Raw genomic sequence first — 144,179 nt, 5'->3', positions numbered from 1 at the left:
AGATTTTCTTTTTCTTTCTTTTTCATCAACTCTATCCTAAGCATTCAATATCGTTTTCATACAAGCATCAACACTTCATCATTCACACTCATATATCATCTGAATGAGCATACGTAAAAATATAAGTGTAATGACAATGTTAACTGGAATAAATAGATTTAGAAATAACACAAGTGATTCTTGGTAAAGATTCAACTCAAGTAGTACAAACACACAGGCTTTCCAGCCAGGACTTCAGTATGACATGGGCATCCATATGCATAATTTACAGAGTTGATTAACCAAAGGTCAGCTAAGATTTTTTTTTTATTATAAAACAAATGATCAACAAACATGAACTGAGCAGCTACAAAGTGAACACTGTGACTGTATGTCAGCAGTTGTCAGAAAGAAGGGCATGTGGAAGGCAGAGATACAGGAATGAGTGAACGGCACTGGCATCAAAGACATTACAACTTCTCTGGGGCTTTATGAGATCTCAAAACATAACAACAACAGACCAAACACATAGTTGCTGGTCTTAAGGCACATGAAAAATGCACACATGGTTTGAAACTGAGGACACTCTTCCAAGACTTCCTCCTAGTCTCTTCTCAGAACAAACTATTCCATTCTGTTTGTTCCATTTGGTTTCCAACAGTCATCCTTGCCAAAGCTGACTCCCAGTTCCATTCCTGCTTCCTGACCTCTTTGGGTCCAACCACTAGTTCGGCAAGGGCAATAGAACTAGTCTAAGTCGCCAACTACTACAGCATTTCTGACCCTTCAAACAGGTTATACAGATCTGGGGGCAGTAATCTTCAGTATTCTCCCAGCTCCAAAGTTCCTCACAGGCTGACATGTACAATAGGTGAAATGTACAGGCATGAAACCACATAATCTGTTATCTATTCAATACAAGGATTTGAACAAACTTAGTATGACAAACTACATTTAGATGTTATGTGAATACTCATGTTTCTTAAGTTAATCTGTACATTTCTTAGGTGGCTCAGCAGTAAAGAATTTGTCTGCAATGCAGGAGATGCAGAAGAGGCTGGTTCAATCCCTGGATTGGGAAGATCCATTGGAGGAGGGCATGACAACCCACTCCAGTATTCTTGCCAGGAAAATTCCATAGACAGAGGAGCCTGGTGGGCTAAAGTCCATGGGGTCTCAAAGAGTCAGACACGACTAAAGCAACTGAGCATGCAAGGACATTTCTCAAACTTCTTCAAGTCCCTTCTCCCAGGATGGAATTGGCTGCCAGACCATAAATGACTCCCTGTAATTACGCTTTGCTTCCTTTGTGAGTGTGAGTTTCCTCTTTTTCTCATCATAAGATCTGGATGGGGAGAGAACTTCATCCCCTGAACAACTGGGACTTCTGCCTGTTCAGTTCTGCTGCCATGAACCTTCTCATCCATTTGATCCAGCCCAACTGTGTCCAAAGCTCAGTGACTTTTGTGGTCATTTTGTCTAATTTCCTCAAGGTGTCAGAGACATGTGATTTGTGAATTCACTGACTTTATGTTTCTATAACGTGATGGTTAAATTTCTGGGTCAACTTGACTGGACCACAGGGTGCTCAGATGTTTAGGCAAACATTATGACTGGTTTCTAGAAGAAGCATTAAAATCAGAAACATTGAAATCAGTAGATGGAGGAAAGCAGACTGATATTCATCATATGGATATGCCACACCTAATTAGTTGAAAGCCTGGCCAACCCTTCCCTGAACATGGAGATTCCTTCCTGCCTGATAATCTTCAAAGTGGCTTTATTCTCACTTTAAGACTTGAACTGAAACATCAGCTTTTTCTGGGTAAAGTCTGCTGGCCTTCGAGATGGAACTATACCATCTGCTCTCCTAGATTTCTAGCTTGCCAAGTCAACCTGCAGGTCTTAGGACTTGACAGCCTCCATAATCATGTGATCTGATTTCTTATAATACATCTCTCTGTCTCTATCCACACACACACACACACACACACACACACACACACACACATAAACACATACACACACATAAATTCCTATTGCTCTGTTTCTCTGAAGAACTCTGGCTAACACAACTAAAAAGCCTTTTCTGTATTTCTCTTTTCAAAAGCAATATATTCTTCTTCTTAGTTCTTGCTCTGATTAATTCTGCTGAGCCAATAGGCTACCTGCTCCATTTCCTCTAAAATTTTTAGACCAAAGTCTAAACTAGACTGACTGCTTCACTTTGGTTTTCTTTTTATCCCTTTTATGACTCTCCAAATGCCTACCCCAGTTTTATGCACTGAAATTCATGAACAGTTCTCATTCTGCACAGGTACTTAGTTTAGATTGCTGGATCAATACCCATGCTGTGCTATGCTAGGTTGCTTCAGTCATGTCTGACTCTTTGTGACCTTATGGACGGTAGCCCATGAGGCTCTTCTGTCCATGGGATTCTCCAGGCAAAAGCACTGGAGTGAGTTGCCATGCCCTCCTCCTGGGGATCTTCCCAATCTAGGGATCAAACCTGAGTCTCTTACAGCTCCTGGATTGGCAAGTGGGTTCTTTACCACTAGTGCCACCTGGGAAACCCACGGTATCAACATATCCTAGCCCTTATAAGCACCCAAACTTCTACTTATTTTGACTTTAAAGGATTATATATGGCTTATTAGAAAAAGAAATCAAAAGAGATATATACTCTGAGAATATTTTCCTATCCTACAGAAACACACACACATATGAAACTTTTTAAAGATTCAACATCAATTAATCAAGATGTCTAAAATGTTATACATGAATATTATGATATGTGAACCTATGAGTAAAGTCATTTTTGGAATTACTTGAAATGTTTAGAAACTTTTTTAAAACCTCAGCATTTTATGCAATCACAGATGTGTGAGAAAAGGTAGCTTTTATACTTAAAAAAAAAAAAGACAATCTGTAAAAAAATTCCTAAAGTAGCCAATTGACCACTTTAACATGTCAGGACATTCTATATTAGAAGGCACATTGTCTGACTCCAATACTCAAAACAAATGTGAATCAAAACCTTAATATCTCACTGAAGTGATGATATGGGCCACAGCTAATTAAGGTGTAGGAGTCACAGTGAACTGGACAGTAATGAGAACCAGCACAGGCAAACCTTTGGGAAATACTGGAGTTTCTAACACAGATAGTTGCCCTCCCAAACCACAATGATGTAATTTTGTGACTCCATAGATTCTGAGGATCCAAACTATAAACACAAGAAAAACAAGCTTTAAAGCTCCCACTCCCTTTAAGACTGTAGTTCTGTATCTATCACCTACTTCTATATGGGCCCTGGTTGATTTTTGGTCTGTTGTGTGTGGTCACATCATTGAGAAGATTCACAAGTCACAACTCCTTCATGGCATCTCTAACTTTGTCTTAGAGGAGGGAGTGAAACGTCAAAATGTTCATCTCCTGGTTAGCACTGACTGAATTTGCTGTACCTTCTCTTCTCTTCATGAAGATGATGAGCCTTCCTGAGCCAGTGAGACACGGAGTACCCTGTAGGAAAAAGAAAAGATTATATCACGGGGAAATAAAACAATATTTCCAGTATTTATAACTAAAAAAAATGAATTTAATATTTCAGAATTAGATATGGAAACACAGCTTCTGAGAAACAGGAATGGTATCTCATAAATGCAGGATTTAGTTGAAATATCCAAGATCCAGTTAAGCCCTAATTTCTCATAATGGCAGAACATCTTGCAAGCTCAAATTCTGCATCATCTTCAACCTAAGAATTAGGAAATAGTCACTGAAAGTGTACTATATGCTACAGTCTATATTAAGTACTGTGCATTTACAGATATATTAAGTACAGTGTTAATCTTGGTAATGTTAAGAGCCTACAGTAGAGAAAGAGACCTGAAAAAAAATGTTTATGTACTGCAATATGCTCAAGTATAAGGTATTCAAAGTATTGTGGGAATAATGAGATTTGAAATATTTACTCAGGTGTGTCAATGATCACAACCCAGAGTCTAGAAGGATCAGTAGGAATTCCCTGAGAAACTAAAATCATGGCCAGTATTTCAGGCAGAAAGGATATTGTTTCAATTGTGCACGAGAACATTTAACACTGTCTCCTATTCAGACAAATACAAATAGTTCAGCGTGGACAGACTGACAGACATGATTTACAAAGACTGACAGACAACACAAGAAAATAGAGGTCAGAATGTGAAGGGCTTTGTATTTCCCAGTAAGGAGGCTGGCTTTTTTCTTAGATGTATCACTTGAAGAATGTTAAGCAAAGGAGTCATAATGTGAATCAGATTTATGTTTTATGCTGGCTGTAACACTAGCTGTAATATGGAGAATGGATAGAAGAGGATTTAGGTAGGAAACACCTGTGCTTGATCAAGCAACACTATGCATTTTGCATTTAGCCACACTTTACCAACAGGTCTTTAATCTTTTCCATTGGCCAGGCACCTTGTGTATCTTACCTCATTCAATTCCCATAAAAGTTGTATGAGTTAATTATAATCAACCCATTCCTAGTAAGGAAACTGAAGTGTAGAAAGTTAAATGAGATGTTAAGAAAAAAGGACAATTTTGACTTTGTATTTTTTTGGTATTCATTTGTATTTTTTTTAATCTCCCACAAGAATCATATAGGAAATATTCATGTTTATTAGCTTTTTATAAGTTGAAGTTTATAATTAATCCATCTCTGTAAGACCAAAGATAAAGCTTCTTTTTTAAATAACTATCAATTTATTACAAAAGTTGATTTAGACATCAGCAATGGTGACTTCCACCTGGACTCCTGGCTCAGTACTGATGGAAGGGATCTGCTTGACAACCTCAGAAAGACCCTGCAGATCAATGAGTCACTTGTGGATCCTTATGTGGAATCAACCCCAAGTCTTAGAACCTTCACCACAAGGAGTTTCCCTTGTAGTCATTCTCAGTTTTGGTAGGCATCCGAACAGATCCTTTCACTTTGAGATTCTTTTCCCTTGTGCCTCTGATCAGGTTAGCATATACCTTCTCCAGGGACTTCACATTGGGGCTGGTGAGAGTGCTCCTAATCCAGTGAATGGTCACCCCTGGCTCTGCTGGAGTCTTGCTGGTATTTTTAAGGGCCAAGTCTGTGGGGAAGCTTCCTGACCTACTTGTTCCTGGGCAGAACAAACAGCCATCAGTCAGGAGCAGGAGCAAGCAGCATTGGGCCTCACTTCAGCAGCAACCACATTTTCCTCAAAGAGAGAAAAACCTTCTTGATTTTACTTGGAATAGTTCAAAAAGAAAACGTTTTTCTCTTGTAGAGTATCTTATCTTTAATAATTTCATAAAACTAATTAATTAGCATGTTATGTAGCATATATAGTTAACATGCATACACGTCTGCCTATATCTGTGGATATTATTTCTTTTTTTAATTATTTATTTTGTATTGGAGTATAGCTCATTAACAATGTTGTGATAGTTTCAGGTAGACAGCACAGGGACCCAGTCATACATATATATGTATCCATTCTCCCCCAAACTTCTCTCCCATTCAAGCTACTACATATAACATTAAGCAGAGTAGGACCTTTGGTTATCCATTTTAAATATAGCTGTGTGTACATGAGGATCCCAAACTCCTGAACTATCCCTTCTCCCCATCCTTCCTCCCTGGCAACCATAAGTTTGTTATTTAAGTCTGTGAGACATATATGTATATATAATTTGATAATATAACATTATATGTATACATAATTCATATACCTACATGTATGTACATATCTGTGAATATTATTTCTACAATGATTACCTCCACCACCACCAGTAAGTACCAGACTAACTTTGTCATGTTCCACAGACAAATAAAAATAATAAGGATGGAAAAGACTTTAAGAGGGACATTCAGCATCAGCTATTTTAATATGAGCATTATAAACCCTTTGACCTTTTGCCATGATTATTGTTCAAAGTAAGCATATTTTTTTAAACTTTGCATTATTAGAAACAAATTTTTATTTAAATGTTGTGAATCACATTCTGCATCCCTACTTTGTGAAGCTGTTCTTGTCTTACTAAAATATCTGAATTAAAATGTTCTTATTCTTACCATTTTTAAACTCTTAATGCAAAACAAAATTATAATACTGCCTTAAAAACTGATTTCTTTAAAAAATTAACATGAAATTGCTAAGCAGTGCCTGAATTAACACAAATCAGAGTGCATTACATGGCATTAGCAGCTAATTTATTGAAATCATTACGTCTGCTGTTAGAGAGCACCATATGCCAACTCCAGAAATAACAAGCATTCAGAATCAGGGTCATTGCCTTTATATTTGCATATGTGGTACATTAATTGATCTCATGTGCATATTAAAATTAAAACTGCATTTTTCTCCAATATTCCCTAAGAAGTTTGGTTAGCATTATGTTATTAAGGCAAATGTTTATTTCTAGATTATTTCTTTTGCCTATGTAAATTAACTTACACAAATCATTATTAGTTACGTTTCCTTATTTTCCATGGGCTTCCCAGGTGGCTCTGTGGTAAAGAATCCACCTGCCAATGCAAGAGACTTGGTTTATTCTGTGCTATATTCTGTGATATTGAACTAAATGGATGAGATATGCAATTGTTAAAATGCAGGGCTTTCTGATCTTATACATTTCATTGACAGGAAAGGGGCAGGTATCTCATGATATGACATATCACCCTCTGAATCAAATTTCAGGGTAACCTATAGAAAGCCAATCTATAGTTCCCCCATTCCTAAAATGAATTAAAAATTTCTAACTTGAAACATTACACTAGTAAGGCTACTTCAGAATGTATGTGTGTGGTTATGTATCTCTGTGTCTAACTGTTCTGGGGCTGCTTCATATGAAACGAGATGCCAGTCCAGGTTCAATGCACGATGCTGGATGCTTGGGGCTGGTGCACGGGGACGACCCAGAGGGATGGTATGGGGAGGGAGGAGGGAGGAGGGTTCAGGATGGTGAACACATGAGAAATAAAGGAATAAAAAATTAAAAAAAAAAAAAAGAAAAAAAAATAAAATTGACTGAAACTTTAAAAAAAAAAAAAAGAAAGAAAATTACATGAGAAATTAGGGAATATCCTAATCAAATAGTTAAAAAGGAAAGAGGTCCACTAACTTGAAGAGAGGTGGCACTAGTGGTAAAAAATCCTCCTGACAATGCAAGGGATGTAAGAGATATGTGTTCAATCCCTGGGTCAGGAAGATCCCCTGCAGGAGGAAATGGCATCCCACTCCAGTATTCTTGCTAGGAAAATTCTATGGACAGAGGAGCCTGGAGGTCCCCAGTCCATGGGGTCAAAGAGTTGGACACAACTGAGCATCTGAGCACAACATGAAGGAATATTTCCCCTAATCATAGGAAATGAAACGTTGAAATAAACCTACATAATGGGGGAAAATCTTCAGGAATTCAAGTTATTTTCTTTTTTATTAAGCCTAAGAGAATAGTTAAAACTTTTACTGAGCTTGAACTCAGAGATGAAAATAATTATCAGACATTATCTTATAAAGAAAACAAACAATCTTTAGATTACACACACAGTAGTAGGTTGATTGACAAAGAGATAGACAAGTAGATTTTTTTTTAAATGAAGAAGCAATCTTAATTGTAGAGAGGCAGTTATAGATATTGGAAAGCATACAATCTTCCTGTGTGTCAGGAAAACTGAATTCAAAGAGTTATTCATTTTCCAAAAGCATCAGCTTCATATGAAAGTATACAGTTGAAAACAGTCTCTAACATTCAAATGTTAATGAAATTAACATTTCTCTTCAGCTTTTAAATTCTGTAAATAAAGCCCACTATATCCAAAATGACAGTACTCTTGCCTGGAAAATCCCATGGACAGAGGACCCTGGTGGGACTGCAATCAGTGCCCCTAGCCATATTTATTTGTTCATGGTGGGCATGTATGTCAAGATAGATCAAATTCTTCCCAACAGGCAAGAGCTCTCTCCTAGGCCACAATATAAGATAGATTTAACTCTAAGAATTTAAGGCCACTAAATATGAGAGATAACTCACTTTCTATAACAGATAAGACTCTATCTAAGCAGAGAATTGGACATATGAGAATCACTCAGAGAGAGTAAATGTCTTAGAAGCACTGGGTCACTTAGAATCCCCAGAAGCCCACTAGGGCCTGTATCTGTATCTCTTCTTTGGATTAACTAAACTATGTCGATACTCCTTTATCACACTTCCTTTTTTGCTTAAATTGGTTTATATTGTATTTTTGGCACTTGTATCTAAAAAAAAGTTATATCATTAAAAATTTTTAAATGTCTCCTTTTTTTAATAAAATGCTTATCAGCCATTTCATTTTTAATCCTATCCTTTCATATCCTATAGCATTTTCCCCCAGTTGTAATGTTTAACACTTTTGCTGAATTTAATAAATTATCAGAAGTTTTAGTATTTGGTATGCATTGCATAGTTATTTTCAGCTATATGCACTGAAATCACATTTTCTCTTGTCAATCACTTTTTAACTTGTTTTTGAAAATAAATATTATAAAAACCTTTTTGGTTTTCAAGTCTATAAAAGGATTTTTTCCTTGAATTCTTTCCTGTTCATTTAGTTTATCTTTGGACATCTGTGTAAATACTGTAGAAAGAGGCTTTAATTTTTTTATAATAAATAACATATACATATATGGGAATATTTCTTTGGTATTGACTTTAAATAAGTGAATCACTTTTCTTTATGAAATAACATTTAGAAAGTCTCTCACGATACCTTGTTTCAGTTATTAGAGTCAGAAATTTTATTAAATTCTCCTGTATCTCAAAAATCCATGGAGTGCTCAGTGAAGAAATATGAAAGTGCATAAATCCATAAACCTTCTGAGACTGGCAGCAGAGAAACATCAGCAGTCAAAAGATTAGAATGAATTTTGGGAAGACAGAAGACTGATGGGAGCATCTTGATGGATATATTAGAATAAAAGGAGTTATTGCTCAATATATTCAACAGGAAAAGTTGCAGTGGAGCTAGGAGCAATTTTGCAGAGTGCTGCTCCTGAAAGTTAGGCGCAAAAGAAGAGAGGGTGTGGAAGAAAGGGCAGCAGTCACAATGATTGATGGAGAATCAATCTGAAAGACGTGCATGTTCAGGCCACCCCCATTCCTGTGCATTAGAAAGTGCTGTTTGCCTCAGTGTCAGATATAGCTTGAGAGATACACTGAGGAAGATCCATGGCTCCCATACTGAGGGTTTGTTCACATTAGTCAGACTGGCCTTGTTTTGGTATTTGAATGTGTCTGGATTCTTAACAGAGTGCATGCTTCATATCATGCCCTGGACATATCATAATAAATTCTCAAAAAGCACATATATACACACACTGGAAACATCTCTTTTATTTAAGGAATAGGCTTATCTTATAACATCAGAAGAAACTTCTGCTAGCCACATACTTAAATGAACTGACCCTTTATTTTGTGCTCATCAGTGACCAATTAAGGAAAAATGGATATTTTAGAAATTTAGTACCTCAAAAGGAATGGGTAAAAATAAACAAATGAGACAAATAATACTGAAAAAAAGAGCAATATAATTCAGGTTAGTGACCAGAACATAAACAAACAATAAACTACTTTTAATTAACCTGTTCAGAATTTACATAAGATATTGTTTCAATGAAATATAAATGGCCTGTTATGAATTGGGGTTAATAATTTATGAATATAAAATTTTAAATATGATTACTAAAAACTGAATCCAGTGAAATATGCAGAATGGAAGATAAATTATTTCAGAACATAGAAATAAAAGGACAAACAGATGAAAATTGGTAGAGAAAATATTGGCAATTCATATTTCCATATTCTTCCACAGGAATAATTGTGAAGTATTCAAATACCAGAAAAAATAGCAGGGGGGTGGAGAAGAGAGGAAGAAATTATTAAAAAAAAAAAACAGAAAGGAAAATTTCAGAGCTAAAGATACAGACATATGCCCTTGATTAATTTTCCAGAGAAAAAGCAAATCCTCTACCAGGAAATGAGAATAATTACAAACCAGATTTCTCACAGCTTCACTGGAAACTAAATGACAATATATTTCATCTATAGAAATTGAACAAATAAAATGCAGAAAGTTTGCCTTCCATGTATCCATTCTGAAGGAGTAAAAAAAAAAAAAAAAAAAAATCAACTAAGGAAGTGTCAAAAGAGAGCTACAGAAAGGAGTAGACAAGAAATACCCAGAATGGCAACCATCTAGCAGGCTTAAGGAAAGGTCACCATTTGTTAATATTAGAGCATTCAAGAAACAATTAGAGATTGATTTTACTGATTTGAAGACAGCATATAACTCCTGGGACCAAAAAAACAGCAACAATAGGAAAACAACAACAAAAAGAAAAACAGAGAAAGGTAAGTAAAAAATCCAAGAGAAAATATACAGTTCTAAGTAAGATAGTATAAAGCAAACTAAAAGTAGAGAAGGAAAGGAGGTAGGAAGAAAGTCAAGAGATTCTGAGATTGATGAATCAAGAAATAGAGTTTCAAGTACATTATCTAAAATTATATAAATACTCATTAAAACTAATACTTACTATAAAACATGGAAAAGTGGGAGGGGGAGAGGAAGAAGTTTAATTGAAGTCAGTCTCCAATAAATGGAGTCAGATAACACTTACCAGTTCAGTTCAGTTCAATTCAGTCACTCAGTCATATCCAACTCTCTGTGACCCCGTGGACTGCAGCACACCAGGCTTCCCTGTCCATCACCAACTCCTGAAGCTTACTCAGATTCATGTCCATCAAGTCAGTGATGTCATCCAACAATCTCATTCTCTGTAATCCCCTCCTCCTCCCACCTTCAATCTTTCCCAACCTGAAGGTCTTTTCCAATGAGTCAGTTTTTCCCATCAGGTGGTCAAAATTTGGAGTTTCAGCTTCAGTATCAGTCCTTCAAATGAACACTCAGGACTGATTTTCTTTAGGATGGACTGGTTTGATCTCCTTGCAATCCAAGGGACTCTCATCAGTCTTCTCCAACACCACAGTTTAAAAACACCAATTCTTTGAAACTCAGCCTTCTTTATAGTCCAACTCTCACATCCATACATAGCTACTGGAAAAAATATAGCTTTGACTAGATGGATTTTGTCAGCAAAGTAATGTCTCTGCTTTTCAATATGCTGTATAGGTTGGTCATAGCTTTTTTTAAAAGGAGCAAGTATCTTTTAGTTTCATGATTACAGTCACCATCTGCAGTAATTTTGGAGCCTCCCAAAATAAAGTCTTTCTCTGTTTTTATTGTTTATCTATGTCTACCATGATGTGATGGGACCAGATACCATGATCTTAGTTTTCTGAATGTTGAGCTTTAAGCCAACTTTTTCACTCTCCTCTTTCACTTTCATCAAGAGGCTCTTGAGTCCTTCACTTTTTGCCATAAAGGTGGTGTCATCTGCATATCCGAGGTTATTGGTATTTCTCCTGGCAATCTTGATTCCAGCTTGTGCTTCATCCAGCCCAGCATGTTGCATGATGTACACTGCATGTAAGTTAAATAAGCAAGGTGACAATATACAGCCCTGAAGTACTCCTTTCCCAGTTTTGAACCAATCCATTGTTCCATTTCCATTTCTAACTGTTGCTTCCTGACCTGCATACAGATGTCTCAGGAGACAGAGATCAAGACCAACCTAGACAGCATATTAAAAAGTAGAGACATTACTTTGTCAACAAAGGCCCATCTAATCAAGGCTATGGTTTTTTCATGTTTATATCTTTCCTTTTCTCCTTTGCTTTTCTCTTCTCTTTTTTTCATAGCTATTTGTAAGGCCTCCCCAGACAGCCATTTTGCCCTTTTGCATTTCTTTTCCATGGGGATGGTCTTTTTTCAGTGGTCATGTATGGATGTGAGAGTTGGACTATAAAGAAAGCTGGTCATAACTTTTCTGCCAAGGAGTAAGCATCTTTTAATTTCATGTCTGCAGTCACCACCTACAGTGATTTTGGGGCCCAAAAAATAAAGTCAGCCACTGTTTCCATTGTTTCCCAGTCTATTTGCCATGAAGTGATGGGACTGGATGCCATGATCTTAGTTTTCTGAACGTTTAACTTTAAGCCAACTTTTTCATTCTCCTCTTTCACTTTCATCAAGAGGCCCTTTAGTTCTTCTTCACTTTCTGCCATAAGGGTGGTGTCATCTGCATATCTGAGGTTATTGATATATCTCCCGGCAATCTTGATTCCAGCTTGTGCTTTATCCAGCCCAGCATTTCTCATGATGTACTCTGCATATAAGTTGGTGTAAAGTAAAAATTAAATTAAAAACTTCCTAAGCATTAAAGCTACTCCCACAAATTAGAGTGTCTGAATAAGAACCTTAGAAATGAAACTGAGTGCCATCTAATTTTGAGTAAAATCTGTTACACATTGGTTAAGTTTGATTCCTGACCCTATTGATACTGGTTGTGAACTAATCTCACTGAACTTCCACTCCATCTGTAAAATGAAGTTGAGCACATGGTGGCTCAGGCAGTAAAGTATCCGTCTGCAATGCAGGAGACCCAGGTTCGATCCCTGGGTCGGAAAGATCCCCTGGAGAAGAGAAAGGTGACCCACTCCAGTATTCTTGCCTGGAGAATTCCATGGATAGAGGAGACTGACAGGCTACAGTCCATGGGGTTGCAAAGAGTCAGACACAGCTGAGCGACAAGCACATAAGCACATACAGATAGAACCTCTCTCATGGCTATATTATGAGGAAGGAACAGATGACACACGAGAAGTCCTTGAAACTGACTCGGTTGACGTTTACTATAATTATTATCCACTCATTACAGAAACTTATACAAAGAGGATTCACCAAGTATTACTGGATTCTACAGCATTCTCTGCTCAATTAGGAGCATGATCCCGTGTGATCGTCCTAATTTCTACTCTCTCCACATGATTGAAAAAGCATGCAACTCAGATTGGGACTTGAACTCTCAGATTTTTAACTGAGATCACACCTGGTCTCAAGACTTAATGATGCTCAGATTCTGGATGTCTCATCAAAGAAAATTCAGTGAGAGACAAAGTAAAAATTAAGAAGTGGATTTATTTAGAGAGAAATACATTCTACAGACAATGTGGGCCATCTCAGAAGGCAAGAGCAGTACTGAGGTATGGAGTTGTCAGGTTTAATGAGAGTGGTAATTCCATAAGTTATTGAGTGGGAGGAGTATTCTAGCTATTTTGGTGAAGGGATGGGGATTTGCAGGAATTGGGCCACCGCCCACATTTTAACTGTTATTGTTATGGAGTCCAAGCTTGCTCTGCTCACCACACAACAACAGGCTGATAAATCCCAAAGATAATTTGAAAAGCCAACTGACCAAGAAGATAGCAGACTAATGTCTCAAAATAACTATTTTATGGGGTCTAGATGCCAGGTTCTTTTATAGATCAAAGATAGGAGCAGAGGTGAGGAAACAAAGTAAAAGATCACTAATCTTGCAAATATCTCCTAGAAAGGCAAGCCTCAGGTAAATGTGTTAATTTCTTCCTTCCTACTATCCATGGGTGGACAGGGTCCTGAACAAAGACAGTTAAGTTTATTAGGCAGAGGGGGAGGATTCTCTGAGGCAGGCCATTATGTATGATTAAAATAGCAAAAGCAATGAAAAACAAATCAAAGAAATAGTTCCAACATGGAATCAAAATTGGCTTTTCCCTGGAACATTACAGTCAGCCTTGGAATTGTCATGACGTCATTGTGTGTGTCATATAGCTTGCTGATGTCTTACAGTGAGCATAAACTGAGGCTCCAAGTCTAGTGAATATCAATTCATCTGCCATCTTGGACCTACCTGGTTCTGATCAGTTTATGCCATGTCCTCAGGCCATGTCATTTTTTTTAAAGATTGTGCCCTGCCCCCTTCTCTCCTATTTCAATTGGACATACAAGGAGGATTCTGGAATACTACTTCATCATTGTCATAAATATATCATCTTTATTTCCCACTATTTTCTATCTAGAGGTCTCAAATGATTTTCATGAATTTTTTCTTTTATCAATTTTTCCTTAAAAGTCATTAATGGAAGGATTGTGGAACAAATAGGGCTAGCCTACAAGAATTTGAAATGTGGTGAGGCTGAGTTCAAGATTTATCCAGGCAGGGAATAATAAAGTCTGTGCTAACCGTACCCACCTCCCCACTCCTCCCCCTCACAGCACTTTCTCTCCCAGCTAGGATGATTTTCCTGGCTTGCCTACAACTTTTATCTTAACTTTCTCTGATACTTTCATATCCAGAATTTTGACTGCATTATCAGTGGAGAGAAGTGAGAAACACAAGTTTTTCAAGTTGCCTGTTTTATTTCAGTTTTAGACTTTCTCTTCCTTTAGACTTTCTCTATCAATTCTCATGTACCTATAACTACACACACACATATGCATATATACATATACACTTCAAAAACGCACATGAACATACAAGTATATACACACATGGACTCATAGCCAGAAATTCTAGGCCAAACTTATATAAACCTCCTGTGTTAATTTCCTACTGCTACAGTAAAAATGTATCACAAATAGGGATTCCTTGGTGGTCTAGTTGTTAGGATTTGGTGCTCTCATTGTGGAGGCCTAGGTTCAATCTCTAGTCAAAGAACTGAGATCCTATGAACTGTGTGGTGCAGCCAGGTGGCACAGCTGGTAAAGAATCTGCTTGCCAATGCAGAAGATGCAAGAAACACAGGTTCCATCCCTGGGTAAGGAAGATCCCCTGAGAAGTGAGATGTGAAACCCAAGTTCTGTTTGTGGAGTCAAAAATTGAACTTCACAAACGCTAACACAGGCAGAGTTTATTTTAAAGGATAGAGATACAAAGCTTTCAGCATAGACACTGAGAAGGGGTCAAGAGCCCTAAATGGCAGGAATAGCAGTCCTTTATATCTTTATTAGAACTATTTGGTTTTGGTTGGCTTGGGCCAGATGCACGTAAATTCTGAGCAATCAGTTTAAAAGTTATATAGTCTAGATTGTCATTTTTATGGCTATTTTGGGTCCCCCAGTTTCTTAGTTTCCCAAGACATTGTGTTGCCATCCCTCGACCCTGTCTCAAGACCCCAGACCATTATTTAGGGACCAAATGTATGTTTAAGAGTTAATGGTCCACCTAGAATTTTTCTTCTTGATAAACTGGACACCAGTTAATTATTGTCTTGTTCTGAGTCTGAATGTTTTATGACCCTCCAGACCAGGGAGGCATTCCTTTGAATACCTAGAAACTGGAACAACAAATACAGTTTTAGATTAATAGAGCAAAAATGTTTATGTGATGGAATAAGTTGAAATTAAAATTGAAATTAGAAAAAAAGAACTGAGGCCCTAATGCTACACTGACTACTTAACAATTTCTGCCTAAGAAGGAAATGACAACCCACTTGAGTATTCTTGCCTGGAGAATCCCTCAGACAGAGGAGCCTGGCAGGGTACAGTCCATAGTGTTGTAAAGAGTCGGACTTGACTGAGCATGCATGCATGTTTTAAACCACCAGAAGTTTTCTCTTACTGCTCTAGAGACAAGTGAAAGTCACTCAGTCATGTCCGACTCTTTGTGACCCCATGGACTATATAGTCCATGGAGTTCTCTAGGCCAGAATACTGGAGTGGGTAGCCTTTCCCTTACCTTCTCCAGGGGATCTTCCCAACCCAGGGATCAAACCCAGGTCTCCCGCATTGCAGGCATATTCTTTACCAGCTGAATCACAAGGGAAGCCCGCTCTAGAGACAAGAAGTCTAAAAACAGTTTCATTGGGCTGAAATCAATATATCGCCAGAGCTGCACTTTCTCAGGAGACTTCAGGTGAGAATCCATTTATTGCCTTTTCCAGCTTCTGGCTTTCAGCTTCTGCTGGCATCCTTTGTTTATGGCCACCTCACTCCAGTCTCAGCCTCCATGGTCACATTGCCTTCTCCTCTTCTGTCTGAAATCTCCCTCTGCTTCCCTCTGATAAAAACACTTCTGAGTGCACATAAGGTCTACCTGGATACTTCAGGATAACCTCCCCATTTCATGATCCTAATCTTAGCCAGACTTTCAAGTTTAACCTAACATAATATTTACTGATTCCAGAGATTTCACATTTCCTTCCTTTTAGATCTTCTTGGTAGTAATAGCATTACTTTCTTTCCTGTCATGTAAACTGGAAACTTCACTATAATCTTAAATTCCTCTTTCTCCTGTATCACTGGCAACCCTCCATATAACAAGCCTTCTTCCTTACCAATGGCGTACCATTCTCTCCATGGTACACAGGTTGAATAGTGCACTGCCACTATGGTAGAGATTTGAATTATTCTCCTCCGTATTATTTCAATAACCCAATTAATCTTCCTGTCTCCAAGCTCTTCCTTTTTTGTCCATCTTCCACATGGTTTCCAAAATTTTTGAAAAGAATACATAATTTTGTGTTTGCCCAATTTAAAAAAAAAAACTGTCAGTAGTTCTTCACCATTGGGAGAATATATCTAGATACATTAATTACCTTGACCTAGAGACTAGCAACTAGTTGCCATCCATTAACTGTTTGTCAAATGTGTGCTTTGTACTGTTGAACATGCCAGTTTTCTGCCATCCAGAAAGCCCTTCGCCTCTGTGCATTGAAATATTCTTCTTAACCTTTAGCATCCCTATTGTGTATCCCCAATATTTTCTGTGACTATTTTTCTGAATCACTTAGGTAATATATTCCTCAAATATTCTTTTTCTCTTGGTTTCTAACTTTTAACAGTGCATTAACAATACTACTAATGTCAAAGAATTGCAACTATTTGTGCATATTCTTTCTACACTATTAGATTACAGTATTTTACTAAACTTTGTTTTCCTATTGCCTAGCAGAATGTCACTGCAGAATGGGAACTCAATAGACATGTGAATCAATGACGACCTGCTGGGGTGGCTATATATCATAAGATGTATGCCCAAATATCCAACTCAGCACACTTTGAACTTCAAGGCAGATAAATAAACATAGTTGTCACTAACAAAAAGACTAGGTTATGTCATGCTAAGTAACATAAAGATTATGCAGATCAAATAATAAATTACCCTGAAATATAAGTGACTTCATTAAAAAAAAAAAAAAAAAGCTTATGTCTTGTTAGTACAAAGTTTGCTCAGGTTCAATAACTTTCCAGAGCCATTTTATAGTATCTTTGGAGAAATAGTTGATTTTCTTCCTTTTTTTTTTTAAGTCTTTAATTTGTTACAATATTGCTTATCTTTTATGTTTTGATCTTTTGGCCCAAAGGCATATAGACTCTTGGGCTTCCCTGATAGCTCAGTTGGTTAAGAATCTGCCTGCAATGCAGGAGACCCTGGTTCAATTCCTGGGTCAGGAAGATCCCTGGAGAAGGGATAGGCTACCGACTCCAGTATTCTTGGACTTCCCTTGTGGCTCAACTGGTAAAGAATCTGCCTGCAATAAAGGAGACCTTGGTTGCATCCCTGGATTGTGAAGATCCCCTGGAGAAAGAAAAGGCTACCCACTCCGGTATTCTGGCCTAGAGAATTCCATGGACTGTATAGGCCATGGGGTCGCAAAGAGTCAGACACGACTGAGTAACTTTCATTTTTTCACTTTCATATAGGCTCTTAGCTCCTTCACCAGGGATGGAGCCCACACCCTCTGTATTGGAAGGCAAAGTAAACCACTGGACTGCCAGGGAAGTCCCTGGTTTTCATATTGTGATTTCTTCATCACAACGTGTGGCTTTCAGCATAACGGGGGTGGGGGGAGGGGGGGGGAGAGAGAAGAGTCTGCAAAAGATTTTACACAGCCTTAGTCCCGATGTGCCACTGATGCCTGCCTTCCACTAATGTCAGTTGGCCACAGTGACTCACATAGCACACCTAACTATAAGTAGGTTGGGAAGAATGGTCTTCCCTGTGTCCAGACAGAAGAGGTCAACTGATAAGACCATGAAGTCTACTATCTATTCTCTTTAACTAGCTTCTGAGGAGTTCTAAATCAATACTCAGACTTCACCCTATACCTATTTCCTTCTCTTTCTTTTCCTCTTCAGAATAATTAGCCCACCATACACAGGGATTACAAATCAGTAACAGGTAGATCCATTACCAAAACAAATAGTGGAAAACAGTTATGGTTGGTAGCTCTTAATATAATCATTTTTCTTTTTACTCTAGTAAAGCATTCTGCAGTTTTGATGTATACTCAGTTATACATGTTTTAAACAAATGCTTACTCATGCAAACTGTCCTTTTATTAAGAGAGTTTTGTTTCCTTATTTCTTGAAAATTATTCCTCTTGACCGTAACTTTTTTCCTTCTATCTAATGAACATAAATTGGATTTTTTTTTTTTTTTTGCTTGATGCTAAATGATTTAATTAATCATCAAAACTCTCTAGAAGAATGTATTCAGCAAATCTCTTTGGGAATACAACTGAGAGAATCAACAACATTTTAATGGTGAATTTAATAAGATATGGAATTTCTGAGGCCTATGGATGTAACTCAGAGCAGCTTTATATCAGCAATGTAGAATTTCAACTGTCAGAACCCTTGCTAAAAGATGTTGACATATTTTCCACAACCCTTAAGAAATCTTTGAAAAATAGAACATTTTCTTTAAAATATTTAAGGGCACAGGATACAGAAAATATTTACTCTGTCCTTAACTAGAGTTTAATTCTTGTATTAGATAAATATCTTAGAAATGAACAATACATATTAAATTAGATATATTTGATGTCAACAAAAAAATTTCTTCATGGATATGTTACAAGAGCAGAAAATTTAACTTGGTCTAAATGAATAAGCTACAAACTTTTATAATGGCAAACACAAAATAAACAATGAGAAAGTATAAATAGATATAAAACAGCAACTAAACAAAATCCATGACCATAAACATTATTGTTTTTAAAAAGCAGTTTTCTATTTCACTAGAAAGTTTATTTCATTCATTCACACATATTTATTCAATAAAAATTTATTAAATGTTTAATCTATTTGAATTTCTTAAAATGTGTGATCTAAAAGTGAATGAGAAAAGTTCTTGCTCTTAAGAGACTTACAGATTCCAATATAGGAGAGAATACATTTTGAACATTTGCCTGTATCTCTCTTCTGGGACATAAGATACAGATGCATGAAAAAATACCTGAATATGTGTACAGCTTAGAGACAATTTTAAAACAGGATGCTTGAAATGAATATACCAAATAAGTCTTATAATTAAACCACATCTGAGAGACAAGAGGTGTTGATTAAATTTCACATTAAGGTGTAAATATTCTAGTCACAGATTGTCAGATATGCAGAGAGGACCTGAGAGAAAATACTCAAAATAGAGTCAGTGGGCATGACGAGTAGAAGCAAAGGGAAGTAACACAAGGGAAAGTAACAGACAGAAGTTATATGTGATGGCAAGTACCCCCTGCTTTACTCTTTGTTCTTGGGCAAGGACTAATGCAAATACTGAATAAAAGATAAATCATAATATTGCATTATAAATATAATATTGACAAATCTTATCACAAAACAAACAGCAAGTTAGCAGAGATACCTAAAAGGATACCTAACATATGAACTAGTCAAAATACAAAGTTGAGCAATAAATCAAAATCTTCAGACTCTGTCTACAATCATGGAAGCACAGAGAAAAGACAGTAAATACTGGAGATCCTCATTATTTCACGAATAACTAACAGATCGTAGAGAAAAATTTTTGATAGTTACTGACCTGTGATAGTTTTCCACTTTTCATTTTTTATTCCTTTCCTATTCTTTCTATTTCTCTTCCTTCATTAATCCATGTATTAGTGAAAGTTGCTCAATTGTGTCCGACTCTGCAATGCCATGGCCTATGCAGTCCATTGAATTCTCTAGGCCAGAATACTGGAGAGAGTAGCCTTTCCCTTCTCCAGAGGATCTTCTCAACCCAGACATTGAACTCAGGTCTCCAGGATTGCAGGTGAATTCTTTACCAACTGAGCTATCAGGGAAGCCCATAATCCATGTATTAATCCATTATTTATTGAGTGCCTACTAGGCATCAGGCACTCTTTTGGGCACAGACAATAAAAATATCAATGCTTAGTGTTGACAAGATTCTTCCCCTTGTGACCTGTGAATTTCATTCTAAGAAGGAGATAGACAATAAACTGTTGCACAAACAATATACCTTGGCAGGTGGTAAGCACAATGAATGAAAACAAAGCAGAAAAAAGAGGGGAGAGTGAGTGTAAGCTCTTTTATAGGAACATGCATTGAATGCCTCTCAGGTTAGGTGACATTTGCACAGATAACTAAGGGCTTCCCAGGTGGTATAGTGGTAAAGAATCCAACCTGCCAATGCAGGAGATGCAAGAGACTCAGTCTCAATCCCTGGGTCAGAAAGATCCCCTGGTGAAGAAAATGGTAACCTACTTCAGTATTCTTGCCTGGAGAATCCCATGGACAGAGGAGCCTGGCAGGCTACAGTTAATGGAGTCACAAAGAGTCAGACAGAACTGAGTGTGCAGATGTGTGTGCACACATACACACACAGATAACTAAAGGAACTAATGGAGCTTTTTGGTGAAGTCCCTGGAGGAAGAAGATCTATAAGAGTTTTTTGCATTTTCTATGTTTACTGAACTACACTATGAAAAGGACAGAATACCTGGAGTTAAAGGAGCAAGGGAGATGGGGACTGAAGAGAATAAGAATGTTACTTTCACACAAGAATTATAGGGAGGGTTTTTGTAGATCTACACACTCCATTGAAAGTCTCCTAGTTTAAATCTTATTGAATTAGGGATCCACAGCAGAATTTTGAGCATAATAGTGATGTGACTGATAATGTGTGAGTGTGTATTATTTTTTTTTAATCAGTTGTTTATTTGGAGTATAGACTGCAGGGGCAAGAGTGGAGGAATAGAGGAGACATGTTAGGAGGCAGCCACAATAATCCAAATGAATGAGGAAGGTGGCTTAGAACAATGGTGGCAGTGGAGGTATGGATTCTGGATTTTTTTTTTTTTTTTTAAGTATGGAACTCAGGAATTTGTGCTTAGAATGGCCATGGGATTTATCATGTCCAATATTTTTGCTATGAACTTCTTTGCCATAAACATCTTTATTGTGTATCCAATTGTCCATTAAGCAATTTTGCCATGAATGAAAAAATAACTGGTTGGCAGTTTTTGTTTTGACAGTTTGATTCCAACTTGTTGAAATGCATTAGCATTTATGAAGCAGACAGATAATAATGATTCACCCCAAGAGTTGATTTCTTATTTTGAAACACACTACTTTGCAAGAGAAAGAGGCTGAGGATCTTAAGGGTACAGAGTTGTACACATATTTCCCATAGAACTGTGGAATGTCTCTTACGGACATGTGACAAAATGCCAAGAACAAACAATAGTGTAGAAGATTTCACAATGCAACACAAAACGCAGTTACAAATATACATCCTAGTATTTAGAAGTTGATGGTTCTCTTAATGAAGGAAAACATTTTAGACAGAAAGAAAAGCTATGATGACAAAGGAGGCAAATAAACAAATCCAAAAAATGGATAAAATACCTCAAAATAAACATTTGGAAGATGAGTTCTTTGGTAAAACTCACAGAATAAAGTCAGTTATTGTGCAAAACTTTCATGAATTTACTAGTCTTTAGAGGCCACCTCATGCAAAGAGTTGACTCATTGAAAAAGACTCTGATGCTGGGAGGGATTGGGGGCAGGAGGAGAAGGGGACTCCAGAGGATGAGATGGCTGGATGGCATCACTGACTCGATGGACGTGAGTCTCAGTGAACTCCGGGAGTTGGTGATGGACAGGGAGGCCTGGCATGCTGCGATTCATGGGGTCACAGAGTCGGACATGACTGAGCGACTGATCTGATCTGATCTGATCTGAGAGGTACGTGGCCTGTGTACTATTTCTGTAATTGCCTGACTTTGTGACCTTAGCAAAATAACTAACCTTTCATATCTCATTTTCCTCATCTAGAGAAATGGGGTAAGGATGATAACAGCACTCACCTCATAGAGCTGTCATGAGCCACCAATGAGTTAACAAGTTTCCCTTATAATGCTAATGCTAAGTCACTTCAGTCCTTTCCGACTCTGTGCAACCCCATAGACGGCAGCCCACCAGGCTCCCCCTTCCCTGGGATTCTCCAGGCAAGAACACTGGAATGGGTTGCCATTTCCTTCTCCAATGCATGAAAGTGAAAAGTGAAAGTGAAGTTGCTCAGTCGTGTCTGACCCTCAGCAACCCCATGGACTGCAGCCTAACAGGCTCCTCCGTCCATGGGATTCTCCAACAAGAGTACTGGAGCGGGGTGCCATTGCCTTCTCCATCCCTTATAATAGTGTTCAGCAAATAATAATAATTCATTAAATACAAACAAGTTCTCATTAAGTAAATTAAAATATATTTATAAAACATACACGCATATTTAAAATTTATGTGTGTATGTATATACACACACATCAGTTCAGTTCAGTTCAGTCACTCAGTGGTGTCTGACTCTTTGAGACCCCATGAATCACAGCACACCAGGCCTCCCTGTCCATCACCAACTCCCGGAGTTCACTCAGACTCACGTCCACCGAGTCAGTGATGCCATCCAGCCATCTCATCCTCTGTCGTCCCCTTCTCCTCCTGCCCCCAATCCCTCCCAGCATCAGAGTCTTTTCCAATGAGTCAACTCTTCGCATGAGGTAGCCAAAGTACTGGAGTTTCAGCTTCAGCATCATTCCTTCCAAAGAAATCCCAGGGCTAATCTCCTTCATAATGGACTGGTTGGATCTCCTTGCAGTCCAAGGGACTCTCAAGAGTCTTCTCCAACACCACAGTTCAAAAGCATCAATTTTTTGGTACTTAGATTTCTTTATAGTCCAACTCTCACATCCATACATGACCACTGGAAAAACCATAGCCTTGACTAGACGGACCTTTGTTGGCAAAGTAATGTCTCTGCTTTTCAATATGCTGTCTAGTTTGGTCATAACTTTTCTTCCAAGGAGAAAGCGTCTTTTAATTTCATGGCTGCAGTCACCATCTGCAGTGATTTTGGAGCCCCAAAAATAAAGTCTGACACTGTTTCCACTGTTTCCCCATCTATTTCCCATGAAGTGATGGGACCAGATGCCATGATCTTCGTTTTCTGAATGTTAAGCTTTAAGCCAACTTTTTCACTCTCCACTTTCACTTTCATCAAGAGGCTTTTTAGTTCCTCTTCACTTTCTGCCATAAGGGTGGTGTCATCTGCATATCTGAGGTTATTGGTATTTCTCCCAGCAATCTTGATTTCAGCTTGTGCTTCTTCCAGCCCAATGTTTCTCATGATGTACTATACATACATGCTAAAGATTCATTCCAAGTTTCAATGATACACTCTGTGTATTAGCTTTATTTAGGTAAGAACTTATAATGCATTTTTTCAATATATCGTAGGTACAACCAAATACTGTTTGTTTTCACTTATACAAAGTACTTGTAGTAGAGTCAGAATGTACATTGATATATGCCAGTGGTGGGGGTGGGGTGGTAAGGGAGAATGAGGAATTAGTATTTAATGGGGACAGAACTTCAGTTTTGGAAGGTGAAAAATTCAGCAGATGGGTGTTGGTGTGGGAGGTAAATGTACTTATTTAGCACCACTGAAACGTACAGTTAAATATGGTTCAAATACTATGCTTTATATTTTATGACTTACAATACTTTTTTTAAAAGAACTTATAAAAAAAAGAACTTATAATACATTTTTTGATATGAATAAAGAACCTAAAAGAAGCTTAATCTCTAAAAGTCTAAAATGAAACTTATTGGTACTACCATGATAATATATGATGGAAAAAGTCATTCAAAACTCTTTGCAGAAATAAGGCAATATATATAGACCTAAACATAAATATTGTACATCAGCTCTTGTCCAGCACCAGCTTAATTCCTATGAGTATAAATCTGGATCAGGAGCATAACACCCATAAAACAGAGCGGAATTAGGATTTGAAGTAGACTTCTTGTTGTTACACTGTACTAAACTGCTGCTGTTTTGTACTACTTAAGGACAATGATCATATCTCCTCTTGAAAAAAAAAAAATAGAATTTCACAGATCATGGCCCTATGATATCAGAGGGAACTATAACTGAAACTGAAGGTCAGTTTCTTAATCAATTGAGTATCACTATAAACTGTGTTGGAGAAGACTCTTGAGAGTCCCTTGAACTGCAAGTAGATCAAACCTGTCAATCCTAAAGGAAATCAGTCCTGAATACTCACTGGAAGGACTGATGCTGATGCGGACGCTCCAGTACTTTGGCCACCTGATGCGAAGAACTAACTCACTGGAAAAGATCCTGATGCTAGGAAAGATTTAAGACAGGAGGAGTAGGGGACAACCAAGGAAGAGATGATTGGATGGCCTCACCAACTCAATGGACATGAGTTTGAGCAAGCTCCGGGAGTTGGTGATGGACAGGGAAGCCTGGCGTATTGCAGTCCACGGGGGCGCAAAGAGTCAGACATGACTGAGCAGCTGAACTGAACTGAACTGATAAACAGGCGTGTATTAAAACCTTCTGAATTGTTTGCAGTAGAAAATCAGTATTTCAGTGATTTGCAATTTAATTTTGATAAACAACTCTCATAGTTAAGGAATATTGGTTTCTCTGTCACAATTAACTCTAAATATAAAAGTGTTCTAATTTAATGGTCTAGATTAAGGGGATTTTTTTAATCTTTTGAAGCAGAATCTGCCTTCTATTTATTTTGAGGCCCCTTGGATATCCTGACAATGTTCCTGATTGAAGAACTGGGTCAATTGTTTGCACCTGTATATCATTTGCACCTGCATCTGGTAGCTTCAGGAAAAGTGGCTTCAGTGAGAACCAGTTATCATAATTCCGGTGGTCTGGGTACAGAGAAAAAACTACTGCTGGAATATTTTCATTGTCCTTTGAAAATTTTTTTGACATTTTTACCCTTGAACAGTGTTCAATGTAGTTGCAAAAGTGTACAAGGTTATTTGTTTATAACATAAGAGATTTATCCTGTTTTAAAGGTGTTCATCAAAACATTGTCTTTGGCAACCAAAAATATGTCATCCAGAATTGCACTCTGTTATCAAATGACATTAATCAAAGATCTGAGGTTACCCTGAGGTAAGGAAAGAAATTGAAATCAGGAGTGCTGAACATGGCACATAGAGTGATGTTCTACACTGAACTAATAATAAATCTATTTGGGACACTGTTAGTCTTTCAAAATAATGAAGAGTTTTATTGGCTTTGAAACAAGAGTCAGAGAATTCAGATTTTAATAAATTGGATTATTTGGGGGCAAGAAAAAGGGAGATTTAAAAATGGAAACATAAATAGATATTCTCTTCAAATTCTATACATTTAAAAATATTTTATATTGTGAGAACCATGCACTACATTTTTCATAAATGACCAATTTTATAGAAAATCTAAAATTATAACAGTTATTTTGCAAAATCAAAGTAACAATCACATTTATAATGGTTATAATACTTTTTCACTTACTACATTTAAAACATATGTAGTATATATATAATATATGTAAAATATATAATAGGAACTTATAACTAAGAGTAACATGGATTTTTTGGTTTATTATATCAATATTTTCTACTAATAGTTAATGAATTATAAAGCACATTAAAATTAAGGTTGTTTAACAGATGGAAGAATATACCAATTTCTTGGATTAGAATAATTAATATTGTTAAAATGATCATACTACCCAAAGCAATTTACAGATTCAATGCAATCTCTATAAAATTAGCAGTGGCATTTTTCATGGAATGAGAACTAATAATTTTAAAATTTGTCATGGAAAAACAAAAGATCCTGAATAACCAAAACAAACTTGTGAAAGAAGAACAGAGCTAGAAGAATCACACTGAAATACTACTCAGCCATTAAAAAAAAAATGTTGCCATCGCAGCAACATGGATAGATTTAAAGGGTATTATGCCAAATGAAATGAGTCTGACAGAGAAAAACAAATTTCACATCACTTTTTAGACATGTGGAATCTAAAAATACAAAATTAATGAATATAACAAAAAAGACACATGTAGATATAGAGAACAAACTAGTGGTTACTAATGGGAAGAGGGAAAGAGAAAAGTAATAAAAGGGTGGGACAGTAAGATATACACAATATGATGTATAAAATAAACTACAAAGATATACAATGCAAAGATTATAGCAACATTTTATAATGATTATAAATAGAATAAAAACTTTAAAAATTATAACTCATGAAATGGAAGAAACCTAGATTTCTATTGACAGATGAATGGATAAAAAGATGTTATATATATATATACAATGGAATATTACTCATATTACTCATAAAATGGAACATATTTGAATCAGTGGTAGTGAGGTAGATGAACCTAGAGCCTATTATGCAGAGTGAAGTAAGTTAGAAAGAGAAAGACAAATATCATATATTAAAGCATATCTATGGAATCTAGAAAAATGGTATTGATGAACCTGTTTGCAGAGAAGGAATGGAAATGCAGATCAGTTCAGTTCAGTCACTCAGTCATGTCCAACTCTGCGACTGCAGGGGCTGCAACACACCCGGCTTACCTGTGTATCACTAACTCCCGGAGCTTACTCAAACTCATGTGCATTGAGTTGGAGATGCCATTCAACCATCTCTTCCTCTGTCATCCCCTTCTCCACCCGCCTTCAATCTTTCCAACCTCAGGGTCTTTTCCAATGAGTCAGCTCTTCCCATCAGGTGGCCAAATTATTGGAGTCTCAGCTTCAGCATCAGTCTTTCCAATGAATATTCAGGATTGATTTCCTCTAGGACTGACTGGTTGTATCTCCTTGCAGTCCAAGGGACTCTCAAAAGTCTTCTCCAACACCACAGTTCAAAGACATCACTTCTTCGGCACTCAGCTTTCTTTATAGTCCAACTCTCACATCCATACATGACTACTGGAAAAACCATAGCTTTGACCACATAAACCTTTGTTGGCAAGGTAAAGTCTCTGCTTTTTAATATGCTGTCTAGGTTGGTTATAGCTTTTCTTCTAAGGAGCAAGCATCTTTTAATTTCATGGCTGAAATCATAAATTGCAGTGATTTTGGAAACCAAGAAATTAAAGTCTTTCACTGTTTCCATTACTTCCCCATTTATTTGCCATGATGTGATGGGACCAGATGCCTTGATTTTGGTTTTCTGAATGTTGAGTTTTAAGACAAACTTTTCACTCTCCTCTTTCACTTTCATCAAGAGGCTCTTTAGTTCTTCGCTTTCTGCCATAAGTGTGATATCATCTGCATATCTGAGGTTATTGATATTCCTCCCGGCAATCTTGATTCCAGCTTGTGCTTCATCCAGCCCAGTGTTTCTCATGATGTATTCTGCATATAAGTTAAATAAGCAGGGTGACAATATACAGCCTTGATGTACTCCTTTCCCAATTTGGAACCAGTTCATTGTTCCATGTTCAGTTCTAACTGTTGCTTCCTGACCTGCATACAGATTTCTCAGGAAGTAGATCAGGTGTTCTGGTATTCCCATCTCTTGAAGTATTTTCCACAGTTTTTTGTGATCCAAACAGTCAAAGATGTAGAGAACTAATTTATTGGACACAGTGGAGGGAGAAAGTGTGATGAATGGAAAAAGTAACATTCACATATATACACTGCTGCTGCTGCTGCTACTGCTAAATCGCTTCAGTCGTGTCCTACTCTGCGACCCCATAGATGGCAGCTCACCAGGCTCCCCCGTCCCTGGGATTCTCCAGGCAAGAACACTGGAGTGGGTTGCCATTTCCTTCTCCAATGCGTGAAAGTCAAAAGAGAAAGTGATGTCGCTCAGTCGAGTCCGACTCTTCGTGACCCCATAGACTGCAACCTACCAGGCTCCTCTGTCCATGGGATTTTCCAGGCAAGAGTACTGGAGTGGGGTGCCATTGCTTTCTCCAACATATATACACTACCATGTGTAAAACAGAGAGCTTGTAGGAAATTGCTATATAACACAGGGAGCCCAACCTAGTGCTCCATGATAACATAGAGTGATGGGATGAAGGGAGAGGAGGGAAGTTCAAAAGGGAGGGAATATATGTACAACTATGAGTCGTGTCCGATTTATGGGATTGCAAAGAGTTGGACACAACTGAGCGACTGAACTGAAATGAATGACTGATCAAGTTGTTGTATGTGTGTGTGCGTTTAGTTGCTCAGTCATAACCTACTCTTTGCAACCCCATGGACTGTAGCCCACCAGGCTCCTTTGTCCATAGGGATGCTCCACCAAGAATACTGGAGTGGGTTGCCATGACCCCCTCCCGGGGATTTTTCCAACCCAGGGATCAAACCCAGGTCTCCCACATTGCCGGCAGACTCTTTATCATCTGAACAACCAGGGAAGCCTGAGTTATTATATGGAAGAAACCAATTCAGTTCAGTGGCTCAGTCGTGTCCAACTCTTTGCGACCCATTGGACACACCAGGCTTCCCTGCCCATCACCAACTCCCGGAGCTTGCTCAAACTCAATTCCATCCAGTTGGTGATGCCATCCAACCAGCTCATCCTCTGTCGTCTCCTCCTCCTGCTTTCAATCTTCCCTAGCATCAGGGTCTTTTCCAATAAGTCAGTTCTTCGCATCAGGTGACCGAAGTACTGAGCTTTAGATTCAGCATTAGTCCTTCGAATGAATATTCAGGACTTATTTCATTTAGGATTGATGGTTTGTTCTCCATGCAGTCCACGGGACTCTCAAGAGTATTCTCCAACACCACAGTTCAAAAGCATCAATTCTTCAGTGCTCAATTTTCTTTATGGTGGAACTCTCACATCTATCATACATGACTACTGGAAAAACCAAAACTTTGACTAGATTGACCTTTGTCAGCAAAGTAAGAGAAACCAATACCAATACAACATTGTCAAGCAATTTTCCTCCATTAAAAAAAAAAAAAAATATATATATATATATATATATATATATATATATATATCCAGTTTGGGGGGAAATCCCTTGTGATCCAGTGATTAAGAATTTGCCTTCCAAAGCAGGGGATATAGGTTCAGTCCCTGATTAGGGAAATAAAATCCCACATGCCACAGGGTAGCTAAGCCAGTGTTCTCTCAAGCCATGCATGACAACTTAGAACCAACACAGGCAAATAAATAAAGATTTTTTTTTAAATTATGAATCACTATATTGTACTATTGTATACCTGTAACTTATATAACACTGTAAATCAACTGTACTTCAATTTTTAAAAGAAGCTTACTTAATTACAAAGAGTTGGTGATATTTTTGAAAATCTGGTTCAGTCATCATTAAAATAAATTAGAAAATAATCTTAGACTCAAACCCTGTGTTAAAAGTCACATCCTTCAGATTTGCCACCTTTAATTTTAATTCCTTGAGTGTTTTCACTTGCTGCTGCTAAGTCACTTCAGTTGTGTCCGACTCTGTGCAACCCCATAGACGGCAGCCCACCAGGCTCCCCCGTCCCTGGGATTCTCCAGGCAAGAACACTGGAGTGGGTTGCCATTTCCTTCTCCAATGCAGGAAAGTGAAAAGTGAAAGTGAAGTCGCTCAGTCGTGTCCGACCCTCAGCGACCCCATGGACTGCAGCCCTCCAGGCTCCTCCGTCCATGGGATTTTCCAGGCAAGAGTACTGGAGTGGGGTGCCATTGCCTTCTCCATTTCACTTGCTAGTGTGTGTTATTTAGTGATGCTTTGTTATGTTCATGTTTTCCTTAAGTACCATTTCTGAATTTCTAATTAGCTATGTTTGCATAAAAGTAAAACTAATAAATGTAAAATGTATTAGCTTCATGTAGTTTCCTCCAGACATCTTAATTAAAAACAGAATATAAATAGGTCAATGTTGAGGTCTTTACATATATTCACCTGAACAAGCAGGTTGTAGTATTATGCTGCTACAGCTGCTGCTAAGTCGATTCAGTCGTGTCTGATCCTGTGCGACCCCATAGACGGCAGCCACCAGGCTCCCCCATCCCTGGGATTCTCCAGGCAAGAACACTGGAGTGGGTTGCCATTTCCTTCTCCAATGCAGGAAAGTGAAAAGTGAAAAGTGAAAGTGAAGTCGCTCAGTCGTGTCCGACTCTTAGCAACCCCATGGACTGCAGCCCACCAGTCCGTCCATGGGATTTTCCAGGCAAGAGTTCTGGAGTGGGGTGCCATTGCCTTAAAAAGTATAACTGTCCCTAAAATCTCATATTACATTATTCAAATTCCATGGATTAAACAAAAATCACCCACTAAGAAAAGGACCAGCTTCCTACACTTACTCATGATTAGCATATCAAAAATCAATTTCTAGAATTCCAACTTGCAAATTGGAATAAAATCCTGTTATTTAGAAGGAGGAAGATAGCAAAAACAGAAATCAAGAAATAAGAATGAATGGAGAAATTACTAGATAGATGACTCAAAATATTTTTTAAATTAACTGTCAAATATTTAAATAAGCATAGAATTACATATATATATATATATATATATATGTATAAACTACATGCATAAGCTTATATATGCATGTGTTGTTGTTCTGTCGCACAGTTGTGTCTGGTTCTTTGTGAAGGCATGAACTGCAGCAAACCAGGCCTCCCTGTCCTTCACCATTTCCCGAAGTTTGCCCAAGTTCATGTCCATTGCATCGGTGATGCATCCAGCCATCTCAGTCTCTGATGTCCCCTTCTCCTTCTGCCTTCAATCTTTCCCAGCATCAGCGACTTTTCCAATGAGTTGGCTGTTCGCATTAGTTGACCAAAAAACTGGAGCTTCAGCTTCAGCATCAGGCTTTCCAATAAGTATTCAGGGTTGATTTCCCTTAAGATTGACTGGTTTGATCTCCCCTTATGGGCAAAAAATAGATGCCTTTGATCTGTGGCGCTGGAGAAGACTCCTGAAAATCCTTTGGACAGCAAGGAGATCAAACCAGTCAATGCATGTATGTGTTGTGTGTTAGCCATTCAGTCGTGTCCAGCTCTTGGGACCCCATGGAGTATAGCCTGCCAGGTTCCTCTGTCCATAGGATTTTTCAGGCAAGAGTACCGGAGTGAGTTGCCCTTTCCTTTTCCAATGCGTGTACATACCCTAACAAATAAATAGTATTTTAAGTTGCATAAATTAATTTCACTCCCATTATCTGATTTGAAAATAAATACACTATTTTTTTAACTTATATATCTAAATTTCAAATTACTTATTAGTTAGGCCTTATCAATTAAAAAAAAGATGTATTCATTAAATGCTTATTCAATGACCTAAACTATAAAATATCTTTCCTAACAATGAGAATAATTGAAAAAGGTAAGGGACTCATAAAACACACACACACACACACACACACACACACATTCTCTCTCTCTCATACACACACAACTTAATTTTAAATAACAAAAAATCTAACAGTTTAAATTTGTATCTATATGCAATGAAGCCATTGGGTGATATTAGGCAATTAAGTGTCCTGTTATGAACTATTTTGAAAAATCATTCTGGTTGCTTATGTTTATATTTAATAATCTGATTGTACTCTGATCTATCTTTTTATCAACTGCATTTAATAGTTTAGTATGTATTTTCTATATTCCTTTTTCTGTCTCCAATACTATCACAAAATTTGTTTTTTATAATTTGTCTATGTCTTGGCCAGTGCAATGGATTTATGGAGGCACTAAATAATCTTTAAGAATCATGCTTGCCATATTTTCTAGGGATGGCTTTTCCTACAGTGCCCCAAAATTGGCCTGATCAGTAAGAAGGAACCAATCAGAATTAACTAATAATGCAAAAAAGCCAAAAATGAGCCTGTAATACTAGACTTCAAAGTAATAAAAGGGCTGAGAGTGCACAGTGAAAGAGAGGTCTTAAGTGTTAAATAACCACACTTCAAAATTAAAAGAAAATAATCATAATAAATATGCCTTTGATTATATAACCTTTTATATCCTACAAAGAACTGTTGTGTTAACTCATTTTATCCTGGTAATCCTTTTATGAGATATTTTATCTCTATTTTAAAATCAGGGAAGGAAAGCAAAAAAATGAGCTGTGACTGCCTTGGGTCACAAACTTTTAAATGACAAAGCTTTAAACCTAGGTCATCTGATAACAACTTCACAACTATTTCCATCACTCTACACAGTGTTCCACAGCCAAAACCTGGAAAATTAAATGTCTCAGATGGATGGGAGCCCTTAAAGAGCAATCTTAATGCGGGGTTAGGGGGAATTTTGTTGGAATAACTTGTGAGATATTTTTTTTTAACCATTCACACACACACACACAAACACACCGAATGATATGTTACGTATACACTATGTCATCCCTAGGTTGAGGTATTGTCATAGTGAGCTATTGATATTGATGGGAATGACCCATCAGAGCGTATAAAGATATTTAAGAAACAGAAACAATTGAGAATCAATGATTCAATAAGTCCATTCTAAAAAATTATCTTGAGTAATTTTTAGCTGAAAGTAAGAAGAAAGTTAATGTAAAACAACAACAAAACTGCCAGTGTGGTCATTGAGTAGATCAGATATAGAATAAGTTTATATAGAAACTGAACAAAAGCTATATTTTAAAAAAATAGAAAAAACAAGATTTTGTGAATCTGAGAGAAGAGCGTCAGGAAGATTTAGACTCAGAATACATTGAGACACTTAAAGTAAAAAAGACAGAAAAAGAGATACTTATCAGTCAAAGAAATAAAACAATTTTCTATTACAAAAGAAAATATATTCATTATTTAGAATATATATATATTCTTTATATAAAAGAATATATGTATTCTTTTATATAAAGAATATATACATTCTTTATATAAAAATATAAAGAACTATAGACAAAAATTGAAAATTACCAAGACCCAAATAAACCAGAGATAACCACTACTAAAATTATAGACTATTTTCTTAATCACATGTATACACCAAATTTTAGCTATATTTATTGTTTCCAAGAAAGAATGAACATTTTTTATAAAGCCACCATAAACATGAAAACTTTAACAATAATAACTCACCCAGTGGATTTTCTCTTTACAAAAACATATTAATAAGTGCTTTATGGACAGTATTTTATTTGGTTCTTTTTTTAAAACGAAGTATAATTGATATTTGATATATAACATTATGCAAGTTTAAAGTGTACAATATGTTGATTTGATATATTTATGTATTGCAGTGTGATTTAACATTAGTTGGGGCAGGAGGAGAAGGGGACGACAGAGGATGAGATGGCTGGATGGCATCACTGACTCGATGGACGTGAGTTTGAGTGAACTCCGGGGGTTGGTGATGGACAGGGAGGCCTGGCGTACTGCAATTCATGGGGTCGCAAAGAGTCGGACACGACTGAGTGACTGAACTGAACTGAACACCTCTATCAAGTCATATAATTATCATTTAATTATTTTAAATGACTCTTTAGTGTCCTTTTCCCTACTTTTAGAATAATAGTGCTTCTTCAGAGTATTTCTCTAAGCTCTCTTTGTGCATGTGTGCTCAGTCATGTCCAACTCTTTGCAACCCCATCTACCATAGCCTGCCAGGCTCCTCTTGTCTATGAGATTTCCCAGGCAAGAATACTGGAGTGGGTTGTCATTTCTTCCTCCAGGGATCTCACCTACCCAGGAATTGAGCCCAAGTCTCTTTTGTCTCCTGCATTGGCAGGTGGATTCTTTACCACTAGCCATACCTGGGAAGCCTCTTACTCTAACATATCCAAAGGAGTTTTAATGTTAAGAAAAAGTACACAGAAGAGGTTCACACATGATTAATATTTAGGGAGGAATGTTAATATGATAGAAACACATTGACTAAGAGGATAGGTTTATTTTGTGAAACTTCAGGAAATTTATTGAATTTTGTTTAGGTAAAAATTTTAATAAGCTATCAGTCTAGTTCAATCACTCAGTCATGTCCGACTCTTTGCTACCCCATGAATCACAGCACGCAAGGCCTCCCTGTCCATCACCATCTCCCAGAGTTCACTCAGACTCACGTCCATCGAGTCGGTGATGCCATCCAACTATCTCATCCTCTGTCATCCCCGTCTCCTCTCACCTTCAATCTTTCCCAGCATCAGGGGCTTTTCAAATGAGTCAGTTCTTCACATCAGGTGGCCAAAGTATTAGAGTTTCATATTCAACATCAGTCCTTCCAATGAACATCCAGGACTGATTTCCTTTAGGATGGACTGTTTGGATCTCTTTGCAGTCCAAGGGACTCTCAAGAGTCTTCAACACCACAGTTCAAAAGCATCAATTCTTCGGCAATCAGCTTTCTTTAGAGTCCAACTCTCATATCCATATATGATTATGACAGACTTTGTTGGCAAAGTAATGTCTCTGCTTTTGAATATGCTGTCTAGGTTGGTCATAACTTTCCTTCCAAGGAGTAAACCTCTTTTAATTTCATGGCTGCAATCACCGTCTGCAGTGTACTATAAAATTATGAAGCAACTGTTACTACTATTATAATATTTATCACTAACATTTAAAAGTCAGATTTTATATTATTAAAATAAAAAAAAAATTCAGACAATTAGAGTGGTCTAGAATGAAACAGAATGAAAAATGACCTGGATGAATCCGATTCCATCATCGGACATGTCCAAGCAGATATATCACAGAATGTAATGAGTGCTTATGCATGTATTTACATATATCTGTATTCAGGGGGTGGTGGTACCTATACTCATACCATGGGTTTGTCTATTCACTTAGTTAACTTTTACACTTTCTTTGAAGTCAGCTATAAGTAAGATCCTGTGGCAGATACTATGTAGAAAACACCGATGAACAGCATTACTTTTTAGTCCAAAAAGGGTGAAAAAATACAGAAATATAAAATGTAATAATAAGTATGAACTCAACTTGGGATAAAGAAATATTTCTGTTAGCACTGTCAAGTAAGATTCCATGAGTGAGTTACCATGAGAACCATTGCTGGATGGGAATGTTTCAGACATGCTGGTAGGCAAGACAGTGGTAGTGCAGGTGGAAAAACAGGGGTAAATTTCATAAATTAAAACAGGTAAAAATAAATACAGCAAGCTAAGTTTCAGAAACAGTCATGTGAAGAAAATAGGAAATCAAACCTCAACATAAGCCTGGTAAAGAATAACATGTTTCAACTTAAGTTTAAGGAGTGAATATTTTATCAGGAGATTAATACATTGTATTATTTGAAATGTTTATTCTTGAAAGAATAAAAAGAATATTGGGAAGAAAATTTTGAATTAGGAAAGCCTAAGAGAGCATATTAAACTTATCCAAGTATGAGAGAATTTGTGTGTGGTAGCTCTGGAAACAGAGCCAGTGAGATGTGAGAGCCACTGCATGAATTGAAAATAGAACTGTGCAACTGAATGACTATCTGGAGAGTGGTATGTAGAATAAGAAGTGATGATGCTGAGAATCTAAGTATGTTGATGCTATTAACAAAAACATACAATTAGAAAGAAGAGCAACTTGAGTGGGGGATATATTTAGTTTGATTTGGAACTTGTATAACCCAGATGTCAGCTGAAGTAGCCTGTCCTTAGCTATTTCAATCAAAATGGCAAGAATATCTCACTGTATGCAGCAAGAGCTTTGGAAAAGGAGTAGTGAGGTGTGTAGGCAACTTTTGCCAATTGCACTTGGTTTTGTGTTTCAGCTTCTGTTGGAGTAATTCACAGAAAATATCTCCTTCTTATACATGCTGATTATTCCTTACCATGTAAACACAATCATAAAACTTAATTCCATGCATATTAAAATGTCTGCCACATTATTAACTACCAAAAGGAAACAGATACAAAAGACAGCTACCAAACATATATATATAGCATTTCAACAGAAGAATTAGTTAATCACAAGTGGCCTACTGTTACAATTAAGCATGTATCTTGTGTGTGTGTGAGAGAGAGAGTGACTTTTTTTTTTTTTTTGGCCATGCCACAGGACGTGTGAGATCTTAGTTCCCAGGCCAGGGATTAAACCCCTGCCCCCTGCATTGGAAGTTCCATCTTAACCACTGAGTCCCCTGGGAAGTCCTAAGCATGTATTTTTGATTTTCTGGTTCACTCAAGCATAAACTACAGCTAGACACCATCACAACTTCTTAGTTTTCCTCAACCAACATAAGAGGAGACACCGATTTCTATCTATGGCCTGAGTTCATTAATAATTTACTCTGATTGATAGTGATGAGCATTAATTACCACAATTTGTTTTATTTGGATATGGTAGGCAGTCTCTAAGGTACTGATGATGATCCCTGCCTCCTAGTATACACATCCTTCCCTTTAGTGTAGACTGGGCATAGTGACACATTTCTAACACAAAACACACACACACAAAAAAAACTTTAGAAAGATGGTAACAATAACCCTGTATACAAGACAGCAAAAGAGATACCGATGTATAGAACAGTCTTTTGGACTCTGTGGGAGAGGGAGAGGGTGGGATGATTTGGGAGAATGGCATTGAAACATGTATATTATCATTTGTGAAATGAGTCGCCAGTCCAGGTTCGATGCACGATACTGGATGCTTGGGGCTGGTGCACTGGGACGACCCAGAGGGATGGTACGGGGAGGGAGGAGGGTTCAGGATGGGGAACACATGTATACCTGTAGCGGATTCATGTTGATATATGGCAAAACCAATACAATATTGTAAAGTTAAAAAATAAAAAACTATATATATGATGTCCCTTCTGAAATTATCTTATATAGAGACTGTGAACACCATATGATTGTTCTCTCTTTCTCTGTGGAAAGACAACCACCATGGTGTTATCTACCTTATGGAGAAACCCCTAAACAAGAAACTAAGAAAGTCCAACATCAAAAACCAGTGAGGAACTGACACTTTTAGTCCAAGAACCCATGAGAAAACGAGTTTTTTCAAAAATTACTGAGTGAACATGAAAGTCAATCTTCTCTCATTTGTGCTTTCAGAATAGATCACAACCCCAACTGACATCTTAACTGCAACCTTGTAAGAGATCTTGAGGGCAAGGCATCTAGCTAAGGCAAGCCTGATTCCTGACCTACAGAAAATGTGAGACATTAAGTGTTTATTGTTTCAGACACTAGATATGGGGATAATGTGTTCACAACAATAGGTAACAAACACATTAGGAGATGTTTAGAGGTGAGCTTCTATTCTGTAAAAGAAATACTTCATATACCAAGCACACAAAGGTTTTCCTGGCACTGAACAAAATAAGACATAGTAAGAATGCATGATTATGTATAACTGAGTCACTGCTGTACAGAAGAAATTAATACAACACTGTAAATCAACTATACTTCAATAGGATTAAATAAAGACATGAGCTTATCTCACATTTTCATTGTATCTACTTTTTTGTAACTAATGTAAAATATCTGTTGGGATTGGAAAGAGTCAATTCTTGCTATATTTTATCAGCCAGCTATGGTTTATTAAGACCTTTTCTTTTGGAAATCTTAGCCTACATCATAAGATTGTCTAAGGATTTTTGGGCACAAACAGATTTTTCTGAAGATATAGAGATACAAATCACATTTACACTGTAGAAATGTGAACAACATAGACACAAATTCTGTTCATTCTGATTTTTTAAACATTGCAGGTTGTCTCCACTGTTTCAGGTTTCGGAGTCCTAGTATGTTACTTCAACTTCATTTTCCCGTGTTGCCCCTCTCTTCTCATTTTTATGTTATTACCCATCCCAAAATCATTCTTCATTTATTCTTAGAGCCAATTTGTTTTGATTGCTTTCTTCTGGCAAATTTATGCTTTCATTTTCTTGTTCTCCACCCACAGGTATCCTATAAATGTATTTTACTAAACAAGGAAAATTTCTTCCAGATGACTAATTTAGTGACAAGTTGTTAAGATAATCCACCCCCCAACCCCTGCCAGGAGCACTGGATTTGAGTAATCAACTAACAACTTAGTCATCATTTATGCATTAGAAAAAATTGGTGATAAAGGATAAAGTCATCCTCTAGAGAGAAGCCATCAATTGTCAATATAGGTTACTTATTTCACGTAAGCATTGGCAAAAGGAGAAATATTGAAGGAAGGAATAAGGTCCTAAAATCTAACTTGTTTTATTTCAGGACATCGTGATCATAGCCAATTAGGGTTTTTTCCTCTCCAGTTTGACACTGAGAATAAGTTTAACCAAAACAACTTAGAATGTCATCTCACATCTCTCAAATTTGGCAAAATCACTTCCAAATTGACAATGTAAATTTTATTGCAAATGAGTTAGGAAGAAAGCTTTTGGACCTATGTGAGCCAGAAGGATAAACACAGGCAAAGCTATTTTGGAAAATAAAAATATCTGTAAATAAATAATATTTAGCATTTCTAATCAGGATGGAATGACAGATCAGTTTCTCCTCCTTCTGAAAATAACCTAAAATTGGACAAAATATATTAAAACAATGGTTTGTGAGATACTGTACATCAGGCAACAAAGGGCAGTGATCATTGAGACCAGGAAACAAATAAGGGAATCCGTGTGATTGTTCTAGCTTACCTCATCCAAAGAGTTTCCAGCCAATGTACAGACATTGGGAATCCAAGTAAAGCCCAGTAGATTTGTTGAGTTAAACTGAAAGAGACAAGAAGCTGAGAAATCAAGGTAAACAGACTTTGCAGGACAGAGTGCTGGAGAGGGACGAAAAAAAAAAAAAAAAACAGCACAGAGAGAAAACTCCAGAGATCTGTACAGAATTTCTCCTGAATATTTCTCTGAGAGTGAATCATTGCTGGGATTGGGGGAAAAACCCACCTGGAAGGACTGGTGGTAACAGTGTTCACTGCACACATAAGGCCGGGGTTAGTGCCTGTTTTGAGCAGTGAGAATCGACAGCCTATCCTCATGATTCATGAAACACTGAGCAGAGTACACAGAATGGCCTTTTATAGATAGTGGGGGATAAATTATCCTATACTGGGCACTGTGCTAGTCCTAATTAATGCTAATAGGAGACTCAAATGGCTCAAGCTGTTTCTAGACAACTTCACTGTGTTGTAGGAATATGCTTGAGAATATAAAATACAAAAATATTTAGTACCCTCCAAATTAAAATTCTCCCATCCAATAGGAAAGTAGTAGATGTTACAGAGAATCAGGGGACTCTGATACAGTGAGAAAAAAAGTCAATTTAAAACTAGATGATTAATAAAAATATTATAATTATTAGAAAAAGATATTAAAATAGCTATTTTAACTATGTTGCATATGTTCAGATACTAAGTAAACACATAAAATATGTTTTAAAAGTCATCCAAATAGAAATTCTAGAGACAAAAGCTACCATATTTGAGATAAAAGATACATAGCTCAGATACAAGGCAGAATAAATTGCAGGAGAAAAGGTAAGTGAATCTGAAGACTGAGCAATACAGTGTAAAAATAAAATGTATAATCAAAGTAAAGTAAACAGTATTAAAAGAAAAAAGCAGAGAACAAGTAAGTTGTGGGGAAATTGAAGCATCTTAATATTCACAAAATAGGGGTCCATAAAAAGACGACATAGAAAGGGCAGGACAGAAAAAATATTTAAGGGAAAATTACTGAGTATTTTCCAAATTTGATCAACACTATAAGCTTCTTCTATATCACTGAATTCCAAATATAAAAAAAATGCAGAAAACTACAAAACCAGTAGTAAAGATAAAACCTTAAATTCACTTACTATAAAAGACAAGAACTAAGATAGCATGAAAGAAGATTTCTCACTGAAAAAATAATTCAAGTAATAAGAAAATTGAGTAATATTTTTGGAGCACGGAAAGAAAAAAGAAAAAAACTTCACTTAGAATCCTATACCCAGAGAAAATATTTTTGTAAAAGGAAGGTGAAATAAGGAATTTCTCACTTACACAAACTCAAAGAATTTATCATCACACTATAAGAAATGTTAAAGAAATGTATTCAAGCAAAGGAAAATTATACTAGATGGAGATGTAGATATACACAAAAGGTAAAGAGTACAAAATGCTAACTATGGGTAAATATGTAAGATTTTTCTCACTATTTAAAGCTCTTTAAGACAGACTTGAATATTAAATATTAGGAACATAATACAGGGCTTATAAAAAGTATGAAAGTAAAATATATAGCAACAAAACAAAGATCACAAAGGAAGAAATGTGCATTTACTACTGTAAGGCTATATACTTTTCATGAATGATATATCACTTGAAGTTACTACTGACTCACAGAAAAGACCCTGATGCTGGGAAAGATTGAAGGCAAAAGAAGAGGGAGACAGAGGATGAGATGGTTGGACGACATCACTGCTTCAATGGACGTGAACTTGGGCAAACTCCAGGAGATGGTGAAGGACAGGGAAGCCTGGCCTGCTGCAGTCCGTGGGATCACGAAGAGTCAGGCACCACTTAGTGACTAAACAACAATTGAAGTTAAACTATGATAAGTAAAAAAAAAGTAACCACTAAAAGAGTCAAAGAGTTAAGAAGCCACAAAGGAAATGAAATCATAAAAATAATTAATCCAAAATAAGACAGGAAAATAGGAAGAAAATAAAAGGAAAACAAATAGTAGATGATAGCTTTCAGTTTATTCATATAAACAATCAAAATAAATGTAAATGCCTAAACACAAAAACCAGAGATCGTCAGATTGATTAGAAAAGCAAGATCCAATATTTATGCTGCCAACCAGTAAAGAACTTCAAATGTAAAACACAAGTTAAAATTATGCAAAAACATAAATAAATAACATAACATAACATGCTAATGCTATTTGAAAGAAATCTGGAAAGGCTATATTGTTATTAAACGAAATGGATTTTGGAACAAAGACTACTGCCAGGGATAAAGAACTTCATTTCAACAAGAAAACCTAACAATCCGAAGTGTTTGTACACATAATAAAAGGACTTCAAGACAAAACTTCAGAAACTTACAGAACTGCAAGGAGAAACAGACAAATCCACAACTATAGTTAGAAACTTCAATGCTCTTTTCTCAGTAATGAACATAAGTAAACTGATTATCAGTAAGGACATATAAAATTTGCACAAATCCATCAACCAAATTCTTTTAATTGACATTAATAGAACACTTTCTTCAAAACAGCAGAAACATTCTATTTTCAATCACAGACAGAATAGACTATATTCTGGGCCATAATGTAAGTCTCAAAAATTTTAAAAGGTCCAAGCCATATGTTTTATGTTCTTGGAACACATGGAGTTAAATTAAGACTCAGTAAATAATGATCTCCAGAAATTTCTCAGGCACTTCTAAGTAGTCCATGGATTAAATAAGAAATCAGAGTGCAAATTTAAAAGATTTTTAACTAAATAATAGTGAAGAAACATATATCAAAACTTCCTAGGATAACGCGGAAGGAATGGTTACAGTGAAAACTTCTAACAGTAAATGATCATATAGAAAAGAAGAAAGATATCAAAAGAATGACTTCAGCTTCAACCTTGAACTAGAAAAAGCAGAGCAGATTAGAGCCAAAAGAAATATTTAAAAGGAAATATTTTAAAAACTGAAAGCCAATGAAATAGAAAACAGTAAACAATATAGAAAAATTAATAACCAAGATCTCATTCATAAAGCTGTTGCTGTTGTTGTTTGGTGGCTAAATCATGTCCGACTATTTGCAAACACATGAACTGCAGAACATCAGGCATCCCTGTTCTTCTCTATCTCCTGGAGTTTGTTCAAATACATGTCCATTGAGTCAGTGATGTCATCAAACCATCTCCTCCTCTGTTTCCCCCTTCTCCATCTGCCCTCAATATTTCCCAGCTTCAGAGTCATTTCCAATGAGTCAGACCTTACCATCAAGAGGTTAAAGTATTGGAGCTGCAGCTGCAGCATCTGTCCTTCCATTGAATATTCAGGGTTGATTTCCTTTAGGACTGACTGGTTTAATCTCTTTGTTGTCCAAAGGACTCTCAAAAGTCTTCTCTAGCACCATGATTTGAAATCCTCAATTTTTCAACACTCAGCCTCCTTTAAGGTCCAAATCTCACATCTGTACATGATTACTGGAAAAATCAAAATTTTGACTTTGTCAGCAAAGTGATGTCTCTGCTTTTTAATTCCCTGTCAAGTTTGTCATAGCTTTCCTTACAAGCAGCAAGGGTCTTTTACTTTCACGGCTGTAGTCACAGTCTGCAGTGATTTTGGAGCCCAAGAAAATAAAGTCTGTCACTGTTTCCACTTTTTACCCATCTATTTGCCATGAAGTGATGGGACCAGATGCCATGATTTCCATTTTTTGAATGCTGAGTTTTAAGCCAGCTTTTTCACTTGCCTCTTTCACCCTCATGAAGAGTCTCTCTAGTTCCTCTTGGCTTTTTGCCATTAGAATGGTATCATCTGCATATATGTTGTTGATATTTCTCCCAGCAATCTTGATGCCAACTTGTGATTCATCTAACCTGGCATTTCTCATGATTTACACTGCATGTAAGTTAAATAAGCAGGTGTCAATATACAGCCTTGACATACTCCTTTCCCGTTTTTGGACCAGTCTGTTTTTCCATGATCGATTCTAATCGTTGCTTCTTGATTTCCATACAAGTTTCTCAGGAGGCAGGTAAGTTAGTCTGGTACTCCCATTTCTTTAAAAATTTTCCAGTTTGTTGTGATCCATATAATCAAACGCTTTAGCATGGTCAGTGAAACACAACTAGATGTTTTTCTGGAATTCCCTTGCTTTCTCCCCATCCAACAAATGTTGGTAATTTGATCTCTGCCTTTTCTAAACCCAGCTTTTACATCTGGAACATTTAAGTTCATGTACTGTTGAAAGATTTTTAGCTTTACCTTGCTAGCATGTGAAATTAGTGCAATTTTACAGTCGTTTGAGTATTCTTTGGCATTGTCCTTCTTTGGTATTGAAGTGAAAACTGACCTTTTCCTGTGGCCACTGCTGAGTTTTCCAAATTTGCTGGTTCATTGAGTATAGCACTTTCACATCATCATCTTTTTGGATTTGGAATAGCTCAGCTGGAATTCCATCAATCACCTCCACTAGCATTGTTCATAGCGTGATGCTTCCTAAGGCCCACTTGACTTCACAGGCCAGCATGGCCGGCTCTAGGTAAGTGACCACACCATCCTGTTTATCTGGGTCATTACGAAGTTTTATGAATAGTGCTTCTGTGTATTCTTGCCACCTCTTCTTAATATCTTCTGCTTCTGTTAGGTCCTTACTACATCTGTCCTTTATCATGCCCATCTTTACATAAAATATTCCCTTTATATCTCCAATTTTCTTGAAGAAGTCTTTAGTCTTTCCCATTCTATTGTTTTTCTCTATTTCTTTGCATTTTTCACTTAAGAAAGCTTTCTTATCTATCCTTATTATTCTCTAGATCTCTGCATTCAGTTAGGTATATCTTTCTCTTTCTCCATCATCTTTTACTTCTTTTCTCAGCTATTTGTAAAGCCTCCTCACTCAACCATTTCACCTTCTTGAATTTCTTTTTCTTTGAGATGGTTTGGTCACTGCCTCCTGTACAATGTTATGAACCCTTGTCCATAGTTCTTCAGGTACTCTGTCCACCAGAGCTAATCCCTTGAATCTATTGACCACCTCCACTGTCTAATCATAAAGGATTTAATTTAGGTCATACCTGAATGTTCTAGTGGTTTTCCCTACTTTCTTCAATGTAAGTCTAAATTTTGCAATAAGGAACTAATGATGTGAGCCACAGCTCAGTTCCAGTTCTTGTTTTTGCTGAGCTTCTCCTTCTTAGCTGCAAAGACTGTAATCAGTCTGATTTCAGTACTGACCATCTGGTGATGTCCATATGTATAGTCATCTCTTGTGTTGTTGGAAGAGGGGGCTTGCTATGAATAGTGTGTTCTCTTGATAAAACTCTGTTAGCCTTTGCCCTGCTGTTAGAGAAATTAAATAGTCTTGTTCATGCTTCAGAGACAAAGAAAGCAGAGCACAACTCTGACCTTATTTCTGACCCTGCCTGCACAGGGTCCTGAGTTCATGCTTGCTGTGAATGCAAGCGGAGTGATACCATAGATGACACAGGGGACAGATCTTGAGATTGCTGAGCCCCTGGTTGGGGGGATCTGGCCAGTCACACCCTGGTCTTAACAACATTCCAAGTTTTATAAGACAAACAACATGAAACCAGAGCTGAAATTTGCTTGCAGACTGTTGATGATATCAGTTTGTGGCCTGGGATTATAAGTGGGAACCCCGGACTGCAGTTGTGAAGTCTCACCCGTGGAGCAGACCCACTGCCCGTGACCTTTTTCGAACTGGGACTCTGGACTTGCTGTGATATGGAACTTTCCAGCGCTGTTTGAGCCTAGATGTTTGTCAAAACCCAATTTAGTGATGTATCTGCCATTCCAATTTCCTTTAATGTTTGTTTATTGAATTAGATAATTCTCTAGTAAATACTTACTGGTATTATTTATTTGTCTATATGTGACTTCTTTTGTTAACAAATCCTTTGAACCTGAGATGAAAGTTATAACTTCAGCAAAACACCTGCTTCATTTTGTACTCCAAGGCCAAATATGCCTACTACTCCAAGTATCTTTTGAATTCCTACTTCTGCATTCCAATTCCCTACAATGAAAAGGACATCTTTCTTTTGATGTTAGTTCTAGAAGGTCTTGTAGGCTTTCATAGAACCAGTCAACTTCAACTTCTTCAGCATTAGTGGTTGGGGCATAGACTTGGATTAATGTGATGCTGAATGGTTTGCCTTGGAAATGAACTGAGATGATTACAATGTTCTGCATTTGATGCTGTTTACCTCACCTTGGGACTTGAACCCATGTGGCTGGGACTCAAACCCAGCTGAAACCTATGGTACCTGGTTTCAGGACATAATTAAGCTCAGGTTCTTGAGGTATCATCACAGAAAGAATTTCAGTTCAGTTCAGTCACTCAGTTGTTTCCGACTCTTTGTGACCCCATGAATTGCAGCACACCAGGCCTCCCTGTCCATCACCAGCTCCCAGAGTTCACCCAAACTCTTGTCCATCGAGTCGATAATGCCTTCCAGCCATCTCATCCTCTGTCGTCCCCTTCTCCTCCTGCCCCCAATCCCTCCCAGCATCAGGGTCTTTTCCAATGAGTCAACTCTTCACATGAGATGGCCAAACTATTGGAGTTTCAGTTTCAGCATCAGTCCTTCCAATGAACACCCAAGACTGATCTCCTTTAGGATGGACGGAATAGATCTCCTTGCAGTCCAAGGGACTCTCAAGAGTATTCTCCAATACCACAGAAAGAATTTAGTGAGAGACAAAGTGATAGGTAAGAAGTGGATTTATTCAGATTCATAGAGAGGCACATTCCACAGACAGAGTTGTGGGTCATCACAGAGGGTGAGTAACACCTCAAAATGTGGAATCCTTAGCTTTCATGGGCTCGGTATTTTCATATATTAATAAGTGGGAAGATTATTCCAAATATTTTGGGAAGGGATAGGGATTTCCAGGAATTGGGCCACTGCCCACTTCTTAGTCTTTTGATAATGCCTTGGAAATGTCATGGTGCCTCTGGGTGTGCCATTTAGCCTGCTGATTGAAGATCAAGATCGAAGCAAAATTGACTTGTCTGCCATCTTGGACCCATTTGATTCTAAGCACTTTATGATGTGTCCTTGGGCTATGTCTTTCTTTCAAAAGTTGCACCCTGCCCATTTCCCTCCTGTTACACTTTGGCCTAGCCTCTTCATTCTTTCTGGAACTATTTCTCTGGTCTTCCTCAGTAGCATAACAGATACCTTCCAACCAGTGGAGGGGAGAGGTTCATCTTCCAATGTAATATCCTTTTGCCTTTCATACTGTCTGTGGGATTCTTGTAGCAAGGATACAGAAATGACTTGGCATTCTCTCCTCTCAGTTCAGTTCATTCGCTCAGTCATGTCCAAATTTTTGTGACTTCATGGACTGCAACACGCCTGGCTTACCTGTGTATTACCAACTACCAGAGCTTACTGAAACTCATGTCCATGGAGTTGGTGATGCCATCCAACCATCACATCCTCTGCCATCCCCTTCTCCTCCTGCCTTCAATTATTCCCAGCATCAGGGTCTTTTCAAATGAATGAGTCAATTTTTCACATCAGGTGGCCAAAGTATTGGAATTTCATCTTCAGCATCAGTCCTTCCAATAAATATTCAAGACTGATTTCCTTTAGGATTGACTGATTTTATCTCCTTGCAGTTCAAGGGACTCTCAAGAGTCTTCTCCAACACCACAGTTCAAAAGCATCAATTCTTTGATGCTCAGCTTTCTTTATAGTCCAACTCTAACATCCGTATATGACTACTGGGAAAACGATAGCTTTGGCTAGACCAACCTTTGTTGTTAAAGTAATGTCTCTGCTTTTTAATTGCTGTTTAGGTTGGTCATAGCTTTTGTTCCAAGGAGCAAGCATCTTTTAATTTCATGGCTACAGTCACCATCTGCAGTGAATTTGGAGCCACAAAAAATAAAGTCTGTCACTGTTTCCATTGTTTCCCCATCTGTTCGCCATGATGTGATGGGGCCAGATGCCATGATCTTAGTTTTCTGAATGTTGAGTTTTAAACCAATATTTTCATTCTCCTCTTGCACTTGTATCAAGAGGCTCTTTAGTTCTTTGCTTTCTGCCATAAGGGTGGTGTCATCTGCATATCTGAGGTTATTGATATTTCTCCTGGCAATCTTGATTCCAGCTTCATCCAACATGGCATTTAGGATAAAGTATTCTACATATAAGTTACATAAGCAGTGTGACGATATATAGCTTTGACGTACACCTTTCCTGATTTGAAACCATCTGTTGTTCCATGTCCAGTTCTAACTGTTGCTTCCTGACCTGCATACAGATTTCTCAGGAAGCAGGTAAAGTGGTCTGGTATTCCCATCTCTTGAAGATATACTATACTGTACTATACTGTACAGTATAGTTCTTCAGGTACTCTGTCTAAAATCTAACCCCTTGAACCTATTTCTCACTTCTGCTGTATAATTTTAAGGAATTTGATTTAGGTCATACCTGAATGGTCTAGTGGTTTTCCCTACTTTCTTCATTTTAAGTCTGAGTTTGGCAATAAGGAGTTCATGAGCTGAGCCATAGTCAAGTCCCTGTCTTGTTTTACTGACTGTATAGAGCTTTTCCATCTTTGGCTGCAAAGAATATAATCAATCTGATTTTGGTATTGACCATCTGGTGATGTCCAAGTGTAGAGTCATCTCTTGTGTTTTTGGAAGAGGGTGTTTGCTGTGACCAGTGCATTCTCTTAGCAATTAGCATTCTATTAGCCTTTGCCTTGCTTCATTTTGTATTCCAAGGCCAAATTTGCCTGTTACTCCAGGTGTTTCTTGTTTTCCTACTTTTGCATTCAAGTCCCCTAAAATGAAAAGGATATCAATTTTGGGTGTTTGTTCTAGAACGTCTTGTAGGTCTCCACTGAATCATTCAACTTCAGCTTCTTCAGCATTACTGGTTGTGGCATAGACTTGGATTACTGTGATACTGAATGAGTTTCCTGGGAAACAAACAGAGATCATTCTGCGTTTTTGAGATTGCATCCAAGTACTGCATTTCAGAATCTTTTGTTGACTATGATGGCTACTCCATTTCTTCTAAGGGATTCTTACCCACAGTAGTAGATATAATGGTCATTGAGTTAAATTCACTCATTCTCATCCATTTTAGTTCACTGATTCCTAAAATGTTGATGTTCACTCTTGCCATCTCCTGTTGGACCACTTCCAATTTGCCTTGATCACTGGCACCCCACTCCAGTACTCTTGCCTGGGAAATCCCATGGACGGAGAAGCCTGGTAGGCTGCAGTCCATGGGGTCGTGAAGAGTCGGACACGACTGAGCAACTTCACTTTCACTTTTCACTTTCATGCATTAGAGAAGGAAATGGCAACCGACTCCAGTATTCTTGCCTGGAGAATCCCAGGGACGGGAGCCTGGTAGGCTGCCATCTATGGGGTCACATAGAGTCGGACACGACTGAAGTGACTTAGCAGCAGCATGGGCCTAATAATCCATGTTCCTGTGCAATATTGTTTTTTACAGCATCGAACTTCATTGCCATCACCAGACACATCTACAACTAGGTGCTCTTTTTGCTTTGGGTCTGTCTCTTTTTTCTTTCTGGGGTTATTTTTCTACTATTATCTAGTAGCATATTGGGCACCTACCGACCTGGGGAGTTCATTTTTCAGTGTCCTATCTTTTTGCCTTTTCATACTGTTCATGGGGTTCTTATGACAAGAATATTTAAATAGTTCGCCATTCCCTTCTCCAGTGTACCACATTTTGTCAGAGCTCTTCACCATGAGCTGTCCAATTTGGGTGGCCCTACACAGCATGGCTTAAAGTTTCATTGAGTTAGACAAGGTTGTGGTCCATGCAATCAGTTTGATTAGTTTTCTGATTGTGGTTTTCATTCTGTCTGCTCTCTGATGGATAAGAAAGTGAAAGTGAAGTTGCTCAGTTGTGTCCAACTCTTTGTGATCCCGTGGACTGTAGCCTACCAGGCTTCTCTGTCCAAGGGATTCTCCAGGCAAGAATACTGGAGTGGGTTGCCATTTCCTTCCCCATTTCCTATCCTGATGGTTAAGGATAAGAGGCTTATGGAAGCTTCCTAATGGGAGAGACTGACTTATGGGGAAACTGGTCTTGTTCTGATGTGCAGGGCCATGCTCAGTAAATCTTTAGTCCAATATTTTGTTGATGAATGAGACTGTTCCCTCCCTGTTGTTTGACCTGAGGCCAAACTATGGTGGAGGTAATGAAGATAATGGCAACCTCCTTCAAAACGTCCTGTGGAGACAATGCCACACTCAGTGCCCCTGACCCTGCAGCAGGCCACCACCGACCCATGCCTCTGCCAGAGACTCCTGGACACTCATGGACAAGTCTGGGGGGTCAGTCTCTTGTGGGGTCATTGCTCCTTTCTCCTAGGTCCTGGTTTGCACAAGGTTTTGTTTGTGCCCTCCAAGAGTCTTTTTTCCCATTCCTGTGTAATTGCCGGCTCTGTGGTAGGGTTAATGGCAACCTCCCCAAGAGGGCTTATGCCATACCTAGGTCTGCTGTACTCAGAGCCCCTGCCCCTGTGGCAGACAGGCCACTGGTGACCCGTACCTCCTCCGGAGACACTCAAACACTCAAAGGCAGGTCTGGCTCATATGCTGTGGGGTGTCCTGGTGTGCATAAGGTTTTGTTTGAACCCTCCGAGCATCTCTGGTGGGAACGGGTTTCATTCTAAATGCCATTTTACCCCTCTTTTGGGGCTTCTCCTTTGCCCTTGGACATGGGGTATCTTTTTTTTGGTGGGATCCAACATTCTGCTGTTGGTAGAGCTATTGATGGAGCTGTTGTTCAGCAGCTAGTTGCAATTTTGGAGTTCTCTCTTTCAGGAGAAGATAAGCACATGTCCTTCTACTCGGCCATCTTATAGTCTCTCCTCTAGTGGGCCACATTTGTCAGAACTTTCCACTGTGACCCATCCATCTTGCATGACCCTGCATGGCATGGCTCATAGCTTCACTAAGTTATGCAAGCCTCTTCACCATGACAAGGCTGTGATCCATTAAGGTGGTAAAGGTATTAATAAACAGAATTAATAAACCTCTATAAAGACTGATAAGGAGACAAAATAAAGACACAAATTACAAATATAAGAATTAGAGAGGAGAATTTAATACAGATTTCTAGATATTGAAGGATAATAAAGCAATGTTAGGGACAAATTTATGTCAAAAAAAATTGCAACATAAATGAAATGGATCAACTCTTTGAGATAGAAACTGCCAAAGTTTGATCAAGAAAGGTATATATTAATAACGAACTACTTTACATCTCTTGAAAACATTGAATTTGTAGAGAACTGTCCAAAAGTGAAAACTGCAGGTTTCACTAGTTTCAGTAGTAAATTTTATCAAGGAATAATTTAAAATATATACTGATGCTATACCATCTATTTCAGAAACTCAAAAACAGAGAATATTTCAAAATCCATTCCATAAATCTAGAATTATTCTGATGTTAAATTAAACAGATAAAAATAAGAGAAATATACAGAATAGTCCCTTTGAGCATAGATGCAAGGATACACACAAAAATACTGTGACCAAATGAAACATTAACTTTTGAAAATCAATTCACATATTTTGCCACAATAAAAAATTAAGGAAAAAACCAAAGACCTATCGGTAGAAATGGGAAACAAATTTAATAAATTTTAACATCTTGACTAAAAAATATCTTAGTACACTAAAAGAAAGACTTACTCTGTTGAAAGGCATCTGTGAAGACCTATAACAAAAATCATATAATACAGTGAAATATTGAACTCTATCTTCTAGTAATTAGGGACAAGGAAAAAATATATCCTCTCATCATTGCTATTTAGCAATTTACAGGAAGTTTTAGCCAGTACTTTAAAGCAATATAAGCAATAAAGTGAATAGTAACAATAAAAGCTATATAAATTTGAAAATAAAAGTAAAAATGTCTTTATTCACAGACAGCATGGTTTTATGTGTAGAAAATCCAATGGAATTTTTTTTTAAAGTGCTACTGGGACTAACAAGTGAACTTATCAAAGTTGTAGCATCATACAATGTTGACATACAAAAATAAATTGCATTTTTATGTACTAGCAATGAGAAATTGGAAAGCCAAATTAATATATATATATATATATATATATATATATATATATATATATACACCACTTACAATAGCATGAAAATATTTCCTGTTAAGGGATAAATATGACACAGTATGCCAAAGTGCTCAACACTGAAAGCTGAAAACATTGATGAGATCATTTAAAAGACATATAAATAAATAAGAAGATACACTTTGTTCATAGATTGAAAGATTCAATAGTGTCATAATGGCAATTATCCCTAAATTGATCTTTAAATTTACTACAGAACGCTTCTTTGCAATTAAAAAAGAATGAATTCTTCATATACACTAAAACATGGTAAATCTCAGAACAGTTATGAAATTTCCTGAGTTGTTCTGCAGTTGTGAAAACCTCCCCTCACTCCCTTCAGTTCAGTTCAGTTCAGTTCAGTCGCTCAGTCATGTCTGACTCTTTGCGACCCCATGAATAGCAGCACTCCAGGCTTCCCTGTCCATCACCAACTCTTGGAGTTTACCCAAACTCATGTCCATCAAGTCAGTGATGCCATCCAGCCATCTCATCCTCTGTTGTCCCCTTCTCCTCCTACCCCCAATCCCTCCCAGCATCAGGGTCTTTTCCAATGAGTCAACTCTTCACATAAGGTGGCCAAACTATTGGAGTTTCAGCTTCAGCATCAGTCCTTCCAATGAACACCCAGGACTGATCTCCTTTAGGATGGACTGGTTGGATCTCCTTGCAGTCCAAGGGACTCTCAAGAGTCTTCTCCAACACCACAGTTCAAAAGCATCAATTCTTTGGTGCTCACTCCCTACCCTGAACCAAATGGAGTAGCTACTTGATGATCATGAGCACATAGCCCCAGGACCCCTGGAGCCTAAGGACTGATGATGTTAAGTGACACCACCTTGCTGCCTCACCATCAACCAATCAGAGAATTGTACAAGCTTATCATGTATCCTCCTTTGCATAGTTGTGCAATAAACCTTTCTCTGCTCCAAACTCTGATGTTTCAGTTTGTTTGGCCTCACTGGGGGGTGGCACATGAACATGCATTAACATAAAGAAGGACATAATCTATGATTGCAATTATAGAAAATTTATAGAAGATTTTTAAAAGTTCAAACTAATATATAACAAAAATCAGATTAGAGGTTGCTTCTGGACTGGTTACTTCTAAAGAGTAACAGTGGAGAGGGCAAGAGTACACCATTAAAAATGGGAACAAGAAAAGTTGGAGCAATGAATGATGTTCATTTTCTTCAATGAGGTGACAGTTTCACGTTGATGTACATTGTCAAACTCATCAAACTGTAGACTTTCAATAATCACAGTTTATTGTCTGTCAGTTATACTTAGATAAAACTTTTTTAACACCATTTTCCTATTTAGTTATAAGACAATATTTTTTCAAATGATTTCATATTAATGTATTATAGAAAAGAAAGTGAAGTCACTCAGTAGTGTCTGACTCTTTGCAACCCCAAGGACTATAGCCCACCAGGCCCCTCCATCCATAGACTTTTCTAAGCAAGAGTACTGGAGTGGGTTGCCATTTCCTTCTCCAGGGGATCTTCCCAACCAGGGATTGAACCTGGGTCTCCTGCATTGCGGGCAGTCACTTTACTGTCTGAGCCACCAGGAAATCCCAGGGAATGTATTACTGAAAGTAACAAATCATAAGTACTACACAGTAGGAAATAGAAACAAAAGTATTGTAAACATACTAGAAGTCATATGTATACAGATGTACTAGAATTCGGGGAAGTCTCCGGACCTTATAGATAATAAGTTAATACCTGAAAAAGAATTTTTTAAAAAATGATCAGAAAATAAGCATTTATTAAAGTGTTTATATTATGTATATTATTGTTTTATTTTATAGTGAATTATGAAGTTCTCAGATTTCAAAAAAATATTGATACTTTATGACTTATTTTCAACTTGTGAGTCAAGTTTTCCCCTGGAGCAAATTTCTATGAAGATGACAGAAATAAAGACAAGTCATTAAATGTGGTAGATCAAACACTGCCACTATAATGTAACCCAGAATGGCAAGGCAACAACAATTTTAGAGACTTAAAAGAAACTCTGAACTTATTCTTCAGAAGCCATTACATTAGTGAAGTTTATCTCAGTCTTGAAATTCACATAAATCATGCACTGAATTGAATTTACTACTTGGGCATCAGCATCAGCTTCTACAAGTCATCTTGTTCCTCTTCTAAATCACCTTATTCTACTCAAAGATAAAAGGCCGCTTTCATTTCTGTAGGGGATAGATTAAACATTAGCAGTCAGAAGCACTTGCTTTTCCCTTCAACATCACCTCTAGCCTTCTTACTTGCAACAACACCCTCTCCAGGGATTTCCTGATGGCTGAAGAACAGGTGAATAACATTTGTGCCTCAGAATAGCATCGGTTGACCTCATGCTGTAAAAGTGAGTTCGTTCAAGACAATGTGCATTCTTAGCAGGTGCATTCAAAGCACTGAGCTTTGAGAAGCGCATAAATCTTGATCCAGATTTCCCAGAAATCTCTGCATGTTGCTTGGAATAACTCATAAGCTGTGTGTGTGTGCTCAGTCACCTAGTTGTGTCTGACTACTTGCAGCCTCATGGACTCCCCTGTCCGTGGAATTCTCCAAGCAAGAATATTGGAGTGAGTTGCCATTCCCTTCTCCACAGGATCTTCCTGGCCTAGGGATCAAACCTGCATCTCTTGCATCTCTTGCACTGGCAGGTGGATTCTTTACCAGTAGGGTCACCTGGGAAGTCCAGGCTGTAAGTACATACACCATAAAAGACTGTTTCAGCAGTATCGGTACAGGGCATAAGTCCTGTAACCCTTGACCAAGAGAGAGTGAATGTTCCCCTCTGCTTAATCGATCTCTGCTTGACAGGTTTCTTCCTGACTGTAAACCCCTGATCTCCCATTTCTTACTTTAGAAAACTTGCAACTGTAAAATTCTTTTTCTGCCCCTTTGAGATTTAAATATTCTCTCAGAAATGCAGTTCTCGGTAAACACAGGCTCCATCTCCCAGTCTCCATGGGAAGGTAGAAGCTCAACTTTGGGCTTCCCGGGTTGCTCAGTGGTAAAGGGTCCTCCTGCCAAGCAGGAGACACAGGCCTCCTCCACAGGCCAGGAAGATCCCCTGGAGAAGGGAATGGCAACCCCCTGCCACATTATTGCTTGGAAATATCATAGCCAGAAGAGTCTGGTGGGCTACAGTCCCTGGGATCACAAGAGTCAGACTTGACTCAGCAACTGAGCACACATGCACAATTAGCAAACACAGAGGATCCAATCACATTGACTACATCTCTCCACTAATGTCCTCTACTACTTTTCCACTCATGTCAATGCTTAAAAACTAGTCTGCCTTTTGTTTTGGTGGAGGCAAGTTCAACCTCTCACTCCTACTGTAACTGACTTAAATAAATTTTCCTTGCTTCTTTAACCTCATCTGGTGCAATTTTTCTTTCACATTCTCATGGGAAGCAACCCTTTCTTAGCATTTGTTAGGGTGCAAAAGAGATGGGGTATAATTTTTAGCAAAATACCATACTGCTGCTGCTAAGTTGCTTCAGTCGTGTCCGACTCTGTGCGACCCCATAGACGGCAGTTCACCAGGCTTCCCGTCCCTGGGATCCTCCAGGCAAGAACACTGGAGCAGGTTGCCATTTCCTTCTCCAATGCATGAAAGTGAAAAGTGAAAGTGAAGTCGCTCAGTCATGTCCAACTCTAGCGACCCCATGGACCGTAGCCTGAGGATTCCTTAAATTTCAAAATTAAATTAAAAACTGGTTAAAGTTTGAGTCATTCTGAATTGAGGGTGGTGTGGCTGCCTGTTAAGAAGCCTGCTTAGTTTGAAGGGTGCCAGAATCCTGGTTTTGCTATTTGAGTTATTTTTCCAACGTGATTCTGATGCCTGCACTTTTCATCTATCAAATAGAATTCCCCAAACCCATTTTATCTCAGAGTATTTAGTCATTTTGTTACTAGTTCAGTTCAGTACAGTTCAGTCACTCAGCTGTGTACCACTCTTTGCGACCCTATGGACAGCAGCACACCAGGCTTCCCTGTCCATCACTAACTCCTGGAGCTTACTCAAACTCATGTCCATTGAGTCCGTGATACCAACCATCTCATCCTCTGTCATTCCCTTCTCCTCTTGCCTTCAATCTTTCCCAGCATCAGGGTCTTTTGCAATGAGTCAGTTCTTCACAGTGGGTGGCCAAAGTATTGGAGTTTCAGCTTTAGCATCAGTCCTTCCAATGAATATTCAGGATTGATTTCCTTTAGGATGGACTAATTGGATCTCTTTGCAGTCCAACGGATTCTCAAGAGTCTTCAACACCACAGTTCAAAAACATCAATTCTTCGACACTCAGCTTTCTTTATATTCCAACTCTCACTTCCATACATGACTGAAAAAACCATAGCTTTGACTAGACAGACATTTGTTGGCAAAGTAATGTCTCTGCTTTTTAATATGCTGTCTAGGTTGGTCATAACTTTTCTTCCAAGGACCAAGTGTCTTTTATTTTCATGGCTACAGTCACCATCTGCAGTAATTTTGGAGCCACAAAAAATAAAATCAGCCACTATTTCCATTATTTCCCCATATATTTGCCATGAAGTAATGGGACCGGATGCAGTGATCTTCGTTTTATGAATGCTGAGTTTTAAGCCAACTTTTTCACTCTCCTCTTTCACTTTCATCAAGAGGCTCTTTAGTTCTTCTTCATTTTGGCCTTAAATGTGGTGTCATCTGTAAATCTGAGGTTATTGATATTTGTCCTGTAAATCTTGATTCCAGCTTGTACTTCATCCAGCCCAGCATTTCTCATGATGTACTCTCCATATGAGTTAAATAAGCAGGGTCACAATATACAGCTTTGACATACTCCTTTCCCAATTTGGAACTAGCACGTACTTCCATGGCCAGTTCTAACTGTTGCTTCTTGACCTGCATACAGATTTCTCAAGAGGCAGGTCAGGTGGTATGGTATTCCCATTTCTTAAAAAATTTTCCACAGTTTGCTGTGATCCACATAGTCAAAGGGTTTGGCATGGTCAATAAAGCAGAAGTAGATGTTTTTCTGCAACTCTCTCACTTTTTCAATTATCCAACTGCTGCTGCTGCTAAGTCGCTTCAGTAGTGTCTGACTCTGCGCGACCCCATAGACAGCAGCCCACTAGGCTTCCCGGTTCCTGGGATTCTCCAGGGAATAACACTGGAGTGGGTTGCCATTTCCTTCTCCAATGCATGAAAATGAAAAGTGAAAGTGAAGTCGCTCAGTTATGTCCGACTCTAGTGACCCCGTGGACTGCAGCCTACCAGGCTCCTCCATCCATGGGATTTTCTAGGCAAAAGTACTGGACTGGGGTGCCATTTGATCTCTGGTTCCTCTGCCTTATCTAAATCCAACTTTAACATCCGGAAGTTCACAGTTGATGTATTGTTGAAGCCTGACTTGAAGAATTTTGAGCATTACTTTGCTAGTATGTGAGATGAGTGCAATTATGTGGTAGTTTGAGCATTTTTTTGGCATTGCCTTTCTTCGGGATTGGAATGAAACCTGACCTTTCTCAGTCCTGTGGCCACTGCTGAGTTTTCCAAATTTCTGGCATACTGAGTTCAGCACTTTCACAGCATCATCTTTTAGGATTTGAAATAGCTCAACTGGAATTCCATCACCTCCACTAGCTTTGTTCGCAATGATGCTTCCTAAGGCCCACTTGACTTCACATTCCAGGATGTCTGGCTCTAGGTGAGTGATCACACCATTATGGTTATCTGAGTCATGAAGATCTTTTTTTGTATAGTTCTTCGGTATATTCTTTTCCCCTCTTTTTAATGTCTTCTGCTTCTGTTAAGTCCATACCATTTCTGTCCTTTATTGTGACCATCTTTGCATGAAATGTTCCCTTGGTATCTCTAATTTTCTTGAAGAGATCTCTAGTCATTCCCATTTTATTGTTTTACTCCATTTCTTTGCATTGATCACTGAGGAAGGCTTTCTTATCTCTCCTTGCTATTCTTTGGAACTCTGTATTCAAATGGTTATATCTTTCCTTTCTCCTTTGCTTTTTGCTTCTCTTCTTTTCACAGCTATTTGTAAGACCTCCTCAGACAGCCATTTGGCCGTTTTGCATTTCTTTTCTTGGAGATGTTCTTGATCACTCTTTCCTATACAATGTCATGAACCTCTGTCCATTGTTCTCCAGGTATTCTATCTATCAAATCAAATCCCTTGAATCTATTTGTCACTTTCACTGTATAATCATAAGGGATTTGATTTAGTTCATTCCTGAATGGTCTAGTGGTTTTCCCTACTTTCTTCAATTTAAGTCTGAATTTGGCAATAAGGAGTTCATGAGCTGAGCCACAGTCAACTCCCAGTCTTGTTTTTACTGACTGTAGAGATCTTCTCCATTTGGCTGCAAAGAATATAATCAGTCTGATTTTGGTATTGACCATCTGGTGATGTTCATGTGTAGAGTCTTCTCTTGTGTTGTTGAAAGAGTGGGGTTGCTATGACCAGTGTGTTCTCTTTGCAAAACTCTATTAGCCTTTGCCCTGCTTTATTCTATACTCCATGGCCAAATATGCCTGTTACTCCAGGTATTTCTGACTTCCTACTTTTGCATTCCAGTCCCCTAAAATGAAAATCTTTTGGGGGTGTTATTTCTATTAAGTTTTGTAGGTCTTCATAGAATCATTCAACTTCAGCTTCTTCAGCATTCCTGGTCAGGGCATAGACTTGGATTAATGTGATATTGAATGGTTTGCCCCGGAGACGAGGAGAGATCATTCTGTCTTTTTTGAGATTGCATCCAAGTACTGAATTTCAGACTCTTTTGTTGACTATGATGGCTACTCCATTTCTTCTAAGGGATTCTTACCCACAGTAGTAGATATAATGATCATCTGAGTTAGATTCACTCATTCCCGTCCATTTTAGTTCACTGATTCCTAAAATGTTGATATTCACTCTTGTCATCTCCTGTTACTAGATATCTCTGTAATTTTTATTTTCTCTGACAAGTTGATATGAAGATGAAGCATAAAAGCCAAAGGAAATCCTGATCTCAGAGGCCTAGACTTGCAGAGACTTGAAGCAGGATTTTGATTCTCAGCCAGAGAGACGTCAGGCTGTGTCAGAAAGAATGCTGAATCTTAGCTACTAAACCACCAGGGACCAGTGGCCAGTGACAAAGCCCTGGCCCATTAGCTGTGTAGAAGTTGATTTCTGCAGAGAAACAGGAAGTATTAAAACAGTTTATTAGGAGGAAAAAGAGTACATGTGGATAGACACAGGCACAGGCTCAGAGAGAGTCACACCCTTGTAGTAGTCTGAATCAATTTCGTCCTGGTTTCACTGGCCAATTGTCTTGCTTTGCCTGGTTCTGAGTCCATATTTGGTTTATCTCAGGGTTCTCCCCTGTGTGTGTGCACATCTCTTAGCCAAGATGGTTTCTGTGAAGATGTCTCTGGATAGGTTGACATCACTCCCTTTTAGATCTCTAAAGAGCTTTTCTGCACATGCACAGTTGAGGTCTCCTTGACCTCAAGAATGATATACATGTGCTCTCTTATCTGGGCAGGGTTTGGCTCCTCCTCCTCCTCATCTTGGGTATCTGTCTGCAGGGAACAAACTCCAGCTGCTCAGCATGTGGCACATCTATCTCCTGCCTCAGTCCCAGTAGGAACCTACAAAAAACCTGAAATTTCTAGGGCTTATGATTCAAGTATCCAAGTCTATAGGTAAATGAGAATTCTTAGTACTAATAATTCCAAGTTAATAGTCAAAAAGACAGACTGTTTTCTCCAGTTTCTCCTGGTCCTATTTTCCCCATTCTCCATCACAGAATATGAGGTTCCTGGATATGGAGAGGGAACTGTAAATGGCAGAGGCTGCTGCCACACTGCAGTAAGATTAAACCTTTATACTGGTCTCCATTATAATCTTGTCCAGAGTGACCATTTTGGAACTTGGCCAGAGAAGTCCAAATTGGCTTATAAAAATTCCAGATGAGCATATGATTTTGTAAAGTTATTCTAGGACACCAAAGGGCAGTGGCTACAATGAAAGGTGGTTCTAGCCCTGTAATAAAATCTACTGACTATAAGACTTAAATTTCTAATTAATTAGCTAACATATAATAGGGATATCGATATCTGTATTTTTTTTTTTTGCCTTCAGTTACCATTTACTAATTTTTAGCCATATGTTTTATGTGATGGGCTGTTACAAACTTCTGTTTTAACACTATCTCTTCATATATGCTGTTACTGATATTTTCAGGCTGCCTTTGTGCTTAGTCTATCCAACTAAGTTCTAAAATTGTTAATATTATTATGGCTTATATTGTTATTTTATCTCTTTATCCTTCATGTCTTAGTAATGATAGGTTCCCTGTAATATGGCTGTGAGGTATACAGGTGCTAGAAGCATGTTTATACACAAAACTTTCTATAAGGAAACATGAAATCATTCTCAAGTATTCTTTCTTGCTTTCCATTAAAAAAATTTTACAGTTGGGAATAGTACCAAGAAAGCCTCCAAATTTAGGATTATCACTCACAGCTTTACTGTATTATAAATTTATGTGAGTTACAACAGGAGTAAATATGTACCTAAAAATATAAAAACTTATATTCCCATTCCTAGAAAAAAAGTGATGTGTGGGGATGATTGAAATGAGCACCTATAAATACTGATACTATTAATAATAATTATAATTAAAATGTTTATGAAGGCACCTCTTTTGGGTTCCTGATCACTAAATTCCAGTGTGGGGGACTGGAAGTATTCTTATGTCAGAAAACAATCCTCAGAAGTGACATCCCCCCACCTTTCAGATGCCAGTCACAAACCCAGGTTGTTACTTGTACTTCTGACCAACTGGTTACCAAGCAAAGGTTCCTACAAGGTTCTTTGCAGGTTCTTTTACTAAAGCAGTTCACAGAACTCAGAAAAACATTTTATCTACTGGATAACTGTATTATATTTATTATAAAAGGACATGATAAAAGATACAAGTGAACATCCTGATGAAAGGACAATTGATCCAGCCTCCAGCTCCTCCCTTCTTATAGGAAGCTGAGGTAGATGTGGAAAAGGTGGTAGGTTAGGAAGGGACTCAAAGTTCACATCCCCTAATCACAGGGTTGGTTCCTCTGACAAAAAGCCCTATATTCTTAACATAAGGGCTTTCACTAAATCACTTCATTAACATAACAAAACTGCATTCATTACTTAGGAAATTGGCGCTATTCGTAAAAAAACCTGCCTGCCAAATCAGGAGATGCAAGAGACTCAGTTTCCATCCCTGGATCATGAAGATTCCCTGGAGGAGGAAATGGCAACCCACTCCAGTATTCTTGCCTGGAGAATGCCATGGACAGAGTAGCCTGTCAGGCTATGGTCCATAGGGTTACACAGAGTCGAACATGACTGAAGTGACTTAGCACACATGCAGTCATGTGTCAGGAATGGCTGGAAGACCAAATATGCATCTCTTATGATTAATCACAATATCATATCACAGCATCTGGAAAACAACATCTGATTTGACATCTCTCACAGGCACAGTGGTAAAGAATCACCCTATCTACTTACAGGAGATTCAAGAGACATGCGTAGGACTCCAGGGTCAGGAAGATCCCTGGAAGAGGAAATAGCAACCCACTCCAGCATTCCTGCCTGGAAAATTCCAGTGACAGAGGAGACTGGCAGGCTACAGTCCATGGGGTCTCAAAGAATCAGACAGGACTGAGCACACATACACACACACACACACATTCTGTGAAATGTATTCTATAGTACTAGGCCCAAGAGAACTAAATAAAGTATTAGTTGCTCAGTCATGTCCAACTCTTTGCGACCCTAGGGACTGTAGCCTGACAGACTTCCCTGTCCATGGAATTCTCCAAGCAAGAATACTGGCATGGTTAGCCATTCCCTTCTCCAGGGGGTTTTCCTTACCCAGGGGTTGAACCCAGGTCTCCTGAATTGCAGGTAGATTCTTTACTACATGATCTGCAAGGGAAGTAAATAATAGAAATTATAGTCTTTGCATTGTGCTATTCAATGGGAAAAAAAGAAAAGGGGAATATGTTAATGTTCACATGTGTATTAAGAACTAATATGCATTAATGTTTTGAGAGTCTTTAAAAACATTCTAACACTCTATCACCACATTTGGTTTCAAAGAAGCTTATAAAAGATATAGAATAGACAATTTTATTGCTTCTGACAAGGATTTAAAGCTTTAGAGAAAGTCAAAAGACTTGTCCAAAGTCACATGACTTAGAAATCCTAATTTTCTCTATTTTTCCTATGCTTTATACTTTTTAAGATATGTTTGATTGTAGTTTTTATTTAAAAATTGAAGAGAATAAAAGAGGTTGATGAGTCTCTATAGGAAATATTCTCTTGAAGATCTTTAATCATGCACTTACTTGTTTATTTGAAGGACTGATGCTGAAGCTGAAGCTCCAGTACTTTGGCCACCTGATGCAAAGAGCTGACTCATTAGGAAAGGCATTGATGCTGGGAAAGATTGAAGGCATGAGGAGAAGGGAAAGACAGAAGGTGAAATAGTTGGATGACATCACCAACTCAATGGACATGAGTCTGAGCAAGCTCTGGGAGATGATGAAGGACAGGGAAGCCTGGAGTGCTCTAGTCCATAGGGTTGCAAAGAGTCGGACATGACCGAGAAACTGAACAACTTATACTCATGTTACTTTATCCTCAACAATTCAACTCTGTTCACCATTCCTTCCTCCCAGTATTACTGTGCCTGCTGCCATGAAACTTTCTGGTGATTTTCCTCTTACCTAATTGATCAGACCATCATGTTGTCCTTTTTATCTTCAGTCAGTTTCTGCAGGTTCATATCTTGTCAAGTCTCAATCTTCTCCTCTTCTTGGGTAGTTGCACCTCTTAATATATAATACCATCTGCTAACAACTCTGAAATCTGTATTTCTTGACCAGATTTCTTCCCAGATCTTCCACACTTAGTGTATTATATATACTGTTTTAGTGTGAGACAGACTTAATGTGCTTCTCACTTTTCCATTTGCTGCTAAAATACGCAAAGAAATTTATTAATTTCTCTCTATCTTGGTAAATTCCCTTGTAAAGTGGGGAATATAATAAAACCACCTCAGAAGTTCAATTACATAAACTTATCAGAGCCCAGATACCTCCACTGGCATATCTTATAGATATAGATATCTCAGATTTAATCTAACCAAAATGATTCGATGTTGCTCGGTAAAGCATATCCCACTTAGTCTTCTTAAATTAGAAACTGACAAGTCTTCCTGTTTCTATGTATATCTGAGAGTCACACTTAATTTTGTTCTTTCTTTTTCCTCATCCCAGATTCAATCTATTAAAAACACCTATCAGTTCTACATTCAAAATAAATTGCCAGCCTATATAGTTTTCTCCACATCATTGCCACAACCTGAGACCAGCCATCATTATCTCTTTCCTGAACTAGTGTTAACAGCCATGTCTACTTCCCTGGTGTTTTACTTTTGTGTTGCTCTCCTTCCATCCTTTATCCTCTAAACAGCAAACACTTATTAAGAAATAATATTATGCCAATTCCCTGCTTAAAAGTTTGCAGTCGTTTTTTAGTTGCTAAGAATAATATTAAAACCTCTTATAATTGCCTCGGAGAACCTCCTAACTACCTCTTACTCATCTGTCCATCCTGATCTCAAGCCATTCCCTCCTTCCCTCATTGTGTCCCAGTCACAAAGGTCTTCCAACAGTTCCTAGAATTCAGCAAGCTCTTTGTGTAGTTTCGTCACACTTTCTTTTCCTCTTCCTCGAATGTGGTTTCCCGGGCTTTACACAAAGCAACTCCCTTCTCATCATTTAAGTCTTAGTAATTATCTCAGAAAGATAATCTTTGACAATTCTAGTCACCCTTCCACAGTGTTTTAAAATACCACACTACATGCTTTTTTTTTTTCTTTTAGAGTATAATTATCTGTAATTATTTTATTTATTTCCTTATTTTATTTAAAAATGTATCAAAATTTTTAAATGCCTTCTGTGTTTTTTGTTTTATTCCAGGTCCTAAGGATACAGTTATACATGTCCTCATGGGTCTTACTTTATAGTAAGAGATTAAAATAAACAAGTAAATACTCTAAAGGAAAATATAGCAGAGTAAGAGAATATATAGTTGGAAAAGTGTCTGACTGGTTGGTTAGATAGGATGGAATATTTTGAAGAAACAATGATTAAGCTTAGACACAAATGGTATAAAGGACAGTTTTAGAAGGCATAAAGAGTGAGTATTCCTTGTAATGGATTTAAAGTCCTATATATGTAAGACACATATTAAAATCAGATGGAAATATCAACAGGTAGTTAGATACACTGCATGAAGCTAGTGACCAGGGGAAGTTTGGGGGTAAGTATGTGACTCTGAGAATCATCAGCTTCTATAAAAGCTCTAGGACTGAGTGAAGTTACTCAGGAGATGTGTTTGAACATGAGGGATAAGAGCTTCAAAGGACATTAACATGTATACAGGGTGAGTCAAAAAAGAGAGCCAGTCAAGAGTACTGGGCAGGTAAAAAAATAAGAAAACCTGGGGAGTCTAATGTTCCAGAAGTAATGGCAAAATGTCAAGTGCCTCTGAGCAGTTAAGGAATCTGAAGACTTAGGAGAAACAGCTTGATTTCTCAACATAGTGGTAGTTGGTGATCAGACAAGACCAGCTTAAAGACTGATGATGGTTGGAGAAAGGGGCAACAGAAAAACAGGAATTAGAGACAGAGAGCATAAATTCTTGGCAGAATTTTACCATAAAACTAGCAAATTATTGAAGAAATAGCTGGAGATCTATGTAGATGATTTTGAGAAGGACGATATTATAGCATGTTTATATGCTGAGGTAATTGAGCAAATAGGAAGAGAAAACCAGAACATGGGGAACCAGAATGGGGAAAGGATGAAAGGGTGAAAGGTTAAGGTAAATAGAGCAGGATACCTGTGTAGTTTGCAATTTCTACTCATAAATAGAATAAATTCAGGCAGCAGGATTTTCTTTCTTTTTTTTTTTTTCCTGGAACCATGCTAGCTACACAGAATCACTATACAAATGCAGTAGGTAAAGAGTTGTGTTGACCTATGGTTGAGGCTCTGCCAAGCAAGTACTCCAGAGGAAGAAGAATGGAGATGTAAACAAAGGAGTGCCAATAATGGACCACGAAATGCAAGCTGGAGTAGAAGGAAGGGAAGACCAAAGGGGGCTGCTGCTGCTGCTGCTAAGTTCCTTCAGTTGTGTCTGGCTCTGTGCAACCCCACAGACGGCAGCCCACCAGGCTCCTCTGTCCACAGGATTCTCCAGGCAAGAATACTGGAGTGGGTTGCCATTTCCTTCTCCCAAAAGGGGCTAACGGATGGTAAAGATATGACAGAAAGAGTACACTTTTGGTGGGGTCCAACAATTATCACACTATTCTTAATAGTATGGATATTCAATGGACTCAAAAGAAATAGTGTCTACTGTCCTACATTCAATGGAGGTTCCATCAGGTCAGGAAGAATGTTTGGCTTCTTGTTTGCTGTATTTTAAGTACTTAGCACAGCTCCTGAAATGTAGTCATTGCTTAATAAATATTGGGGTAAATGAATGTTTATCACACATCAGCTGTGTTCCTTATGTGTAATTTTAAACATCATCGATATGACTGTGAATGAGGCTAACATGCAAGCAATTATCAGACAGAAGAATGGGTGTTAGGATAGAAAAACATGGAACTGTGGAAAAGCCAAAGAGGGTTACTTACTAAAGACTGGAGGGGCTCAGAGGCAGTAATCCCTAATAAGAGCTGCAGAGAATGAGTGCTAGTTAGCCAGGTACAGAAGCAGCATGGTCCCTGAAGCTGAGTGAAACTTGTCCAAGATAAAATTCTAGTAAATTCAGGGAGGATTTGCAGGGAGAAACTCAGGTAAGTTCTCGTTTGTTTTATTTTTGTCTGTTTGTTCATTGAAGAAAGGTAAAGAACTACCAGTTAGGACTTTTTGTATTGATCAGTGACTTCCTTTGTGTTTTGATTTTTTTTTTCTTTTTTTAATGTCTCTGGCACTTAGGATTCTGACTAAACGGAACCCCACAGTTAGTTGTATAATTTCCTAGGATAGATACCAAGGGATTTTTATTCTAGTATTATCATTTGCTTTCCTTCCAAAGTGAATTATATGCTCTTGTCTTCCTTCTTACACTTATATAAGACTCTCCAGCCCCTGGTTCTGCTAAGCTTAATGCCAGGCATTTCACAAGGAAGATCTTTGTCTCAGAGTTACATATATGAATTTTTTTTATTATAGCTCTAAGAAGGTAATAAACATTAACCGATACTTTTACAGCTAAGGTGTTGAGGAGATGGAGATGAACATATTTTTACTGAAGTTGAATGTTGGGAAAAAATTGCTATCTCAGGAATTTCTTATTGATGGGATCCTGCCAAACCTGTCAAACAACACTAGCCAAGACTATGCCATTTAAACTATGTAGTATTTCCTAAAAACTTTGAAAAGAATCTAAAATCCATAATGCAAGCACTGACTTATTTATAAGTACACATTTGGGAAAATGCTACTGTAAAACTATCAAGTTATCTTGGCTCCATTTAACAAAATTAAATGAACAATTTTGCCAGTTCACACTATAACTCTAATTGTCATCTTAAAAAATTAGCCCCTAAAGCTATTTTAATTTGATAGATGGATGTATAGAAAGATTTTTATGATACTATACTTTTTTTTCCTTAATGAAGCAGAAAGCATCAGTAGTTTCCAATACCATCACAACATTTCAAAAGAGTAAGCAAGAGGCTTTGGGGATCTGGGGAAAACTAGAAGGGTAGAGTTTAAAGATAGATGCTTGCTCTGGCCATTGGACACTGTAATAGTTGGTATTAGGCACACAACTGCAATTACCACATAGTCATTGTCAAAGTCATGTGTAGGCAGATGGTAGCAATGTTTGGGAAAGGAGATAACACTGAATTTTTAACAAGTGACAAAAGGATTGGCATGGTGCAAACAGAACACCACTGTACTTGGCTGACAGCCAGGCACCCCATGTGTTGTCATGCTGCCATTTCACAGAAGGCTTACGTGCTAAACAAGACACTGTGGATTCGCTCACTGTCTCAGTAGAAGACACAGACCCTCAGAAAGAAAAAAAAAAAGTCAGAAAATGGATAAATGATTGCTCTTTATATTCTAAATCTTGTTTGAATTTGGAGGTTTAATACAGTAGCCGAATGTGATATTCTGCCCATGGTAGGCAGCACTTATTCTGGTCTGGAGCTATCTAGTGTCCTGATAGCATTCGGGTTACAAACAAGGGCTCCGAGGCCTGGTTCTAGTATACCAGCTCTCTTAAGTATTAGTTATGGATTTTGGTTACATATTTTATTCATCTGTGCCTCCATCTGAGCATCTATAAAGTATGATTACCAATAGTGAATAGTGAAGTCGCTCAGTTGTGTCAGACTCTTTGCGACCCCATGGACAGTAGCCAACCAATCTCCTCCGTCCATGGGATTTTCCAGGCAAGAATACTGGAGTGGGTTGCCATTTCCTTCTCCGGGGGATCTTCCTGACCCAGGGATCGAACCCGGGTCTCCCACATTGTAGGCAGACGCTTTACCGTCTGAGCCACCAGGGAAGGCCAATAGAACCTACCAATTTTAGTACAGTCGTATAGAAGAAGAGCAGAGATGATGATTCTTGTGCAAATGACTTACTGAATGTGCTAAAGAAAGGAAGGGAAGTGGCATAAAGCTAGAGAAGAAGCGAAGCAAGTGTGTGGTCTCATTTGTGTTTGTTATCACTGCTGCAAATGATGCTCACCATTGTATCCTTCTCTCCAATTTTATTATCTCATGATTCTGGAGGATCAGAAATTTGGACAGAGTACAAATTTGGACAGAGTACAAATTTGGACAGTGAGGTGAGGTGGCTTAAATGACTAAAGGTGACAAGGAGAACACAACTGGAGACATAAGCTTCGGGTCCTCATTTCTTTCCCGTGTTGTATCCACTGAGATTGAAATGTTCAAGGTAGTATATTGACCCACATGCCTGACACTTGGGCTGGGAGGGCTGGAATACCTGTAGCAACTCAGCATCTGCTCTGTCTCCATTCAGATTCTCTCCACCCAGCTCGTGCTCCTCACATCACAGCTCTCAAAGGATCATCAGACTTTTGATTTTAATGCAGTAGCTTACCTTCCCCAGAATAAACATTACAAAAGATAAATGGAGAACCTTTAAAGGTTCCTATAATCTAACCTCAGAGAACTGCAGTGTCTCATTTGCCCCATTCTGTTGGTAATATTCTATTCTATTGGTTATACATCTTATTGGGCTTTCCCAGATTCAGTATAGAAAAGGACCACATAAACAGATAAATACCAAGAGATATGGATTCATTGGGGAGCCATCATGGAGAGTAGCCACCACAGTTGGAGCTTACTTCAACTAGAACTTATGGAGGAAGCATGGAGTTGTTCCAGTGTCAGGCAAAAAAGTCTTTTATACCCTTGTTTGAGGACTGGGCCTAATCTCTCCAGTAAGGCAGTTCTGGTGAAAGGGGAGGGAAATTCTCCAGAGATGGGAACATCTCTGAGCACTCATAGCTACTGAATGCACAGACAGGTAAAGGTGAGCAGAATAGGCCATGGATATTATCAACTCTGCTATTTCAGAGGGTTAGCATGACAGTTAAATGAATTCACTTATCTTAAAATGCTTAGAACAATAGCAGAAGACACATGTACGCAGACACACACCTGGAAAAGTCTTCTTAGAAAAATGAGAAGACACATGTACGCAGACACACACCTGGAAAAGTCTTCTTAGAAAAATGATGTTTGAGGATAGATTTCTGAGGAACTGAGCATCTGAAATCCATGGAAGGTGAGTTCACCCTCTTCAGTGTGAGCTGACTGAGTTCCTTTTGGGTATGTAAAAGCAGGACAGAAGACTGCCTGCAGCAGAAGATACCCTATCCAGAGAAAGGATGAAACTGTATCTGAGACTATGAAACAACTTGGGTTCTCAGTGCAAAAAAAATCTAAAAACTTTTGAGTGTAGCTAAAATTCTGGAAAACTTTGAACTGGCCAGGAGAATCTGTCTGATATTTATCATCATTTACCAAAGGGAGTTATACAATTATTAAAGAGGGTAAAGAGGTGAATTCAGTGTCTAATGATTCTTTAAAAAAAAAAAAAAAAATAGAACCCGTAACAGAGAGAGAGGGGAGTGTGTATGTGTGTGTGTGTGTGTAGATTTATTGTTTTGGGGTCTGCATAAGCTAACATTTTCCCTATTAATTGATAAAAGGGAGAAATAATATAGCAAGTAAATAATAATAAGCAATTATAAACCAAGGAGCAATGTTCTGATAAAATTACATAAGGTCAATATAGTTATCATAAAATCAACTAGGCGTGTTACAATTTGATAGTAAGACAGAGCAGACCATAGAGTTTAGAACACAACTCTTAGAAGAATACACTTGAAACAACCTGTCTAACAGATGCTGAGCAATTTCATTCAAATAGAAGCATTTCAGCTATACTATCATATGGTATATATAATGTGCTCAATTGCTAAATCGTTTCCAGCTGTTTGCAACTCTGTGGACTATATACAGCCTTCCAGGCTCTTCTGTCCATGGGATTATCCTGCAAGAATATGGAAATAGGTTGCCATTTCCTCTTCCAGGGGATCTTCCCAACCCAGGGAATGAACCTGTGTCTCCTCTGTCATGTCCCCTGCATTGCAGGCAGATTCTTTACCCACTGAGCCATCAGGAGAGCCCCATAGTATCACAGACAGTGATACTGTCAAATTTACTGTTACTTTGATTTTCTCGCTCGCTAGCATTGGTTGGTACTCAAATCAATAGACGAAAAAGCTCTTGGAGAGGGGAAAATGCTAATAAAACCATTCTGTGCTCACCCCACACCCCCAATTTAATAGCACAGTTAGAATGATCAGAATAAAACGGGGCCTCAATGTTTTAAAACAATAAAAATGCAAACTTTAAGACACTAACATTTTGCTCAGTGTAATTCTTCGTATAGACCTGTGTAATGGATTGTGGTGATAAACGGAGTGTGGCTTTGAATCTGAAAATCTGTTTTTGCAAAACAAACGTTGCTTATGATAAACATTGTTAGAAGTAGTTTTGTCCTTCAGGTCTCAGTAGAATTCATGACAACATATCTAAACCTTTATCCAGTGACATTTATATACATACATGTAAATATATATATATATAAGTTAATCTAATTTTTGTGTGTGTATATATATATATATACACAAATGTTTTGTATATATATATCTAAACCTTTATCCAGTGACATTTATATACGTACGTACATATATATATGTATATAAAGTTAATCCAATTTTTGTAAAATATTCCTAAAATATTCATTGTCTTTAAATCAAACTAAAAGATATAAGATGTTATCAGACATTTATGTATACCAGGTAATTGTATTACTGAGCATTCACTATATAGAAAAAGGAAGCACATTCTGTGAATATGTGGAAAAGATAAATGAAAAACATTTCCCATCTGTCACAATGTTACTATTTGTTTAGTTATTTAAAACACATTTCTGATAAACTTGGAAGCAACTACAAAGTAATATATTACAACTAAAAAAAAATAGCACATAGTGTATGTAACATTGTATATAAAAATCTTTCAACAAGGAAATATTAGAGGGAGATAAGTTTAATTGATGGATGCTTCCTTTTAGAAGTAAGTTTGAGAATTGGTATAGAAGTTATGACCAACCTAGATAGCATATTCAAAAGCAGAGACATTACTTTGCCAACAAAGGTCTGTCTAGTCAAGGCTATGGTTTTTCCTGTGGTCATGTATGGATGTGAGAGTTGGACTGTGAAGAAGGCTGAGCGCCGAAGAATTGATGCTCTTGAACTGTGGTGTTGGAGAAGATTCTTGAGAGTCCCTTGGACTGCAAGGAGATCCAACCAGTCCATTCTGAAGGAGATCAGCCCCGGGGTTTCTTTGGAAGGAATGATGCTAAAGCTGAAACTCCAGTACTTTGGCCACCTCATGCGAAGAGTTGACTCATTGGAAAAGACTCTGATGCTGGGAGGGTTTGGGGGCAGGAGGAGAAGGGGACAGCAGAGGATGAGATGGCTAGATGGCCTCACTGACTCGATGGACATGAGCTTGAGTGAACTCCGGGAGTTGGTGATGGACAGGGAGGCCTGGCGTGCTGCGATTCATGGAGTCGCAAAGAGTTGGACATGACTGAGCAACTGAACTGAACTGATTGAACTGATAGAAATGAATGAAATAGTCTGAAAAAAAGATAAGATGTGTACCTAGCTGCCTTAGTTGATAAAGCCACAAATATGAATAAGTTTATGCAAAGAGCCAACTAATGAGAAAAGACCCTGATGCTGGGAAAGATTGAAAGCAGGAGGAGAGGGCACGACAGAGGACAAGATGGCTGTATGGCATCACTGACTCAATGGACATGAGCCTGAGCAAGCTCCAGGAGATGATGAAGAACAGGGAAGCTTGGTGTGCTGCAGTCCATGGAGTCTCAAAGAGTTGGACATGACTGAGCGACTGAACAACAACAACCAATGAATAAGTAAATAAGGTGTGGACAAGAATGTATGCTTCATTCATGTATCCTGTCTCACCAGAGGAAGAAGTGAAAAAGGCCCATTTCTACTACTGATTCAGAGATCAGTCATACTTTCTCCTCCTGGGGGAAGTTAACTAAGACAGTAGAAAAAGGTCAACATCAAAAAGGTCATGCTAGTGAAAGTCCCCTTTCATAGCAATAAACCATTTCCCTCCTTGAACACTCACAAAATGTCTAGAAGCAGAATATAAGTCTTCTTGAGTAAGTCTAGCTTTAATCCAAAATAGAAAAAGGCTCCTCTTCTCTCTACAGCCAGCCCACATTTAATTTGGACTCTAAGCAGGGGAGTATTGTCAAAGGCACTTTTTGTCTCCACCACAAACACAATCTGGAGTCTACGAAAACAAAACAAACAAAAAAAAAAAGTTGGCCAGTAGAGGGCATCTCTTTGATAAAATGGAAAGACTTCATGAGTCGTAATAGAGTTTAAAGTTTCCTTTTTACCTCATTTAAACACAAGATTTAATAAAATTCATTGAGTCTTACTATTCATTCTGCATTGGAAACTGAAAACAGTGGCTGATATTCACACTTGGAGAGGGAATGGCAGTTGATGGAACAGCAGCAGCTTGGAAAGCTTCATAACATGGAGGCAGGAAGTAACCTATAGAATATTAAAATACTCAAAAGAAGGAGAATCAGTACAGATGAGAAGTAACTACCATTTTTCCTTGTAAATTTCCAAAAGCTTATTAGAGAAAAAAAGGAATTGGAATATATAAACTCCTTAAAGCTTTCAGCATAAGGCTTTGACAAATACTACTTTGGTATTAAAAAGAAAGATGGCAGACTTTTAGATTGTGAAATTTCTGAGTTCTAGACATCTAAACAATTTCCAATTATAAAAATATTTTTTCTGAGAATATGCTTAAAAACCAATTGAAATTCATGATACATTTTTGCATAAAAAATCATTTTAAACATTGTTTGATTTTAAAGTAGTCCACAAAGCATCTCTTATTTAATATGTATGATTCCTAGTGCCCAAGATACCTCAATCACACTGTTAAACATCTTTGACATATGATCTCTTTAAATTTTCATAACAACTCTATGAAGTGGGTATTGTTATACTACTAATCTATTGATGGAGTCACTGGCTTAAGTATCAGTTTTCAACATAGTCATTCCTCCACATGTTCTTATCAATCAGTCCTCAGCATTGCTCATCAACAGCTAAGCTACTGAATGCTTATGGACAAGCACAGATATTAATGATGACATCTTGATACAATGTCACGCAGCTAACAAGTGGTTCTTCTGGGCTATGGACCCAAAGTAACAGATGTAAAATTTGCATTCTTAGATATTACATTGTATGGTTTGCCTTGGAAACGAACAGAGATCATTCTGTAATTTTTTAGATTGCATCAGTACTGCATTTTGGACTCTTTTGTTGACTATGATGACTACTCCATTTCTTCTAAGGGATTCTTGCCCTCAGAAGTAGATATAATGGTCATCTGAGTTAAACTCACCCACTACAGTCCATTTTAGTTTGCTGATTCCTAAAATGTTGGTGCTCATTCTTGCCATCTCCTGTTGGACCACTTCTAATTTGCCTTGATTCATGGACCTAACATTCCAGGTTCCTATGAAATATTACTTTTACAGCACTGGACCTTGCTTCTATCCCCAGTCACATCCACAACTGGATGTTGTTTTTACTTTGGCTCTATCTCTTCATTCTTTCTGGAGTTATTTCTCCACTGATCTCCAGTAGCATACTGGGCACCTACCAACCTGAGGAATTCATCTTTCAGTGTCCTATCTTTTTTCCTTTCCATACTGTTCATGGGGTTCTCAAGGCAAGAATACTGAAGTGGTTTGCCATTCCCTTCTCCAGTGGACCACATTTTGATCCTGGAATGTGAAGTCAAGTGGGCTTTAGGAAGCATCACTATGAACAAAGCTAGTGGAGGTGATGAAATTCCAGTTGAGCTATTTCAAATCCTGAAAGATGATGCTGTGAAAGTGCTGCACTCAATATGCCAGCAAATGTGGAAAACTCAGCAGTGGCCACAGGACTGGAAAAGGTCAGTTTTCATTCCAATCCCAAAGAAACGCAATGCCAAAGATTGCTCAAACTACCACATAATGGCACTCATCTCACACGCTAATAAAGTAATGCTCAAAATTCTCCAAGCCAGGCTTCAGCAACACATGAACCATGAACTTCCAGATGTTCAAGCTGGTTTTAGAAAAGGCAGAAGAACAGAGATCAAATTGCCAACATCCTTTGATCATCAAAAAAAAAACAAAAGAGTTCCAAAAAAACATCTATTTTTGCTTTATTGACTATACCAAAGCCTTTGACTCTGTGGATCATAATAAACTATGGAAAATTCTGAAAGAGATGGGAATACCAGACAATCTGACCTGCCTCTTGAGAAACCTGTATGCAGGTCAGGAAACAACAGTTAGAACTGGACATGGAACAACAGACTGGTTCCAAATAGGAAAAGGAGTACTTCAAGGCTGTATATTGTCACCCTGCTTAGATAACTGATATGCAGAGTACATCATGAGAAACGTTGGGCTGAATGAAGCACAAGCTAGAATCAAGATTTCTGGGAGAAATCAATAACCTCAGATATGCAGATGACACCATCCTTAAGGCAGAAAGTGAAGAACTAGGGAGCCTCTTGATGAAAGTGAAAGAGGAGAGGTAAAAAATTGGCTTAAATTTCAACATTCAGGAAACTAAGATCATGGCATCCGGTCCCATCACTTCATGTCAAACAGATGGGGAAACAGTGAAAACAAGGCTGACTATTTTGGGGGTTCCAAAATCACTGCAGATGGTGATGCAGCCCTGAAATTAAAAGATGCTTGCTCCTTGGCATTAAAGTTATGACCAACATAGACAGCATATTCAAAAACAGAGACATTACTTTGCCAACAAAGGTCCATCTAGTCAAGGCTATGGTTTTTCCAGTAGTCATGTATGGATGTGAGAGTTGGACTATAAAGAAATCTGAGTACCAAAAAATTGATGCTTTTGAACTGTGATGTTGAGAGTCCCTTGGATTGCAGGGAGATACAGTTCATCCTAAAGAGAGCAGTCCTGAATGTTCATTGGAAGGACTGATGTTGAAGCTGAAACTCCAATACATTGGCCACCTAATGCAAAGAGCTGATTCATTTGAAAAGACTGTGATGCTGGGAAAGATTGAGGGCAGGAGGAGAAAGGGATGACAGAGGATGAGATGGTTGGTCGCATCACCGACTTGATGGACATGGGTTTGGGTGGACTCCGGGAGTTGGTGATGGACAGGGAGGTCTGGCATGCTGTGGTCCTTGGGGTCACGAAGAATTGGACATGACTGAGTGACTGAACTGAACTGAACTTGAACTATTACATATTATAACACAATATGCTAGCATTATTAAGCCAAATAATTTTTTGTGCACATGCTAAATTGAGGTTCAAGAAGATTTTAAGTCTGGGAGGAAGATTGCTAGTGCCTCTAGGATACAGCAAATAATCAGAAAGTTAATTGAATGAATGAAGAAGTAAACAGGAAACCCCCAGAGGCAGGGAGAAGTGTTGATCTTCCAATAATTCTTCATGAAGAAAAAAATTTAGGTTAAGTAGAATTTTTATATTCACCTAACAATCACAAAAAACTGTGGAAAATTCTGAAAGAGATGGGAATACCAGACCACCTGACCTGCCTCTTGAGTAACCTGTATGCAGGTCAGGAAGCAACAGTTAGAACTGGACATGGAACAACAGATTAGTTCCAAGTAGGAAAAGGAGTACGTCAAGGTTGTATATTGTCACCCTGTTTATTTAACTTACATGCAGAGTACATCATGAGAAACGCTGGGCTGGAAGAAGCACAAGCTGGAATCAAGATTGCCGGGAGAAATATCAATAACTTCAGATATGCAGATGACACCACCCTTATGGCAGAAAGTGAAGAGGAACTAAAAGCCTCTTGATGAAAGTGAAAGAGAAGAGTGAAAAAGTTGGCTTAACGCTCAACATTCAGAAAACTAAGATCATGGCCTCTGGTCCCATCACTTCATGGGAAATAGATGGGGAAACAGTGGAAACAGTGTCAGACTTTATTTTTCTGGGCTCCAAAATCACTACAGATGGTGACTGCAGCCATGAAATTAAAAGACGCTTACTCCTTGGAAGGAAAATTATGACCAACCTAAATAGCATATTGAAAAGCAGAGACATTACTTTGCCAACAAAGCTCTGTCTAGTCAAGGCTATCTATGGTTTTTCCAGCGGTCATGTATGAATGTGAAAGTTGAACTGCAAAGAAAGCTGAGCGCTGAAGAATTGATGCTTTTGAACTGTGGTGTTGGAGAAGACTCTTGAGAGTCCCTTGGACTGCAAGGAGATCAAACCAGTCCATTCTAAAGGAGATCAGTCATGGGTGTTCTTTGGAAGGAATGATGTTAAAGCTGAAACTCCAATACTTTGGCCACCTCATGCAAAGAGTTGACTCATTGGAAAAGACTCTGATGCTGGGAGGGATTGGAGGGAGGAGGAGAAGGGGACGACAGAGGATGAGATGGCTGGATGGCATCACCTACTCTATGGACATGAGTTTGAGTGAACTCTGGAAGTTGGTGATGGACAGGGAGGCCTGGCGTGCTGCGATTCATGGGGTCGCAAAGAGTTGGACACGACTGAGCGACTGAACTGAACTGAACTAAACAATAATAATGCATACACGAAACTATGTCAGTGGATCTATGCCACAAGTAGGAAAAAAATAGAGAAAACAGGATCATTGTAGAGTGGAAGAAGTAACAAAAGAACCAACAGAAAGGATAACAAACAAATAAGCACAAAAGGAAGTATTATCTTAGAAGTCATGCATTTCATGATTTCTGAAGATGCTACCTGTTCATTCTGTTCTGCCTTGTTTTACTTTATATCTTATTGAAACAACATTTCATTATTCATCATTTTAACTGCATATATTGCTTTGTGGTGGTGTGATATGATTTCAAATCCATTTAATTTCTGATCAGAGAAATGTGTCGCTTTGTTCTAAGAATGAAGCTGTTTACAGGGAAGAAGCTGTACCAGGACGTCACTATCAACGTCTGGATTTGTCCATAAGCACTCAGTAGCTTAATTGGCTTCCCTGGTGGCTCAGGTGGTAAAGAATCCATTTGCAATGCAGGAGACCTGGATTCAATTTTGGGTCGGGAAGATCCCCTGGAGAAGGGATTTTCTATTACCTACTCCAATATTCTTGCCTGGATAATTCCATGGACAGAGGAGCCTGGTGGGCTACAGTCCATGGTGTCTCCAAAGAGTTGAACATGACTGAGCAACTAACTAACTCAGTCAGTAGCTTAGCTGTTGATGAGCATTGTGGGGGACTGATTGATCAAAACGTTTAGAGGAATTGACTATGGCCAGGAGAAGGCAATGGCGCCCCACTCCAGTACTCTTGCCTGGAAAATCCCATGGATGGAGGAGCCTGGTGGGCTGCAGTCCATGGGGTCACTAAGAGTCAGACACGACTTAGCGACTTCACTTTCACTTTTCACTTTCATGCATTGGAGAAGGAAATGGCAACCCACTCCAGTGTTCTTGCTTGGAGAATCCCAGGGACTGGGGAGCTTGGTGGGCTGCCGTCTCTGGGGTCGCACAGAGTCGGACACGACTGAAGCGACTTAGCAGCAGCAGCAGCAGCAGCAGGGGACATTTAAGGATTAAATACCAAGAGTTTTGAGAGGCAACTGAAGAGTGTTCCATCTGGGCAAAGCTACTCTTTCCTGATCTAAATAGCTCTCTGAAGACCTTGGGGCTCCTGCCTGCACAAAGATGACTCTTTGTCAGAGTTGGGAAAAAGCATACGGAGGTCCCATGAAGTAACCTTGCCCACCAATGCCAGTGTCTTTGCTCCCAGCAAGGTGCTCTTGCTAGGGACTTCCACTTTTGCACCAGTAGTTGGACATCAGCTTGGTGGCTGGCTAAGCTGACCCTTCTAAGGGCCAGCTCAGAAATGTCCACCTCAACTAAATTTGTATCTTGTTCTTTTCATCTCCCTCTTGTCTAGAATAATCATACAGTTAACCTATTATTGGTTTAGAGTATGTTATTTCTTTATTGGCTTATTAAGAGACATTACCCTATACACTATTGGCTTGTGAAATTATTATATTCCTACAGTGAATCTTTGTTAAGAAAATTATTGGCAAAGACGATCTCAGTCTCTGACCATAATTTGCCCTTAGAGACTAGACAAAACACACACAGCATTTAGAATAGGTCTTTCCAGGTATTGGAATGGAGTATATCACCAGGGATGTTTCACAGGCAAATTTTAAACAAATTTGAAAATTTTCCAGTGTATTAATTTTGGTTTGCTTATGTTTGAATGGCTTCCAGATTAAATATTAGTGAAAGAAAGCACTCTCTGCAGTTTCATAAAGCCTGGGGAAAACATAAACATAAAACCAGTCATATTTTTCAAAATTTCTAAACCCTTTAATAGGGCTTACAGGCTCAAAGAGTAATATTATTCTAAAGATTACTTAAAATGAATTTTAGATTGGGTTGAGGCAGTGGTTAACAAAATAAATACAAGTGAAGAGGAGCTCAAATAATTTGATACATCCATGACATGTCTCTGCTAACATTTACTCTATGATACATAAATGCAGGTTCTATAAATTATTTGGTCCCAGAGTCTGATTTTAAAGTTACAGAATGCTAACTTTTAGAAGAACAGTGAAACAATCCTTCTAATTTATTTGCTATTGTACATTTTCCCTTGAATACATTTCAAAAGGATTTGTTCACACTTCAAAAATGCCCAAATCAAAGCTGAGTTTGCACGTTACTTAGGAAAAATGTAATTTGGTTTCTATAATAACTTGGCTCCTGAAAATCACCTCTAAGTCAAAGTATTCATAATGCAATAATTTAAAATGCAGAAGGGAATCCCACAATTAAAAAGACAAATCAACAGTGGATTATTTTGCAAAGTAAATAGCTCTTCCTTTAAATGCTAGTTATTGTATAAGGTAAGTTTTCTGAATATGTATTTTCTTAATATACACACTCACACATGAACATGCAGAAGACATTTCATCTTATGTAGAATTTGTATATCATCAGCTTTGATATTAGAATTCTATACTAGTTCTTAAGATAGAAAATACAGAAGTCACAATCTCAGAAGAATTATCATAAAAGCCTAACAGTCATGAAGATAATAAAAAACTAAGGGACCTATAAAGATCGAATCATTTTGAAATCACAAATGGGAAAATGCACAGATGAATTGCTTCAGGTGAAGGAATGAACAGAATATGAGTGGCTACAGGGATAATCACTAAGGCTGACTTGCCCCTTGCCCTTGAAGTTAGGCACTGGCACATGACCTGCTTTGGCCAATGAGCTGCCCAATGTGTCACACTTGGGCAGAAACATTTAATGGCAGATAGTCATCCTTTCCTGTTCTTCTTCCATCTTGACAAATGCAGAAGTGCATATTGATTTGGAGGCATGACACCGAGATATCCTATGGAGCACAGCTGCCCCAGAGAGGCCTTCAGACCTTCAGGGACTCTGTTTTAGTGAGAAATAAGCTTCTGTTGTTTTAGAGCAGAGGTCAACAAAACTTTTCTGTAAAGAGTAAAATAGTAACTATTTTCAGATTTGTGAATCAAACACTGTCTCAACAATTCATTCTTCCCATTCCAGTGTGAAAGCAGCAATAAATGATATGTAAATAAATGGCTATGTCTTGATAAAACATTATTTACAAAAACATGTGGATGGCTTGATTTAACCTTGCTTTAAGCCATTGAGGTTTGCCAGTTGATTCTTGCTGCAACAAAACCTACAATAATTTCACACAAACATCTTTTACTGTTTGTTGTTAGACACTGTTTTATCAGAGAGGAAAAAGGCTGTGGTATGATGTGGGAGTGATGGGAATGTATCCCTGAGAGGCAAGGAACACCGTTATCATGACACCCCTACTCCTTTCCAAGACAACTGTCTTCACTATCCTCAGCTTATAGGTGTTGACCAGGACCAACACTGATTTTTTCAAGTAATAGTAATTTTTTAAATTATTGAGATATAATTCACATACAATAATACAATTCACTGTTTCTTGAGTATATTCAAAGAGTTTTCATTATTCCCCAAGAAACTCCTTACCCATTAGTCGTTGGGGGCTCCCAGGCGGCCCAGGAGTAAAGAACTCATCTGCCAGGGTAGAAGCAAGAGATACGTGTTTAATCCTTGGGTCTGGAAGATCCCCTGAAGTAGGAAATAGCAACCCACTCTACTGTTCTTGCCTGGAGAGTTCAATGGACAGAAGGAGGCTCGTGGGCCACATTCCGTGGAGCCACAAAGAGTGAGACATGACTTAGTGACTGAAAACACACACACACGTTAGCAGTTACTTCCCATTCTCTCCTTCCCCCAGGGCCCAGCAGTCACTCATCTATGTTCTCTGTTGGTAAATATTGCTATTCTGTACAATTCATATAAATGAAATGATAAAAGACATATTTTTCTCTAACTGGCTTCTTTCACTTAGCATAATGTTTCTAAGGTTTATTTATGTTGTAGCATGTTCCAGTACTTCATTCCTTTTTATTGCTGAATAACCTTCCATTCTATAGATATACCACATTTTGCTTATTCATTAATTACTTAGTAGATATTTTTGGTTTGCACCTTTTATTATTATAAATAATGCTATGAAATTTGAGTTAAAGTTTTTGCATGAAAATGCATTTTCCTTTCTCTTGAGTACATATCCAGAAGTGGACATCCTGGTACATGTTTAACATTTTGAGGAACTGCCAAACTGTTTTCCAAAGTGGATAAATCATTCTGCATTCTCATCAACAATGCAATTTCTCCAAACCGTCATCAAAACTTATTATTATCTATTTTTTTTCTTTTTTAGCCATCTTAGTGAGGATGAATACTACCTGTTTGTGGTGCTGACTAGCATTTCCTAATGACTGATGATGTTGAGCATCTTTTCACGTGCGTTTTGAATATTTTTATACCTTTTTTTGAGAAACATCTATTTTAAATAATTTGTCCATTTTATTAGATTATTCATCTTTCTATTGTTGAGTTTTACAAATTATATATACATTCTAGTTATGAGACTCTTATCAGATACATAATTTGCAAATATTTTTTCCTATTCTGTGGGTTTCCTTTTCTTGGTGGTATTAGTATGCACAAGATGTTTAATTTTTATAAAGTCCAATTTATCTATTGATTTTTCTTTTCTTGTTTATGATTTTTGTGTCCTTTCTAAGAATCTCTTACCAAATCCAAGATCATTAAGATGTATTACTATATTATCTTCTAAAAGTTTTATAGTTTTAGGTCTTAATTATAAATGTTGGTACTGTAAGACCTGACAGTTGGATTTTCTGTTTTGTAAAGCAATTGCCTGACTTGAACTTTGCTAGTTGAGGTATTCACCTCAAAGATGGGTAATCTTTACATGAAGTGAACACACTGACAGCCACATGCTAAAGAGAGATAAAGAAATGGCTACCACCAACCCTCTACTCACCCTGGCCTCCCCAGAACTCTTTGTTTTAGAAACTGATTTCCATTCCTGACCATTTGGGCATCTTGTTTTTTCTTTTCCTGTGCTTTAAACTCCTTTATATATAGGGCTTGCCTGGTGGTTCAGACAATAAACAATCTGCATGCCCTGTGGGAGACCCAGTTTTGATTCCTGGGTTAGGAAGATTCCCTGGAGAAGGGAATCGCTACCTACTCCGGTATTCTTGCCTGCAGAATTACATGGACAGAGGAGCCTGGCGGGCTTCTATGTGTGTGTGTGTGTGTGTGTTTCTGAAAAGCTGTATTGCCAACACTAAATCAGTCTTGTGTCCAAGAGAAAGGGGAGCTACAGTGTACATACCAGGGAGGGGGAATAATATGCTTACAGTCTCTTCAAAGAGCTTTTTGGTGAAGCTGAACTGAGGAATGATGGAAGAGTGAACATGCAAAGATCATGAGAAGTGTGTGAAATGTCAGGAACTCAGAATGAGTAAAGGCAGGACCTTAGAGATTGATTATTCCATTGTGGAACAATTTCACTGATATTTAAGTGTAAGTAATGGACTGGAGAAATGTCTAAGAAATATACAATTTTATTAAAGTGTGACTCACTCCCAAAATTACACTTGCTCTGACTTTCTTGTAATTTTCTGACTGCAAAAAAAGTGAAATACAATAGGAAAAATGAATTCAATTTAAGCTATTGGTTTTGTTAATAGGACAACATCCCACAATTCTACAGCTAGCAAGCTGTTATAGGAGTTCATGTTTTATATTAGTAATTACAGTATAATTCATGTTAATTCTAAAGCATATTATGCTGATAATATTACCAGCAACTTATGTCATTGTTATATAGGAGAAGAATTTTGCTAATTATTTAATAATTCACTGACTGCAAAAAATGTTAGAATTCAAACCTCCAAGTCTTGGAATCTTTTAGAAAATCTCATCCACTTTTGAATTAGCTTATGAAAACTTTAATGATATTTACCATGCTAAGGAACAAATGCATACAGGCAGTGGTTAAATTAACCTCTCAAATATATTATTTATGACTTAAAATTCCTAATACAAATGTGGATTGAGATACCAAATTCTAGACATCATTAAGATAGAGTAGATACTGTTGGGATCCCACCCAGATCCCCTTCCTGGGGCTGGAGCCCTCATGTACTGTGTGTGGGGTGGTTATGTGCACAACTTTCTCTTTTCTAGAGAATTCCCACTGGCTGAACATGAGCCACCTTATCCCATAGAGAAAGCACACTGTTTCCCATCCTTATCCTCCACTTGTAGCTCCAGTGACTGGTCATAATGGACATGGAGATAAAAATGGCTGCTGCTTTGGCCTCCAGGAGCAACTCTCAGGTATAACTGGTGCTCCAGAGTTTCCATGTACTCAAGCTAAGGTTCAACTCACATCCTTGCTTGTCGTCTTCTCTTAATCTTATTCTATTTACTTCAGTTTCTTCTCCTAAAGAACCATCTCAATCACTTGCACCTAAGTCCCAACCTTGGGCTTTCCTCCTAGGGGATCAGATCTAGGACAATGCATATCCTGATGAAACATGATGGAAGAGGTCTTAGATTTTGAACACCTACAAAATCCTACTCTACGTAGGTGGTACTGTTCTCATTTTATGTTGAAGAAAACAATCAGAAACCAAATCCCATACTATAAGCAAAACTTTAAAGCACCAAATTTGCGGGCTTCCTGGTGGCTCAGTGATAATGAATATTCCTGAGAAGGCTGGAGACACAGGTTCAATCCCTGATCTAGGAAGATCCCACATGTTGCAGAGCAGCTGTCTATGGGTCACAACCATTGAGCCTGTGCTCTAGGGCCTGGCAATCACAACTATTGAGCTCACATGCCACAACTACCAAAGTCCATAGGCCCTAGAGCCCATGCAGCAAGAGAAATGACCACAATAAGGAACTTGTACACTGCAACAGAATAGCCCCAGCTCACCACAAGTAGAGCAAAGCCTGCACAGCAACGAAGACCCAGCACAGCCAAATATAAATAAATAAATACAATTATTTTTTTTAAAAACATAAAAATGTAAAATTCTGATATAAAATACATGTTTAAACCTGCTCTGACTATGATACCCAACTCACTCATAAAAGCAAACAGGGAACAAATAAATATTAATAGTGTTGCAGCACAGAGGGTAAGAGACACATTCTGAAGTCAGACTGCTGAACTTTTAACCTTGGCTCTGTCAGTTACTGTCTCTGTGACTACAAGAAAGTGAAATAACTTCTTTGTACTTTTGTTTCCACATTTGTCAAGCAAGGATGATTATAGTATTGCCCTTCAATTTATTTTCAAAATTCATGGGTCTATAAGTGAGCCCATGAGACTGAAGACCCTTTGGGGAAATATAAAAATCTGCTATAGTTGGAAGGATGGAAGGTAGAAAATTTTTCAAAAAAATAGAAAATCAAAAGAATTATATACTTGGTAATTGGTAATATCCTTGGTAGTAAATTCTCTGTCCTAAAAGCTATGTTGCATTTTTTACATTTATTTGCTAAACAAAGGCAGAAAGCTCTGAAATTTCATCTTAACATATCTAAAACCATTTTGATGTCCTAAGTAACATGAAAACTTTACACTATGAACTCATAGAGTTACTTGAAACAAGCAATTTTTTTCCCTTTTCCGTTCTGAATATCTGGGGAAAGATCTGAGATTTTTTTTTTTTTTAAAGAAACTTTTTGTTTGTTCACAGGAAATCAGTTACCTAACAGTCTTAGTTACTTGTGAAATCTGATCCCATTTTAGACGAAAAAGAAACTAAAGGTAACTATACTAAAGAGATACTGCCAACATTTAATTTAAATAATTGTTGATCAAAAAATTCAATAAATGTAAGACAATCTAGTGCTCTTTCAGGAAAATTTTCCTACACTACATCATCTCATTTACTTGCTTTTAATAACATATGGAGGGTAAAAAAAATTTGCATCTTCCCTTACCTATCACTCAAAACTACTTATATACACAGGGATATTAAGTTTGAGCAAAATCATAAAACTCAGATCAGCAAGTTCCTAGATGACTATCTTCCTGGGAAATACCACATATTAATTGTATTCAATAGCAATTTTTAAAAGCTGATGGATCTCATGTTTCTAGAAATTAGACTTGTTCCTTTCGTGATTACTTATGTACTTCATTAATTACTTTATTCAGCCAGGCTATCACAGAAGAAGCAGGTATTGATAGGGAGTCATCCATGTGTATGGCCCTCCCCTCTGTACTGGGAGTGGCAGACAAGGCTTTTGTTTCTTGGAGTTCACATTCCTAGTGTGGGATATTTATATTAAACTAATAAATGATCAAGCAGGATAATTACATTTTGTGATTATTTTTATGAAGAAAGTGAACTGTGTTATGGTATAGAAGTAATTAGATAGTTTGAGCAGTTCTGGAAGACTACTTTAAAGAGCTGAAGTTTGGAGATTAAAGACAAGCCAGCCAGGAAGAGCAGGGAGATCAGGTGCAAAGTCTCTGAGTAGGGAAAGATGTGGAGTGTTTAAGGAAATGATGAAAGAGCATCATGGCTCTTGAAACATAGTGAGCAAGTGGCAATACATGAGGCTTGAAAGGAGTACAGGATCTGGGTAATGCTGGTTCATGTAGTCTGGTAAGGGATTTTAATTTTATTAAAAGATCAATTGGCAGCCACTGAGGGCTTAAGTGGGGAGTGACATGATTTAATTCAAAAATTAAAATTTTAAAAAATTGACTGCATTACATCTAAAATGGATTGGAAAATATTAAGAATAATATGAGGGAGATAAGTAGGAGGCTGGCACTCGAAGCAAAAGATGATGGCAGCTTAGAAGTCTAGTGGAAACCACAGAGAGAAGTGGACAGATGCAGGATGTTTTGGAAGCTAAACTGAAAGGTTTGTTGATGTTTCAAAAATAGGTGGGAAGATGGGATAGACAGAGGACTTTTAGCTTAAGAATTGATGATAGTTAAGCCACTTCAGAAATGGGAAAGCCTCAGCTGGTAAATAAAATCCACCTGCAATGCAGAAGACCTAGGTTCGATCCCTGAGTTGGGAAGATCACCCGGAGAAGGGCATGGCAACCCACTCTAGTGTTCTTGCTTGGAGAATCCCCACGAACAGCCTTGGTGGGCTGCAGTCCATGGGGTTGCAAAGATTCGGACACGACTGAGCAACTAAGCACAGCACAGCACAGAGGAGGTGGAGGGATGGAGAGAAAGAAGTTTCAAGCTCCATTTTGGTCATATTAAAGTTGAAATGTTCCACCTGACATTCAAATAGAGACATTAAGTAGGCATTTGGGAGTAAAAATGTGATGCTCAGGAGATAATTCTTAATTGAAGATACATCAGCATACAGATGGTGATAAGATTTTCAAGCTTTGACACAGGACAAGATCATCTAAGAAAAGAAGTGTAAATATATATAAAGAAGCCAAGTGAAGAGAGTGTGTCAAGGAGTTGCTCTAACAGCAACTCCAGTTAGAGAAGGATGCTGAGGTGTTCATTATATTTGGAAAATAGAGAGGTTCAGGGATCCCTGAAAGGAGCACACTCAGAGATACAGAGATGAAAACCAAGAAGGGGTAGATTAAGTACAAGATAAAACTGAAGAAATAAAATACATAGCCATGTAAATAACATACTTGAACAATTTTGCTGAAAAGAGATGCAGAGAAATAGGTTTGTGATTGAAGGAGGATATAGAGTAACTCAATGATTTTTTCAAGATGAGAAATACTGGTATATATTATATGCTGATAGAAATTAAAGAGTCTATAGATAGAGCCTATTGATTCTGATGAAAAATACTGAAAATTATAAAGGAGCACAGACTTTTAAAAGAAGGCAGTTAAAGCTTGGGAAACATAGAAAATGGGGTTTCAAGTTAATTGAAAAGGGTTATTTCTTTCATTTGACAGGATTGTGAAGAGCTGACTCATTTGAAAAGACCCTGAGGCTGGGAAAGATTGAGGGCATGAGAAGGGGATGACAGAGGATGAGATGGTTGGATGGCATCACCAACTCAATGGACGTGGTTTTGGGTAGACTCTGGCAGTTGCCGAAGGATAGGGAGGCCTGGCATGCTGCGGTTTTTGGGGTCGCAAAGAGTTGGACACAACTGAGCGACTGAACTGAACTGAACACAGAAAACAAGTAAATATAGAGGTGGGATTTGACTATTGGAGATGAGCAACATCACCTCTGATAGCTGGAAGTCATACAAGTTAGAATGAGGAAATTCTTAATAAGCAAAGATACTTTCTTTAAAGGAGTAAATTGGGGTTGACTAGAGAATGAGATTGTAGTAGTGATAAAATAACAAGGAAAGTGAATGGCTCAGAAAAGCATAAAATACTTTAACTGGCCTCATTACTTCATTTTTGGTATTTGTCAAAAGGGGCAGCTCTAAAGATAATGTGAAGAAGAACTAGAAACATTTTAAGGACAGCAGAAATATAAAGACCCTGGGCTCCTTTTGAAAAGTCTAAAATTTTAATTTGTTATGATGCACTAACTCAATTTTCTTTTTGGTTTAACTGAGAAAGCAACTTGCCTCAAAATCTGTAAAATCCACTTCATCAAATTTAAAATTCAACCTACCAACAAAATTCTTTATTGTAAGTGTTCCCTTCTGCTTGAAGACTTGAAATTTAAAAACTACTATTTTACCAGAATTTCAGTTCCATTGTATTTAGTGCAAATAAGATAACTTCTGCTTGTTTTTAAATTTTTATAAAACATAACATGCATTTATAAAAATCCTGTAACTATAGCATTTATGTATACATTTAAACATATAACTAATTATTGTAATATAAACACTTATATAGCCAAAAATTGGACAAGAGAAGAAAAATATGGCCAGGTCTCGAATGCCTCTTCCTGGTGACAACACACCTTCCTTCCTCAGAGTTAACCTAACACTTTTATATTTTAATGGTGTATTCCTAGGCTATGTGCTTTGTTCTGCCTCTTTTGAACTTTATATGAATGAAATAATAAATTATGTTTTCTTTTATATTTGGATTATTTTGTTCAAAGCTGTGGTTTTTAATACCTATCCATGGTGCATGCATGCCTGCTAAGTTGCTTTAGTCATGTCCGACTCTTTGCGACACTGTGGACTGTAGCCCCTCAGGTTCCTCTGTCCATGGAATTCTCCAGGCAAGAATACTGGAGTGGGTTGCCATGCCCTCCTCCAGACGATCTTCCAGACATGGAGATCAAATCCATGTCTCTCAGATCTCCTGCATTTGCAGGTGAGTTCTTCATCACTAGAGTTGGAGAAGGAAATGGCAACCCACTCCAGTATTCTTGCCTGGAGAATTCCATGGACAGAGGAGATTTGGGGGCTACAGTCCATAGGATTGCAAAAAGCTGGACATGACTGAGTGACTAACACACACCTGGAAAGCACAAGTGTATCCATAGTTAACATATTTTATATTTTATGTGGTACTCTTCCCTAATGGCTCAGCTGGTAAAGAATCCGCCTGCAATGTGGGAGACCTGGGTTCAATTCCTGGGTTGGGACAATCCCTTGGAAAAGGGAACGGCTACCCACTCCAGTATTCTGGCCTGGAGAATTCCATGGACTGTGTAGTCCATGGGGTTGCCAAGAGTCAGACATGACTGAGCAACTTTCACTCTCCTTAATCTGAAGTACCAGAATACAAGACAGTTCAAGTTTGGGGTCATTATGGGAAAAGATGCTCTAAGCATGTTCATACACACATACACATATTATGGTGGAACTAAGCACTCATCTTGGTAATGTGCAAATTTAGTAAAACTTCTAGGTCAAAGGCTAGAAATATAGATATCTTTAATTTCAGTAATAATTTTAACATGAGACTGATTTCAAACTTATTGACTGACAATTCCACCAGCATTTTTAATCAGAATTTCTATTGTTTAACACTTGATATTCTTGCCAATGCTTGATAATATCTAACCTTTTCATTTTAACCAAACCTGTTGTGTATATAACAGCATCACCCCACTTTAAAACTTGTATTTCCTTTATTATTTCTAAAGTGGGTGTGTAGGGTGGACAATCCCATGGACAGAGGAGCCTAGTAGGCTGCAGTCCATGAGATTGCAAAGATTTGGACACGACTAAGTGACTTCAGTTTCACTTTTCACTTTCATGCATTGGAGAAGGAAATGGCAACCCACTCCAGTGTTCTTGCCTGGAGAATCCCAGGGATGGCAGAGCCTGGTGGGAGGCCGTCTATGGGGTCGCACAGAGTCGGACACCACTGAAGTGACTTAGCAGCAGTAGCAGCAGCAGGGTTGGGGAAGACAGGGATGATTGCTAATGGCACCTAGTTGGTAGAGGACAGAGATGCTGCTTAAAATACTGTAACACACAACATAGTCCCCACAACAATTTTCTAGTCCCAAATGTCAATAGCACTGAAGTTGAAAAATATGATCTAGAGGACACCTCAAAATTTATAAACTATTAGACTCTCACTCTAAAATTTTTAAGCTATCAGAAGCTATACACATGGATGGCACTGAGTTTGTGCTATTTTGGTTTAGAAAGAAAATTCATTGATCAAAGAAAATGAAACGTCAGAGTTGGCAGGAATTTCAGAAGTCATCTAAGTCAGCCTTCTTATTTGATGGTTGAAGAAACATGAAGCTTAAAAAGATTAAGTTATCTGCCCACTTAGAAATGTGTTTCCTTCCTTATGATAATGCTTTCCATTTCTAGAGCTATGTTAGCATCTTGTGTCATCACAGTTCAATTTACTAGATGGTTTTCTGCTTCAAAAAATGAAAAAGACTGCTTCTTTTCTACATAATAAAATTCTCATTGGAAATCAAGACAAAACAAATACTGAGTTGGTCTTCAATAAATGTTGCCTGATAATTATGGAAATGAACCCTCACCGTTGAGTAAAACAAATCGCCTTACATTCTTACTCACCAAGTTTACAATGAAGTACAAAAAGCAGGCTAAAATAAACTTTGACCTCAGAAGTTAATTACACACATATGAATAATCAAGCTTTATTTTATGACTACCAGAAAGAATTCATTCTCAGTTTAAACTTAATCACCTTTGTTCATTTTAAATATTCTCAAAAGGGCTTCAAATTTTATTTCTATGGATTGACTAGATACTAACACATAAACTAATTTAATGTTTATTAAAAATATAAAGCAGACAAATATAAAAAAAAAAGTCTATCCTTGAGACATTGCTACATAATTACTGATAACCTTAAATGGAAACCTTTTGGGGAAGAACACCCCCATTATTCAATGGATTTTAGTTTTTTGTTTTTTTTTTAATAAGTTTTCTGGTTCTGTGAGGTCCATCCCCATTAATGACTTTTAAGTAGTAATTGAAATTCCCATTAAAACACAGAATGGAATGAGAAATTTCCATCTGACCCTAGATAAAACACATTTTTTCCATTCTGACCTTGTTTTGGGCAATTTTTCAACTAAACCTGACTGAATCATAAGCTCCTGACCCAGCTTAAAGAGTCCTTGCGTCCTGATATTTTGGGGCAACATTATATTTATCTCATTGTGCTTTAAATGTTTTTCTAAGTGGGGGAAAGTAATATGACCTCCAAAATACTTTCTTAATGGCTAAGTCAAAATTACATACAGTTTAAATGATTGAACCTACATTTGCTTCATTTTTCCACATAACATTGACCTTAAATGCAGAAGTCTATTTGAAAGTGGTTATCTAGTTTAAATGTATACTGACTACAACCCACCCTAAGGGTTTGTTCATTTTAATCAGTGTGATCAGTAGCCCTCTCTCACTGTCTGCCCGGAGAGCAGCTTGCAGTTATTACTTCCACCACTGAGATCTGACACCGTATATCCTCTAAATGGGACAGATGGAGCTTGTCTAAGATTGTGTTTCATCAGCCATATCCTTGGCAAGCCTCCCATAGACATCAGAGTACGGCAGACTGATGCTCGATCTGTTATTTATAAAAAATGATTTAATATTAAATTACAAAATGCTATTGACACAATTATAGAAAAGAAACTAATAGCATCAGATTCAGTAATTTGGAAGTTTCTCCGACATCAAAAAAGCATCAACCACTTTATCCATACATCAGCATCTAACAAGCAAAAATTATGAGAGAAACAGACACTCATTTGAGAAGGTAATCGCCTCTCTCTCTCATTTTAGAAGGTAATCATGGTAGTGGTTTTTTCTTGACTCTTTCTTGAAAGAGCAAGACCAGGTTTGAAAATGATGACTTCACAGCAGATAAGACAATGTTCAGTAAGTAGATTCATTAGGTCTTAAGTATTAAATCTCACAGCAACTGAAAGCTAGAGATGAATCGTGACAATGGCCATACTATTTTATAGGGATGTTTTATTAGGTCAAGTTTTCTGCTCCCAATTTTTCATGGAATGTGTTTTCAACTTCAGTGTGAAAATTAAAAGGTCAGAGGATTTTTCAGACAAAGATTAAGTTACAAAGAATGTTGTGTGAAGCAATTGTTCCTGGTATGGGAAGGATATGAAAGCCACCTTTAGTTTTCTGAAGGTCTTCCACTGTTTTGCACTAAAGATGCCTACATAAAAGTGAACAGTCTGCACATCAGCCCCCCTTCCCAGTTTACTGTATGTGCTATTGCTCATACTTCTTCATTCCCCCAAATTCCATGTTACTGGTTTGCTGCATTACTCAATTTGGCATTTAGATTCTGTTTAGAGTAATTCTGGAGTTTTTCTGGAATATATATATTTACCTCTCCAAAGAATAACAAATTCCCTTAGCGTAAATACTTCAATACTATGTGATCTCTAAAACACTAAGCAGAGAAATGAGCACATTGGTAGCTCTTCAAAAACGCCTATAAAAACAATGAAAACTGAATGAGTAAATTGCTTAAGAACAGTGCTCAAACATATGTTTAGAATGAAACATATTAATAGATGTTAGTGTTATAAAATAAAAATTCAAGATGAAGAGAAGTTCATATATCTACCACACTCCCTTTTACTTTTCCATTCTGTTTACTTTAGATTGAGAAGCAAAAGCCAAAGGAGTTCTGAAAAGGAAAGTAAGAGAGAACAAGTAAAAATAAATAGAAACAGAATCAGAGTGTGACAAATACAAAAGTAATGGTATACACCAGGCACAAGATTGGCACAGAGGGTTCACTGATCAATTTTCTTAGATAAATAAGAGAGGAAATACTTGATCTGGGACTTGGGGTATGAGCAGAAATTCACCCATTATGTAGAAGAAAGAATCTGAGTGTGATAACTTTTTCTGGCTCAGTGTACTATAACAGATATTAAGATAGAGAAGGCATTGATGATTACAGGAAATTTAAGAAGAATTTTTAAGTAGACATGAACCAAACTCAGAAGGAAGTGTAGAATTTAAGTACAGAGGTAAAAATAGACATGGCTCTAAGTAATAAGAAGCTTGTTTATAAGTTAGGTTAATTGTGGCTAGTGCTCATAGAGTAAAGAAAGGCAACTCAAAAGAGCTTGTACAGCACTATCTAAATTCTGACTCCAATTCACATCTATCATCAAACAATCATGAGGCTCAAAATACTCTCCCCTTGATATATTCATTTGATTTTTTACATGTTTTGAACTACCTGGAAATACTCATTTCACATAGATGGAATAAATGAAAATATTTCACTAAAAATGTTTCCGTAGTATTTATTGAATTTGACAAGATTTAATCTACTGAAAAACTTGAAGTCAAACAGATAAGATAGTTTTATCAATATACTAATATCTGCTAAAAGAATTTATCTTTAATATTGGGTTATATCATGCAAGAACAACTTTCAGAAACATTTATTCTGTAAGGAAGCACCTAAGAAGCTTAAATTGGAATCCATTTCTAGACAAACATAGTTGAGCTTATATGAACTGCAATGAATCAGCAATAGTAATATATATATATAATCCACAAAAGATTTATTGGCATAATCTCCTATGGTACATCTGGTGCCTTTAGATAGCTAATAGAACCGATTTACCAGGAATGACATGTCAAAGCCTTAAGAGAAAATGACTCCTGCCAGATGCCACCTATAATCACTTTCCACTGGTTCTAATATCCATCTCTCTAGATGGCCTCAATCCATTCTGGCAGATACAACGCAGAGAACAATGTCAGCAGACATTAGAAATGAATGGGAAGTGTAAATGAAAATACTGCAGTGGAGTAAGTCACACTGAAAACTCTGTACATAGAAATTTAAAAGCAGTAACAATTTGATTCCATTTCATTTAAATGTCATCTCAACTGTTTAAAGTATTTCATAATAAAAATGACTTTATAATAAGAAACTTTTAAATACCATATTCAGGCTTAGACTTTGTGGCTTTCAGAGCTAAGGAGACACTTTGTCCTTGCCTTTTATCACTCTTATCCTTTTAAATATTGTTATAACAGGTAGTTATTGCATTCCATAACCTCTACGTGTCTACCACTTTACTAGCACATGGGAAGTGTACATAGATAAGGACACTCACCCCCTGGAGCTTGGCATAAGTTAATACAAATATACCCACAAAGATGGGAAGAACACCAATAGTCACCAGTCATAAAGAATTCTTTCTAAAAAACGTTCAAATTGAGTATATAACTACAGTGGGAATGCTCAGGCAAAGGCTTCATTTCCTGAGAGAGCTATTTAATTTTCTTCAAATGCTCTAATTTCTGATTTCTATTTCTATTTCCTTAAAATACTTTGAAAAACTCTTCAAATATCACCATTAGCAATGAGGGCCATTTCCCAAAATTAAAAGGACAATAAATCCCAGACCTTGGAGATGCGTCTGTATTTGAGTATATTGTCTTAATCATGATGTTTTTGCTTTCCTCTAGACACTCTTTCTCATGTTTATTTTTTGACATCTACCCTGATAAAATTCATTAGAGTAGAAGCTCCAAGTGTAATATTTTGAAGAAATTTATTAAGCAAAATATAATTAAACCCCAAAGGAAAAAACCTTTTACATGTATAACAAAGGAACTCTTTTTTATGCTTTATTCATTCATCAGCCCCCAATCATCAATGTGCATGGAAAGATAAGCTCATGGTACAATAAACACTATTTCAGCTCTGTGTCATTCAACAACAATTTCACACTTAACTCTCCCCAGGCACCAACTGGTCTACCTTAATAAGCCTTAAAAAAATAAACACATCATATATATTCCCCCAGGTTAAACTATATTCTTTTCAGATTCAGTTGTAACAATGCTGGCACCTGTTGATTGATGGGATGTTCTCTTCCTGACACCAGAAGTCTCAAGTTGGACATTGTTTTGCCTTAAAATAAAGATTTATTGGGTAGTTCCAAAAGATTCTATTATAAGGAGGGCAATCAAAGAGATGGGTAGTTCTCAAAATGACTAATTTATAGGATGATAATGACTCAATGTTTCTTTCTCATATGAGTTCAGAAGCAGAGTGCTTTTATGAGTACTAACAAGGGCCTTGTATTTCAGTCTTCAGCATTATACATCTCTGTCCTTTGCTTTTACTATCCTTCTCGTGATTGTTCTGCTGACTAGGATGAGAATCAAGAAAATATATATACCACCTAATTGCTGCCATAATTATTCTGTTTTCATTTTATTATTATTTTAACTTTAATGCTTCTTCTTTCTTGGTTACACAATGTACAATAATCATCAGTGAAGTTTCCCATCTTTTAGGACTTCTTCTTAGGGCAATGCCAAGCCCAGCAGGCCTGTCAGTATGAATTGTGAGGACAAGCTGAGGTCAGACATAGAGCTGACTGTCTTGGGAGAGGAACATATGACAAGTATAATGAGATTGTATTCATTTACATCAGAGATACTGCTTTTCATAAGCTTGTAGATAATCTTATCATATTTCTTATATCCAAGACTGCATAAATAAAAATGATTTTTGATAATAATAATGTAGTGCTTTGGTATGCCCATTCTGGAAAATAGCACATCTGGATATTCCAAAGAGAAAGTCATTTGAAGGTTACAATAGAATCCTTGGGTATAAGGAAGTCACTGTAAAATTAGAGTTTTTATTATTATTGTCATTTAACTACCATTTAGGTATGCCTTTTAGTGATTTACACTGTTTTAGTTTTACATAGTAGATTCAAATAAAGCACAAATAACTCCACATGGCAGTTTTAGTTTTGAATTCATTCTGTGGTTGTACAGTACAGCAAGCATACATTGGAGTCTGACAGGCATGACTAGTTTCAACTCCTTCAATCAGTAGCTACAGAACCTTAAGGAAAGCATCATCTTTTTGATGGGCTGTACTCGTCCCTACCTGAAATGTAGTTGACCACTAAATAAGGAAACATACATTAAACTCTAAGTATTGTGCCTAAACAGATTCACAAAATAAGAGAATGCCCATGCTTGCACGTATGTTTGCAGATGTGTCTGTGCACATGTACAATTGCACTCATTTCACATGCTAGCAAGGTAATGCTCAAAGTTCTTCAAGCTACACTTCAGCAGTACGTGAACCGAGAACTTCCAGATGTACAAGCTGGGTTTAGAAAAGGCAGAGGAACCAGAGATCAAATTGCCAACATCTGTTGGATCATAGAAAAAGCAAAGGAATTCCAGAAAAACATCTACTTCTGCTTCGTTGACTATGCTAAAGCCTTTGACTGTGTTATTGTTCTTCAGTTGCTAAGTCATATCCAACTCTTTGTGACCCCGTGGACTGCAGCACACCAAGCTTCTCAGCCCTTTGCTATCTCTTGGAGTTTGCTCAAACTCATGTCCATTGAGTCAGTGATGCCATCTACCCATCTTATCCTCTGTCACTCCCTTCTCCTACTGCCCTCAATCTTTCTCTCCTAAAGAAAATCAATCCTAAACATTCATTGGAAGCTAGGAGGCTGAAGCTCCAATACTTAGACTAGCTGATGCAAAGAGTCAACTTTTTGGAAAAGGCCCTGATTCTGGGAAAGATTGAGAACAGGAGAAGGGGGCAACAGAGGATGAGATGGTTAGATAATATCACTGACTCAACAGACATGAGTTTGAGTAAACTCGGGATATAGTAAAGGACAGGGAAGCCTGGTGTGCTGTAGGCCATGGGGTCGCAAAGAGCAGGACACGACTTTACGACTGAACAATAACAACCTCTGCATAGGTTGGGGACAGAAACCTCGTTAAAAATACTGTATTTTCAAACCTCAAAAAAGTAATTAATGCAAGCAGTCTCCAACTTACTAATTGGATATGTTCTATAAATTGTCTGTTTATTTAAAAAGACAAATTACAATAAACTTGGTGGCTTAAACCAATATAAAAGCATTGCCTTATAGTTCTGGAGGCCAAAAGTCAGAAATGGGCTAAATCAAGGTGTTGGAAAGGGCTGTGTTCTTTTCTGGAGGCTCTAGGGGAGAATCTGTTTCCTGGTCTCCTGTAGTTTTTAGATACCACCCACTGTCTTTGGCTTGTGGTGTGAGTCCCTAATCTACCCTCAAACCAAGAACATTTCATCGTTTTTTTTTTTTTTTTTTTGGCCACGCCACTTTGCATGTGGGATCGTAGTTTTCCCACCAGGGATTGTACTCACGTCCCCTGAATTTTAAGTGTGCAGTCTTAATGACTGGCTTCTCGGGAAAGTCCCACATTCCATCTGTTTGACATTCTTCCATTATCATATCTTCCTCTGACCACAGCCTCTGACTTGGCTGGGAAAGGCTTTTCACTTCCAGAGACTTTTTATTAGATTTGCATGCTAAGGAGCCTCCGTTATGTCTGACCCTGCAACTCCATGGACTGTAGCCCACCACGTTCCTCTGTCCATGGGGATTCTCCAGGCAAGAATGCTGGAGTAGGTTGTCATTTCCTCCTCCACAGGATCTTCCCAGACCAGGGTTCAAACCCATTTCTCTTCTGTCTTCTGCATTGGCAGTTGGTTTCCCTACTGATAGCACCACCTGTGAAGTCTTAATCACATCTACAAAGTCCTTTTAGTTACATGAAATAATATATTTACCGATTTGGGGAATTATGCTGAGGACATCATTGGGATCATTACTCTGCCTACTTAGTTGTATATGATATTTCACTGGAATTCAGAATGTGTGTCTCCACAGAAATAGTGTTATACATGCTAGCTGTACCCATGGATTAATTCATAAATGCTTAAATAATAATGCATCTCAACTATAAAAAGGCACTATGTGAACAAATAGGCAAAATATAGTGCCAGAACATATTTTCTGAATTTAACTTAAAGAATTGGTACAGCATTCACCAATTCAAAATTCTTGAGCTGAAAGATCAGAAATAGCATAAAGAGAATGGTGTAAAGATGGAATTTAGGAACAAAGGCATAAGAAGCTGTGAGAATTAACTTTATGTGTCAACTTGATTACTCTAAGGGAATGTCCAGATGGCTGGTAAAACATTATTTCTGAATGTGTCTGTTTCGGAAGAAGTTAGCATTTGAATTAATTGACTAAATAAATAAGATCCTTATCATCTAATCCCTTGAGGGCCTGCACAGAACAAAAAGGCAGAAGAAAGCAAGTTCTTTCTCTCTCTTCTTCAGTTGGGGTATCCACTTTCTTCTGCCCTTGAATCTAAAATCAGACCTCCTGTTTCTAGGGCCTTTGGACTGTGGAACATACACCAGCACCCCACCTGGTTCTCAGGCCTTGAATTCAGAGTGAATTATGCCACCAGCTTTCCTGATTCTATTGTTTGCAGATGGTAGATGGTGGGACTTTTCAGCCTCCATAATCAAGTGAGCCAATTCCCTTAATACATTTGCTCTTATGGCTCTCTATACTCTTATAGCTCTCTATAGTTCCATTTCTCTGAAGAACTCTGAGTACCATAGAAACTGCCTCCTTGCCTATACCAAGCTCATTATTAGCCCATTACAAGTCTGTATTGGGGAGCAAACTTTGTCACCCCAAAATGTATCTCGCTGGTTACTTTTAAGAAACAGAAGATTCAGGAAGTCTTTCTTTTTACTTTTCCCTTAACTGCCTAAAAGTATTTAGATAACAGGCTTGCTCCAGGAAGAGCACTATCACCAGCTGCTGCTGCTGCTAAGTCACCTCAACCGTGTCCAACTCTGTGTGACCCCATCACCAGAGGAATCTATTAATACAAAAAATATGGACCAGGTATTGTAGGGGGATTCAGAAGAGCCTGGAGGCTGAAGTTGGCTGTGCTTCCCATTATCTCTGCATAGCATTCCAAAGTTTGTATCAAACATTTGCTTTTCCATCTCCATACAAATGGCGTTCCACCCTTATGAAGCCCCAAACCTCTACCCCTTTGTCCTTTTCTCAGATGGTATATAAGCCCCCACTGCCTAATTTGTTCTTGGTCCCCTATACAGACATAATTAAATGTGACTTTTTCCTGTTAATTTGTCTCACGTGAATCCAATTCTTAGACCAACCAGAATAGCCTAGAAAGGGTAGCAATGAGCTGCTAATATTAGTAATATTAGCATTACTAATGATTTTTTTAGTGACCTGCCTTTGCATAAAAAATGACCATAGATCTGATATAATTTTTGAAATAGTAGACTGTACCTGTGACATTTTTGCAAGCAATACAAGCTAGAAAAAAATAACCCAAAATTTCTTCAACAGAATATGTAAAGTAGGAACATCTTGATAGAGTTCACCTTTGCCCTGAGCCATCCCCTGGATGATTCTGGTCTCTTCCCTTAAAGAACAGCTTCCCTGGTAGCTCAGACAGTAAAGAATCCTCCTGCAATGTAGGAGACCTGGGTTCAATCCCTAGGTTGAGAAGATCCTCTGAAAGAGGGCATGGCAACCCACTCCAGTATTCTTGCCTGGAGAATCCCCATGGACAGAGGAGCCTGATGTACTACAGTCCATGGGGTCATAAGGAGTCAGACATGACTGAGCAACTAACCACAGCTCACAATCTTCTGCTGCTGCTACCATGGACCATCAGTATCCTAGAGCAGCTTCACATTCATTCCCTGCTGCTTAGAATCCATACTGAATCCTCATAAAACAGATAAAAGTTTCTGCCCTACCTTGACTCACATATCACTACTCAGTGCAGGGTGCCGATTACACAAGTAACTCAAAGGTCCCTGGGGACAAGACCTTCCACTTTCCACTTAGAGTAATTCTCTCCACTGGGGACAAACTTCTCCACTGAGTTCTCAAATGCCTCCTCCTTAGATATGTGTAAGCCTTTCTTTGAAATATCCTCACATGAATTTGATTCCTGGCAAGACATGTCTTAATGTGCTGAGGACAGCTTTGACCAAAGCTAAAATTCCAAATGCTTAAATAATATATCAGATAGAATAATGACAACATCCTGGAAGTGTTTCCTGGCTTTATTGGAAGTAGATGTATCACACCATTAAATAATACAAAGTGTTGTCATATTTAGGATGGTAGTAATGCCTTTGTGGTGATAAGGGTTGGCACTGTTTATCACTAATTTGATTCCCATTTTGTTGGGACTTATAGATCACTAAAATAATTTGGTTAATTTGAACAATGAAGGTTCTTTGAGCATCATTGTTATATCCTGATGGTTTTTATAGGCTGTAATATAATCCTCCTGATACATGATTGCATTCACTTACACTCTAATACATGTTTACTAGTAACAAGAATATGAAATACATACTCTTGAGAATCTTAGAAATCAAAAATTTTAAAAGGCATATAATACCTGCCTTCAAGAAGTTCATAATTTTGCAAGAAACTACATTCATAAAACATACTAAATTTAAACTACATTAAAGATGTCTGTGTTTAGTTAAATGCACTGACAGAAATGAAAATTTAAGATGATTTTACAAATATGTTGTTAGATGAACAAAACTAGCCTTTTTAAACAAATGGTGTTGAGGGATACTTTTTTCAAAGAGAAATAAATGTAGGAGAAGAAGTTAAAGGTTAACTAGAAATTTAACTTTAGACTCCTGAAGACAAGTGCAGACTTGTGTACAAGTTCAGGTGTGTTTACAAGTACAGGCTTGATTTCAAATGCAGACCTGCATACAAGTCTGTGGATTTATTTATAAAAGGATCCTGCTGTGTAGTGAAGAATTAACTTCTCCCAAAGAGCAGTCTGACATTTGCCTTAGGCTACTGAGAGTTTCTGATGCAGTGGTAAAAAATCCACCTACCAATGCAAGAAACAGAGTTTGACCACTGGGTCGGGAAGATCCCCTGGAGAAGGGAAAGGCAACCCATTCCGGTATTCTTGCTAGGGAAATTCTCTGAACAGAGAAGCCTGGCAGGCGGGCTACAGTCCGTGGGGTTGAAAAGAGTTGAATGTGACTGAGCAACTGAGCACATGCACACTGAGAGGGGAACTCTAGTAGCATGCCCTTTGTAATAAAAACAGTAATAATATAATAATTTATATTATTTTATAAAATTTTATTTATATAATTACATTTTATTTATATAATAAAATAAATGATATAAAATAAAATGTATATAATAAAATTTTATATTTATATAATATATATTTATATAATAAATTCATAATAAATATTTTATAAATCATATTTCTAAAATAAAATAAAATTTTATAATAAAATGTCTCTGTTTGCCTAAGTGCTTTGGCCAATAGAATACTCTTGACAATCTCTTGGACTGCAAGGAGATCAAACCAGTCAATCCTAAAGGAAATCAACCCTGGATATTGATTGGAAGGACTGATGCTGAAACTGAAGCTCCAATACTTTGACTAGTTGATGGGAAGAACTGACTCATTGGTAAAGATTCTAATCATGGGAAACATTGAAAGCAACAGGAGAAGGGGGCAGCAGAGGATAAGATGATTAGATAGCACCACTGACTCAAAGGACATGAATTTGAGCAACCTCTGGGAGGAATCTGGTGTGTTACAGTCCATGGGGCTGCAAAGAATCGGAGATGACCTATCAAGTGAACAACACAAACCAGATGAGAAAATTAGTCTTCCCGTTATTATTCTGATGTTTCATTCATTTACTCTAAGGTACTCCTGGTAATTAAAAGCAAGATGTGAGGAGACTAACTCCAAGTCCTTATTACATATTTTAAGTCTTCCAAAGAGTCAATCTGAAAAATTATGACTAGAGTAATTAGCAAAGTGAGTGCCTCTTACTTACAATAGTACTGTTTCACCAATGCCGATTACAATACTATGTATGGCAGATAACTGCCTTTAGAAGAAAATTTTCTAAATAATTTTGTTTCTTCATTAGTATTTAAACAATCATGCCTGGGAGATCTATGTTCATGGAATTCTCTCTAAAGAAATCTCCAAATATAAAAATCCCCTTTGACTTGTCCATTTTAAGCTATAGCTTTTAGATTACAAAAAGAGAGAGAGAGAAACAGAAAAAAAAAGAGAGAGAGAGAGAGAGAGAGAGAGAGGAATTAAATGGCTCTTAATTTGTATACCAATATTCCTATTTCAAGACTTTGACTAAGTGATAGTGAGTTGTATTGGGTACGTATGGGTAATATGAAGAACAAAAATGATGAGACCTTTTGCTATCCTCATTTTACCCCATCTACTTTCAAACCTATATATCTTCAAAGACATTGTATTTCAGACTGCCTCTTCACCCAGTGGAGTACAGACCTATCAACTTAGTTACTGCAGTCTGGTAGTTGCATGCAGACTGACACTTGAATTTTTATCTTGCTGGGTCACCATTTGGGCTATCTGACTAGATAGTTTTCAGGAACAGTGGAGAAATGGGTACAGGACTTACAATAGGAAGTGGGTGTGTATCGAGAGCTACGGTGCAGATCACTCACATCAGGGCTGAACAAAATTCATTGTAAAAAACATTTAAGGAGTCTCCAATCCCAACTGGAGATTAAATGAAATTTGCTGAACCAGACAATGCCTCAGGATTATCATCAAGCCAAAAGACCAGAAGAGGAGGAGGCTTCAGCTGCAGTGCCCAGACTACTGCCCAGCCATAAAGCGGGCAAGAAACCTCTCCTGGAGATCAGAGGAGTGAGGGGGTCACTCCCCCCAGTGACTCATCTCTTCCATGCTACAATCACCCAACCACATACAGGACTTCAAAAAGGCAGATGTTGTTGCAGCACACCTATGAAAACTTTTAAGAGGATGATATTATCTGAAAATGTATATGTGTGCTCAGTCGCTTCAGTTGTGTCCTACTCCTTGTGACCCCATGGACTGTAGCCCATCAGACTCCTCTGTCCATGGAATTCTCCAGGCAAGAATACTGGAGTGGGTTGCCATGCTCTCCTCCAGAGTATCTTCCCAACTCAGGACTGAACTTGAATTTCCTCTGTCTCATGCATCACAGGCAGATTCTTTACCACTGAGCCACCAGGGAAACCCTTTACCTGAAGATACTATTTAAATTATTGGATTGGGTTAAAGCTTACACAGGATAGGAAATTTTGATTTTTCTTTTATGTTTAATGAATGAGAGGGACTTAGAAAAGGGAGAGCAGATTTTTATATCCCAAAGTTATATTTTTTCTACAATACTGTATTGCAGCTTCAGTTCAATTTTATAACCCACCTAACAAATGAATGATTAATTTTGCATCTCCAGGTGTCTTTGAGATATATATCCATGTCCCATACACACATACAAATTTCTCAGAGAGGAAAAGACAGATGACAGATGGATGGATAGATAAATGGGCATAAAAGTAAGGACTGGCAAAAATTTTATGAGAATTAAATTGTTCTAGATGCCTCTCTCTAACTGGTTTTAAAGCCTAAGAAACTGACAGCTGTCTATTCAATTCACCATAGAGGATTTATCTCTAACTGACATGTCCCACATGCCCAACCAACAAAGTTTAGCTGCAACAAGTATAGCTTTGGTATTGGCAAATGGATGCCAGTCAGGACTTCAAATTTACTGACAATGGGTAGCACCATCCTGTCACACTAGAATCACATTATAGCATTGTGAGAATCACACAGAGGCAGACATGTGTCACTGGTACATCATAGCTTAGATACCATTTTATACTCTTAATGCATGTACTAGTTTAAATGTTAATCTAATCTATCAAATGAGCACTCTTCTATTCAGTCATTTTTCCTAGGAATATAAATGCAATCTAGAAATCCTAGTATCTGACCACAAATAAAATACTACTGCTTACTTTCACAAGTTGATTGAATCACCTACTATAGATAAAGGTGAACTAATTTCATATCCACAAGGTCACAGTGAAAGAACTCTACAACTGTCAGATATTCCTCACAATCTCAAGTTTGTGAGGTTGGCAGTCTAGTACAAACCTGAGTGAAGGTTCTTGGGTCTTTAGTGTCTATGGTGGTGGTTGTTTAGTCACTAAATCATGTCCGACTCTTTGCGACCCCATGGACTACAGACCACTGGGCTCTTTTATCTATGAGATTTTCTGGACAAGGATACAGGAATGGGTTACTATTTCCTTCTCTAAGGAATCTTCCCCACCCAGGGGTTGAACCTGGGTCTCCTGCATTGCAGGTGGATTCTTTACCAACTGAGCCACCAGGGAATATAATAAAATGTATTACTTTGAATAGTTCCTGAACCATGAGGTCACAGTCTCTGTTAGCAGCCCACTGACCCATGTGTCCAAATCCATCTTACTTGATGGGCCTAAAATTGAAAGCTATTTACAGAAATGCATAATTCCTACATGTGGAACTTTTAACTACAAGTACATGTTTAATCTGATCATTTCTGTAGATTCAGAAATGGACTCAAAGACATGTCTGAGGAAAACAACCCAAACCAGCTCTTAAGGCAGCTGTAGGTGGGATTCAGGGATTAATATATAAGAAAAACCAATGCTTCTCCATTCATTCAGAGTAAGAATTTATCAGAAGTAACTTGGAAGACATCCCTAATATTTACCAAATTGTTGGGTTGCAGATGAAATTTTGTTTAAGTTTTTCTGATAATCCATGAGGAGAATTTTGAGGTCATTCGACATAAAAGTAGAAAACTATGTTATACTTTTATACATAGAAACAAATCTTTTACTTTTATCATTTCTCTATAATACACACTTACTGGACAGTAAATGGTTCAGAAATGCAGCTGTCAGACATTAATTTCAAATTTCCTCCATGTGTGATCCCAGAATGCTCAGAAGAAATGAAACAGAATCAAAGTTCTGTTGCATTTCTCGCACCTCCCACCTCACTGGCCATAAACAACCCAATTCAGGTGGACTTGTAAATGAAAGGTGAAAAATGTCACCTACATAAAAAGAGAACAGCTCTTGGGAAGAACAGGTAATTTGTGAGTCCATGTTTTATCCCTGGGAAGAAATTATAGTGGATGCCTGAGTAAGTACTTCCTGAGGAGCCTAAGCTCTGAGCAAAAGCAGCTTTCTTTCCTGGCTTTACCTGCAATCACCCACTGGTATCTCATTCACAGAATAAAATATAACTCTCTTAAGGGCAAACTTCAAATCTCTTTGATCACTAATAGATCTTATACTGCCAGTTTGACACCAGTGAAAAGTACCTTTTCCTAAAATTCACTTTGCAGCTGTACAACTTTACAATCAAATATTTTATTTATTTTTTTGCAAGTTTAAATTATTTTTTTCTCTTTATTTTATTTTATTTTAACTTTACAATATTGTATTGGTTTTGCCATACATCAACATGCATCCGCCACAGGTGTACACGTGTTCCCCATCCTGAACCCCCCTCCCACCCCCCTCCCCATACCATCCCTCTGGGTCATCCCAGTGCACCAGCCCCAAGCTTCCTGTATCCTGCATCGAACCTGACTGGCAATTCATTTCTTATATGATATTATACATGTTTTAATGCCATTCTCCTAAATCATCCCCCACCTCCCTCTCCCACAGAGTCCAAAAGACTGTTCTATATATCTGTGTCTCTTTTGCTGTCTCGCATACAGGGTTGTTGTTACCATCTTTCTGAATTCCATATATATGCGTTAGTATACTGTATTGGTATTTTAGATAAAAATATGTACTGACTGTTTCTGCTATATTAAGAGCTTATATGCATGATCTCATTTAATTCTCATAATAGCAGATAGGTACTATGATTATCTGTGTGCACAGTTAAGGAAACCAAAGCTTAGAAATGTTAAGTGCTTGTCTCCCCAGCTCCGCACTATAGCAGGACTAGGGTAGGGTGTGTGTGACCCCATTCAACCACTGCCCTAAAGATTTATTATAAATAAACAATTGGTAAACTACACTATAATAATCATTTAGAAAATTTATTTACCAAAGAAAGAGAGAAAGCAGCAGCAAGGAAAAAGAAATAAAAAATTTACTGGAAAATGCAAAAAAAACCTCTTAAACCAGTGTTTTTCATGATTTGGCTACCGTATGGTTGGTGGCCTCCCATCACCCTGATTAGCAAGAGTTGAGTCATTTTAAATCTGAGCTGTCTCTTCTTATCCTTTCTTTCTTGTGAACTTATAATAATAGCACATGATGCACATATTAGACACTTAAACACAACAACTGAAAACCACACCAAACAAAGCAAGAAACAAGAAAGTATTGTAAATCAAAAACTAATTTTTGTTGCAGTCAGTAAAATATTCAACTGTGATCAGAACTGACACTTTAATTTTTATTGCAAATATTCATTTGTGGGCTCTAATATGCTAACACATTTAACCTGCCCATTTACTACCCCAGAATCTTCTAGTAATAAGGAAATGCCTGGCATATACAAGTCATTTCATAACTTTGGGTTAAGCAAATAGCATTTGAAATTGAATTAATTACATATGTGTATTAACAGACCACTAAAGTGTTGTTTTCCCTTAAATGGAAAAACAACCCTTTGTTGGTCTAGTAACACATTTTGATTAAAAGAGATGTATACTTTCCCTCCAGATGCAGTTCTTTGCATTGCATTAGCCTGAAATGTCTTTAGGACTCACAGACATTTACAATGAAAACTATCCAGACTAAATACCTGTTCTAAGTTCTTTGCCTGGAAATGGTTTCATTATCGGTATATTGCTTCTTCAGTATTTAAATGCTGCACTATTTTAGCAAAGCATGACAGAATTAGCTGTGGATGTTGAATAGTTCAAACTTTTTCATGTGATAAGCGTCTGCTTTCAATGTTTCCTGAAAGGTTATTGCACTTCTTGTTGCCTCATAAGAGATGAAACTATATATAAAGTCAAAAATGTGTCTGTCCTCTGAATTTCACAGCAAAATAAATCACACAGGATAAATCATTCTTGATAATGAAAATGATGTTCTCCAAGGAACTCTTACATAATACAGAGTAAGGATAGTAAACATTTTAATTTTTCATTTGGATCTGTTGCTTCAGGCCATTAGCAAAGATCATTATGGCCCTACAGAAAAATCAAACTAATGTTGCATTGTCACCTTTCAAAAGAACAGGAGCCATTTGTCATGTTCAGAAACAGAAAGGGATGATTCTTTAATCAAATAGGCATGAATAAATTCATAATCTATGATATGAATTAGAAAGGGTGCTCTCACAAGAGAAAAACAGCTCTGAGAGTCAATTGAATGGTTTTATTCTTTCCTAAATATTTTTTTTTTGCTTTTTCTTAATGCATATTAGCAGCATTTATATAATTTGAATCAGAGATATTTTGCAATGATAATAATAGCAAAAGAAAACAAAAATCTTTACACTGAGACAAGGCTGTCCTAAATGTTTTACATACATAATTCATTCAAAATAAGTATATTTATAAAGAAATGCCAGTCCAAATGTCATTTGGTTGATAAACTTTTGGGCAAAAAACCCTGCTAGTAATTGATCTAATCTAAGGAAAACAGAAAGACTATGAATCAAGAGAACATAACTCTCTACTTTAAATATGCATCATTATTTTTTCATTCATTTAACAAATGAGAGGCCCTGGGGATGTAAAATTTAGAATCTGCCTTCAAAGAGCACACAAGCTAGTAGAAAGATTAGTATTCAAATGGGCTTTCTCTGTTTTCAGAAGCTGAGATATACTTAAATTCAGAAATGTTGAAATCTTCATAACAAAAATAAGGATAATTATAGATTCTTATCATAAAGTTATAAAAATATTATGTAATAAGTCTTCACTTACTTAGATAATACTTAATAAACAGCAGTTCAAAGTCAACAAGCAATGAAATATTATTCTCAGAAGCTTAGAAAACTTCTAAGAATTTTAGTGTTCTGGATTTGAACAGAAGAATATCTAGAGACTAATATAAGTAAGAAACTGACAGACATAGAGTCTAAAAAGTAATAATAAAAACATTTATCTCACTGTTTTTTCATTCTAAAGATAAAACATGTTCACATATAGCGTTTTACTTGAGAAAATCTCTGAATCCTCTTCTAATATCATAGTAGTAGAAAACTGTCTTAGATACATCTCACTTTTTCATTAGGTTTGAAGAACACGTGTTCACTTTGTGCAAAACAGTAATGTGTTCCAAATCAGGACAGTAAAAATTACTGATGGATCTTCAAGCCTTACCTGTGAGGCTTCCACACCGCTTGAAATCACTGCTAATCCTTTTCTAACATAGCATCTCCATCAGCAGCTGAATTCTGAAAGGAGAGAAGCAAGTCCAAGTTCTCTATTCCTTAAGAAACTTTGATGCTAGAATTATCCTTCCCATTTTCTCCAGTTATTCTGTATTGTGTGTTTGTTTCCTGCAATCTTCAGAAAAATGGAGTTCTTTTTTTCTAAAACATCAGAGATAATCTAGTATGCTTCTTCTCCTGGTTTATATATGTTTCCTAACATGTTCTTCCTTTCTAAACTATGAAAATAATGTCTAAAAGTGTTAGATTGTAGAAGCAAAAAGTCAAAACATAACATAGGATCAAGCTTCAAAGTTAAGAAAAAGTTAAACAATTTACAGGGATATATGAAAAAATAGCAAACTCAAAACTAAAGGAAAAAATATAAACAGAAGTAAAAGCAGAAAGACAATGAGAAGTTGGTAATCATCACTCACTAAGTGGCAGGGGAGCCAGAACATCATCAAGGATGATGTATGAACTTCAGATAATTGCATGGGTGAGTTTTAAATTTAAGACAATGAGATTTGAGGGACTGAATTTTGCAAGAGTTTGGGCATTTAAGCAAACAGATTATTTATGACTGTTAAAAAAACATTTTGGGCCATTTGTTACTAAGACAGGAAAACATGAATAACTTAATAACATATCCATAATTCAAACAAGATTTGAGCAAAATATCTCTCCAACATAAGGAGACACTTTAAATATCCCTCGGTCAAGAGTCATAGAATTAAAAGCATAATTTTTGATCAGTGAAGTGTAATAGAAACATTTAAGAAAATGAGATTTTAAAGTGATATACTATTCACCACATCCAAGGCCTCTATGCATGCTGTGTTTTTTAAATATTTACCTTTGAGATGGAAGTGTGGGCAGAAAGCAAAAGAAAAGTTTTTTTCTCTCCCTTTTTTCTTTGCATTTAAGGAGCTTGTCTTTTAATGTAATGCATGCTTACGTCAAACTTTACATTAGTTAACATCAGAAGTTACTCCTCCAACATTAACTCTCCATAAATTAATGGTGTGCATGAGTGCTTAGTCACGTCCAACTCTGTGATCCCATGGACTGTAGCCCACCATCTCCTCAGTCTATGAAAGTTTCCAGGCAAGAATACTGGAGTGGGTTGCCATTTCCAACTCCAGACAATTTAATGAAGTCACTAAAAAACAATCCCACATCCAACTTTGTTAGAAACTCTTGGTTGTAAAGACAGATTTTAAGGGCAATGAAACCACTCCATATGATACTACAACAGATACAAGGCATTATACATTTGTTCAAGTTCACAGAATGCACAAAACCAAGAGTGAACCCTAATGTAAACTTTGGATTTGGAGAGATAATGTGTCAATCCAGGTTTATCAATTATAACAGATGCACCACTGTGGCGGGGGATGTTGATAATGGTGTAGGCTCTGCAAGTATAAAGCAGAGGGTTTATGGGAAATTTCTCTACTGTCTGCTCAACTTTGCTGTCAAACTAAACCTGTTCTAAAAATGAAGATCTGTTTCTTAAAAAACCCAAATCCAATTGATTTACACCAATTGGGAGAGTTCTTATAAAGTGTATATAGGCACATTAAAGGTAAACAGTCTCCAAGACACCAAGAACAAGGGACTAGACTGCTAGTGAGTTCTCCTCTTGTCTCTCTCCTCCATTGCTTTCCTTCACCTCCCTCCCCAACACCTGCACACACTCTCTCTTGGTTTGCTTTGATGAAGCCAATGCAGAAAACTGTTGCAGCACAGCCGTTCCACTACTAGACATGGGGTGGGAATGCATTTCTCTATTCTTAGTTCAAGACTTCCAACACATGCCTCTGAAGATCCTAGCTGGTTTGAATGTCCATTTTCATTGAAATGTATTATTTTCAAGATCCCAGGGCCATATGAGAACACAGAAATCCCACTCAAACAAACCTGGAACAGGAGAAACAGTTCTTTCTAGGAAATGCAGGAATGAATTCCAAATATATCAGCAGTCCTTTTGCATATGGCTCTATTTTCCATTCCATTGCAAAGAAAAATAGCAGAATCTCTATTACAAAGTGATCATTCTAGGTATACATTTGGCCTTGTTGTTTACAGTGGTTCCATGACCTAGTCTTTTTGGTCACCTTCCTGTCTGGTGTTAAGAATGAAATTGGGCATGAAGCCATAGATAGGAGGAAAGCTCCAGCAGAGTTTCTGTGTAGAGCATTAGTTTTTCAACTGCTGAAATATACTCTAAATGCTTGGTAAAAGGTGTTTAAATGATGAATAATACTGAGGGTCAGCTTACAATTTGCACTGCTTTTCTTTAGGTCAAGAATCAAAGGAAGAAATTAGCATCATATGTTGTTTCTTTTTTTTAACCAATTTTTGTTATTAAAGAGCAGAAGATTTGAGTGGTTTGAAATGCTCCTTTACCAACTCAAAGGGAAGAAAATTATTTTCCTTTAAATTTCTCAAATACAGTGAATGACGCTACTATTTATGTCTAATGCAGAATTTCTCTAAATGTGGTTGTAGGCCACCTGCAATAGAAGTACTGGTATTTCTTATTGAATCTATTGAATTGAACCTTTATAGGTTGGCCTCAGTAAACATGAACTTTTAAGAAATGTCTCAAGTGATTCTTGTTGTAGAAACATGCATGCGTTCATGCTCAGTCGCTTCAGTTATGTCTGACCCTTTGCAACCCCACAGACTATAGCCTGCCAGGCTTCTCTGTCCATGGGATTCTTCAGGCAAGAATACTGGAGTGGGTTGTCATGCCCTCCTCAGGGGATCTTCTCAACCCAGGGATTGAACCCATGTCTCCTGTGTCTCCTTCATTGTAGGCAGATTCTTTCCCACTGAGCCACCAGGGAGTTTATTATTCAAAGTATTATACAAAATATCTTATTCAAAGATTAAAAAATACTGAAAGTATGAATTTTCTGTATATTTCAAATCAACACCACCTTTCATGTAACTGTCTGGTCAATTCACATCAATACTTTTCAGTGCCGCTTTATTCAGGACACGACTCTTGAGTGACTACTATGGGTTGCATAGTGTGCTGCTTCTTTTCTTCCAAATCAATTTTAGCCAACTGATTGGATCATTCATTTGCTCATTTATGTGTTTATTCTGCCACTCAATAAATATAAAGCACTTATTTTGTGTCATATATTTGACAGGTACTGTGTATACAAATGAATTAAGCATAATCACTGCCTAGGTTCACAATACAGGAGCAATCACAGACACTGGAACTTTGCTGCAAAGGGATGCATGATCTAATTCACAAGATGCTATGAAGGCAAAAGGAACAAATAATGGAAAACAATTGCAATGTTCCTTTTTTTCGTCCTTGCTGCACAGTTTGTAGGATCTTACTTCCCCAATCAGGAATTGAACTTGGGCCCTTGGTAGTGAAAGCATAGAGTCCTAACCACTGGACCCTTAGAGAATTCCCACAACCAAGTGGGGATCAATATAGGATTTCTTGAAAGCATACACCTACTTCAAACATCATAATTATTTTGATTGATTTTTCTAAAGTTATCTATTGAAATTATTGCTTTAATCAATCCATAAGATTTATCTGAACACCTGTTTTGTACAGAGAAATATTCTAAAGTCCTGATGGGAAAACACAAAATCATGAGATTTGCTTTTAAATTCACTGAGGTTGTTAATGAAATAACACAGCATTACACAGAAAGGTACTTAAACATCCTATAATGAATTTCTATTATTCAGTGACTTAAGTCTAAAATATTCACAAGTAACTTCAAAGCCATTTGCTAGAGCACAACTTTCTGGACAATCTTAATTCCCTTGATGCTTATTTCCAGAGCTCTCAAGAATTCTTGCTAAAATTATCTGTCTTTTCCCTCTGAGCTTCCCTTTGTATTGATATTAGAAGGGTGGTCCCTGAACACCCACTAATTTGAACCAACTCAATGCCAAATTTGTTTGCCTCAGAAATCTAAAGAACAAGTTAAAAGAAACCCACATCATTGTGTATCTGAATATGTGTCTTTGTTTTGTTTGCCTGTTCTAAGCTAGTCTCCGAGATGATTCTTCCTTCTTCCAGGGATGTTCTTCATCTCAATCCTTATCTGACAAACTTAACTCATTCTTCAACTTTCAGTTTAAATGCCTCAGCCTTAATCTTTTTAATCCTCTTCTCCAAACCCAGCCAGATTCCCTGTTACACTATCTCTAGAGGCTGGACTTCCTCTTCAGACCACATGCAAAAAGTTGTATTGTTCATCAGTATACATGTTCATGAATCTCTCTCCTTTTGTAAAATGTAATTTTGTGAGGGTCAGAGCAATACATTTTAGTCACTATTATGCATGCAGCACTTAAGCTCTTGGCTGGTTTACTGTAGGTATATAAAAATTGATTGAGAGTAGATGAATTACAAAAACAAATTTTAAAATTATATTATGGGCGACTCTCAATATATGAATTAATCATTGTAAACTTTGTATATCGTATCTTAAGTAAAATTGCATCTATTATCTTCATCACTTTTTGGCAGTAAAGAATGTGAATACATATTAACTTAAATTGTTATGCAGCTATTCATTGAGCTTGTGTGTTGTATTTGGGATTAAAATATGAAACACCTAAGGTTAAAGGATTTTGCCTTATGCATCCTCTGCACTGCTCAGAGTATTTAGAATGACACTGAGCACATTGTAGGTTCTTAACACTGCTTAGCAAATAAAATTGAGCTGAATTGAATTGCAATGAATCAAAGAGGAAACTTCATAACATTTTGCCTTCTAGGTTTGGCAGATAGAATATTGAAGTGCTAGTTAGAATTACTGTACTTAGCTCTCAACTAGCTAGTGATTTTGGAGCCATTTGAAAGCCTTCCAATTCTCCATCTACAGAATGAGGATAATGCCTGTCATCTTCAGGAGGATAGTATGAAGATTATATACTATCTTTACATGAAAAAGGCTTAATAAATATGAAGCATTGTCATTTAATACCTGAGCAGGTTAAGCACGGGGCTGCAAGTGATATGCTTAAGGTCTAATTCATGTAGGTAGAAATCTGTTAGGATAGAGAAAGATATTGAGAAAAAGTTGTAAGATCACATTTTTGTGATTTGATAACACACCTATTTGGCTTGTAATTCTGAAATGCCTTTGTATCCCTACCTGATTTTAGATATTGGAGGAGTATAAGACTTGCACTAATTATCATGTAAAGCTTCTCCACTGCTGAAGAAAGTTTGTTGTTGATATTATTTTTATTCAGTTTGATCACATAGACTCCAAATAATAAAGCCAGTGGGACAGTATTCCTAATGGTCCTCTGGCATGCTATTGTCTACTGAGCAATCATTCTATTGAGGGAATTGTTCCTCTCCCACAGTATGAGACCATTGAACATATTCCCACATTGCCCACAATCTCCATCGTAAGGTTGGGTATAGAAGTGTGTAAATGACCCAAGGAGGGCCAATAAGAAACATGTTGGGAGAATCAATAAGAATATTACATGGAAGAAGGATTCCCTCAATTAAATATTGCAAGTCCCTTGGATGTTATTAGCCTGGATTTACTAAAGGGTCTCTTTGCTGCTACATATAGAGAGGCTGACTGAAAATAGAAAGAACTAAGAGGTAGAATGAGACAAAAGCAGATGTTTGATGAAAGGTTGAAAGAATAAAGACATGTATTCCTGTAATCACTATCCACCATTAGACTTATCCATAGTTATATATAAACTGTTTATATCTTAACCAAAACTGAGTTGGGTCTTGTAATCTGCATTTCAATAACCCCCTACCTCCCCCCCATAAATGCCTCTTGCTATAGAATAGAAATTTCCTGTCCCATCTTAATTTTCCTCCTTTCATATCAATGAATATAATATCAATCTTTATAATTTGGAAGCTTTGTGGGTATAATTACTTTGAAAACTCTAAAATGATAGGTGTCATGAGTAAGTAGGAAGCTTTGAGAACAGGATTTCATGTCAATTCTGTTTATCCTAATCTTGTATGCGTGCATGCTCAGTTGTGTTTGACTCTTTGTGACCCTATGGGCCATAGCCTGCCAGGCTCCTGTGTCCATGGGATTCTCCAAGCAAGAATACTGGAGTGGGTTGCCATTTCCTCCTCCAAGAAATCTTCATGAGCCAGAGATGGAATTGGCATCCACCGCATTCCCTGTGTCAGCAGGAGGGTTCTTTACCACTGTGTCACCTGGAAAGCCCATCCTTATCTTACTCATAAAAAAGAAAAAAAAAGTTTGATTATTTTATCATCATAACATTTCTTTTGCATTGTAACTGACTAAACTGTCCTCAAATAAAGAAACTAAAGTCAAGATATATTAATGTTACAGAGAGAGAGTCTTAGAATAGAACTTCACTCGGTGCTTAAATTTCCAAGCAAGTGGCCATCTGGTACACATGATCCCTCTAGTAACAAAAACAGAAACGTGAGTCCTGAGGAATTAATTCCATTTGAGGGCAGTTCTGTTTGACAGAAAGTTTTCTTTATAGTGATCTGAAATCTGCATGCTTTGATTTTTGTTTTGGATGACGCTGCTTATCCTTTCATTCTGCAATCCCAAATAAACCAAGGACCACTTCTCTTTTGTTCATCACTTCATGCGATTACACAGTATGTATGTGGTCTATTTACTATATGTGCCAAAGAATGTGCTAAGTCACTTCAGTAGTGTCTGACTTTTTGCGACCCTATGGACTCTAGCCTGTCAGGCTCCTCTGTCCATGGGGATTCTCCAGGCAAGAATACTGGAGGCGGTCACCATCCTTCCTCCAGGGGATCTTCCTGACCCAGGGATTGAACCCGTGTCTCCTGTGGCTCCTGCATTACAGGCGGATTCTTTACCACTGAGTCACTGAGGAAGCCCTGTGCAATAAATGTTTCTGCATAAATAAAATCATAAACTAACACATGAATAAATAAACTGATGGGTAGATAATCTCTGTAAACATGTAGAATATTTCCAACATTGAAAAACAACTGTTGGAACTAAGCCTTCAGTTTTTCAAGCTGAACAGGTTCTTATTTCAAAATATTACTTAAGCTTTTCACTATTTGTCATTCCAAGGATTCATTCCAGTCTGTTAAGGCCTCTTTATAGAAGCATATTCTTCTATAATTCTATGATTTCATCCTAAAGTCCTACTAATTTTTGCTTTTGTATTTTTAGCTGTTTGTTTGCAAATCAGTTCATCATGCTGTCAACTCAAAATGAATATGGAATAAACTAACATCCTAGGATGTTTCACATTTTGTACTTGTGTGGGTTTTTACATTTTCTCATAGCAAGATTTCTACTGCTAGATTGGCTCCATTTAACCAATCTTCCAAAGTAATCTTTAATATCAACTGTGTTGTCCAATAAATTTGTCCTTTAGTTCAGTGAATTTAGTAAACTTTTAACTACTGTGATGTTCACATAACAATATATTGAGTAGAAGAAGCACTTTCTAAGTATTTTTGAATAAATGAAATCAGTGAATCTAAGGAAATCAGCGAGGCATTCATTGCAGTTCTAACTTAAGGATGAACAAGAAATTGAGCTTTTGGGAATCATAGACTTGGTTCTAATCATTAAGGAAAACTTTCTGCACATTCTGCATATCATTTTCTGCATTCAGCATTAAAACATGCTAATAAGAACATAGATATTCTAGGTAAGAGGTATCAGAAGACTTGGACTTCTCATATTTGAGCTTTGTCACAGTGAGTGGGCCTTTGTTTTTACCTGATGTGTTGCCATTTTAGTGTTTGCCTGAATGCAATAAATTTTCTTTGACGTGCACTTAATATGGGCTTTTAGACATACACTGGATCTAGAAAAAAAAAATAGGAAGGATTGCTGTTGCTTTGGTCTTCCATTTAATGGACAGAATTTAGGAAAAGCAGCAAGAAACATACAAGAGAAGCATATTCATAATGGAAAGAAGTAGGTCTTGAAAATATCCAAGGGAAGTCCATGCCCCTGAACGACTAATTAGCGTCTTCATTAGTGCTTCACAACAAGAAATATGAGCATGGAGGGAGGGAACTCCTAGACTTCTCCAGAGAGGTTATAAAGCAAAGTACTCCTTGATCTGATCTCATCTGTTCTTCTCTTTTGTCTTTACAGACAAAGAGGAGACATAAATAAGCTCCCACCTTCTGCTAAGGGCTGCACTGCTTGCCAATTATTTAAATGATGAAGGAGGAAAGATGGCTATTGGGAAGTGCACTTAAAAGGAGAGAAAGAGGCCAAAATACCTATATCATGATAATAGATTCATTCTCCCTTTAGTCCATATTTGTGCACAATTCAGATGGAAACTAAAAGGCCCTGGTCTGTAAATTCCAGTCCCTTGCCTTTGCATAGGCTTTTCTAGGTAAGCATTTAGCAATACAGCTACCTCAAAACAGCACTGAAATAAGTCAAAGGGAGGGAGATTCTGGCAAGCTTCTCTGAAACAGTGGTTGTTCCCTCAGAATCAACAATGTCTTGAAAGAATAAGGTAATATTTTACTAAAAAATCATATTGCCAGACTTTGCTAAAAGATAACAAAATTTAATTCTAATCCCAAAATATCTCACTAATAATAGTAATAGCTGAAATTGTAATATCTGCAATATGCCAGGCAGTTTTCCGAGTGCTTCATGTGTATTAATTCATACACACAGGAAGAAACTGAGAATAAACTATTTGCCCAAGCTGACTTAGCTGATAAGTGTTGGAGCTAGGATTGGAATCCCTGCCCGGATTCTTAGCCATCAACTAAGCTGTTTCCACAGTGATCAACTTGTTTTAGATATGTGCCAAACACAGACCACAATCTAAACCACAAACATGAAGTTGAATTATAAAGCAAAATTACTTTGCAAAGCTTCGTTTTACTCATCCATCACAAAGACTCTTTGACAAATACATATTGCCAATGGCATCAAACATATCAAGATTTAAATATCTAATCAAGCCTTTTCATATCCATTGATTTACATACTAAGAACACCTAATAAAATTTTTTCTTTCACTCTTTTATTCTCACTTTTTTAGCATGATAAGATGCACATAAAATAAAAATTTACCATGCTAGTCATCTTAAATATGCACTTCAGGGGCACTAAGTGTATTCACACTGCTGTACAACCCTCATGACCATCCATCTCCAGAACACTTCATCTTACAAAACCAAAACTACGTGTTCAACAACTCCCTATTTTCCCCCTCCTCCAGTCTCAGGCAATTACCATTCTATTTTCTCTGTGAATCTGACTATTCTAGGCACCTCGTATAAGTGGAATCATACAGTATTTGTCTTTATGCAATTGACTTATTTCATTTAACAACATCCTCAAGATTCATCCACATTGTATCATATGTCAAAACAGCCTTCCTTTGTAAAGTCAGATATTATTCTATTGCATGTATACACCACACTTTGCTCATTCATTCATCTGTTGATGAACACTTGGATTGCACCAACATTCTAGGTATTGTCAAAAAAGCTGCTATGAGCATAGGTGTACTCCCCCACTCTTTATGTACAAAAGAGAATCTGCAAAAATCATCATACATATTTTAGTTAACTAAAAATAACTATTTTAACTACAATTTTGAATCAGTAATAAAATTATAAAACTATGATACCATGTGATTATCTGAAATAGTTTTCAACTTAAATACACATGTGTACCATCTGGAATAGTATAAGCTTAAAATTGTTCATTCCACAAGCACTAACGAACGCTTGTTTTGTCCATAGGACTTACAGGGATTCAGTGATGATTAAGAGATGACTCCTACCCAAACGGGACCTGAACGCTAACCTTTAGTTTAAATTTAAATACATTTAAATCAGTAAGGTAACTATTATATTAATATGTATTATAAATATATACAATAAAATACACATGAAATATTTAGCTTCATTCATTAAAGATAGGTTGTAATCTAGTAAATAATTAACATCTGAGAATGAATTATCTCTGTCAAATATAGTCAGAGTAAGACGGTAACTGCAGTCACAGGAGTATAAAACTATGTTAGTACAAATGAAATTGACTGCCATATATTACCACTCCAAAACTCAATGGCAATCTAGCTGAATTCTAGCTGGGCAGTTCTGCCTCGGGCTTCAGCAACTGAGTGGCTCTGCTTCTCACAACAGATGCATGGACTGCCTTGCAGCCACGGCATAGCTATTTTCATAGCAATGCATATTTGCAAGAGAGCACCTACACACACACACACACACACACACACACAACACCTCTCAGGCCTAGGCTCAGAAATGGTACCCTGTCACACCTACCTCATTCCATTGGTCAAAACAAGCTGTACAGCAATCTCAAAGTCAAGACAGATGAAAACAGACTTGACTCCAAGTCAGAACTGCCAAGTTACATGGCAAAAATCAAGGATACAGGTGGAAGAAAACTGGCAGCAGTGAGGCAAACTACCACAGCAGAAGAAAGTAAATGTAAATTCTGACTAGAATATTAACAGTTGGCTTGCAGAAGACAAGTTATTTTAGCAAGAAACCAGAATAATAAAGGTTATATGAAATAAAAATTGTTGTCAAGGTATTAGATATGCCTTATTGCAGCCATGAAATTAAAAGGCACTTACTCCTTGGAAGGAAAGTTATGACCAACCTAGACAGCATATTCAAAAGCAGAGACATTACTTTGCCAACAAAGGTCCGTCTAGTCAAGGCTATGGTTTTTCCAGTAGTCATGTATGGATGTGAGAGTTGGACTGTGAAGAAAGCTGAATACCAAAGAACTGATGCTTTTGAACTGTGGTGTTGGAAAACACTCTTGAGAGTCTCTTGGACTGCAAGGAGATCCAACCAGTCCATTCTAAAGGAGATCAGTCCTGGGTGTTCTTTGGAAGGAATGATGCTAAAGCTGAAACTCCAGTACTTTGGCCACCTCATGTGAAGAGTTGACTCATTGGAAAACACTCTGATGCTGGGAGGGATTGGGGGCAGGAGGAGATGGGGATGACAGAGGATGAGATGGCTGGATGGCATCACTGACTCGTTGGACGTGAGTCTTAGTGAACTCCGGGAGTTGGTGATGGACAGGGAGGCCTGGCGTGCTTCGATTCATGGGGTCGCAAAGAGTCGGACACGACTGAGCAACTGAACTGAACTGAAAAGAAATACCCATTGCAAACTGTGATTAGACATTGCTCAGTTTTCAGTGTAGCAGCATGTTGTCTGAGTTTGTGTACCTGAATTCCTTTAAAAATTGAAAATGACTGTTACTGGGAATGTGTGGAGTGAATGAAGCATGCCTGACATGAGCAACTGTGGAAGAAAAGGCAATTAGGGAATGATCAGTTATATAACAAACAATTTGTCAAAGGAAATAGTGAGGATAATGGGAGATACAGTATAGAGTTTTACTTTTTTTTTTTTTTTTTTTTAATGATTTGGTTTTTACTCGGTGGGCTCTGTGGAAACTCAAAGACTTTTTAACAAATATTTAAAACAACTAAAGTAGTAAAGTGAAAGGAAACAAACCTGTCTGGGTACATGAAATTGAGAAGAATGGAAGTGTCTAGAAGGCAGGATTCTAGGCAGAAGGATTCTAGATACAATGATTGAAGATATGGCCCTCAACTTGGTGTGAAGTATAGAAACGAAGGAAGAAGGTGAAGTGAGAGAACGTGGGATGCAATGGGATTGAGAAGTTGTAAAGAGGCAGAGACTTCGAAGATTTCAACTTTGAGTTTGGGTGACCAGACAGATGAAAATATAGTTACTTAACAAAAATCAAGAGTAGGGCTCATTTTAGTGAGAATCCTTCATAGAATGCACATATATCCTGAGGTGAGTCTGTGGCTAGCTCAAGAAATTAAAAAACAAAACCAAAAACAAAAGAAGATGAAGAAGATCGATATAATTTGAATTTAGAAAGCTAGGTAGTGAGAGAATAAGAAAATGTTAATCACTAAGACTGGAGAAATAAGCAGAATGTATATAGCAAAGTTTGTAAGAATTTGAAACTTTGTGAACAACTGGAGGAAGTTTTAAGCACAAGAGAAACATGATGTGATCAATATTTTTTAAAAATCAATCAAGTGCCTGAGTTGATGTAGGAAAGGAAATTACTAATTAAACCAATTATATACAGCATACACAGTCTTTCACCATAAACATGTCATGATAGGAATTATGTCAACATGCCTTCTGTGTAAACAAGATAACTAAAATAGAGTGAGTATACTTTTTTTTTTTCCTGAATAGTAAGGGGAAAACAGCATAATCCCTGTTTTACAAATTAAAATAGACATCCACAGCAATACCATTAACTACTTGGAGACTGATTAGAAATGTCCATGATTATTAACAATGAAACACAATTAAAAAAAAAGTGATAGGCTAGCACTCAGATACATCAAAAGATTATTTACTATTAATACAAAGCAGTAACAACATGTTCATCTAAGAAGGAAGCAGCTGTATTTTTAAGTAATCAAAATCCATCATTAATTCTAATCCACATGTTAGTTCTGGCATGTCATCACTACTAACAATTGTGTCCTCAGACTGGAAAAAGGAGTATATATATTTTTTATGATTATGAAACATTTCTTTATTGTGGCAATTTCTGTTTTCTTCTCTGTGGCCTTGGATATTTTGATACAAAATCAGAATTCACAGAATATTCAGGTATTGTCTTAAAATTTTTTTTTTATTCAATCCTGATGGGATAATGGCAAAGAAATTTAAATAAATATCATATCACATCTCAACTTTCTAAATAGTCTACACATTTTCCTTTTTGTCAACAAAATTGACTTTTAAATATATCATAACTTTGCATATCATTTCTCGATGAAGATACATTTTCCTGAAAATGATTAAAGATTGTGTAGATTCACATATAAATATATTGCTTAAACCTTTAATACAAATATGAAATAGTGTATTTTTGTTTATTTTAACCTTTTAAATTAAACTTTTGAAAAATTGTAAAGGCTAAAATCAGAGTGAACTTATTCCACTTTCACCTGAGTCAAATTTGAATTTATTACTGTTATTAAATTACTTTAAAGAAATATTAATTACTTCAAGCAAATTTTAAAAGTATCTAAGTACAAATAATAGTAAAATACACTTAGGTTCTCCAAAGGGTAACAATTAAAAGCAAAGAGTAACAACAGAAAGCAAGGATAGCAATCACTAAGTCCTATTTTATTTCTTTTGTCTTATCTATATTGCAAATATTTTGGTTATCAAGTTTTGCTTATATTTTGACTTTATTCAAGGATTTTTTTTCCTATGAAGAAATTTTGCAATGCAGTTCAGATCAACAATTATCCCTACTATTGCTTCTGGATATTTTTCAATGCTTAGAAACAAGTACAATTAAATTCCCCAATGTTTCTTTCTTGTACATTAATGGCTCCTACTTTATACTTTGATATTCTTCTTCACTAATTATCAGGGAAATTCAAATCAAAACCACAATGAGATATCACCTCAGATTTGTCAGGGTCACTTCATTTCAGTTCAGTTCAATCGCTCAGTAGTGTCCAACTCTTTGCAACCCCATGGAATGCAGCACACCGGGCTTCCCTGTCCATCACCAACTCCCAGAGCTTACTCAAACTCATGTCCATCAAGTCAGTGATGCCATCCAACCATCTCATCCTCTATCATCCCCTTCTTATTTTTCCTACAATCTTTCCCAGCATCAGGGTCTTTCCAAAATGAGTCAGTTCTTCACATCAGGTGGCCAAAGTATTGGAGTTTCAGCCTCAGCATCAGTCCTTCCAATGAATATTCAGGATTGATTTCCTTTAGGATGGACTGGTTGGATCTCCTTGCAGTCCAAGGGACTCTCAAGAGTCTTCTCCAACACCACAGTTCAAAAGCATCAATTATTTGGTGATCAGCTTTCTTTATAGCTCAATTCTCATATCTATACACGACTACTGGAAAAACTGTAGCTTTGACTAGATGGACCTTTGTTGACAAAGTAATGTCTCTGCTTTTTAATATGCTGTCTAGGTTGGTCATAGCTTTTCTTCCAAGGAGCAAGAGTCTTTTAATTTCATGGCTGCAATCACCATCTGCAGTGATTTTGTCAGGATAGTTATTATCAAAACAACTACAACAACAATAAAGTTTTGGGAAGAATGTGAAGGAAGTGGGACCATTGTACGCTGTTGTTAGAGATGCAAAATAGTGCAGTTGCTATTGAAAACAATATGGGGGTTCCTCAAAAAGTTAAAACTAGAACCACCTAGCAATCCCACTTCAGATTATACATCCAAAAGAATTGAAATTAGCATCATAAAGGAATATTAGCACTCTCTTGTTCAATACAGCACTATTCGCAATAACTAAGATGTGGAAACAACAAAAATGCCCATCTACAGATATATGGATAAAGAAAATGTGATAGATACATATAATGGAATAATATTCAGCCTTAAAAAAGAGGAAATTCTACAATACTCAACAAAATGAATAGACTTTGAGGAATTTATGCAAAGCAAAATAAACTGGTCACAAGTACTGAATGATATCACTTCTATGAAGTATTCAGGTTCATAAAATCAAAGAATAGAATGATGGCTGCCAGGGTTTGGAGGGAGGGGAAAGTGGGGGTGCTATCAATCAATAGTCATAAAGTTTCAGTTAAGTAAGGTGAATAAGGTCTAGAGATCTGCTCTATAATATCATTCCTATAGTCAACAGTAGTGTATCGTGCAATTAAAATTTAAGAGGGTAGATCTCACATTGCGTGTCCTTACCATAATGATAAAAAGATACCTAGTTTATTGAAAATTTATGTGGGATAATGATTAAGAGTGGGAAAGGAAACAACATTTTATTGTTTTCCTGTGACCATTTCAATGTTTTCAGCAACACTGATTGAATCAATTACACTTTTAATCAACACCAGTCATATCACAATCACATTTCTCTGGATGATAGGCCTTCCCTGTTGGCTCAGTGGCAAAGGACCCACCTGCTAATGCAAGTGATCAAACTCCAGGGGGTTTGATCCCCTCAAGAAGGAAATGGCAACCCACTCTGGTTTTCTTGCCTGGAAAATCCCACGGACAGAGGAGTCTGGTGGGCTACAGTTCATGGGGTTGCACAATTGGTCACAACTTAGCAACTGAGCACGAGCATGTAATGTATCTGGATAATTTATGACCTCTATTGTGTTCCACTAATATGGCTTTTTATTTTGGAAGCAGTTAAATATTTCAAGTATTTTAACTTTAAAATTTATTTTAACATTTATTAACAATAACATTTATTGTTAATAACTGTTACAATTTATTTATTTATTTATTTATTTTAACATTTATTAGCAATAGCTTTCTGCACAAATCATTTAATTGAAAAACTGGTAGTTAAGTTCAGTTTAAAGTAGGGGTCAAGACAAAGGCTCCATCTGGGTAAATTAAACAGATTTGACTAAAGATTGGTAAAGAGCTCAGGGCCAGACATATTCTCCAGTGTTGGACAAAGGATGAAACTTTTGTGTCCCCAGAACAGATACCCGGTTGTAGATCTTAAATGTGAGTCAGGGAGGGCCAAATTAGAACTTTAGAAAGCTCAAATATCCCTTCAGGTACAGACTTACATGCAAGAGGCATAAGCACTAGAGTCCTGCCTGGACACATGCTGGGGACCCCCGTCACTGGCTGGGGCACTATTTCACCTTACACTTACATGGCGTACTGTATGATCCCCACTAGCACAAATGACGCATGAGGGCAGTCATTGTTTCATTCATTGTTTTATCCCCAGCATCAAAAACTGAGCTTGGCATAGAGTAAGAGTTCAACAAAGAAGTGCTGAATCCTGAACGGAAAGGTTTCTGGAGAAAAGCACACTCTATACTTTGTCTGGAAACAACTCTTTATCCATCACTCTCAACATCTTGTGTTCATGCTGTTTGGCTGACCTTGTAACTGTGAAAATGGAACATGGGTCAGTCTTATCACTGGGAGTTATGCTAATCAGATCATGGATAAGGTATAAGGTCTATTGAGGATTGCCTGTATTATTCACGAGTTTCAGATTTATTTTTCTGTTATTTAGGCAAGGTTTTTTGTCTATAAGAATTTCAAAGATAATCAGATATTTTTTAAATCAACATTTGGACTATATCTTATTAAATTAATAAATTATTTTGAGAAAAGTGACACATCTATAGTTAACTGCTCAATCTAATAATAGATTGTTATTTTTTAAAATCCTATTTTATAACTTTAAGTAGCTTTATAACATGTTTTCATGTAGGTCTTGCATACATTTTGTTAAGCTTTATTTGTAAGTCCTATATATATTTTTGCCAATTGTAAATGAGAGATTTTCCTTCATTATATTTCCTTGTTGGATTTGTTGTTGTATAGAAAGATAAATACTTTCATATTAAATATTGGCTGTGGCTACATTACTGAATGTTATTAGTCATAATATTCCATTTCACTCACTTGAGTTGTACAATTATGTCATCTGCAATGATAAATATTTTTCTATTAATATCTTATTTTTTCACAACTAATTATACCACTAGTAACTAAAAAAAAATTAAATTAATTAACTAAAACTAAATATCCTTAGTCTTTTTTTTTTTTTGTGGTGTTATTTTTTTTTAATTTTATTTTATTTTTAAACTTTACATAATTGTATTAGTTTTGCCAAACATCAAAATGAATCCATCACAGGTATACATGTGCTCCCCATCCCGAACCCTCCTCCCTCCTCCCTCCCCATACCATCCCTCTGGGTCATCCCAGTGCACTAGCCCCAAGCATCCAGTATCGTGCACTGAACCTGGACTGGCATCTCGTTTCATATCCTTAGTCTTGACTGTGAAATTCTGGTATTTCATTATAAGACATAATGCTAAATAAACAAATATATGTATATATGTGTGTATATATATATATATATATAAATACACACACACTCACATTAAAAAACAATCCATATATCCTCATTTTACTAAAATTTTTTAATCTGAAAAAAACTAAAGAAAAATTTTAGCTAATCTATGTTTAGCATTTCTATCAATTACATGATTTTTATCTTGAATTACCATGGTGAATGATTAACAGATATCTTAAACATAGAAACCCAATTGTGTGCCTGTTAGGAGCTGCTTTACTAGTGCTGCATTATAATATAGTACATTATAATATTAAATCATAATAACATATGCCTGAGTAATTTGTATTTTAATAAAGAAAGTTTCAGAAATGTAATTATTCTGTAGTTTTTATATGGGACAATGTACATATCTGTGTGAATGTATACACATGCTGGCACTGTGCCAGCTATGAAAATGCATCTGTCAAATCTCTGCCTTCAGGAGCCTAGTTAACTGATAGCCCTAGTTGCTACATTCTCAAAACCAACACAGCATTTGCTCCAGACCCCAGCCTGCAGGCCTGCAACAAATAAAGGAGAATAAAATGGCTTTGGGGGCTTCCCAGGTGGTGCAGTGGTAAAGAATTTGCCTGCCAATGCAGGAGGCACAAGAGATGGGGGTTCAACCTCTGGGTCAGGAAGATCCCCTGGAGGAAGAAATGGCAACCCGCTGTAGCATTCTTGCCAGAAAACCCCTATGGGCCTTGCTGAACTTCTTTAGAACTGTACTGAAATCTAAGACTCATCTTCCCCCATATTTTTCCTTCCTTCTCTCCTCTGTAAGGCTCAGGCATGGAAGACAGACTCATGGCTCTATCAGTTTCCTTGATTCATTTCCCATTCTGTTTCACAAGTATTTCTCCTAGCAAATCTCTTGCATGTCTAGTCCCATTTTGGTGTCCACTTTTCAGAGGATTCAGACTATCACAGTGTACCCAGAGTGGTCAGAAAAAATAGGCTGTTAGATAGATATTTGGGACTAGCTCACACTTAATAACAGACTCTAAAATGGGCTGAGTTGGCATACATAATATCATAGCCCTTCTTTTACAATGGGAACATATGGGGTCAGGTAATAATAAATGACGTTCTGGACAGAGTCTAGCTCCCAGTGGCCCATTATGTCTTCAGACGCATAACAGTGATCATTTCCTCAGATCTCGTGTATAATTGGAATCAATAAATTTGGCAGTTGAAGTAACACCCATAACGAGGTTTTGGCCTATAGAGTAAGAACTATCATAGCAGGAAAGTTCAAGAGAAATCTTTGAAACTGAATCTCCCACTTTGCCCAAAATAAACAATTCAAACACAATATCACAGGCTGAAGAAACAGCAGACTAGTGATGTGATATTAAGGACTGAAAAACAAGAGGAACAGTCCCTACTGTGCATGTGTGCTAAGGCGCTTCAGTTGTGTCTGACTTTTTGCAACATTATGGACTGTAGCCCACCATGCTCCTCTGTTGTGGGATTCTTTAGGCAAGAATACTGAAGTGGGTTGCCATGCCCTCCACCATAGGATTTTCCTGAACCAGGGATTGAACTTGTGTCTCCTTATATCTCCTGCACTGCAGGCAGATTCTTTACCACTTGGGAAGCCCTGTTCTTCCCTTGTATCCATTCAACTCACCAATCTGACCCCTGAAGAAATTGAATGGACCCTGGAAAATGACTGCAGACTATCTCAGCCCTGGTCATAGCTGCTATGCTAGTTGTATTATCATTGCTAGAAAAGATTAATAAGATTATTGATATAGTGAATGCATTAATTTTCACTGCAATTAGAAGATAGAATTCATTCATAGGATTTCTTAGGCTTTGCCTCAGGGCTTCTTAAGTTTCTGTCCTGTGTTATACTATAGTCTGAAGAGATCTAACCCATCTGAATATTTAAGAAAATGACACACTGAATCTTTTCATCAATGATGTTATACTTATTGATAAAATGAGCAAGAGGTGGCTAGTATGCTAAAGACTTTGGTGAGATACACACACTTCAAAGGGAGATAAATCATATAAATACTTAAGACCTGTGACTTTTGTAAAGCTTTTAGAGGTCCACTTATCAGGTGCTATATCAAAATAAAAGACAAACTGCTGCATCATCAATTTCTTACCACAATGAAGGAAGTATTGCATTCTTTGGCTTATGGAAGTAACACAATTCATATCCATAGATAAACCCACCCACATATGTGGTTACAAGGAAGGCCGCAGCTTTGAGTGAGTCCCAGAAAGAAAGGATTCTGCAACAAATTTAGGATGTGGTACAAGAGGCATTATTGTTTGAGTCATACTATCCAACAGACACTATGATGTTGGCAGTGTCAAGTGGTGGGAAAAGACACCATATGGAGCTGTGGCAAGCCCCAGTGGGAATATCACAATGCAAGGCCATGGGATTCTGGAACAAGGCCATAACATCTCCAATACGGATTTATATAGCCTTTGAGAAACTGTTCTTGACATGCTAATGAGTCTTAGTAGAAATGGAATTCATGACCATAAGACAAAATATGACCATATGCCTACAGCTGCCATTATAAACTGCGTTCCATTGGACTTGGAAACCACAATGTTGGGTTTGCTCAGTAGTAGTTCCTCATAAAATAGAAATAATACAACTGGCAATGAGCCTGAGCAAGACAAGAAGGTATAAGTAAGCTGCCTGACAAGTATCCCTCTTTGGACTTGTACTTAGTTATAAGAGAATGTTATAATGAAACAGCTGAATGAGGAGGGAAAAAACTGAGCTTGTTTTACACTTGAGTCAGCTCAATATATGTTCACAAGCCCAAAATGTGTGTGAGTGCATTACAGACACAATTAGGGATATTCTTGAAAATGTTGGAGAGAATTCTCCCCAAAGAGTAAAGCTGATCCAATGCACCGGGTCATCAACTTAAGGCAAAAGTAAAGCAAAAATGGTTTGAATGAGAATTTATGGGCTCTCAGGAACTACTTTATATAGGATGTTTTAATGAGTTAATAAATTTTTCCACAAATTTTGATATTATAAACACTGTGCACATGTATATAATATTGTTTGGATTATCCATTTTTCAACTTTAATCTTTCTTAGTTAAGTATATTGAACTCATGTGAGAAATTAACTTCTCTGATATCAAAATGGTCACTATTCTTTACTTTTGTTATTTTGTTTCTTGGGGGTGGCAGTTTAGTCGCTAAGTGGTGTCCAACCCTTGCAATCTACCAAGCACCTCTGTTGATGGGATTCTCCAGGCAAGAATACTGGAGGTGGCTCTGAGTTCATTTCATAATATTTCTCTTACAAATGACATCAAGTTGAGATTTTCATTGAGATATGGGCCTAAAATAATTTCCTTTTAATCATAAATTTTAGTTCATTCACAGTTATTTATATGATATATTTCATCTTAGCCCTAATAAATTGGTTTATAATAGAATGACTGCGTTTAATGAGATTTTTATTTTTATCTTTTATTAAATGTTACCACACTTCCTTCTTCTGAAGGTTTTTGTAGATATAGTAACTGTCACAGTCTAGCTTGTCAGTGCTGCTGTACAGAAGTCTAAGGTTAATGTGTACTCTCCCCCTTTGTAGGTGATGTGATATTTTGCCTGAATGATCATTTCATTTCCTTTTTGAGATACAGTAATTTTACATGTTATATACATAAATTATGTGTAATCATTTCTCTTTGAGTGCATTTAATTTTGCAAGGAAAAAGACTGGTGGATCCAGAGTTATATCTGAGTTCAGAAAGCACCATGGTTTCACAGCTAAGACCCTTAAATACCGATTTCTGTGTGTTGCTTTAAACTTTATTTCTTGCCTATCTATAACCTCCTGGCCCCACAATTCCTCAGGTTTCTGAAGCTCTTCCTATACATGAATATTTTCAGTATCCTTCAGAAGTTACTCAGTTTTGTTCGTTTTATTTTCTTTCTGCTTCAGACCAGATTGAACTGGGTTTCTGTTACCTACAGATAAAAGAATGCTGATAGTTTCCAAAGTAGACAGTATAGACATTTGGAAGCAACAAAGTTGAAAATTAAATCATCTTAGGCTCTCTTTCAGAACAGTGGAACAAAAGAGACTCAGATCTGTGAATGATGGCACGCTTGCATGTTTGTTTGCAGTATTATATCCTAAGCACTCAATGAAACCTTAAGGTCTTACACAGAAACTGTACTTAAAGAAAATTAGTAAAGTGATAAAGTTCCTAAGCCTCACTTACCCTCAATTATGCAGTATGTGAAGAAAAGGAGGGAATAAAGTCACATTTAACTCACAGCATACACATAAGAATTAGAAGCAATGCATGCAGAATATTTGGTTCAATGCACTGTATCTTATACAGAGAAAATAAGTAATATTGATTAGTAGTAGTATTAAAGAATGATTAAATTTGAATCACAGTTTCTTAGTGAGGGGTGATAATTTCTTAAACTTCTTAAATATAATTAAATGGAAAGTCATCTAAGAAAAAACTGTAAGAAATGTTGATGAGCTGAAAAACAAGCTTTGTAGATGATATGAAATTCAAATTTAGGATATTTAATATTTGTTCTTGATAATTACTTCTAATACAGTATTTTTGAGGAAACATGTAGATGCCATTGTAGAATTGAACTCTCAGAAACAGAATCACCATGGTATTTTAGAAAAATAACAACTGTGGACTTTGCATAAAACCCGAGATGCAATGAACCTGAAATGGAACCTGTTGGCAGGTACCTGACTCCTACCTGAGATTTCTCATATCAGGGGCACTAGGATGGTTGATAATTAACACACTAAGTCCATGTAGAATTTTCAATTTCATTATAAATGAGTAAACACACAAAAAAAGAAGTTGATGGAATTTACCTATTAATCTCAAGTTGAAAAGTAAATGTCAAAATTTGTATAAGGCAGGGGTTGGGGGGAGGGAGGATTCTATTGTTTTTCGAATGAGTTAAAAAAATGATAAAATCCATTATTTTGATGAGTCTCCCAAGCTAATCAAAAAAGGATTCACAAGGTAATTCTTCCCACTCTCGCAGTCCCATCCATCCAAAAAGTCATTTGTAATCCAGCCTAATATGGATGTATGCTCCAAAAATGTTATACGATTAATGAGAAATTATATTCTCTAGTAGTATTGTCTAATTCTCCATAACTCATTATTAACACTAGCAGCTGATCGATATAAGTGTTTCAGAAATGCAGGATTTCAGCCAGTGCAGGTTTACCTAAACTTGCACCGCTTTATTTTATTCTGATAGAATATCCATACATCAAAACATTTTTCTAATCCTATTTCTCATTATATTTGCTTGTTTGCCTTCTTTCTCTTAAAGAGGCATTGAATTGTAAATTAAAATGTTGACTCTGTCTAAAAGTAATTCAAGATGAAATTCAAAGGATGTATTAGTGGTCCAGAGCAGAAGGAACTATGGGAAGCCTGTACTGGCAAATACTATATGGTGTGCTAGAATGAAAACCCCAAAGCATAAGCCTAGCTCAGAGGGCCTAGGGTCTGTTATAAATGATAAATGATAAAAATGACAGCAAACTTTTTGAGAAAATGATACCACAAAAACCTGAATGGCTCCCGCTGGTACAAGTATTAGTTAAAGCCAAAAAACATACATAGAACAATACATTACTCTTAAAGCCCTCTGATGGTTTTAAACACAACACAGAACATAACAAAAATATACTATCCTCATCATTGACTCCCTTCCCATTTTGCTTTGGAAATGACTTTCCAATGGAGGGTTCCCTGACAGTGTAGTAGAAGCATATTAAAGGGCTTCCCTGATGGTCCAGTGGCTGAGATGCTGCACTCCTAATGCTCAGGGCCCAGGTCTGATCACTAGTCTGCGAACTAGATTCCATGTGTCACAATTAAGAGTTCCTAAGCCGTAACTAAGAGTTCAGATGGCTCAATTAAGATCCAGAGCAGCAAAACAAATTATTTCTTTTTTTTTTTTTTTTAGATTTTTTTTTTTTTAGTTTTAGTTTATTTTTAAACTTTACATAATTGTATTAGTTTTGCCAAATATCAAAATGAATCAAGAAGCCTGTTTAACCATGAATAGAAGACCAAACTATTCATTGTTAGTTTTAATTCTTGGTCTTTTTCTGAAAGAATGGGTCAATCAACAACTAATATATATTATTTTTAATTGCACTCATTAAAATATATCTTTCACATTCACTGCCTAAATATATAAATTTAAGAGATGAAACATTTTTATTGGAACAAAATTTATTTTGAAACTTCTCTTTTTAGGTTCAGTTCAGTTCAGTCTCTCAGTCATGTCCAACTCTGCGACCCAATGAACCACAGCACACCAGGTCTCCCTGTCCATCACCAACTCCCAGAGTTCACCTAAACTTGCATGTCCATGGAGTTGGTGATGCCATCCAACCATCTCATCCTCTGTCATCCGCTTCTACTCCTGTCCTCACTCTTTCCCAGCATCAGGATCTTTTCTAATGAGTTAGCTGTTCACATCAGGTGGCCAAAGTATTAGAGTTTCACCTTCAATATCAGTCCTTCCAATGAACACCCAGGAATGATCTCCTTTAGGATGGACTGGTTGGATCTCCTTGCAGTCCAAGGGACTCTCAAAGAGTCTTCTCCAACACCACAGTTCAAAAGCATCAATTCTTTGGTGCTCAGCTTTCTTTATAGTCAAACTCTCACATCCATACGTGACCACTGGAAAAACCATAGCTTTGACTAGACGGACTTTGTTGGCAAAGTGATGTCTCTGTTTTTAATATGCTGTCTAGGTTGGTCATAACTTTCCTTCCAAGGATTAAGCGTCTTTTAATTTCATGGCTTCAGTCACCATCTGCAGTGATTTTGGAGCCCAGAAAAATAAAGCCAGCCACTGTTTCCACTGTTTCCACTGTTTTCCCATCTATTTCCCATGAAGTGATGGGACCGGATGCCATGATCTTAGTTTCCTGAATGTTGAGCTTTAAGCCAACGTTTTCACTCTCCTCTTTCACTTTCATCAAGAGGTTCTTTAGTTCTTATCTTTCTGCCATAAAAGTGGTGTCATCTGTATGTCTGAGGTTATTGATATTTCTCCCAGCAATCTTGATTCCAGCTTGTGCTTCATCCAGCCCAGCGTTTCTCATGATGTACTCTGCATATAAGTTAAATAAGCAGGGTGACAATATATAGCCTTGATGTACTCCTTTTCCTATTTGGAACCAGTCTGTTGTTCTATGTCCAGTTTTAACTTTGCTTCCTGACCTGCATACAGGTTTCTCAAGAGGCATGTCAGGTGGTCTGGTATTCCCATCTCTTTCAGGATTTTCCACAGTTCATTGTGATCCACACAGTCAAAGGTTTTGACATAGTCAATAACACAGAACTAGATGTTTTTCTGGAACTTTCTTGCTTTTTCAATGATCCAGCAGATGTTGGCAATTTGATCTCTGGTTCCTCTGCCTTTTCTAAAAGCAGCTTGAACATCTGAAAGTTCACGGTTCACATATTGCTGAAGCCTGGCTTGGAGAATTTTGAGCATTACTTTACTAGTGTGTGAAATGAGTGCAATTGTGCGGTAGTTTGAGCATTCTTTGGCATTGCCTTTCTTTGGGACTGGAATCAAAACTGACCTTTTGCAGTCCTGTTTATATATTAACTTTTACCTGCAAATAATTATCCATAAGTTGGTGGATCCTGTATTCTCAAAATATTTCTACTTCAAATTTCTTGTTATTACTTTATTCAGAAAATTTTAAAATATATAATGGCTCAAGAACATAATTCCTGAAATAATAATAAATCATACTGTTATTAAAGAAGCAATGCAGTATAAACAATATATAATGAAAAACTACAGTAAATGCACATTTCACAAGAATGAATAATTCATTTACAAAGTAATCCAGACTCCCATCTTGTTTGCTGTTATCTGGTGCGTGTATGTCTATATATGTGTGTGCATGGTAAGGCACTTCAGTCATGTCCAGCTTTTTGCAACCTTATGGACCATAGCCCACCAGGTTCCTCTGTCCATGGGATACTCCAGGCAAGAATACTAGAGTGAGTTTCCTTGCCCTCCTTCAGGGAATCTTCCTGACCCAGGGATTGAACCCACATCTCCTGTGACTCCTGCATTGCAGGCATGCTCATTATTGCTGAGCAACTGTGGAAGCCCATGTCTATCTATCTATCTATCTGTCTATCTGTGTGTCTATGTGTATATATATATATATACACACACACACACATATATGGGTTTTCCAGGTAGCTCAGATGATAAAGAATCTACCTTCATTGCCGGAGAACCATGTTTGATCCCTGGGTCAGGAAGATACCCTGGAGAAGGGAATGGTAACCCACTCCAGTATTCTTGCCTGTAGAATTTCATGGACAGAAGAGCCTGGCAGGCTACGGTCCATGGGGTCACAAATAGCTGGCCAGGACTGAGTGACTAACACACACACACACACACACACACAAGTATGCATGTATGTATATATGTATGTATAGGCTTCCCTGGTGGCTGAGTCGTAAAGAATTGGCCTGCAATGCAAGAGACATGGGCAACGTAGGAAACAAGGGTTTGATCCCCAGGTTGGTAAGATACCCCAGAAAAGGAAGTGGCAACCCATTCCAATCTTCTTGTTTGGGAAATCCAATGGATAGAGGAGCCTGGTAGGCTACAGTCCATGGTGTCGAAAAGAGTCAGACACAACTTTGCAACTAAACAACAACTATATACACACATACACACACACACACACACACACACACACACGTGTGTGTATATATGTGTATATCTATGTACATACACACATATACATGCACACATATATATATTTATGTGTGTGCTCTGTCACTTCAGTTGTGTCTGACTCTCTGCAACCCTAAGGACTGAAGCCCACCAGCCTCCTCTGTCATAGGATTCTCTAGGCAAGAATACTGAAGTGGGTTGCCAGGCCCTCCTCCAGGGCATCTTCTCAACCCAGGGACTGAACCCGCATCTGTTGTGTTTCCTGCATTGCAGGCATATTCTTTAACACTGAGCCACTGGATATATATATATATATATGGTTTTAATTTACTACATTATTTTACTACATACAATATTTTCCTTCTTTATTAAAATAATGTGAAATCTGTAGCAGATATAAGGATATTTTTCCTCAACATGAATTTGTTTTCCTAAATTGTGGTTACACAAATAAGTTATAAAACATTGAGAACATTAAATATTTAATTTTATATAAGTTCAGAAAGAAAAATATGTAAATTCAAAATAAGGAAATATGTGCAAAATTTAATACATACCTCAACATACAATAAAATTCTTACTATGATATTTCACACACACACACACACACACAAAGTAGCTTTCCTAAAGCATAATGATCCCTGGTGGCTCAGTTAGTAAAGAATCCGCCTGCAATGCTGGATACCTGGGTTTGATCCCTGGGTCAGGAAGATCCCCTGGAGATGGAAATGGTAACCAACTCCAGTATTCTTGCCTGAAGAATCCAAGGCAAGAATGGAGAAACTTGTTGGGCTACAGTCTATGGGGTCACAAGAGTCAGACATGACTCAGTGACTAAATCAACAAAGCACAGCAAGACTGGTTTGAGATCATCAGTTCAGTTCAGTCGCTCGGTCATGTCCAACTCTTTGTGACCCCATGGACTGCAGCACGCCAGGCCTCCCTGCTCATCACCAACTCCCGGAGCTTACTCAAACTCATGTCCATTGAGTCAGTGATGCCATCCAAGCATCTCATCCTCTGTCATCCCCTTCTCCTCCTGCCCTCAATCTTTCCCAGCATCAGGGTCTTTTCCAATGAGTCAGTTCTTTGCATCAGGTGGCCAAAGTATTGGAGTTTCAGCTTCAGCATCAGTCCTTCCAATGAATATTCAGGATTGATTTCCTTTAGGATGGACTGGTTGGATCTCCTTGCAGTCCAAGGAACTCTCAAGAGTCTTCTCCAACACCACAGTTCAAAAGCATCAATTCTTCGGTGCTCAGACTTCTTTATAGTCCAGCTCACATCCATACATGATTATTGGAAAAAACCAAAGCTTTGACTAGGCGGACCTTTGTTTGAGATCATATGCCTCAGTCAATTATATATGTATAACATAGATGTACTTATCTATGAGATTAAAATATAAATTTTCACATTTTATTATGATAATTAAATCTCCTCAGGGAAGAACTGCCTTTATTGAAATTCATACAATAATAACATATATTTAGATATACAGATATATATATGTATAAATTTATATTAAACTTATAGATTTTATTTATAGATAACTATCTTATAGAGATGCTGACTTAATCAAATAAGAGCCATAAAGTAGCTAGCATACTACAAGTTCTCAAAAAAAATGTGAATTCTACAACCTTCTGTCATATAAATTTGTTTTGTTATGGAAAAGTTTTTAAATTAAAATTATCATTTTATTCAAATATAATATACAGTTTCACTTTTTCAGTTTCATTCTCATTATGTTTTATGTCTCCTTTCTCATTAAGTAAAACAAATAACAATTGAGAAAAAATAAATGTCAAGAATAGAACATAAAATTGTGTGAACAACAGGGGAAAGATTTCTTTTTTTTAAATTGTAGCTAAGCAAGAGATAAAAAATAAACTCCCAGTTAAGAAATGTGTTTTATATGTCTACTGAGTATGCAGATTTGACAGGTTCTTCCATTTAATCATGAAGTAATCTCTCAACAGATTTCCTCAAAGACTTCTAGTTTATATCATTAAGATTAAATTATAAGAGAAAGGGCGGGGGAGTATCAGTGTATTCCAGAAAAATCTTGAACTGTTTCTTTACATGAGGCTAATTTCATCACTGTGGCCTCACATACAGAATTTGTTCTTTGTAACAATTCAAGACAAGTATATAGAATAGCCAAATAATAGGAACGAATGTATTAGGGAAGATAAGTAAGAGAACACAGGATTGCATGCCAAGAAGGCATGACAGCAAGGACCCTAAGTAGTTTCTGTGTGGGTTGCTGACTTGGGATGATGTGGGCCGTCACAGAACATGTGCTAAGGAGATGTCAACACATGATCTGGATGTCAACACGCGAACTGGATTTTCATGACAGTAAGTGTTTTCTCATCATGCTCTCACCTTTGGCTTAGCTAGAAGCCTCTGTGAATATTTGTTTCACAGCTCTTTAGTAAGAATTACAGAATATGTATCAAAGTAGAGGAAATAAAAATAACAGCTAAGCATCAGATCCTCACTTAAGATCTTAAATAATCCAACAGAAAACTTCTCTGATCAGCCTGTTGGCAAAATTTAATACCTTGTATCTAATGCCACTTCCCTTTTTCCGTTTCATGAAGTTATTCCCTGAGTCCTTTGCTGCTTTTTAAAATAATATATCTTGTATTCATTCCTGCCCCTGCAGTTTTACTAACCCCGGTCCTATCTAGCCCATCACTATATCAGACCTAAAGACCTACCCACCTTCCTTCTCATTGTAGCCACCCCTCCTTAATCCCCAATCCAGTGCTACCAGTTCCTAAGTCTTTGGAGAATTATTTGTGAAAACCACTTATTTTTCAGCTTTTTCCACTTATTCGAAAATTGCCTTGGGGCAGTCAGTTATTGTGCATTCGGTAACTTACCAGCTACCAAAAATAGCCTGCTACTGTCTTATTTCCTTCTCTTCCCTTCTAATTATTCATTCACCATATACTTATTTTGTACATATTATTTTCAAAACATTATTCACATACAGTTCTTAGTGTTAAAGTGTTAACTCATGTAAAGAAGTTAAGGAAGTCATATAAATCACTTTGATTCAAATTTTAGAAGTGATATCAACCTGATACTGTTTACAGAAAAAAAAATGTACTAAATGAATTTACAATAGGGAAATGACTTCTGGTAGAGGGCATCAGGGAAAATTTTGCAGAAAATGTGGCATTTGAGCTGGACCATAAAATCAGATAGGATTCATATCTGCTCTCGTCTACCTGCCTCCATGGAACTTGCATACGGCATCTGAAGCCCTTTGTAAGAGCATAACAGATATGGACACATTTTTCTTTTTTGGACCAAACCCACATAGTTTCAAATTCTACCTCTGTTACTAGATAATGATCACAGATGTATCACCTAATCTCTCAGTGCCTGCATTTCTTTTCCTGTAAGCTGAAGATAAGTATATTTACCTGACAGTATTACCGTATGTATTAGAGTGGTTAAGTGAAGTGAAGTGAAGTTGCTCAGTCGTGTCCGACTCTGCGACCCCATGATTTTCCAGGCAAGAGTACTGGAGTAGGTTGCCATTTACTTCTCCAGAAGATCTTCCCGACCCAGGGATCGAACCTGGGTCTCCCGCGTTGTAGGCAGACATTTTACCATCTGAGCCACAAAGGAAGCCCTATTAGAGTGGTTAATATACATAAAAGTACTTAGAATAAGGCCTGATATATAGTTAGCTTTCATTACAACACTAGATATCATTTGCATTCAAAGTTCTGTGACCTATTGCATTTCATTCTTGGTTCTTTTTCAAAGCTTCTATGTCTAACGCAGCACTCTCCCTTTGTTCTGATATAATCTGGCCATGTCGTCCCTCTTAGCCACTTCTCCCCTTGCTTTTCCCACAGTTTTAGGCTCCAGAAATATTTGCAGCCACAAGCACTATTCTATGTCATAAATTGTTTTCGGGGTCCTGCTGCTCCCTGGGCCTGAAATGGCTTTCTGCCTTTGCAGTCTGTCAGTGGCTCTCAGGGATGCACACCACATTCTGGTTTAATGCTTACTAAATAATAAAGCTGTTTTCTTTTTCTACTACCTTTGTGGAGAGGTTCTCTGGGTTGGGAGAAGAGTTTAAGTTCATTGCCCCAACAGTATCTCTATGTTCAATTTTCCCCTTTTCATATGGACATATAGGATTAGGGCCCATTCTAACCACAGTACCTTAATTTAAATTTTCAATAACCCGATTTCCAAGTAAGGTCACATTGTGAGATAATGGGTAGTAGAGCCTCAACATAAGATGTGGGTGGTGGAAGGGGAATATAATTCAATCCATAACAAAGAGAATAACTAATTTTTCCCAAGTACAACTGTGTGTTGGTCACTCAGTTGTGTCCAACTCTTTGCGGCCCCACAGACTGTAGCCCACCAGGCTTCTCTGTCCATGGAATTCTCCAGGCAAGAATACTGGAGTGGATTGCCATTCCCTTCTCCAGAGAACTTCCCAACCCAGGGATTGAACCCTGATCTCCTGCCTCGCAAGCAGCCAGGTCTCCTCCTCGCAGGCAGATTCTTTACCATTTGAGCTACAGGGAAGACTCAAGTGCAATTAGTAAGTGATAAAAATCAGAGTATATGAACCATGTACGTCTCATGCTTTTAAGCACCATGCATACTTAATCCAAGTGCTTCTCCACTCTGTAGAAATCCAAAAGCAAAATGACTACATTTCGCATAATGGCAGACTCACTCAAAATAAACTGCAACTCCAGGCTTAAGCATCCCTAATTGGTATTTTGCTTAAGAAGTGTTATTCTTCTCTCATTCTTTTACTCTCAGACCCAGAAAGAGCTCTATCATCAATAGAAGCAGCTTCAAACACAAAAAGATTTTTAGATCTTTAACATGAATTTAAAATGACATCACATGAAAGCATTTTAAACAACAGCAAATAAGTTTTTTTTTTTCTTTTCATAAAAATAACCAGCTGGTAAATCATGTGATTATAAATGCAATTGTTACTAGACTCTAAAAGGAGGAAGGAAACAAAGGCAATGAGCTCTCTGTTTCTCAGTCACAGCCTCTGTTTCAAGTCCCATGATCTCTTTTCTCTTCTTCAATTTTTAAAAATTCTGCATACTCTTTCATTATAGCATCTCTGCCCTACGAAACCATCTGAACATGAATTATTTCTTATTCTTAATAGGACTTCCAAATGAAAAAATGTGTTTATGGCTTTTATTGTTTCATTTCATCTATTCTCAGGCCAAATTTCACTGCTGGCTTCTTCTTTATTGGTGCAAGAGAAGTTTATTGCATAATTCATAGCCCATTAATGATCTGGCAACCGACAAAACTCTTAAGGCCCTGCAAAAATAGCCATGTCCACTGAAAAGAGAGATGAACTGCACATGGATGCTGTGAGCAACTGTGCAGGGCATCAGGTAGATCTAGGAGGGACATGCTTAAGCCAAGAAACTGAATTTGCAATACCATCTTTGTTCAGAGAGAATTTTCTCTTATTTCCTCACTTAGAGTAATCCAAGAAGCATTAATATTCCTCATGTATTACATAAACACAGAAATATTTACTTGATTATTAATAAATCACTGTTTAGGCAAAAACATAAACTTTCTATTTCTGTCTTTGGAAATAAAGTAACGAGTATGCTCCAATTAATTCTGTGATTGGATAGAGTATTACATATGATATGGCATCAGTAAAGCCCATCTACTGTTTCATATATTTTTTCCTATCCAGTGATCAAATAGCTTCATGAGGCAGACTTTATATGTTTCAATTTTTAGTCATTTCTTATGGGCCCTCCTAAGTATTTCATTTTTCATAGAAATGAATATAATGATTCTGCTGGCTTTCAATAATATTCTTCCTACCTGAGCAAGTTTATCCTGGTTTAGAAGATACTGCTTGCATGAAATATTGGACAATCAGTCTCAGATCACACTCTGTACCACCAGTTCTTACCCTGCTTCTGCAGTAATTTTCTCCAGCTGTGTTGCGATACAGGTAATACAGCAAGCATTTATAAAATATTTGAAATCTTTCTTTTTTAGTCAAAGTCATGTTCAGAGTTCTCTCCAAGTCAACTCTGGGGACCTTTGACACACTGTGTACTTTCTAAAATAACATGAAAGTTCTGGGGCTTTTAAAAAGTAAGTTGGAGAACTTCAATAGAAAAAAAAAAAAGAAAGAAAGAAAGCTGATAGTCTCAATTACATTCAGACACTTATATAAGCCATACATACAAGGCTTGAAAAGAAAAAAGTCATGGAATAATGTCTGAAACATTTTTTTTTTTTTCTAAGTGGGGGCAAGACTTTTACCTATAAGTAACCTTTCTCTTTCATGTCTTTAGTTTTACTTTGTCAGTAGCTTCCTTCTCCATGTCTGTCATGAAAGCATTATATGCATCTGGTCTTCCCAGTTGGCACTGGTGGTAAAGAACCTACCTACCAATGCAGGAGACATAAGAGATACAGGTTTGATTCCCTAGGTCGGGAGGATTTCCCTTGGGTTGGGCATGGTAATCCACTTCAGTATTGTTGCCTGGAGAATCCCATAGACAAAGGAGCCTAGCGGGCTACAATCCATAGCGTCACAAATAATCGGACACGATCTGAAGAAACTTAGGTTGCACACATGTCCCTGTATTACTTCTCAAGGCTTATGTCACGCATGTCAGTTCAAGAAGCTTGTATCTATGGCCCCAAGAAGATGTGGTACATGTATACAATGGAATATCACAGTCATAAAAAAAAAAAAAAGTAATGTCATTTGCCACAACACGGATGGACCTAGAGATTGGCAACCTGAGTGAAGTATATCAGAAAAAGAAAGACAAATATCACATGATATCACTTATACACAGACACAAACAAACAAACAGACAAAAAAGATACAAATGAACTCATTTTCAAAACAGAAACAGACTCACAGGCTTAGAGAACAAATTTATGGTTACCAGGGGGTACGAATGAGGGTAAGGAATAGTTAGGGAGCTTGTGAATGACATGTACACACTGCTATATTTAAAATGGATAACCAAGGACCTACTGTATAGCACAGGGAACTCTGCTCAGTATTATATAACAATCTAAATGGGAAAGGTATTTTACAAAAAAGATACATGTGTATGTATAACTGACTCACCCTGCTGTACACCTGAAAATAACAGAACATTATTAATCAATTATAATCTATATTTGGGCTTCCCTGGTGACTCAGATGGTAAAGAATCTGCCTGCAATCCAGGAGACCCGGGTTTGATCCCTGGTTCGGGAAGATACCCTAAGAAGGGAAAGGCTACCCACTCCAATATTCCTGCCTGGAGAATCCCATGGACAGAGGAGCCTGGAAGGCTGCAGTCCATGGGGTTGCAAAAAACTCAGACATGACTGAGCGACTAAGCACAACTATAATCCAATAGAGAATAAAAAGTTAAAAATTAATAATAACTGCTTGGAAACACCTGAGTTATCTTTTGTGGTATATAACACAATGGAATATTTTTCATTGATAAAAAGAAATGAACTATCAACCATGAACAGACATGTAAGAAACTTAAATGTGTATTTCTAAGTGGACGTAGTCAGTCTATAAAGGCTATAAATGTGTATTTCTAAGTGGACATAGTCAGTCTATAAATGTGTATTTCTAAGTGGACGTAGTCAGTCTATAAATGTGGACGTAGTCAGTCTATAAATGTGGACGTAGTCAGTCTATAAATGTAGTCAGTCTATAATGTAGTCAGTCTATAAATGTAGTCAGTCTATAAATGTAGTCAGTCTATAATGTAGTCAGTCTATAAATGTAGTCAGTCTATAATGTAGTCAGTCTATAATGTAGTCAGTCTATAAATGTAGTCAGTCTATAAATGTGGACATAGTCAGTCTATAAATGTGTATTTCTAAGTGGACGTAGTCAGTCTATAAAGGCTACTCTGTGATTTCAACTATATGATGTTCAGGAAGTGAGAAAACTAAAGAGACAAGAAAAAGATCAATGGCTGTCATGGCTTGGGGAGGGAGCAGAGGAAGCAAGGAATGAATGGGTGAGGCACAGAGGACTTTTAGGCTAGTGAAACTATTCTAAATGATCCTATAATGGTGAACACATGACAGGGTGCATTTGTCAAACCTGTAGAGTAGTGAGACACAAAGAGTGAATTGTAATATAAGCTATGGCCTTTATTAATAATAATATGTCAATATTGGTTCATCAATCATAACAAAAGTACTATGCTAATGCAAGATATTAATGATAGGAATTGTATATGTGTAGGAGGGGTATATGGAAACTCTGTATCATCTGCTCAATTTTTCTATAAACCTTGTTGTTGTTCACTTGCTAAGTCATGTCCAACTCTTTTGCAGCCCCAAGAAATGCATCATGCCAATTTTCCCTGCCCTTCACACTCTCCTGGAGTTGGTTCCAACTCATGTTCGTAGAGTTGGTGATGCCATTCAACTGTCTCATCTTTTGTTTCCCCCTTGTCCTCCGCCCTCAGTTTTTTCCCAGCATCAGAGTCTTCTCCGATGAGTTGGTTCCTCACGTCATGTGGCCAAAGGATTGGAGATTCAGCTTCAGTATTAATCCTTTGATCTCCTTGCTGTCCAAGGGATTCTCAAGAGTCTTTGGTGCTGGCACCACGGTTTGAAAGCATCAATTCTTCAGCGTTCAGAATTCTTTATGGTCCAACTCTCACATCCATAAGTAACTACTGGAAAAACCATAGATTTGACTATATGGACCTTTGTCAGCAAAGTGATGTCTCTGCTTTTTAATACACTTTCTAGGTTTGTCATAGCTTTTCCTCCCAAAAGGGCTTCCCTGGTGGCTCAGATGGTAAAGCGTCTGCTTGCAATGTGGGATACCTGGGTTCGATCCCTCAGTCAGAAAGATCCCCTGAAGGATATGACAACTCACTCCAGTACTCTTGCCTGGAAAATTCCATAGATAGAGGAGCCTATAGTCCATGAGGTCACAAAGAGTTGGACATGACTAAGCGACTTCACTTTCACTTTTCTTCCAAGAAGCAAGTGTCTTAATTTCATGACTACAGTCACTGTCCTCAGTGATTTTGGAGCCCAAGAATATAAAATCTGTCACTGTTTCCACATTTTCCCAATCTATTTGCCATGAAGTGACCGGACTGGATGCCATAACCTTTATATTTTGAATGCTGAGTTTCAAGACACCTTTTTCTCTCACCGCTTTTACCCTCATCAAGAGGCTCTTTAGTTCCTCTTTGCTCTCTCCCATCCGAGTGGTGTCATCTGCATATGTGAAGCTGTTGATATTTCTCCTCACAATCTTGATTCCAGTTTGTGATTCATCCAGCCCAGGATTTTGTATGATGTACTCTGCATATAAGTTAAATAAGCAAGGTGATAGTAGATAGCCCTGACACACTCCTTTCCTGATTTTGAACCAGTCCATTGCTCTATGTCTGGTTCTAACTGTTGTTTCTTGACCTGCATACAGGTTTCTCAGGAGACAGGTAAGACGGTCTGCTATTCCCATCTCTTTAAGAATTTTTGGGAGTTTGTTGTGGTCCACACAGTCAAAGCCTTTAGCACAGCCAATGAAGCAGAAGTAGCTGTTTTTCTGGAATTCCCTTGATTCTGTAACCCAAAACTATCTTAAAAAGTAAATTCTATTCATTAAAAACAGCAATGATAAAATAGAAGTCTGTATCCATAGCAGGTTAATTTCCTTATATCACCTACTACTTATTGTTTTCCTTCAGCTATTTATTGTAGGAATCTCCTGCCAACCTGCTGTTGATGTTGTTTAGTCACTAAGTTGTGTCTAACTCTTTTGTGAACAAGAGGACTGTAGTCTGCCAGGCTCCTCTGTTCATGGCATTTCCCAGACAAGAATACTGGAGTGGGTTGCCGTTTCCTTCACCAGGGGACCTTCCCAACCCAGAGATCAAACCTGTGTGTCCTGTTTGGCAGGTGGATTCTTTACCACTTAGCCACCTGGAAAGCCCTAACTACCACCTAGAATCTCTTCCTTCTGCTTGACAAACTTTTAAATCCTTCAGTACTTAAAAAGAGAATCATCTTCTCCACATCAATAGATTCCTTCTCTGTATTCCTACAGAATAGATTGTAAGATAGAAGGAAATCTGGTGGATACCGGAGGACACTACCCTCATTTTATTTGAAAAAATTCTGAGCTGTTTCCTTGACTCATTCTTTTGACTCATAATTTTAAAAAGCTTCCAAATCCCTTGAGAACCCTTCACCAAAAAAAAAAAGCAATATTTGTAATTATACTGTTAACTCTTAAAAGTCAAAAAGTAGTACTTATGCTGCTTTTATATGGAATACTCATTGGAAGGACTGATGCTGAAGCTCCAGTATTTTGGTCATCTGATGCAAACAGCTGACTCATTAGAAAAGTCCCTGAAGCTGGGAAAGATTGAGGATAGAAGGAGAAGAGGCCATCAGAAAGTGAGATGGCTGGATGACATCACTGAGGCAATGGGCATGAACTTGGGCAAATTTTGGGAGATGGTGAGGGACAGGGAGGTCTGGTGTTGCAAAAGAGTCAGACACAACTTAGTGACAAAAAAACAATAACCCCTTATATTCATAGGGGCTAAATTTTAGAAACATCTTAATAATGAGCCATTTTCCATGTTTGCCAATTGCCTTGGAACAAAACTTATGGATTTTGACAATCTTTCCCTTTGATTGCAATTAATTACATAAGATATATTATACAGATTACTAATGGGCCCACTTTCTTGCTCCTTGAGTATGATTGCATGCCAGGGTGAAAGTGAGCAGAGTACTGACTCATTCCGAGCAACTTATCCCTGACAGGGGTAGGCTATTGGAAAGTTTCATAGTCCAAAAGAGGTTAAGTGTAAGTACTTCAAAATCAGTCTAGACGTGGTACAAATCTTGGTTCAGGAGTTTACTTACACATCCAGGCACTTCACTCTCTCATCATGTATTTAAGTCATTTAGTTGAAATAATGATAGCAAACTCCAGGGTTGTTATGAAGATTAAATGATATCAGAGAAATTGTTCAATTAGTTTACTGGCATAATAAGAATACTTGTTCAATAAATAGGGGGTGTTCTGTTTTCTACTGAGAAAATAAAGAAGCCAATACTGCACATTGAAACAAAAATAGCAAAGGTGAATACCTTTAGCTAGTGGAGGACAAATCAAGTCACAATAAGGCCATAGAAGTAGGTATAGAAGTGTGCATAGTGCAAATTTCCATTAAAACTGGAAGCTATGCAACATATAGCTTAGAAATACTTCATGATTAGGTTTAAAAAATTATTGAGTATAGTTTGATATAATGATTTCTTGATTCTTTTTTTTCTATAATCACACAGAATAACAAACAATCACACTGTACAACCTAAAGACTGCTTCAGTTCAGTTCAGTTCAGTCGCTCAGTCATGTCCGACTCTTTGTGACCCCATGAATCACAGCACGCCAGGCCTCCCTGTCCATCATCAACTCCTGGAGTTCACCCAGACTTGTGTGCATCAAGTTGGTGATGCCATCCAGCCATCTCATCCTCTGTCGTCCCCTTCTCCTCCTGCCCCCAACCCCTCCCAGAATCAGGGTCTTTTCCAATGAGTCAACTCTTCACATCAGGTTGGCCAAAGTATAGGAGATTCAGCCTCAGGATCAGTCCCTCCAATGAACACCCAGGACTGGTCTCTTTTAGGATTGACTGGTCAGATCTCCTTGCAGTCCAAGGGACTCTCAAGAATCTTATCCAACACCACAGTTCAAAAGCATCAATTCCTCGGTGCTCAGCTTTCTTCACAGTCCAACTCTCACATCCATACATGACCACAGGAAAAACCATAGCCTTGACTAGATGGACCTTTGTTGGCAAAGTAATGTCTCTGCTTTTGAATATGCTGTCTAGGTTTGTCATAACCTTCCTTCCAAGGAGTAAGCGTCTTTTAATTTCCTGGCTACAATCACTATCTGCAGTGATTTTGGAGCCCAGACAAATAAAGTCTGACACTGTTTCCACTGTTTCCCCATCTATTTCCCATGAAGTGATGGGACCAGATGCCATGATCTTCGTTTTCTGAATGTTGAACTTTAAGCCAACTTATTCACTCTCCTCTTTCACTTTCATCAAGAGGCTTTTTAGTTCCTCTTCACTTTCTGCCATAAGGGTGGTGTCATCTGCATATCTGAGATTATTGATATTTCTCCTGTCAATCTTGATTCCAGCCTATACTTCTTCCAGCCCAGCGTTTCTCATGATGTACTCTGCATAGAAGTTAAATAAGCAGGGTGACCATATACAGCCTTGACGTACTGCTTTTCCTATTTGGAACCAATACAACCTAAAACCTAAGACTGTTAGAGCCTGTTTTCTCACAGTAATTTCAGTTTCTTCTTTCAGGAGTCCAAGGTGACAACAGACAGCCCCATGATTAGGGCACATAGAATTATGTGCGTATATGTTCTAATAATTGTATGCTTACATATTTTTAAAGTAAAAGTGTTAACTTGCTGATATCATCAGTTTAAGAAGCTACATGGGTTTAACCAAAACCAAAACATATTACCAGTAAGCATGCCCTTAGGTAAGAATTCTCTAATAAACTCCTTTTGGAAGGAATAGGTAGAAAGGAATAGCAGGTTTAATTTAAGATTTTTCTTTTATACTCAGCCAAGTATTTAGTAAACCTGAGATAATCTATAATGAACGATGACTGTATAGTTTATGATAGGTATATATAACATATAATAGAATATGCCCAATATCAAGACCCTTAAAAACATATGTGACAAATACATTAAAATGTGCTTTTGTGCCTTTAAATCATATTCTGCATCCCACTGAGATGATCATAGGAACACTGAAATAGATTCAAAGCTGCAGGACTGCTTAAAAACCCTGGAGGGATTATGCTAGGTCACTTCAGTCATGTTCAACTATTGTGACCCCATGGACCGTAATAGTCCATGGAAACCACCAGGCTCCACTGTCCA

General features: G+C 37.4%; 1 pseudogene; it reads right to left on the bottom strand.

The window, feature by feature from the left end:
- Window positions 1-4,739: 4,739 nt before the first annotated feature.
- Window positions 4,740-5,806, bottom strand: LOC107132571 (small ribosomal subunit protein uS10-like; annotated as a pseudogene).
- Between the last annotated feature and the right edge of the window lie 138,373 nt (window positions 5,807-144,179).

Source organism: Bos taurus, chromosome 6 (assembly GCF_002263795.3).
Source record: "Bos taurus isolate L1 Dominette 01449 registration number 42190680 breed Hereford chromosome 6, ARS-UCD2.0, whole genome shotgun sequence".
Lineage (NCBI taxonomy): Eukaryota > Metazoa > Chordata > Mammalia > Artiodactyla > Bovidae > Bos > Bos taurus.
This window is presented reverse-complemented; position numbering and strand designations above follow the sequence as displayed.